Genomic DNA, 144,179 nt, shown 5'->3' with positions numbered 1-144,179 from the left:
GTGAAGCTAGCCATCAACCTTGAGAAGTGTGATTTCTTCAAATAACAACTTTTGTACCTAGGCATTGTGATGTCTCAAGGAACATTAGATATGGACAAGGAGAAGGTTCTTGCTATACTAAAGTAGCCAAAACCTACCACATTTATTGAGGTAAAAAGTTTTCAAGGATTATCCCAATTCTATAGGAAATTCATTAGGAATTTTAGTGGTATTTATGCACCTTTTCTTGATACTACAAAGGGTGGAGTCAATTCTATGTTTAAGTGGTCTTTAGAAGTTGAGAATTCATTTGACATGTTGAAGAAACAAGTAGCTACCCAAACCATCCTATGATTTCTTAGTTGTGAAAAACTATTCACCTTAGAATGTGATACAAGTGGCTTATAGGTGGGGTTTTGAGTCAAGAAGGTAGGCCAGTAGCCTTCTATAGTGAGAAACTTAATGAGGCCAAGAAGAAGTGTTCATCCTATGAATTATAGCTATATGCCTTATTTCAATGTCTTAGGAAATGGAGATGTTATTTTTTTCCCAAAGAATTTATTGTGTTTACAAATAATCAGGCTATTAGCTACATCAACACTCAAGAGAAGTTGAACAATAGACACTTGAAGTAGTTGGAGTACTTATAGGCCTTCACCTTCACAATCAAGTACAAGAAGGGGTAATTGAACAAAATAGTAGATGTACTAAGTAGAAGGGTCATGAAAGTTCAAGAGATTCAACTCCCAAGCATTGGGATAGAGAGTTTTGAGAACCTCTACAATGAAGATGAGGACTTTTTTGAAGACTACAAGGCATGCAATGATTTTGAGAATCATTTTCATAGAAAATTTTTAGAGTATACTTTGCAAAATGGTTTTCTATTTAAGGGTAACTAGTTGTGTGTGCCAAGGGGTTCAATGAGAGATAACCTAATATATGAGAAGCATAATGGTAGCCTAAGTGGACACTCTAGTGTGAGAAAAACCTTAGAATTGGTGCAAAGGTTCTATTATTGGCCCAAGCTAGTGATGGATGTGACTAAATATGTGGAATAGTGTATGGTATGCATGGAAGCCAAAGGAGGAATGAGTAATGCAAGTCTTTATTAGCCTCTACCAATTCCAAATAGGCCATGGGATTGTGTAAGTATGGATTTTATTGTAGGTTTTCCCAAGACCAAGAAAGAGGATGATAGCATTTATGTTGTTGTTGATAGATTCATCAAAATGTGGCATTTCATCCCATGTAGGACAACTAATGATGCCAATCATATTGGCCATCTATTTTTCAAAGAAATTGTATATATTCATGGACTACCATTAAGCATAGTGTTAGATAGGAATGTCAAATTTATGAGCCATTTTTGGAAAACTTTGTGGAGAAAGCTTGGCACAAATATGTCTTTTGGTTCAGCTTACCATCCCCAAAATACTAGTCAAACTGAAGTGGTAAATAGGACCTTAGGTAACCTTGTTAGGTGCCTAACTAAGGAATATGGTCAAACTTGGGAGGTTATGATCTCACAAGTATAATAAGCCTATAATGATAGTAGGAATAGGACTACTAGCAAGAGTCCTTTTGAGATTTTTTATGGAATGCATCAGAGGGGTGTATTTTAATTGAGGTATCTTCAAGACATGGATTAGAGAAGTGGTCAAACTAAAGACTTTGTTCAAACCATGAAGGGGGTTTAGGAGAAAGTCAAGAAGACCATCCAAGATAACATTCAAAAACTCAAACACAAAGCGGATGAAAAGAGACAAGATGTTCAGTTTTTTGTTGGCGACTATGTTATGGTCCATCTAAATAGAGAAACACTTCAAAAAAGTGTGCCTACCAAGCTACAGATGAAGATGGTATGGCCTTGCAAAATATTGGTAAATTATAGAGCACAATCCTATAAGGTAGATTTACCATCATATCTAGGTATATCCTCTATTTTCAATGTGTAGGACTTGGTGGCATTCAAAGTGGTGTAGTGCACCCTCACTATGAAGACACCTTGGAGAATAAATGGACAGTTAAGTCCAAGTAGTGAGTTTTAATTGAGTTCTAATTTTTAATTATGCTTAGTTGTGTTGAGATGAGTTAGTTAATCTCATAAGTTTATGTGTTTGTAATAAAGGACTTGTCATAGTCCATTTTGTTTGTTATAGGCCTAATTGAGCTACTATGTAAAAAATACTCTTAGGAACTTATTTTGGTGTGTGTAAGGGGTTGATATAGTCCATCTTAAGTTCAATGATTGTTTTATCCAGTTTATGCTGAGAGTCATTAGTATTAAAAATGTGACAAACATGCTAGTGTGTTGATCCACATTCCCTAGGTTGTCAACAACTTAGTATTTTGCAAGGATATTTAGCATTGTGAAAGGATAAGAGGAGTTTGTTACATTAGAAACATTTTTTAAGGCTTATATAAGTCAATAAATTATTTGTTTATGGGTTGCTTAGCATTAATGAAGAAATCCATCATTGAAAGTACAAAAAAATGCTGTCACAACTTATTTTCTGAGTTTTTTAATGAGTTTTGATGCACTATATGGCTAGTGTATAGAGGTTTTTTGATTTATTGTTGTTATATTTAATTAGTTCTCTAAATTTCATTTCATTTTCACTTGGTCTCATGCTTTAAATCGATCTGGTTGAAAAGTTATAAGCAAAATACTGTCAACTAGTCTAAAATCTTGATTTTTAGCATTGCCATGCAAATAGAGGACTCTATTGCCACTTGCCATGATTCAAAATGCTTGATATCTTGTGGGAAGTGGTAATGGAGTTTTTAAATTGTATTATATTCTTTATTTTTTTTCTACCAATCTTTCAAAAAAAATTTATGGTGATGCCCTAGGCTGATCCCCGTGTTTGGATGAACCTACAGAGAGGGAAAATCTGTTTGGTTTAGAGTTTTGGTGTAAATAAAGATACCATTAGGTATATGCTTTGAAAATTTATTTGAGTCCTCTTTCCAATGGTGTATGGGGTTTATAATTATATGCTGACTGGTGAAGCATTTGAAGAATAAACTTAAAATCTGTCCTGGAAGCCTAGAAATTCTTAAAATGCAGCTTAGTGCAGAGCTCGTATCCTTTTAACCAACCATTGGATCTTTCTAAAATTTGATTATGTTGGTGAAAACCTAATTTTTATCATTATAAATGGTGGGATTGATGATTTTAGTCCTTTTTCAAAAGTTACATCTATTTGTGTATGGGTCTATCTAGAGGCATAAAAGAGCTTTTTTGAAATTTCAACAAGACTCAAGAAAGTTGTACGGAAAGAATAGATCATTAAATAACATGAAGAGGAATTCTAGGAGTTAAAATTAATGGAATATAGGGTGGTGATCCAATAGCAAGGGTTGTGGGATTTCAAGGGAAGTAAGGCTATACCTAGGAGGCAAGCCTTGGGGTTAGGCCTAGGAGGTAGAATAGATTGAAAACTATATTTAGATCATTGGATGATCTAGTTGGTGCTATAGAGAGTTTTATTGAATCCCATAAGCCCTTTGCATCAGAGTGGTATAAATTAAATATATTATCTAGAAGTGGTGTATGTCAGACATAGAAGAATCTGAAGGTAGTACAATGACTCCTAAGGTAATGAACCAGGATGCTGTAAGGCAATTAGTGATACAAATGTTGGACGAAATGAAGACACAAGAAAAAGGTAAAGAGAAAGAAGTAAGTCCCAAGAAAGGTAAAATTAAAGTGAAAATAGAGTGGGGTGATGAGACAAATGAAGGGGAAGAGGAAGCTGAGGAAGAGAAAGAAGTACTTGTTCCTGATCAAAAGGTAATGATGGATGCATTTAAATCAATTTCTAGGGATAACATGGATGGTATACCTAGCTATGGTGGTAACTTAAATGGGGAAGAGCTATTGGATTGGATAGATGCTTTTGGTAACCATTTTGATTACAAAGAGGTGGTAGAAGAAAAGAGGGACAATGTAGCCAAGTCGAGGCTAAAAGGATCAGCATTAGTATGGTGGAACATGATGCAAGAAGAAAGATTGCAAGAGGGAAAGAAGAAGATAGTTTCTTGGGAAAGGATGAATATTAGACTCAAGGCACAATTCCTTCCAAAAGACTATGAAGTACAACTTCATAAAAAACTTTAGAATCTGAAACAAAGGGAGTTAGATGTAAGCTCCTACATAGAAGAGTTTCATAAACTAAGTTTAAGAGCCAAGAAGCATGAAAACAAAGTGGAAAAGTTACCAAGGTACATGAATGGTCTTAGAACCAATATCCAAGATGAGATTAGAATTCTCACTCTTGATAGTGTACACAAATGTTTTCAGTTGGTATTAAGGGCTGAAGAAAAGTTCAAGAGAAGACATGAGCAGAAACAAAAGCAAAGAGGAGGTAGCAGTTTTAGAGGAAGGGGCACATTTGGAAGAGGTCCTAATGCTGCAAAAATAGAGGAGAATAGTCCATTTGAAGGACATGGAGACTCATCAAGAGGATCCTTCAGAGGCACATATAGGGGAAGAAGTAATTTTAGAGGTAGATGGGGACAAGGAGGTAGAAATACCCCAGTATTTATAGGTAGATGCTATCATTGTAACCAAGTGGGTCACTCCATTAGTAGATGTCCAGAGAGAGCCTCAAGTTCACATGTTGGAGAAAGAAGAACACATTTAGTTCAAGAGGAAGATACAACATCACCCATGATAGCCATTGGTAAGGCATGGCCTACTATGGATGGAGAGAATCTCATGGTGAAAAGAACCTTGTTAAAAATACCTCAGAGGCAAGAACCACCACAAAGGAAGAGTTTGTTTAGAACAACATGCAAGTCACATGGGAAGATTTGCAAAGTAATAGTGGATTCAGGGTCTACAGAAAATATCATCTTTGTTGAAATGGTGGAGAAACTAAAGCTCAAGAGACTACCACACCATAATCCATATAAGGTATCTTGGTTAAATAAAGGACAACAGGTGTTGGTAGATGAACAAGCATGGGTAGAATTTGAGATTGGAGAGTATAAGGATAGGGTCTTATGTGACATCCTTCTTATGGATGCATGTCATTTACTTTTGGGAAGACCATGGCAGCATGACGTGAAGTCCACTCATGATGGGGAGAAGAATAGCTATATTATTGTCAAAGATGGAAAGAAGTATCAAATGGATCCTTTACCTGATCAGCATGAAGAGAAACAAGTGGGTTCTAGTGTCATGATGTTGAGTGGGAAAGAATTCCTACAAATACTTAAACATGAAGGAGAACAAGGATATGCAATTATCCTAAAACCAAAAGAAGAGGCAAAACAGATTTCATGAAAGACATTCTGCAAGAAGCACAAGAGTTGCTAAAACAATATGAAGAAGTTATTAGGGATGATAAACCAGACTTATTACCACCTATGAGGGATATTAATCATCAAATTGATCTCATACTTGGATCTAATCTGCCCAATAAAGCTACTTACAAAATGACTCCTAGTCAAAATGAAGAAATTGGTAAACAAGTGCAAGAGCTAATGGATAAGGGCTTCATAATGAAAATTTTAAGTTCTTGTGTTGTTCCAACAATGTTGGTACCTAAGAAAGGAGGGAAATGGTGAATGTGTATAGACTCAAGGGCCACTAACAAGATTACAATAAGATATCATTTCCCAATGCCTAGAATAGAGGATCTATTGGACAGCTTGGGAGGAGCTTGCTATTTCACCAAACTAGATTTGAAATTAGGGTACCATCATATTAGAATCAAACTTGGGATGAGTGGAAGACAACATTTAGGACAAATGTATGGCTCTACGAATGGTTGGTGATGCCCTTTGGGCTAACAAATGCACCCAGTACCTTCCAAAGTCTCATGAATGAAGTTATGGTTGAGTTCATTGGTAAGTTTTTAATTGTATATCTTGATGATATTTTAATATTTAGCAGGTCCAAAGAAGATCATCTCAAGCATGTGGAGCTAGCGCTGAAGAAGTTGAAGGAGGCCAAGTTGAAAATCAATCTTGACAAGTGTGAGTTTTGTAAAATTGAATTAGTTTACCTTGATTTTGTTATTTCTCAAGGTTGCTTAAAGATGGACCCTAGTAAAGTTGATGCAATCTTGTATTGGCCAACTCCCCAAAGCATAGGAGATGTTAGAATTTTTCATGGAATGGCTTCATTCTATAGGAAGTTTGTGAGAAATCCCAATCATGTGTGTGCACCTATTCTTAATACTATAAAGGGGGGAATGAAATGTAAGTTCAAGTGGATAGAAGAGGCTAATAAGGGTTTTGAGTTGCTGAAAACTAAAATAGCAGAATTACCTACACTTAGACTACCTAATTTTAATAATTTTTTTACTATTGAGTGTGATGCCAGCCAAAGGGCTATTAGGGTAGTTTTGAGTCACGAAGGCCATCTAGTAGCTTTCTTTTCTAAAAAGTTGAACAATGCCAAACGAAAGTATTCCACATATGATTTGGAACTATATGCTATGGTACAAGCTCTCAAAAAATGGAGACATTACTTACTTCCAAAAGAGTTTGGTGTGTTCACAGATAACCATGCACTTAGTTTCTTGAATGGACAAGATAAGTTGTGTTGGTGTTTGAAAACTATTGAACAACAAAATGTTCAATACTAGAATGATAACACTCATATAACCTAAGGATCATCCAATTCCTATTATCAATTACATAAGTAAACCATTTGGACCCAACTTCAACAAAACCAAAGGATGGTTTCCTACTCTTTTGGCTCTAATAAACCAAGGTAGGTATACCTAGGGATGATTCTAATGCAAACTACTACGTAGAGATTTTTTTAGTTTCATTCTAATTCTCATCTATCACCCACTAACACATGAGCAGTTTACTTCACTTATTTTACATGAGCAATTTACTTCACTTCTCTTAATGTTCTCAAACTTGTATGCATCCCTTATCAGTAGATATGGTTGTCATTCTCCTTGAATTTACAAATATTCCTAATAATAACAACTACCTAAGACTCAGAGAATAGATATAAATGAGTATTGACCAGCATTTATAACTTTGAACAAAATTTGAATGAAAAATGATTTTGATTTTAGAATTGGTTTGATATGCAGCATAAGAATTTATCCTTGTTCACTTCTGACTTATATGACTAGTGCCTTATCCATTAGGCAAAAAATTGACTATTGGTGGGAGATCTAATTCAATTAATTTGTAAATGAATTAATCAATTGTAATCACCCATTTCCATTCTTATAAAGTATCCTTTCTATAAACTCATAAACCCTACTGATTCATTGAAGCATTTCTATAATTCCTTGAATTAAAAGCAATAGTGATATCAGCATACAACCCATCCAAATTACATTCAGCCAAGTTAAACCTTATTTAAAATGACTTCAAAGTAGACAAACCCATAAAAAGGAGACAAAAATTGATGACACAAATAGTGTAAAAACCCCTTTGTATTATCCTTTCAGATGACTAATACAATGACCAATAGAATTCAAAGGAAAGCCTAGAACAACTTGCTGGTTCTATCATTTCAATATATCTTTAGAAAGTACAACTAGAAAATAAACTCAGAACAACTACACACTATTGGACCGACAATATTCTCTCAAAGACTTAAAATTGTACAAAATTTGGACCATCACATTTTCTTGAAAACTCACTTATATAGGCATGAGTTGCAACAAGCAAAGGAAAAATGTGATTGATAGGTATCCTTGTACAAAAATGAATATACTACCCCTTTACAAAAATATCCAGACACCTTAACACAAAAAGAAACAATAGAAACAATTGCGGATGATAGTTGGAGCATAAAATCTTTAACTTTGTCTTTTTCTCTAACTGCTCCCTGTTGGTAAAGCTTCGATTTCTGTGATTGCTTCCCAAACAAATATTTCTCTTTTGGTGGGCCACTCACACTCCTTGACTATTGTTAATTTACTAATAGTTTTCTACCACCTGGCATCAGTAATTACCCTTCCTTCTACAGATAACCTATTCATTTTAGTTTCAACCTTGAATAGGATATCAATTAGTTCATTGAAAGTACATTCATCAATGTCATCCACAAAAATTGATGCCACCTGTGGCAAGTCTACAATATGATAAAAAAACTAGACCATTCATTGAAATATTTTAGTTTGTCATTAGGATTAATAAAAGAAAGAATTAAAGAATAAAAACCACTTGTTAATACTTTCATTTTACTTTGAATTACTGCTAACTTCCCTATGAAATTTTGCAATAAATCTTTCACCTTAGCCTTACCCTCCTTCACAATAATGACTTTATTTGGAGGATCTAGCTTCTTGGCTAACAAGGGTATCAATCTGTCAAAGAATTGCATATATAGCCCCCATTGTTGAAAAATTGGCTCAAGCCATCCAATTGCATCCTTACATACCTATTCTGGAGACTGTAGATTTATGAATGCATTATAAGCATCTTGAGATATCCTTTTCAAAGTGCTTATTCTATGGTTTAATACATTAATCAAAACATCTTTCTTGGCGGCACTATTAGATTGAGAAATTCCTGACTCCAAACTGACCACAGGCACCCCTATAGGTATATCTTCTATTTGGGCCTCTACTTCTACAGTGTGCCTTTTTTCTTCCTCTTGCCTTGGTGCATGTTTTGCCTCTACTACTGTCTTGAGTTGTTCTTTGAGGGATATGATTTCTATTTCTAGATTTTTAATTTTCTCCTCCAACTCTTCTATTCTCTACTTCTGTAGATGGCTCATTTTGAGCTCTTCTTCATACATTCTTCTAATGTCAAGGCACTCATTGCACATTGTAGCTAGCTTATCCTCAATTTCATCAACATTTTCCTCATTCATGAGAGCAAAGTGTTTAACCAAACTAGAAATCTCTTTCCTAGTGGTGCTCTCCAATGTCCACACAATCATATTTCCCTATGCAGTATCCTCTATATCCATCATTTTGGGCTTCTTAGTGTCAAGGGCTACACTCCATACTGCTAGGGTTTTTGTTTTTATATTAAAACCTGACCCTCTTTTAAAACCCTCACTGCTAGTGGCTTCATAACCGATGGCCTTTTTTTGTCTTCTCATCTAATCCAGAACAAAGGCCCTCTCAATATCCCAATGTGGTATTAGAATCATACCACTCCTATGTACCAACTCCCTAGCTTCTGCAATGGTCATTGTTTCACTCTCAGGATCATAAGCCAATAGTTTTTAAACTAATTCCTTATTCTTCTCTGGACCCTCTCTTGGCATGAGACTCAATGTGAGCTCATTTTATTTAATTTTATAAACAAAACTTTTAAACTCTAATGATTTAATGAAATCATCATCTTCCATGAATGTTTTGGATTGAATGAGCCTATCATCCAATCTTGATGCTCCAACTTGAAGATTAGTAGAGGCCTTCCCTACTTTTGTAGCCCTTTGGTGTAAATAATTTTGCCTAATATTAGCAAAATACTCACTACTCCCTGACATTACTTGTAGGGCTCTTCTTACCACCTTTTTTGGGATGTGCATTGACTTTTGTCTCTTATTTCCTTTTGGCACCCAAGTTAAAGCTGATGGTTGCTCCTCTTCTAACTCAATCTCCAATTGTGTATCAGGCTCAGGGGATTCTCTATTTACAATGGCTTCCTCTCCCTCTGGCTCATGTGGCATTTGTGACATAATGTGGTCAAAATTATCCTCCATTCTTCTCAAATTATTAAGATATGGAATCTCTGTATAAAAACCCTTAAAATCAGGGTTGGTCCTCTTCAAAACCTCCTCTACTCTCCTTGTCTCCTCATATTTCCTTAATAACTCATCTGCCTCCCCTGTTGCTAATATGTTGGCAATTAGGTCCTCTATAGAGATTGGCTTTCTTGGAGGTAGAATGTATCCCCTAATGGTCTTAACCTCATCGGTAATGTAATTGTTAGGGTCACACATCCTATAGGGCCTAGTAGCAAATTTTTACTGGCCTAAATACTCACTTAATTCCTCAAATGCATTCTTTCCTATTTCAAAATCTCCTACTTTAAAGGTTCTACAGACAAAAGTAGGCTTGTGCAAAGAGGGAGGGATCATTTCTTTATTCATCAATAAAAATTGCCAGAAGAATTCAATAATAGCCAATCTAGGGGGTAAATATTTAGGCAGAAGATGAGGAGGTTGTGGGCATGCAAACATTCTGATTAAAGTGCACCCCTTAAACAAAAAGATACTCCCCCAATTATGATCTAATTTGGTTTTTTCATCTAAGAATGAGGGCCTAAGAAAAGTCTTCAAAAGATTTGGTGTCCTAAAGAAAGTATGACCTAATTGCCTCATGATAGGAGAACTAAAAAAATTAAAGAACACAAGGGCATTTGAATAATAGAAATCCTTATGCCAAATATGAGTTTAGAGTTGCATAGGTAACTCACCAAATTCATTAGAAGTTTGATCAATGAAGTCCCCACTGATGTATCCAATGTTGTTATATAGGATAAGGTGCATCAGTAGTGAATAATGGTGGAACTTGAAGTCTTTCATCTCTCCCTTCTTTGCATCACAAATCTACATGTGTATACTATCAATGATGAAGGCCACATAATCATAATCCTTATGGTGGAAAGGTTCTTATATATCACATGCCATCAGAAAAAGAGAACCATACACACAATCTTCTACACCATCACTTCCCAACACTTTATGCAACCCATACACTATGTTTTTGAAATAATTCTTAAACCTACTCAGAGGCAAAAAATCTCCCACCTTTTTTTGAAGTAACCCTACCTTTTTTACCCTATAAGGAATATGTGGTAGCATAACATTGTTCACAAAATAGGTTTTATTCTTGTCAAACTTTCCCTGCAAATTTGAAATGTCAATAGGTACATCCATTTTTTCTATTAACCCAAAGGCTTCAACAAAAGAAGTTTTGTCCAATGTGTTAGGATAAACCACAGACAGAAATAAAAAACTACATGCAAATATAACTACTAAAAAAAAATAATAGATCACACAAAAATGAACACAAGGCACAAAGATTTTATGTGGTTCATCTAATCCCTAGACTACGTCCACCAAACAGCAAGTATGATCTTATTATAATCCAGTGATTACAACCTGATTACAATCCGTAATCCCTTACAACTCAATACCGCCACAAGAACCAATTTTACATCACAACATAATGAAAAAATACCCAACCCTAAACCCTTTTATACAAGTATTAAACCACTTTAGGGTTATAACATGTCGGCCATAATTAGTCATAACCTTAGTGGTGAGTCTATGAATGGAAAATAGTACCAAAAAAATTTCTATGAATGGCAAATAGTCACCACTAATCATGAAGTATGTATAGTACTTTCCTGATCAGTCACCACAATCCAACAATCTCCCACTTGGGGATTGATCAGGCTCCACACTAAACAAAAATCTCCCACTTGGAGACTGATCCTGTAGCAATACCATTGCCACATGAGGCTCCCACTGGATCAAACCACCCTGGACTCTACTGTTCTTTTATTCATGTTTAGTCTAAAAGACCAACCAAAGCTGAAGAGGAGTTCAACTTCTCTCGTGTTACAACCTTTGTCAACATATCTGCTGAATTTTCATTGGTATGTATCTTCTCCAACTTTAACTATCCATCCTCCAAAATTGATCAAATGAAATGGTACTGCAATTGTATGTGTTTGGTCTTAGAATGTAGAGCTGAATTCTTTGCAAGATGAATGACACTCTAACTATTTGTGAACAAATAATTATCCTTCTGAGGATGTCCCAATTCTTCCAAGAAGAACTGAAGCCATATCATCTCCTTGGCTGCCTCTGTAGTAGCAACATACTCTGCCTCTGCAGTGGATAGAGCATTAATCTTCTGTAACCTAGAAACCCAGCTCATAGCTGCCCCACCAATAGTAAAGAAATAACCTGTAGTAATCTGCCTGGTATCAATATCCCCTGCCAAATATGAGTCAACATAGCCCTATAAATCAGTAGTAGATCCCCAAAAGTGTAAACACTTATTGGATGTTCCTCTCAAATATCTAAGAATCCACTTGACAACATTCCAATGCTCAAATCATGGATGACTCATATACCTACTAACGACTCCCATTGCATGGGCAATATCTGGCCTAGTGCATACCATAGCGTACATCAAGCTTCCTATAGCTAAAGAATAGGGTACCTTGGACATCTTATCCTCCTCTTCCTATGTCTTAGGACACATCTCCTTAGTCAATTTCAAATGACCAAGTAAAGGTGTGCTGACAGCTTTAGCATTCTCCATAGAGAAACGTTGCAACACCTTCTCAACATAATCAGCTTGAGATAGTGTCAATGTTCTATTCTTCCTATCTCTACAAATCTTCATACCAAGGATTTTTTTTGCTGCCCCCAAATCCTTCATAGCAAATGCATGTGCTAACTGGCATTTCAACCCCTTAATATGATCCATGTTAGACCCAGCTACAAGCATATCATCAACATATAAACATAAAATAATGTAGCTATGATCATCCAACCTCTTAAAATAAACACAATAATCTAAATGAGACCTGTTATAGCCATGCTCATGCATAAACCTGTCAAATTTCATATACCATTGCCGAGGTGCTTGCTTCAAGCCATATAAAGTTTTCTTCAATTTGCACACTAAGTTCTCCTTACCTTTGATCTCAAATTCCTATGGCTATGCTATATAGATTTCTTCATCCAAATCACCATGAAGAAAGGATTTTTTAACATCCAACTACTCTAAATGCAAATCTTCAGTAGCCACAAGACTTAAAATAGTATGAATAGAAGTCATTTTAACAACAGGAGAAAATATCTCATCAAAGTCAATTCCCTTTTTCTATGCAAATCCTTTTACAACTAACCTAGCCTTAAATATTTTCTTACCTCCTTCCTCTTCTTTCAACCTATAAACCCACTTATTCTGTAAAGCCTTTTTACCTGTAGGAAACTTGCACAAATCCCATGTCTTATTCTTCAGCAAAGAGTCCATTTCATCTTTCATTGCAGACTCCCACTGAATCTTAGTATTCACCTGCATAGCTTCATCATAACTTTCAAGTTCACCGGCATCAATAAGTAAAATAGAATACAAAGAGGGAGAAAATCTTTCTGGAGGTCTAATTTGCCTTGTTGACCATCTAACATTCACCGGTGTGTGTGGCATTTTTTGTTGCAATTGTTGCACATCATGAGGAATGGCTGGAACATCAGCTTTTGGAGTATCATCTAGCACTACATAATCATCTTCTTTCTTCTCATGTTGCTGCAATAGATCTTTGTACAACACTTTCTCATTGAATATGACATCCCGACTTCTAACAATTTTAAGATTTTCAAAATTCCAAAGCCTATAACCAAAATCATTATTTCCATATCCAACAAAGACACATTTTTTTGATTTAGCTTCTAGCTTGGTTCTATTTTCAAAGTCTATATGAGAAAAAGCTTCAGAACTGAAGGTCGTGAGAAAAGAATAACTCACCTTCTTACTAATCCATGCCTCCTCTGGAATACCACAGCCCAAAGGAGTAGAGGGACATCTATTAATCAAATATACTATAATATTGACAGCCTCTACCCACGTGTAAGGGAAACCCAACATGCAACCTCATGCTCCTTACTCGCTCCATTATAGTCATGTTCATGTGTTTAGCCACTCCATTTTCCTACGGAGTCCTTGTTTTTTGTCTACGAATACTATTAGTGGAGCAATAATCTTCAAATTCATCACTGTAATACTCACCACTATTATCAGATCTAAGAAATTTTAATTTCTTATGAGTCTCATTTTCAACCAAGCATTTACATTTCTTAAAAGTTTGAAATACATCAGATTTATGTCTAAGGAAATAAACCCATACTTTTCTAGTTGCATCATCAATAAATGTAACATAATAATCAGAGTCACCAAGGGAAGATACCTGAGCTAGTCCCCATACATCTGTATGCACAAGCTCTAATTTCTCCTTTTTGTTTTCCTTCCCAATATTTACAAAATTCACTCTCTTTTGTTTTACATACACACAACTTTCACAAAAATCCATATTAACACATTTTAGACTTGGTAAAATTTTATTTGAGTGAAGTACTTTCATACCTTTCTCACTCATCTGCCCAAGTCTGTTGTACCACAGTGCTGTATCAGAATTTACAATAGCTATTTGTTCTCCCTGCTCAACTACAACAATTGTTCCTGAACATTCATTTTTCTCTGAAACAATCAAAGTAGAAGGAACAATATGACCTGTACAAAGATATAAGGTGCCTACTTTCACACCTTTTGCTACTACAAGGGAACCTTTTGAAACCTTCCAATTTTTATCATTAAAAGTAACTACACAACCCTCATCATCGAGTTGCCCCACTGAAATTAAATTCCTACTCAGCCTTGGAACATGTCTTACCTCATGTAGTAGCCAATGATTTTTATTTTGCAACTTAATCTTAATTTTTCCCTTTCCAACAATCTGACAGGGTTCATTATCCCGCAAATATAGAAGCCCAAAATCCCCTTGGACATAATCAATGAAATAATCTCTATGAGCTATAGCATGAAATGAAGCACCAAAATCTAAAACCCATGAATCATCTACACTTTCTAAAGATAGAAGCAAAGCATCCTCTTCAGATTTGTTACTTACCACATTTGTCTCCTTGTCTCCATTTGATTTATCTCCTTCATTTTTCTTTCAATTCCAACAATATTTCTTTTTGTGCCCTAGTTTCCCATAGTACCAGCAATCATTTGGTCCTCTCGATTGAGACCTCCTCCCCTTTGACTTTCCTCTTGATTTCCCACAATTTCTAGAGTTACTTCCTCTCTTAGTCATTCTGCCCTGGTTTGTGCATTCAAAGCACTTCCTAATGTAGATCCACCTGAGGATTTCCTACGAGTTTCCTCACTCAAATAAATGCTGATCACATCATCATATTTTAGGGTAATAGATCCAAGAACAGAATTACTCATTGCCATTACCAAGCCTTTCCAGCTTTCAAGCAAAGAATGCAAAATCAAGAGAGCCCTAATTTCTTCATCAAAATTGATACCCACAAAAGATAACTGACTAGTAATAGTATTAAACTCATTTAAATGATCTGCAACAAATCCACCTTCTGCCATTTTCATATTAAATAAATGCTTCATGAGAAATACTTTGTTTGAAGTGGAGGGCTTTTCATACAATGTTGCTAGGGTTTTCATCAACTCTTCTGTCATCTTTGCTTTTGTAATATTAAATGCTACCAATGGTGCCAAGCATAACCAAATGCTTCTGAGTGCCTTTCTATCCAAAAGATCCCATTCAGCCTCTGACATAGTTCCCTGATTCTTGGCTTTGCCTTCCAACGACTTCCATAAATCCTTCTAATACATATAGTCTTCCATTTGCATCTTCCATAACTGGAAGTTCTGCCCATTAAACCTATCAACCCTTAGCATACCCTCATCTGCCATTGCTCCCACTCAACCGTGAGACTCCCACTCAACTGTGAAACTTTCTTGCAGAGGATAACTGAAAAACAACTAGGCTCTGATACCACTTGTTAGGATAAACCACGGACAGAAATAAAATAACTACATGCAAATATAACCAATAATAGAAAATAATAGATCACACAAAAATGAACACAAGGCACCAAGATTTAACATGGTTCACCTAATCCCTGGGCTACATCCACCAAACATCAAGTCTGATCTTATTACAATCCAGTGATTACAACCTGATTACAATCTGTAATCCCTTACAACTCAATATCACCACAAGAACCAATTTTGCATCATAACATAATGAAAAAATATCCAACCCTAAACCCTTTTATACAAGTATTAAACCACTTTAGGGTTATAACATGTCAACCATAATTAGCCATAACTTTAGTGGCGAATGTACGAATGATGAATAGTACCAAAAAAAATTTCTATGAATGGTGAATAGTACCCAAAAAAAAATTTCAAGGCGATGCCTAAAACCCCACTAATTATGAAGTATGTATAGTACTTTCCTGATCAGTCACCACAATCTAACATAATGTGCATAATACACTCCCATTATGCCTATACAATGTTCTGGTTATTGGATTTTAGGAATTCATTAGGGCCTTCAACAAATCAACATCAATGAATACTTCTGGAAATATCAATTTTGCCATGTTTTTGTTCCATGGGTTACACACTAGCACATTTTATGTTCTATTCTTATAAAAGTACATAAAAAGATCATAACCAGTCACTCTAGGGCATTCAGCATCTTGAATAAAAACATATGGGTCTTGGAAAACATGGTCATTTGTAGAAATTGCATTCGATGATCCTGGAAGAATTTTCAACCAATCCTCTGCATGCTTATTTGGTTTCCTAATCCATGTCTTCTTCTCAATCTTAGTAGTAGATTTTTTCCTTTTTCCTTCAGGTGTGACTTCTACAACATCTTCACCCTTGTCTTCAACTTCAACTTCTTCTTCATGCATCTCTTCAACTTTTTTGTCAACCATGTTCTCTTCAAATTATATTTTGAATTCTTTCATAGTAGCACAGAACACACAATGCTCTACAACTTTCAAATTTTAGAATGGACTAGAAAACAAGCTCCTTTACAGTGGCAAATATGATGACATTCAATCAAATCTTTGATATTTTAATCATACTACTAATAGCTTTTTTAATAAATTCAACATGCACGAGCTTTAAAACTGTTAATGCAAGTATATCAACTGCAAATTCTAATCTGGGTGTACTTTTCAATGCTTTATTTTGCTTGACTATGGAAATTTTGTCCTTTTTGTTTACTTGGTATGACACATCAGTAGCTTTCCTTTCAAAATCTAGTCTCCTGTTCTTATACTGAGTCAAACCTTCAATCTTTGTAACACAAAAAATGCCCTTGATGAATCTCTACAATCACTCAGAGATGCTTCAACATACCCTAATCGTAAGAATGTAATGATGTCTTGGCACTATATTGAAAATCCCTTTTACATTCTTATGATGCCCTTTACCCCGTATGACCTTAAACCTTTTCACTTGATACTTTTATTTTTTCAATTTAGGCTTTCGTCATATAAGCGTAAAACCCTTATCTTAGCCTTCTTCACCTTTTACACCTATAAATAACCCTTTATACTACAACATCGAAAACCTTCTCAACCAACACCTTCACTGTTATGATTTAACCACTCCTTGTATGAGCATAAAAAACCCTTGTTAAGACTTTCTCTTTACCCTTTACACTCACACGTACACATATTAGCAAAAAACCTAAAAAATTCTTCTACGTTGCTCTACTTACTTCATTACCTGAGAGACCGTAAGACTTCAAAATTTATCTTCTAATCATACACTCTTATCTTTACCCATAGCATCAAAATATCTTTTAGCTTTCTTTTACTAATCCTTTATGCCTTTACGGGTTACCTTTACCTCATATGCTCAGAGAGCCTTCTCAAATGATATCCTGCTTCTTTGTTTACCCTTTCTTGTGAAAGCGTAAAACCCTTTCCTTTATTTCCTTTAGTTACCATTTTACGCTTATACACTAAGACTAAACTCATAACCACGGAGAAAGGATAAAACAACCCTTCACTCATACTTCTTACCTTTCAAGCATAAGGACATAATGACAAAACTTCTTTTTCCACCTAACAATGACCCAGATCTGATCTTAAAAATGAAAAAATAACATGGTCGTTGATTTTGTGCACATGCAGAATATAGAACTTAAGTTATATGCCACACGGGCTGGGCCCATCTGACATGGATGTCGTATCTTCATTTGATTTTCTTGCACCAAGGCCCATCTGACACTTCAACAGGTCCCACTCGACACTTTTACTATTAGAATAGGGCTTTACAATTGTTTGCGAGCTCAAAAATGTATGCATGTAAACACATTTGAACCTTACTTTCATTCTTATGAAATCCTTTTACTCGTAGAATCGTAAAACCTTTCATGCACCCTTTCAGATCAAGCTTTATGCCATGCTAGGGTATCATGCCCTTACACTATCCAAAAATGTATATGCATAAATCATAACTCAATACTTCTCTACCCTTTTGCTCAAATAGCTTACTCGTAAGCCCATAATAAGATCTTTCAAAGCACAACAAATTTTTACACTTCTTCGCTCTAAGACCATTCATATGATCAAGAAGCCTCTAGCCAACCACTACTATGAAAAAAAAAAGCGTACCCCCATGGAACATAAAATCCTTTACACTGTTACGCTACATTATGAAACATGACCACAGAAACAAAAGGAATAAGATACTCTACTCTTACGTGAAACCTTACACTGTAAGACCGTAATGGATGAATTTTAAGCATTTTACAAATCCTTTTCAAAAATTTAAAAGGAAACCTAGTGTTGTTCACACTTAGGGTATTTTCATGGCTACATTAAGGGACAAACCTTGAGAATTTAAAAAGAAAAGATGACACATGAAATAGGGCATGACTAGGGTAACCTAAAAATTAAAAAATATGAGGAATGAAAACCATAATCTGCTTAATTCAAAGACTTAAATGATTTTTCACCCAAATTTTCAGAATTTTTCTATTCTATGAAAAATCATACCAACAAGTTGAATCAAAGACACCTTAAATGGGTTGAATACTTGCAAGCCTATACCTTTACCATAAAACATTAGAAAGGGGTTAGCAATAAGGTGGTGGATGCATTAAGTAGGAGAGTTTTAGCACTCTAAGAAATTAGATTACAAAGTGTAGGTATGGAAGACATCAAGGGACTTTACCAAGAAGACAAAGATTTCAAAGAAATCTATAATACTTATCAAAAATATTTGTAGGGATTCAAAGTTGATCGTGTTGATTATATGTTGCAGGAAGGTTTATTATTCAAAGGACCATTGCTTTGCATACCTCAGAGTTCTATGAGGGAGAACATCATTAGGGAGAAACATCAAGGTAGTTTGGGAGGTCATTTTGGGCTTGATATGACATTAGAACAAGTGACCCGATAATATTATTGGCCAAAGGTAAAGTCGAAGTCAGAAAGTTTGTTGAGCAATGTAGCATATGTCAAAGAGCTAAGGGAACAAGAAGTAATGCAGGACTATACCAGCCACTATAGATTCCACAATGACCTTGGGAATGTGTGAGTATGGATTTTGTATTGGGATTTCCTAAGACTCCAAGAGGCTATGATAGTGTCTATGTAGTGGTGGATAGGTTCAGAAAAATGTCTCATTTTATCCCTTGTAAGAACACAAATGATGCCTCCCTTGTTGCAGGTCTATTCTTCAAGGAAGTGGTTAGACTTCATGGGTTACCAATCAGCATTGTTAGTGATCGAGATAGCAAGTTTGTTCATCATTTTTGGAGGATACTTTGGAAGAATTTGGGAACTAACTTATCATTCTCTTCAGCCTATCATCCTCAAACTAATGGCCAAATAGAGGTAGTTAATAGAATTTTGGGCAATCTTCTTAGATGCTTAACCAAACAACATGGGTAGTCATGGGATCTTATTATTAGACAAGCAGAGTATGCATTTAATGATTCATGCAATTGAAGTATAGGTAAAAGCCCTTTTTGAAATAGTTTATGGTGGTCATCATAGAGGCATTCTTGAGCTTAGAGACCTTTCATTGCAAACAAAACAAGTGCTCAAGGAAAAGTGTTTGCCGACCATATCAAGTTACTTCATGACCAAGTAAGGAGACTTTTAAAAAAGTAAAATGCAAAGTACAAAGAAAGGGCTGATCAAGGGAAGAGAGACCTTCAATTTAAGGTGGGTGACTTAGTCCTATCATATCTTGGGAAATTAAGGCTTCCTAAAGGCACCCCACACAAGTTGCTGATGAAAAAGATTGGACCTCTCAAGATATTACACAAGTATGGAAACAATGCTTATGAGATGGAGTTACCTCCGAATTCGGGCATCTCTCCCATATTTAATGTTGGAGACCTTTTCCCTTTCAAGGGTACAATAGACAAAGACACTCTTGGGTCAACCACTTCGAGTGACACTACTCACGATTGGGTCAAAGACTTACCCACACCTCAGCTTGTCACATTGGAATGCATTCTTGATTCCAAGGTTCTCAAGAAGACAAGGAAAGGCATATACAAGGACTATCTTGTCAAGTGGATTTGCCTACCTAAATCAGAGGTTGTATGGATGACTGAAGCTGATATATTGAAGCATGGCAACCACTTGGCTGACCTAGTAACTCAAGGGACTTGAGTTTTTCATCTCAGCAGAGTATATGGTGTAGAGCACCCTCACTATGAAGACACCTTGGAGGATAAATGTATAGTTAAGTATAATTAGTGAGTTTTAATTGAGTTCTAATTTCTAATTATGCTTAGTTGTGTTGAGACAAGTTAGTTAATCTCATAAGTTTATGTGTTTGTAATAAAGGACTTGTCATAGTCCATTTTTTTATTTATAGGCCTAATTGAGCTACTATGTAAAAAATGCTCTTAGGACCTTATTTTGGTGAGTGTAAGGGGTTGATATAGTCCACCTTAAGTTCATTGATGGTTTTATCTAGTTTATGATGAGAGTCATTAGTATTAAAAATGTGACAAAAATGCTAGTGTGCTGATCCACATTCCCTGGGTTGTCAACAACTTAGTATTTTGCAAGGATATTTAGCATTGTGAAAGCATAAGAGGAGTTGGTTACCATATACACATGTGATAAGGCTTATATAAGTCAAGAAATGCTTTTTTTATGTGTTGGTTAGCATTAATGAAGAAATCCATCATTGAAAGTACAAAAAAATGTTGTCACAACTTGTTTTATGAATTTTTTTATGAGTTTTGATGCATTGTATGGCTAGTGTACAAAGGTTTTTTGATTTCTTGTTGTTATATTTAATTATTTCTCTGAATTACCTTTCATTTTCACTTGGTCTCATGCTTTGAATTGATCTAGTTGAAAAGTTATAAGCAAAATACTGTCAACTAGTCTAGAGTCTTGATTTTCAACATTACCATGCAAATAGAGGACTCTATTGCCACTTGCCATGATTCAAAATGCTTGATATCCTGTGGGAACTGGTAATGGAGTTTGTACATTGTATTATATTCTTTATTTTTTTTCTCATATTCATACAAAATTAACACTAGATATGTTAACTAGGGAAACCATTGATGAGAGGGAAAACCCCGATGGGGATGGCACCCACAAGATGATGTACTAATATAAATATTCCTTGTTAGAGTATAGACCTTGTTAGGATTTTGTTACAACATTCAATACATATGAGTCCCTATTAGGAGATTTCACCCATGTTAGGAGTTATGCCGACCTTGTTAGGAGTTGTGGAAGATAGCTGGACCCACTTCCCAAATAGCTTCAAGGTTAAAATCAAAGAAACCACTATCCAAATGATCTCTATACTATTTTTTGTAGAATAATAGAACTAAAATGTACTTCCTTCCTCTATCTATCTCCTTTCAATCAAACTTCTACTCCTTTATATATTGTAACCAAATCTCAAATCTTGTAACTAGATCTCATACTACACATCTGTTGATCCCTTGGATTGCTTACATGCATTCAACAAGCATTCAACTCCTTTAACTGTGCACTAATACTTTGCATTCCACTTGATCCTCTAAATCCAAGTCTCCATACAAATAATAAAAACAAATTTTCTTTATATCATATCTTCATAATAATTCCTTAAGTCTGCCTTGAGGCTTTCCCAATTAATTAAAATAAGATAATTAATTAATTCATAATTACAACAAAACTGCTGGCTCATAGTCTATACAAACTTTACACATGTGAAACCATTTTTTACACACATGCTGACATCACCACACAATCATCCTCTATTATTGTTACCTATGTATCACCTTCACTACATTTTAGATGAAAGATAGTGATAGATCATTAGAACTTTGTTTTCCAATCGTTTGTTTCTGTACTACTTCTAGTAAAACAAGTGTAACTTCCATACAACATCAAATCATACTTAGTCCTTTAAACCACATCATCAAGATAACCTTTGGAACACCTCCTCCACTATGCATCATTTGAAACTTCCTTGGCTTCTACGCATACTAAGATTACTGAATTCTATTCTTCCAGTATTAACAATTTTAGTGCTACATTGACATCAATGACAAATATAGTCATGAATGCAACATATGAATACTCTACAATACTTAGGATACTCCCTCAATGTAGTAACATCAAAATTCATGCTAAAAATCTCCCCCTTTGGGGATGATGGCACCATAGATGAAAAAATTCTAAGATCCAAAAATACCAAATTGTACTCTGTTGTTGTCATCTCTCAAATCCTCTTCATCAATCTAAAATATTTTGGGACACTCTACTTTTATTCTTCTTATTTAGGATTGACATTAGGTGTTTACAATAAAAAACTTATAATACTTTCTACCTACATCTATGCACTTACATATTCTTTTGTGCACTTAAACCTGAATCTTTCTAAATCTCCCTAAAGAGATAACTCTCCCCCATTTCCATTTGTTGGTGTAAATAAGTATTTACTATTTGCACCTTACTTAAGTTAATGCATATTCATAATAGTTGTCATGTAGATAGCTAGGATTTTGTAGATTCATATGAGTTGTCATGTTGATAACATAGTAGTTTGCACTCTAATTGAGCACATGTTGTCTATTACATCTCTTTATGAGATACACCTTTGCATCTCTTAGTGGACATGTGCTTAGTTGTTATGCTTATCTCTTTGTTGACTCCTAGTCATATCAGTTGCCTTTATATACAAGGCACTTCTATAATGTATTCATCCAATCAGTTGATATCCATTCTCATTTGATCATCATTTGTCTCTTTTGTGCTATCTACTGAGCTTCTTAATCTTGGCATTGAATTATTGCCTTAGGAAACTTCTTACATGGTATCAAAGCTATACCAAATTTTTACATGGTATCAGAGCTATACCAAATTATTACATGGTGTCAGAGCTATATCAAATTCTTATATGGTATCAGAGTCATAGGAGTTTCATTGCATAGCCATTAGAGTGATTTTTTTTGTAGGCCAAGGTTGGAACTTGCTAGTACAAATCAGATGTTGGTATCACATTCAAAATATCAAAAAAACCTATAAATCAACTTTTGTTTCATCAAAATCAAACATCAGAGATGAAATCTAAAGTCATTTGATTTTTGGAGGTGTGATAGCGACAATTCAAGAAAAATAATTATAGAGGTGATTTTTTCAAATAGCAATATCTCCCTCATATGGACTCCTACTTTCAAGCAATATTTTTTGGTTTGGGGTAGAATTTTGTGATCTATACATTATTGTAGGTTATTTGCGATCTATATTCCTTTTTTTTTGAAAATTGCAAATCCCAAGTTTCACAACTTTAGAGGCTTTGTTTAGGCTCATATGGACACATATTCAGGTGCTATTTTTTTTGAAAGTGAATAATTTTTTGCCTACTTTTCACATCTAGTATAATTTTGGAGTAATTTTGAGTGGACATAGAACTTTCAGCATTTGGTCATTTTTGGCCTCTTTTGGCACTTGTAATTAATTAGATCCTCAAAGAGGTCTTGTGTCTTATCTTGTTGAGTTATATATAGCTTCATATTTTCACTTGTAACTATCAAAAATAGAGTTCCACTTTGGCCCAAAATTTAAAGTGGTTATTGTATGCGCACTAAATATAAAGTGTAAAATCATCTTTTTTCGAGTGGGGAATCTTTGATTGAGTAAAAAGGGGGGGTGTGTCTTGTGTTCTTATGTCTCTCTTTCTCTCTTATGCTCTTTTAATTTTTTCCATCATGGATTGATCACCTAAAACTCCACTTTTAACTTCACAAAATTATACTACATGGAAAGATATTGTATGGAGTAGACTAATGGAAAAAGGTTTAAATATTTATGTTGATGGGACAATTGTAAAACCCACTAATGTTGATGTACAAGTAGATTGGAAAATTAAAGACAACTAGGCTTTAGGAATTATTAGGAATTGTATTCATAGATATCGTTTATTCCACATTTCTAGCTTTAAGGATGCCAAGGATGCTTGGGACAAACTTGAAGGGTTGTATGATAAGGTGGATGAGGAAAAGAGATTCCAAATTGAGAATGATCTACTTCTCTTGGATCCAAAGAATTTTGACACAATTTAGGACTATGTCAACAAAGCCAATAAGTTGAGAGCACTATAAGGATTGTGGTAATCCCATGAAGGATGATAAATTGATTCATCACATCTTGAAGAGGCTACCTTTAGAGTATGCATCTTTTGTTTCAAGTTACAAAACTCACAAGTTGACCATGGTAAGTGGCTTAACTAAGGCTTCATTTGATGCATTTGTAGAAATGTTGATGTTGGAACAATCCAAGTTGATAGATATGGAAATTCTCAAGTTATCAAAGTCTAAAGCATTGGTGGCTAGTAATGAGAACCAAAAAAATAAAGGTGGAAAAAGTTTCACCAATAGTAAGAAAAAGTAGTGGAATCCAAAATCACAATTAGAGACACAACAATTTTCCTCCTCACAACAAGGAAATTCTTCTTCCATCAAGAAGGGAAAGAACAACAAGAAGGATACACTATTTTGGACATATTTCAAGAAACCAAATCATGATGAGCATCATTGAAAGACTAAAAGAATAAATGAGTTGGAAAAATTACTTAGGAAGAACAAAATCAATGTACCAAATGCTTCCAAGGATTCATAACATCCATTTCAAAGGGAAAAAGGCAAGCACTTATAGCTAGTACAAATAATTTTGAGGAATGGTTTCTTGATTCAGGAGCTACACATCATATGGGTGCTTCAAGGGAAATTTTATTGACTTTGAAACCATCACATATACCCTAAATATATGTGAGAGATGATACACAAGTGGAAGTTGAAGGAAAGGGGGATGTTGAGATGGAAAATGGAGAGTTCAAAGATGTTGTCTATGTTCCTAACCTTAGCACTAATCTCCTTTCAATTTACCAAATCACTCACTATTGAGGTGGAAATAAAGTTGAGTTCCTTCCTAATTTAGTAATGGTGTGAAATATTAAGGATAATTCATTGGTTACAGTGGGTAAAGTTAATCATGACACAAGGCTTTATTCTTTCTCCCACTTTGTTCCTAAGTCTCCTTCACATGCCTTGTTGACACATTCACAATTACAAATTAAATTATGGCATGAGTGGTATGGATATCTTTCCTTCTACTATCTTCATCAAGTTAGCTCAAGAAATATGGTCAAAGGTTTACCTACAATCAAATTTTCTAAGGGTGAATGTTCAACTTGTTCAATGGATATGCATCTAGAAGAGAAGTTTGACAAAGGAAATTCTTGGAGAGCATCAGTAGTTCTTGAGTTGGTTCACATTGTTCTAGCAGGCCCTTTTTCAATGACATCATTTAGAAAGGGTTTCTATGTCCTCACTTTCAATCATGAATTTTCATCCTACACACGGGTCTACTTTCTTGATCACAAGAATGAGGTGTTTAATAATTTTCTAGCCTTCAAGAGTCATGTTGAGAAGTAATCAACTAAAGCCATCAAGGTTCTTTGTATGGATAATGAAAGTAGATATCTGAACTCAAGACTTAGAGACTTTTGTGAAATTGAGGGTATTGATCTTCAAAATCCTATAGCATTTAGTTCACAAAAGACAAGTGTTGCAGCAATGAGATTAGAACTCTTAAGTCAATGAAAGTTGTATGGTTCAAGCTAAGTCTCTTGATCCATCACTTGAGGGTAGAAGCTATAAGTAGTGCTAATCACATCCTTAATAGATCTCCTCATAATGTCTTAAGATGGAATGACTCCTTTTGAGGCATGGTGCAGAACAAAACCAATTATGAAACACTTCAAAGTTTTTGGTTGTCCAACATGGGCACACATATCTTCAAGGGAATGCAAGGCACCACCATCAAAGTCTTGTACTTTCATTGGATATGAATAAAGTATTAAGGCATATTGACTTATGGATCCTGAGACTCATGAGATATTCATAGAGAGGAATGTTCACTTTGAGGAAAGTTCACCTAGCTTATCCTCTAATCCTCTCCATGCTTCATACATTGTGGAAACTTATAGTGACAATAGTGATAGTGATTCAACAAGTTTAGATGTGAGGGATCCTTCTAATAGATGTAGGATGAGGTCACAACATCAGAAAACTCCACATGCATACATTGATATAGTGATAGGTCAATGTTATTTAGTACAATTAGGTACACCTTGTCTTCTAGTTCCAACATCAAGAGATGACTACATGACAGATATTTCAAGTTTTTTTGTCGAGTCCTACAATAGTAGATCTAGGAGACATTATTGATGATATAAATCTTCTCTTTGATGAAGAAGATCCTTCTTTAGTTGTTGCAAGGGAACACTCTAATCCTCTTGTCCATTCTCTACATGATTAGTCTTACAAGGTTGATATGATTATGGATCCTTATGTACAACAGTTATAGGAGGTCTCTTTATCATTCAAGGAGATTGTTGGTTCTTTGGGATATGTTTTACATCCATCCTTGTTTTATCTGAACTTGTTCTTTTTAGCAGTTTTGGAAGAGGAAATCATTAGTATCGACATAGGGACAATTGAGCAATTTTCAAAGACACCATTCATCTTTAGAATTCTTTCTACACATTGGGCAAGCATCTCATATGTACCTATGACATTGTTTCTTCCTAAGGGGAGGAATATTATTTAGCAGTCATGGATTAGTTTCTACATTCATCTTGGAGTAGCTATCACTGATGGGCATTCTGTATTGAGGGGGGGACTTCCTTGTCTCCTTTCTTCTTCTTCTCTCTTATGGGGGGGAACCTTTTCCTCTTATGGGGTTTTTTCCTTCTCATACTTCTCTGCTTTATGAGAGATTGCATTGCATATCTTTTGCACTTTCATTTTGTACATGGGTACCTAACAGGGCCTAGTAGCCAAGACTCATCTTGTATTATTTTTGAGCTTAAGTACATTCTCCTAAGCTGCACTTAATAGGGGATATTGGTGTAAATAAGTATTTAGTATGTATACTTTACTTAAGTTTACTTAGGTTCATGCATATTGATATTAGTTGTCATCTAGACACCTAGGAGTTTGTAGATTCATATGAGTTGTCATGTTGACAACATGGTAATTTGTACTCCAATTGAGTACATGTTGTATACTACATCTCTTTATGAGATACACCTTTGCATTCTTATCCTCTCATTGTTGCGTGTACATTCATGCACAATGGAGGATAATCCACTCTTGGTGGACATGTGCTTAGTTCTTATGCTTATCTCTTTGCAAACTACTAGTCACATCAGTTGCCTTTATATAAAAGGCACTTCTATAATGTATTCATCCAATCATCTGATATCCATTCTCATTTGATCATCATTTGTCTCTCTTATGCTATCTACTAAGCTTTTGGATCTTGGAATTGAATTATTGCCTTAGAAAAATTCATACACCATCTCAACATGTGCTCCTCTTCTTATGTACATTCACTCAATGTGTTTTTCATGTACATTCTCTCTCCCATTAACATCAATATCAAAGGTAACAATCAAAATATCAATTGTTACATACCAATTGCTAATTAGCTACTCACATCATCAACCAGCTTGAGTGTCCAAAGACATTAGTCAATACCAAGTACCAATTACCAAGAGTCATTCATGACTCAGTACATATAGGATACTCACCCATATAGGAAGCATCAACATTTAGTCCAATCTAACCATAGTGCTTTGTATTACTAGATTGATGCACTCCTTGCATCAACTACTCTGAAGTAGGTAGGGGCATAACCCCTAGCATACCCCGTAGGTACTCAAAAGTATCTTTAGGAAAAGGCTTCATAAAGATATCTACAATCTGATCTTTAGTGCTTACATACTCCAACCTTATTTCTTTCTCTAGTGCCTTCTCTCTCAAAACTTGATACTTCATGGATATGTGCTTTGGCTTAGAATGCAATATTGGATTCTTAGACATACTTATTGTACTTGTTTTAACATAGTAAATGATATCAAGTTCTATAAACTCAATTCCAATATGCTTCAACATTTGTTTCATTCACATAACTTGATTGCAATTATTTGTTGTTGCAACATACTCCTCCTTAGCTATACTTTGAGATATATAGTCTTGTTTCTTGCTTAACCAATAAACTCATCTTCCTCTAAGAAAGAATGATCCACCATTGGTGCTCTTTTTGTCATCTATATTGCCTACCCAATCTACATTAGTATATCCACACAAGATGAAATCACTTGATCTATCATACCATATTCCATAACCATATGTACCCTTCAAATATTCGAATATCATTTTTACTACTACATAATGATAATTCTTTGGATCATCTTGAAATCTTGCTACAATCTCAACTATATTTTTTATATCTGGTCTAGTGTGAGTTAGATATTGTAATCCTCTAATCATAGATCTATACTTACTCAACTGTAGGTGTTTCATCTTTATTGGATAACTTGTGACCCGTTATCATGGGTGTACCAATAGGTTTGCAACTTTGAAAACCAAATATTTTCAAAAAATCTTTCAGATACTTATTTTGTGAAATAAATATCCCATCTTTGTTTTACACAATTTATAATCCTAGGAAAAACTTCATTTCTCCTATCATGCTCATTTCAAATTCATTTTTCATCTTTTTAGCAAATTTGTCACTTTCTTTATCATTTCCTCCAGATATTATGTCATCCACAAATATTACAATGATAAGTAGACCATCATTAGTTTTCCTCAAATAAAAATTACCATCTAATGTACCTTTGATATATCCAACATTGCGTACCAGGTTCTAGGTGCTTGCTTCATACCATACAATGCTTTCTCTAGTCTGCATAAAAAATTGTTATCTTCTATTAGAGGGAATCCATCAGGTTTCTCATGTTGGAATGTCTTAATAGGAAGAATACTTCTGAGAGGGGGGGGGGGGGGGGGGGGGGGGGGGGGGGGGGTGAATTAGAAGTACTAGCATTTTCTCTTCTTTTAAACTCTTAATAACATATAACTAAAATTAACATGCATGCATATAAACATTAAACAATAATGAGAAACAAACATGCATCACCACATAACAGTTGAGATTTTGGTAACCCAAAAACCCTCTAGGAATAAGAAGGTAAAACTGGGGTGGGGATGATACCCACAAAATTACTGCAGCAATTGATTTCAACCACTTTTGATGGTTTGCCCTATTAAAGGCCTGCCTTGTTAAAGGCTACAACACACTGTTAAATGTGACCCTGTTAAAGGATTTCTACACCCTGTTAGGAGTGTTCCTTGTTAGAGGACTTAAGAACATTCAACTTAGAATGTCACCCTATTAAATGATTTACATAAGGTTGTTAAACCTACCCAAGTCCATGGGATTTCCAAGTTCCTAATACAATTGTGAGAGAGTATTAGAATAATACACCTAATCTAATGTAATCTCTGATTTTGATCTTAGGTACTTGTTCTACACTTACTATTAACTGATCTCTGCTAGATCTAATCTACTGATTGTGTTCCTTGTTCTGTTCTGATCAACTAGATGTGTAAAATGTTGTCCTTTCCTCAAAATCTTTGACACCAATGTTCTGTAATGACCTTAATAGGCTCTGCTTTTCCTTCTTCTCATGATTCCTTTTTCCTCTATATGTTCAATGGAATCAAGATTCCCTTATAAATATTAGTGGTCTCTCATGCATCCTTGATTCAAATGTTCCTACTCAAACCCTTAAAACTCACCCATTGGCTACATGCAATTTCTAATTTTTTGATTGGTTGCATGAGGATCACATAGGTGATTGTGAGGATTTGATCTTATCCTTTTATCTTGTCAATGAGTCATGCATAACTATTTTTCATCTTGGCTTGTGATTGCACAAACTTTTATGCTGATCTTACATTGCTTGACCCATGAAGTAATACTGATGCTCGACACCATCTATTCTAGATTGCTCAGCATCTAATAATTCCTAAATTACTTAGCTTGTATAGGATTATTGTTTCACTCGGCACCTATTGAATTCCTACTTTGCTCAGCACCTATTGGATCCTAAGTCACTCAGCACATGTTGAATTATATATAGCTTGGCATATACTATAATGTGTTGTGCTCGGCAGCAATTGTAGTTTGCTTGGCACTCTCTATGACTCGACACACAAATAAATTCTAGCTCAACTTCCATTGTGTACTCGACATATATAATGAAGATGGTTAAGTGTGTTGACACTCAATTGTCAATCTTACTTATCGATCAACAATCTCCCCCTTTGACATGAGTATCAAAAACACTTACTGATCATTCATGTTCCAATCCTTTTGTGTCCTTTCTTCACTTATAGAATTTCAAGAAGATATTGTGAACAACAATATACCTTATGACTCCCCCTGAGTTGATTATGCCTTATTATGTCATGAATTTTGATATCTTGTGCCATTGTGCCTAATGTTCTCTTGTTTTGTCCTATTCTTGCCTTCTGATCCTATTTATTCTCTATTTGATGACCCTATCTTCATGTGGTTACCAAAATTTTCATGTCCCTTGACTCCTTTATTGCTATCAACTTCAAGCTGAACATGATTTCAAAAGTTGGCAATCCCCTTAATACATTATCTCCCCTTTTCCATATTAATATATCTCCTACATTATCTCCCCCTTTTTACATTATCTCCGCCTTTTTGATACTTATGTCAAAGGGTTCTAAACAGTAATGCCATGTTTGGCCAAAAATGTCTTATTTACCTCAAGGAGAATTTTGAGAGCTACATCCTAGTTATTCAATGCAATATCCAATGACTTGTGTTGGATTGCAAGCTCTGCTGCTAGATCAACAAGTCCTTCATGAGTAGAAATATTTGGATCTTTCTTCAAGACTATTTCTACATACATTTTCTCCTTATGTAATATCTCCAAATGAGGAGTGATAGAGGCTTGTATTTGCATCAAATTTTCATTAATAGTGGCCTCTTCTGCTAATAATGCAGCTAATTCCCTCTGAGTGTGAAGCATTTGAGCAAATTGCTTTTCACTCTCTATAGAATTTGAGGGTAGTTGCATATTGGAGAGCTTAAGGTTGCTCTAAAGGTTTAAAATTTTCTAATTTATTTCTTGTGTAAACTTGGAAAAATCACACAATTTTCTATAAAGGGAAAAAATATTCCCTAATACAATCTTTACATTAACTAGTTTCTTGGCTAAGTCAACCTATCCCGAAATAATTTTATTAGCTATCTTTTGGTTGACCTTGCCTAAAAACTTCTTTTCTAACCATTCCAAGAGTTTCACATTTGTATCATGGTCTTCATTATTCACTTGGTCAACTATATTAGATAGTTTCTCAAGGATTGGCCTGCTTGAATTTTAAGGTAGTAGACTGAAGGCATCCATGAATATATCTTTGATCTCATTCATTGCCTACTTGTATTTGTAGTCTCTTCTCAATGCCTCTTGCCTCCTTCTCTTATCCAATGCACTCTATATTTCATTCATCTTTTCTTCAGTTAGAGTGCATGAATCATAATAGGGTATTTGGATTTCTTCATCAAGCTAAGGAATACCATAATGAATGGTCCTGGCTACCCTAGTAGAACTTGAGCTTTGTGTACTAACTTGTAAAGTCAACTTGTCAGTATTTGGCTGTTGAACAGGTTTGGTAGGAGTACCTATTTTTGGCAATTCAACCAAAGTTTGTATTGTAGACTCCTCCTTATCATGTGTTTCTTCTTTATCCTCTTCTTCTTGTTTATCTTCTTCTTCTTGTGTCACTGCTATTGGGGGTGTACGTGCTCTCTATACTATTATACCTGTGACTTCTCCTACTATTGTGCTCAGCTCCTGATGAGCTTGCATGGCTATTCTTGGTGGTGATGGAGGTGGTAGAAATGGAATTCCAATAGTTTGAGTGATTTGAGGTGGTTCTTTTGGTGACACCTTGGCTTCTTTGAGTTTATCTACTAACTTTTGAAGATCATAAACACTGACCAATATGGGACTTGTACACAATTGTGTTTGAAGAGTTTTTTGGTCAAGGATCTTAGTGAGATCCTCTACAATTAAAGGGTTGATGTTTTGACTTGAGGTGTCAACAACATCCTTAATCTTTATGATTTCTATAGGTGTGCTAGTAGAGTGAGGAGGACTAGGAGGTGGAAGTTGTGTGTCTTGCACACTTTGCCACTCATTAGTATCCTTGTCTTCCTCCTCTTCAAATTTTTTCTCGACATCTATCTTCTCTTCTCTCCTCTTTCTTCTTTCTTTTAGCTGATTAGTAGCCTCTTCTTTGTATTCTTCTTCAAATACATCTTCAATTTTCTTATACAAATTCTTCCACGATCTGGTGGTTTTTTGTACAACTTCTTCAATTTTGTTTTGGAGAATGGAGAATGCCCTATACTTAGGTTTAAACCTTGTGTTATGCCTTTTGACTGCTTTACTTATTTTTTCCTCTGTCAAATCAGGTAGTATACTTGCTAGGGTTGATTCCCTCATCTCCTTTTCCATCATTAGATAGAAATGCCATCTATCCTCTACAATTTTGGACAATTCCTTTGGAAATTGTCCATCGAGTTCAAGAGGTGTATACTTGAACTGTGCCATTAATGTATAGACTGATTCTTCTATTCTATTTTGTTCCTCTTTGGTGAACTTATTGAAATCAATCTTTTTCATTTCACTTAAGTCTCCATTCCTAATCTTTTCACATAATATGTCAATTGAAGACTTAGGAGGATGAATTACTTTTTTAGACTGATCTTCTTCATCAATATCAGGTTGAGCCACATATCTTTTTCTTTTCCTTGGCTCTTCCTGTGCCTTCTTGGTTGGTTTCTTCTTTGTGGCTTCCTCTTTGGCTTTTTGTGTGGAGGCCCTTGTTGTAGCTCTAGTTGTTGGCTTCTTGGATGTTGGTGTGGCAACTTTCTTTGGTTTAGGCTGAGGAGCAAGAGGTGTATTTGCCTTCCTTTTGATGACTTTTCCTTTGATGGGTGCTTCCTTGGATTCTTCTTCCTTGGCACTCTTATGTTTGTCTTCTTGTTCTGGCTCATCTTAATCTTTCTTTTCATCACCTTCCTCTTCATCATCACTAATCTCTTCTGCTTCTCCTGCTGCACTTGTTTCTCCAACACCAAACTTCTTCTTTATTTTCTTTACTAACTTTTCCTTCTTCTTTACTGTTGTGTCTATCTTGAGTTCAGTAACCACTCTTGATTTGATAGTGTCATATGTCCCAAATACCTTTGTAGTTTTGTCCATTTCCTCTACAAGTAATGATGTGATAGATGTAGAAGCTTGGTCAACATCAAGCTCATATCCCAATGGTCTAAGCCATCTTGCTCTTGGAAGGACTGCTTGAACATAAGTAAAATCAATGTCAACCAGAAAGCATATGTCATTTACATGCTTTTATACCAATGAAACTAGTATCCTCATTCTTTTCTTCATTACATTCTTGAAATCATCAAAATAGATAGACATTTGATCATCAAAGCTATCTCCTATTTGTGCAATGAAATCATTTATTTCATCAACAATCATTTTGTTCTAGCTCTAGTTGACTTTTCCAAATGAAAGGAATTCCTTCATCACATAAAAGAACATGCAAACTAGCACTGACCCAAATTTACATTGTGCTCCCTCAGATTTTCTAATAGCTCCAAAATTTTCATTAATCTGTTGCAACATGAGCTCTGCAAGGTCATAGGTGTGGTCTTTCTTTACAAGCTTATATGCTACATCCACTGCTATGTAGGGTACACTATTCAACCTATTGGACTGATAAAATTTGTGTGATATGATCCTCACAAAAAAGTCTAGAAGTGGATCAATTATGGTGTCTATGGTCATGCCTCTATTATTCCACTTTGCTCCTGTGTTCTTCTCAATTGTTTCCTTTTTGTCACTTCTCAATGTCTTTGGCCAATCTAGGGTTAGAAAACCTATGACCCTATGAACCATTTTCTTGGTAATCTTGACTGGTCTTTGCTCTAACCAAAATGCTCCATCATGGATTCTACTAAGTATTATTTGTATCCACTCAGTTTTGAATACAATAAAAAAAACTAGGGCTTTGGTTAAACCCTTCTTCTCTATGATAGAAAACTCATTTTTCAATATACCATTATCATATAGTTTGTCAAAAGCATTAAAGATTTCCAAGTCTCCTATGGCTCCTATTTTTCAATTGTAATAATTTCGCACATCTTGAACCATAACAACTTTTTCAGCGATGGCGGATAGGGCACCAACAAGATCATTTTTATATGCAACTTCTGGTATGGGCCTAAACTCAGGTTGTTTAACCTCATTACTAACAAGTTGAATTTCATGGCTTTCCTTCCTTTGGGTTGACTTTGAACCAAATGCCATTTTGATTGAATTGGGGTTTAACATTTAAAACAAACTTCACAAACTATACAATTCAGCACCAAAAGGAAATACTTGGTTAGATGCTTAAGATCGCTTGGGTAGATGTTGAATAGCTACAAATCGCTAGTTGAAAGCTTCAAAATCACTCAATCATGCTCTTGGTAATCGCTTTTCATTTGAATGACTCAAAATAAAATGATTTTCCCCTTTAAATGTCTCAAAAACCTTGCATTTAACGCATTTTTGTACCTTCACCTGTCTCTCAACTTCCAATGGTTTTTCAACTTGGCATCCACTTGACAGCTATTCTCACTTAGCATCTACTAAATTTTTTAGTAGCTCAGCCACCACTAAAGTTTTTACTCGACTTCCACTTGACTTCTTAACTCGGCATCCAAAGTAGTTTCACTAGGCAACCAAAGATAGCTTGACGTCATCATTCAAGTTTTGTCTTAGCATCTTATCTCACACAAATTTATACTTTGCAGTGCTTCATCACAGTTTAGGGCTGATTTTATGATACTTCCTTATATGTATTAGCCCCATAGGCTCATCTTGTGATTAGTTGGATGAGATATGATCACTTGACCTCATGGGTGAAGTGACCCCTCCATTGGATGTACTTGGTCCATCCTTTTTCTACCATGTCTTCTTCATGTCTGTTCTGATGTGTTCCACATCAATCTTTTCTTTACCCTTATTTACTTCAGTCTTGGGTGCCTTGGCCTTTCTTGGACAATTCCTACTGACATGTCCAATCTTCAAGCAATTGAAGCAAGTGGTTTGGTTTAATCATCTTTTATAGTTCCCCTTGAAATGTGTTCTTATGTAATTCTGGGTATGTGACCATACTCTTGACAGTAGTAATAGCTTTGCCTTGTATTATAATCCCAATTGTAATGGTGTACATAGGTGTCCCTCCTTACATGCTGATTTGGTGTCGACATAGGCTTTAATTTGCATTCAAAGGCTCTGTGTTCATACTTATTGCAATTATGGTAGTGTCCATCAAATCTTTGTGTCCTTGTGACTTTAGACCTGCAGTCTTGTGTCATATGTCCTTGCATGTTGCACTTGTGATAGTAACCCTTGCTTTTGGGTGTGTGTGGCTTATTGATCCTTCTACTCCTATAAACATTAGTAGTATACCCCTTTTTATTATAGTAATGACAAGTGGGTTTAGAATCCTTACCTTTGTCACTTCTTTGCTCAACACTCTTTGATGATTCCCCAAATTTAGTGCTGTTGTATCCAAGTCCTGATGTATCATGGGCTGATCTTGGGGATTTCAGCAACTGTTCAAAGTACTTGATAGCTTCACTTGACTTGTTGAGATTATTTGTTGTTTCTTTTTCTCTATTCAATTCATTTTTTAGTTGTTCATTCTGCATCCTCAAAGTAGAGATCTCAATATTTTTCACATTGAGTTCATGATAAAGATTCATTAGTTGGGAAAGTGTATCCATCTGCATATTTGAGATCCTTGTTAATTCAGTACATTTTTCTTTAAGTCTATTTGTAAGATTTCTTTTGTCATCTTCCATCATGATTTTATCCTCAATTGCTCTTTTCTTTGTCTAAGTGATCTCACATAGCATCATGGCCCATGATTCATGCTCTATCTTAAGAGTTCTTATCTCTTCTATTTTAACTCTCTCTTTTTCCATTAGTTCTACTATTGCTGCATCAAATTATTTGGAATCTCCTTTGGGAAATACTTGTGTGGTGTCAATCTCCTTGTGGTGAGTATCATTTTCGGCTATAGCTATTTCCTTCCTTCTTTTTAAGGATTTTCTTAATTCCTCTCTAGCTTCCTTTACCTTGTGTAGAGTGAGATGCACATCTATCACCTAGTTCTCAATGATATTTCCAAGTTTGAAAACTTCCATCTTCAGATCTTTTCCTCCAAGCTGTTAGGCTTCTTCTTGAGAGAATTGAGCTATGATATCAATTGTTGGAATGTCTTAATAGGAAGAATGCTTCTAAGAAGGAGGGCGGGGGGGGAGGTGGGGGGGTGAATTAGAAGTACTGGACTTTTCTCTTCTTTTAAACTCTTAATAACATATAACTAAAATTAACATGCATGCATATAAACATTACACAATAATGAGAAACAAACATACATCACCACATAACACTTGAGATTTTGGTAACCTAGAAACCCTCTAGGAATAAGAAGGTAAAATTGGGGTTGGGATGATACCCACAAAATTAGTGCAGCAATTGATTTCAACTACTTTTGATGGTTGACCCTATTAAAGGATACAACACACTATTAAATGTGACCCTATTAAAGGATTCTACACCCTGTTAAGAGTGTGCCTTGTTAGAGGACTTAAGAACATTCAACTTAGAATGTCACCCTGTTAAAGGATTTACATAAGGCTATTAAACCTACCCAAGTCCATGGGATTTCCAAGTTCCTAATAAAATTGTGAGAGGGTATTAGAATGATAGACCTAATCTAATGCAATCTCTAATGTTGATCTCAGGTACTTGTTCTGCACTTACTATTAACTAATCTGCTGATTGTGTTCCTTGTTCTATTCTGATAAACTAGATGTGTAAAATGATTTCCTTTCCTCAAAATCTTTGACACCAATGTTTTGTAGCAACCTTAATAGGCTCTACTTTTCCTTCATCTCATGATTCCTTTTTCCTCTATATGTTCAATGGCGTCAAGACTCCCTTATAAAGATTAGTGGTTTGTCATGCATCCTTGATTCAAATGTTCCTGCTCAAACCCTTAAAACTCACCCATTGGTTGCATGAAATTTCTAATTTACTAATTGGTTGCATGAGGATCGCATAGGTGATTGTGAGGATTTGATCTTATCCTTTTATCTTGTCAATGACTCATGCATAATCATTTTTTATCTTGGCTTGTGATTGCAGAAACTTTTATGTTGATCTTGCATTGCTTGGCACATGAAGTAACATTGATGCTCGGCACCATCTCTTCTAGATTTCTCGGCATCTACTGATTCTTGAATTACTTAGCTCATATAGGATTACTATGTCACTCGGCACTTATTAAATTCCTGCTTTGCTCGACACCTATTGGATCCTGAGTCACTCGACACATGTTGAATTCTATATAGCTCAGCATATACTATAATGTGTTTTTCTTAGTGGCAACTATAATTTTCTTGGCACTCTTTGTGACTCAACACAAAGAAATTCTAGCTCAGCTTCCATTGTGTACTTGGAATATATAGTGAAGGTGGTTAAGTGTGTTGAAACTCAATTGCCAATCTTACTTATCGATCAAGATCTCAATCCAGACTTCTTTATCAATTTCTCCATTTAGAAAATTTGACTTGACATCCATCTAATAGACCTTGAAATTCTTGCTTGCTACATTAGCCAAGCATGTCCTTACTACTTCCATTATTGTCATAGGTGCATAGGTTTCTTCATAATCTATGCCTTCTTGCTGTGAGTAACCTTTACAAATAAGTCTAGCCTTGTTTCTCACAACTTTTCCTTGTTCATTCATCTTATTTCTAAATACCCATTTGGTTCATATCATATTCTTTTCTTTAAGTCTAGGAACTAATTCACATGTCTCATTCTTCACATTTTGATCTAGTTCTTCTTTCATAGCTTGCATCTAGTGATCATCCTTGCATACCTCATCTATTCTCTTAGGTTCCACTTGAGGAATTAGACACAATTCCTAATTCAGTCTATTCTTTGTCATCAAACCTTTATCTTCACCCCCAATTATTTTCTATGGAGGGTGATTCTTTGTCATGTTTTTGCTAGAAGTAGGTTTTGACATCTCAACTCTGATCTCTTCCCTAGGTTCAGATCTCTAATCTTCTCTATGCTCAATAGATACTTCATTCTACAAATTATTATTAGTCTAAAAAATAACTTTAGTATTCTATCTAACAAATCCAAAATTTTCCTCTTCTTTATTGGAATTATAATCTACCATCTTCTCTTTAGTACCAAACTTTTCATCAATCCTTACATTTTCATACTCAACTATTGTCTTATTTCTATAGTTGAAACATCTATACGCTTTTCTTATCAATGAGTAACAAAGAAACATGTCTTCATAACTTTTAGGATAAAACTTACCAATATCATCATCTCTCTTTATGTAACACTTTCTTTCAAATATTTTGAAATATTTGACTGATGGTGAATGACCAAATCATAGCTCATAAGGTATCTTGCTCATACCTTTTATGATTTGTACTCTATTCAAAGTATATACTACAATATTAATTAATTCTCTCCAAAATTTCTTTAAGAAATCATTCTCAAATAACATTTCTCTTGCTACTTCTACTACTGACTTGTTCCTTCATTTAGCAATCCTATTCTATTCAGGTGTTCTAGGTGAAGACAATTTTCTTTTGATTCCATTCTCTCCATAGAACATGTCGGACTCTCTAGAAGTGAACTCTCCTCCTCTATTTGATCTTAAACACTTAATCTTAACACCAAATTCATTTTCAACTCTATTCTTGAATATATTAAATTTATCAAAAGCTTTAGACTTTTCTTTAAGAAATGCTACCCACATCATCCTACTAAAATCATCAACAAAGTAACATCATCAATTTTATATTTACCATCAAGAGTAATAGATCCAATCCCTATAATATGACAAGTTGCATTTTTACCAACTCTAACAATAACTCCATCATGATTTCTAAAGTTAACATATTTTTTCACATGATAAACAATTTCTATCCTTATCTCTTCTAGGCTTAAATTTTCCTCTAAACTTTTTCTCTCTTTCAGGACATTCAGATGCATAATAACCATATTCATCACAAGTCCAACACTTAAAGACTTTCTTAACATCTTTCTCTCTTCTTACCAGAAGGGCTATTCCTTCTTTAACCTTCTTATCTTCTTTAGATATGCTACTATTGGAAGAGTCTCATCTTGCACTTGTACTTCTTAACAAATTAGGTCAAATGTTCATAGCACTAAAAGCTATCTCAACTTTTTCTAATTCCCCAAACTATTTCATTTTTGTTTCTATAAATTCTAATCTTCCAAGAAAAGTTTCCTTTGTGAAATCTTTGGTGTAGGGTATTACTAGTTGAATCATCTGAGTTGTTTATTTCAACGGTGGTGATAAATTTATTAAGATCTTCCATATAACCTCATCATCTTGTTTAGTTCCACCAAGAGATTGAACACCTTTAATAATTTGTGATATTTTTCCTACATAAATTCTAATGGATTAATCTTCCATCATCTTAGCATCTTGAAATGCACAAATCCAACTTTGCAATTTCATTCTTTTTGCATGACTATCACCTTCAAAAGTAACTTCTAATGCTTTCCAAATTTTATGAGAAGTTTGAAATGTCTTTACCTGATTGTATTCATTCTCTAAAAGAGTTGATAGTAGGGCTTCTCTAGCTCTCATCTTCGACATGCATAGATCTCTCTCTACTTCATTGCATTCTTCAAGCTTTCCTTCTTCCACAATTTTCTTCTCACTCTTTGTCATTATCTACTGACTTGGAACCATGCACAACAAATGAGCCTTCATCTTTTTCTTCCAACTATCATAGTTGGCCTCATCAAATCTTAGACTATTTTTCCTAAACATATTTTCCATTGATCTCCCAAAGTTGTTAAGTCTTATCTTCAAGGACCTGATGCTCTGATACTAATTGTTAGAAAATATAGTTTACTAGTATAACTAGGGGAGTGAATCAGTTATCCAACCATCATCACAAAAATTAACATTAAAAAAACTTAACCATGTGAGTAATATAAAATGAAACCGCAACAAGATACTCATACATAATTAACACTAGATATGTTAACTAGGGGTAAGTGCACAAAGTTGTGGTGCCAAAAGGGGGGTATAAGTGGACATCTTTTTCCTGAAATCTGCAAATTTTGAACTTCAACAAGAATTTGAAGATAGTTACGCTCAAAATTTTTAGATATGACAAAAAAAAAAGTCGTAGTCCTTTGAATCTAGTTTCTAAACTACTAATTTTTTTTGAAAATGGTTTAGTTTTAGGTCCTCAAAAAAGGGGGCCACAAAAAGTGTTACTGTTTATTGCAAAAAAACATAGCACAGTACAAAGTGTGGCCCCCCTAAAATTTTAACTTTTTTTTTGAAATTTTTTAATCACTCTGGTCAAAAGTTACTTAACACTATGTAGTTTATCCCAGATTTTTTGAGTAATTTTATAATGTCTATTTTTTTTTAACGAATTTTTTAACTAGACACATCCCAAAAATGTGAAATATCTATGTGCTCCCCCTAGAAATAATTAAAAACTAATCTAAAATCAAATTTTTTTTTTTTTCAAAGTGTGTAGAATGGAGTCTAGTTTCTAAAAAACTAAGTTGTTACAAAATTTGATGAACGAGCTAAAATCTATAACCCAATTAGTATGTGGTGGTTTTTGACAAAAAATGAACATACATTCAAAAGAAATTAGAGATGAAAGGCTTGAAATAGTTCAAATTAAAAATAAATTATATGGTTAGATAGATAACATAGAGACCTATAATGCTATGTAACCTGATCTTATTGATACCCAACCACAAGAAATCTTGAAGGGGAGCACAGAAGAAAAAATAATCATTTTTTGTATATTTTCTGGAAAACACGTCTCAAGCCTGTTCATCAAATCCAAACCTTTGGGTTGGATCTCCAAGGAAAAACCAAGCCTTAGGCTTGGGTTTGATTAAGGTTTAAATAGCGTGTGCACTCTATAGCATGCACGTGCTATAGCGTGCATGCGCTATTTAAACCTCAGCTCTTAATAGCGTGTGCGCGCTATAGGGCGTAAGCACTATAGTGCACGTGCACTATTAAGATGTAAGTTGCAAAAGAGAACTAGGTGCGGGGGGGATAAGGGAATGGCTATGTGTGTGCATGAAAGAGATAGAGAGAAAGTAGGGGATAGGAGAGGGGAGAGAGTATAGGATGGGAGAGAGAAAGTGAGAAAGAGTAGGGGTGGCAAAGAGAGTATAGGATGAGAGAGAGAGAGTAGGGGTGGCAAAGAGAGGAAGTGTGAGAGAGAGTATGGGTGGAAAAGAGAGAGTGTGGGATGGGGGAAAGAGATTTAAAGTAGGGGATGGGAGAGAGAGGAAGTGTGAGAGAGAGTACAGGTTGGGAGAGAGAGATTAAGAGTAGGGGATGGAGGAGAGAGAGAGTAGGTGATGGGAGACAGAGTGGGAGAGGAAGAACTTGAGAGAGAGGAGGATGGGAGTGCATGTGTGTGAAAGAGAGAGAGTATGGGATGGGAGAGGGGGAAGATAAAGTTGCTCAAGAGAGAGTATGGGATAGAAGAGAGAGTAGGTGATGGGAGAGGGAGTGGGAGAGGGGGAGACAGGGGGAATAGAAATGTGTGTAAAAGAGAGAGAGAGAGAGAGAGAGAGAGAGAGAGAGAGAGAGAGAGAGAGAGAGAGTAGGGGATAGGAGAGAGTGTGGAAATTTAAGAGAGACTAGAGGGCAGTAGAGAGAGAGAGTGTGTGCAGAGGGAGAGAGTAAGAGTGAGAGTGAGAGAGAGAGTAAGCAGTGGGAGAGGGAGTGGGAGAGGGAGAGAAAGTGAGAGAAAAAGTAGGGGATGGAAGAGGAGAGAAGGGGGATGTCTGTGTGTGTATCAAAGAGAGAGAGTCAAGAATGAGAGAGGGGAGAGAGAGATAGAGAGAGTAGGAAATGGTAGAGGGATGGGAGAGAGAGGGAGAGAGTGAGTGAGTGAGAGAGAGAGAGAGAGAGAGAGAGAGAGAGAGAGAGAGAGAGAGAGAGAGAGAGAGAGAGAGAGGAAGAAAGAGAACTTGAGAGAGATAGACAGCAGGCAGTAGGAGTGGTAGAGGGAGAGGGAGAGAAATAGGGGGGATGGGAGTGTGTGTGACAGATGTAGAGAGTAGGGGATGGGAGAGAAGAAGAAGAGTGGGGGATAAGAGTGTGTGTATCTATGAAAGTGAGAGAGTAGGGGATGGGAGAGAGTGTGAAAGTGTGAAAGTAGGGGGTGGCAGAGAGAGAGTATGACGATGGGGGAGAGAAAGTAGGCGATGGGAGAGGAAAAGAGAGAGGGGGGATGGGAGTGTGTGTGTGTAAGAGAGATAGAGCAGGGGATGGGAGAGAGTGTGAGAGTGTGAGAGTAGGGGGTGGATGAGAGAGAGAGTACAACAATGGGGGAGAGAAAGTAGGCAGTGGGAGAGGGAAAGAGAGAGGGGGGATGGGGGTGTATGTGTAAGAGAGATAGAGTAGGGGATGGGAGAGAGTGAGAGTGTGAGAGAGTAGGGGATGGGAGAGGAGAGAGAGATTAGGGGATGGGGAGAGTGTGAGAGTGTGAGAGAGTAGGGGATGGGAGATGAGAGAGAGAGCCAGGGATGGGGGAGAGAAAGTAGGCAGTGGGAGAGAGAGTGGGAGAGGTAGAGAGAGCTTGTACAAGATGGGAGAGAGATAGAGTAGAGAGGGAGAGAGAGAACTTGAGAGAGAGAGATAGTAGGTGGTAGTAGTGTGAGTGTGAGAGAGAGTAGGGGGTGGTAGAGAGAGTACGACGATGGGGGAGAGAAAGTAGGTAATGGGAGAGGGAGAGAGAGGGGGAATGGGAATGTGTGTAAGAGTGAAAAATTAGGGGATGAAAGAGAAGAGAGAGAGTAGGGGATGGGGGAGAGAAATTAGGTGGTAGGAGAGGGAGAGAGATAGGGGGGATAAGAGTGTGTGTGAGAGATCTAAAGAGTCGAGGATGGGAGAGGAGAGGGGGTGAGAGAGGTAGAGAGAGTAGGTGGTGGGAGAGGGAGAGTGAGAGAGAGTAAAGGATGGGAGAGAGTAGGAAGAGAGAGAGGGAGGGGATGGGAGAGAGAGTAGGGAGGATAGAGAGTAGGGAGGATGGAGAGTGATGTTTTTTGAGAAAGTAGGGGGTGGCAAAGAGAGAGTATGACAACGGGGGAGAGAAAGTAGGTGGTGCAAGAGGAAAAGAGAGAGGGGGGATGGGAGTGTGTGTGTAATAGAGACAGAGCAGGGGATGGGACAGAGTGTGAGAGTGTCATTGCACTAAAGATTTAGGAAACCAACTGCTCTAAGATAAAGCTTCCTGGTCAATAATAATCTAGCCTATTGAGGTACATAATACTTCTCAATTAAACTTGTGTTAATTTAGTATTAATTTTGTAATTAACTACAATTTCAGTATTTGTGTACAGGGGGTGACTGAGAAAACTATTTGAGGTCCAATTTGAAAATATATTTGTAAGGATCTCGACCAAGGTTCACAACTCTGATGATTAATACATTCATTCAGGCTAGAACCTCACTACAAAAAAATAATATATAAAAAAGGTAGTGAATAACGTCATATCTAGACCCAAATCAACCAATGAAAGTCAAATCAGCATAATGTGGACCAAAAATATATGCATTGAGTGGGTTGTCATAGAAAAGCTTTAGAATAAAATTCATGTCTAGAATTAAAAGATCTTAAAGAAAATTTATGCTTGTAACACAAATGGCCATTCAAAATTGAATATGATTACAATATGTGAAATAGCATTACGAGAACTTGTAATGCTCTTGTGAACATCATGTTAATTCTTGTAAGAATCCCTAAGATGCTTGCTATACTCAAAATTTTGTTGAAATTGAATTAATTTTTATCCTGTCGGTTAATTGGCTTAGGGTGATATATGCTTCTTGGATGGAATAATGAGTTCGTGATTAACTTTGTATTAAGATTCATAGCATCTTCTAGTTATTTGCAAAGGAAATTTATAAATCAAGCTAATGTCATAGGGCTTGCTTGAGAAAGATGTATGTGTTCTTATTGATGGGTACTAATGACTGTCCACATTTAGTTCTTCAATATCCTATTTGACAAGCTTTCCATAGACATTTCTTTTCCATACTAAATATTTTTGAAAACATATTTGAGTAGAAGCACTATAGTCAATACTACATGATGTTTTAACAAATAAAATAATGGGTTAAAGACTATTATTTCCAAGTTATTATGTCATAGTATTTTAATTGTAATGATCTTAGACTAATGATATTCTTGAAGGTAACTTTGACATGCAGCAAGAAAGACAACCTACAGCAAAGGCTATATTGTGCCTACAACCAAATCCATAAATGCTCACATCCAAAGCCACTAGTGCACATAGCCAAAGCCATGGATGTTTATAACCAAAGTTACAAGCATTCACAGCCAAAACCATGAGTACATGAAGTTGATGATCACAATTTTTTACAACTATTCACTAGAAATAGCTTCTTTGCAATTTTTGAGAAATACTAGTAAAGCAAAAAAAACATCTACTAGTTGGTAGACATAATGGAAACTCTCTAGCAATTGAATTTAATTTCATACATGCACATATCTAATTTAATGTCATACACAAACATATCTAATTTAACGTCATACATGAACAAACATATAATATAAAATTATAACCAATAATGTCGTATATGAACAAAAATATCATATATTAACCAATAATGTCATACATCAAATATAGAATGTCATATGTACATCAAATGTATGTCAAATATGTCTCTCTGATGCCTATATATATACATGGGGAAGGAAACAAGTCTATATGTGTGTGTGTGTGTGTGTGTGTGTTTGTGTGTGTGTGTGTGTGTGTGTCGAATATCTCAACTACATCTTTTCCTTCCCACGAGGGGAAGAAAACAAGTCTCTCGACGTCCTCTACCGTCATGTGGAGGGAGACAATGGAGATTATGGGGCCCTCCTAACATGCTCACTTGACCTCTTGTTGAGGCTCTTCTCCAGGCCCAACTGGTACAAAGAAAGTAGATATGAATCAATATTTATTATATGTTGAAATCAAATATATGTACAGACAAAATCAATTATTTTTTTACCGCCAACAAATAGTCACTGTGTAAGTCCACCTCAAATGCTCGTGGATGATCAGGCATGACAAGACCTTACAAAAATTCAATAAATATAATCACTTATAAATAACAGTAGAAATTTTGAGATTAACTATTATAAACAACAACTAAAATGAAGAAAATTCTTTCATACCTCCGTCAGTGGCTGTGAGCTAGCCACAGCTGCGGCCACTCCACTATCAATAGACTGTCGCAGATGAAGAGGTGTGTCTGACATCATGAGCTACATGTCATACAATACACATTATATCTAACATGAAACATGGAATAAATATAATCAAATGAATTAAATTAAGATGAAACAACTATACCTGTGTGAAGCTCGTATGATGTCTCTGCTCTGTTTTTGTGATAAAGGTTGAGGGTCCTATGGAGAATTGATGCACATGCATAATTTTTTTTTCAATCCTTAATATGATTACGTAATAAATATATGTCTTAATTAAAATGATTAAATTGATACATACCTCAGGACTCATCGAAGGGACAAAAAATGGGCTTGGAGGATCGCTGTTAGGCCCAACAACACTTTGACCCTAAATTTTGAACAATGTCAATAAATGCTAATTAATTAATCATTCACTATACATATGAAATGTGATCAAATTAGTAATTTACCTCTGTGTCAATGCCAAATGTCTCGTTTAGGAACTCATTGGTGACAAGCCCATCATCCGCAGCATCTCCGGCATGAGTGCCAAATGTGCATAGGGATCCGCATGAAGTGTGCATGTGACCACAATGCATAGAAGGCTCCCCCTCAACTAATGGGCTCATGGAATGGATGAGGGTTTGCATCAAAGCATTAATGGTCCCTAGAGTGCTGGCCTCTACATGTTCCTTCACAACTGAAGGAATAATCACATGCTCGTGTTGTGGATGGACCATAGGTGCCCTAACTACATTAGGGTCACAACGTGCTCCTAGCCTCTCAAATGATGACCCCCCACCTCTACCTTGGGATTCTAACATATCAAAATAATTGGGGATCTCCCCAAGGACAAACCCACAATATAATTTTTTCAAAAGAATACATGGGGACCTCGTGATTGTTGCAAGGAGGGGCATCAAAAACAATCCACCATCTATCCCAAAAATTATTTCTAATAGCATCATGTATGTACCAATGGATGGGGAATTGTTTAGTACCCTCTCTAACAGTATTTGGCTCACTAGGTTTTCTAAATAATGCACATATACTACCTTTTGATATTTCTTTTTTTTTTTAACATCTTCATATGATAATTTATTTGCATAAAATCTTTTTTGTTCATCCCTCTTAGCCCGCCAAATATCTAACTGACCACTAACTGAGGCTATCTGAGTGTTAATGGATTTGAGGGATGATGCCAATTGAGCCCTCATTGGATTGGTTTGTCCAGATTCTTTTAACCGAGCAATGAGTCTTTCTAATTCAATTTTGCCTCTCTGTATTTCATTTCTTATATTTTCTTGTGTGCCTGGCGGAGGTCTTGCAATTGGTTCGGGTTGTGAAATTTGTTGTTCTTCTTGAGGAGGGTTTTGATTTTGAGGTTCTTGAGGGTTTTGTGGATTTTTCAGTTGATTATGGACATTTCCTAATAAAAAATCAATTGAAATCCAACTAAATAAACAAATCTAAATGAAATTTGTAAAAACCCTACAAAAGAATATCAAAAACCAATAAAACAATATCAAAAACATATTAAACAATGCAAAGTTAAGTTTATATCACTTACTTCATCGTCATGGGTGTGCTCGTTGTCTTGGATTTCATCGGTGAGGAGGCATTTTGGCAAATGGTGGTAAATTTTTGTTGTCAAACCCGTATACGCACTATTGGAGAGCCAAAAAACAAAATGAAAATGATGGGCCACGAGTTTGCAGCCCATCATATAACTTTTTGGACATCAGAATAGTACGTACATGCTATAGTGCGTATGCGCTATAGCGCATACACGCTATTGAAAATTAGAAAAAAGAAAAACCCTTCATCTTTTTGGCACCACAACTCGGTGCATATGCCCCTAGGGAAACCCTTGATTAGAGAGAAAACCCCAATGGGGATGGTACCCACAAGATGATGTACTAATATAAATATTCTTTATTAGAGAATAGACCCTATTAGGAGCCTATTACAACATTTAGTACATATGAGTTCCTATTAGGAGATTTTGAATCCCTATTAGGAGTTGTGGAAGATAACTAGACCCACTGCCCAAACAACCTCAAGGTTAAGATCAAAGAATCCACTATCCAAATGATATTTGTATCATTCCTTGTATAATAAGAGAACTGATATGTACTTCATTCCTCAATATCTATCCTATCAACTAGACTTTTTCTCCTTCAGATCTTGTAACCAGATCTCGTACTATGCATCCAATGATCCCTTGGATCCCTTATACACATTTAGCAAGCATTCTTCTCCTTCTTGCATTGCACACTAATACTTCACATTCCACTCAATTCTCTAAATCAAAAATAGTAATAAAAACTTTCATTTATACCATATCTTCATAATAATTCCTTGAATTGGCCTTAAGGCTTTCTCAATTAATTAAAATAAGATAATTAATTATTTCACAATTACAACAATATTATGGGCTCATAGTCAATAAAAAACTTTACACGTGTGAAACCATGTCTTGCACACATTTTGGCATCACCACATTGTCATCATCTATCACTATTACCTATGCATCACCTTCATTACATCTTAGATGAAAGATAGTGACACATCATCAAAACTCTATTTTCTACTACTTTGTTTTTGTACTACTTCTACTAAAATAAGAGGAACTTATGTATATCATCGAATTAAAAGTAGTACTTTAAACCACATCATCAATAAAACCTTAGAAACATATCCTCAAATGTGCATCATCTAAAACTTCCTCATCTCTTGTGCATACTAAGATTATTAACTACTATTCTTCTAGTCTTAACAAAATTTCTGCTACATTGACATCAATAAAAAATACAGTCATAAATGTGACATATTAATACTCTACAATAATTATGATATTCCCCCAATGTAGTATCATCATCATTCATGCTAACACAGACATGCTAGCATCAAGAATAACTTAGTTTTTTTAATGGGGGGAGTATGGTGCAAGAGCACTGAGGTAGGCTAATGGTAGAACTAGGACTTCTTAGATTTTTTGTCTTGTAGCGATTCTAGCCACATAACTAGGTCAATAAGAGGACTAAATTGGTGCTAAGGTGTGGATGGGTAGGTTGGAAGAGCCCAAAATGGAGAAGTTGCCCATAGTTACTCAAAAATTGCTCATTTGGCTTAATAGAGCATTTTTGTGTTTTGAAGGCTAAAAAGGGTAAGTAAGTGTTTTAAGGTCCTTATTAGGTTTTTAGTATCCATATAAGGCATTTTTCATAGTTTGGTATCAAATAAAGAAATTTTGAGAAGCAGATGTTAAAATTTGCAGAATTTGCCAAATCTTGCAAAAGTTGTCATTGACAACTTTTTGACAATTTTCTTGTAAAAAGAGAAACTTATCACTTAGAACTCTTCAACTACCTAAATGAGTTTTCAATGTTCATGTTAAGCCTTTATAAGGTAACTTCCAATATTTTCAATGGGTTGGAGAAAGTGGATTGGACATTTTAAGGACTGTGCACCAACATTTTGAATAACAGTTTTTGTGTTTTTGGTGTTACTGGCATGTAAATGGATTAGCTCCACATATTTTTGTGTTGAAATAGTTAGGGTAGATTGTTTCAATATTATGCACAATTCAAGTTAGTTTTTTTTTCAATTTTTGAGTGCTTAGATTAATTAGTTTGTTTTACACCAGTCTATTGTCCTAAGATAGGTTATTTGGACAAATGGGATTCTAGGGCCACTTCCCATACTAGACATTGTATAGTTTGTTATGATTTGTAAATAGACTCCATGTGCTCCATATACAATAATGGGGGGCCCATGGAAAGAAAAATTGTGGGTTTTAAGGTGATGCCCTAAGCAAGTTATTCCAACTTGGTTAGGGATCATAGAGTAGAAAAAGAGCTATGGAGGGATTGAAAGGGCTAATTCTTCAGTCCAAGCATGTGGAGAGTTAGGATATGTTGTGGAATAACCCAAATCTAGAGAAGTTCTAGTGAGAGACCTAAGTAGTGTAAAATAAGTTTTTACATTAGACAACATGCAAACCCTTAAAACCCTAAATTCAAGGCTAAATTTGTGCCCATAATAAATGGATAGTGTGGAAACCCTAGACCCTCATCATCTCTAAGAACTCTAAAAAGGTTGTCTAGATTGGTTTTTTTTCCATTGTTAAGGATTTTTTCAAGATATTTTGGCTTTTGTACATTTGGAAGGCTAACCCTTGTAGCCATTTTCCAAGCATTTGGGTCCAATTTTGTTTGTGGATTGCAAACTCAATTAGGTTTGTGACATTTTTTTGGGTTTGGAATCTTGGAAAGAGACCTAAGACACTCCTAGGATTCCAATCATGTCCTTTACAGTGTTGGGGTTACATATGCTGTTGGAGAGTAGTGAACAAGTGTATGTCCTACCTAATTGATGTACACCAACTAAATGGTTAGGATCTATTGATTAGAATCCTAAGTGGCATAGGGTGTGTAGAAACCATAGTTGGTCAAGTGTATGACCTAAGAAGACCCTAAGAGAGAACTTGGGAAAAGATAAAGGTTTTTTTTCACATCACCTCCTTTTCAACCTTAACTTGTTCCAATGAAAGTTGCAAGTAAACCTTATGATTCTCAATCATCTTTCCCTATTTGTAGGCTTCCATTTCTAAGATATTTGAATCTCAAGTGGTTAGACTTATTTCTTAGAGATCTATGCTCTAATATCAATTATTGGAAATCAAATGCCAAAGTGAGATGCTAAGAGGAGGGGTGAATAAGAATCTCCAATACTTTTACCACTTCAAACAGGAACCTTATTTAAACTTAATTCACCACACATCTCAACCTTAACCTTAATCACGCATCATCATGTAATATCATAGCTAACATCCAATACAATACATAAACATGAAATCAACACATGACACAAGATTTGGTAATGTAGAAACTCTCCAAGGTGAAGGCAAAATTGTAGTGGGGATGGAATAAAAAATGTATTCACTACTGCAATGATAAAGTTCCTCTTAGGGATACAATTTGATTACTTCTAATGATCTGCCATGTGAGATTTTTTCTCTATTAAAAATTAATAAGACTATTAAGTCTACATTTACTAAAGGATTTTAACATCATAATTAAGTGAGTACTTTTTAAGGAGATTTACAATAGGCTTGTTAGGAACACTTTTTTAAGAGATTTACCTAATACACTTGTTAGATTTTAGTAGTACCTTGATCCTTCAATTTCCACTAAAATACTACCAAAAGATCTTCTCTATATAATGTATAATCACCTTACTATGACTAATTTTCAATATCTCCTTACTGCAATTTTTGGTTTTTTTACTCCTTCACAACATACTGATTCACCTTCATATACGTGAATTCCTCTCATAAGCTCACAATTACTTGTTATGTCTTGAAACCCTTCTTCTATAGCCACCATACAAAGTTTCTAGATCATAGTCAATGATCCACATTCATCCCTTTTTCCACTTGACCTTTCTATTTTTTGATTGGTCCATCATACTACATAGAGATTAGTGATGTATAATCATAAGTGTAATTACCTCCTTTTTTAGCTCCTCAAACTTAGAAACATGATTAATACTTGAAAAAATAGTTTACATAGGATTTTGTGACATTCCAAACTCATATACTAAAGCTGTATAACTTGACACTTATACCTTCTTGATACTCGACCATGCTTGGTTCTTTATGTTATCCCTCAGTATGAGCTATGCCCAACTTAAATTTTTTTAGCCTCTCAACTGCTTGGCTCAAGTGTAGCACTCAACAACAACTAAAATTCTTGATTACTATTGATATGCTTAGCAATAGTATCTACCTTGACTTATACTAAACTTGTATACTTCTTATCTATATAGCTCAGCCTGGATTATGGTTCAATTGCAGTGTAGATTGACCAACTATTCGTTGTGAATACTTAAGTTTAAACTAATTACCAATACTAAGATTTCCATTATGGTTAGTAGATTTGATCATCAAGTATCAATCCTAGTCATTAGCCAAATTTTGTTGAATTACCTTGCATCAAGTGGGCAAGACTCATAGGTTTTTCAAACAACAATTTGAGGAACCAACACCTAGGGTTGCTTAGGACCCCTTATGACCCCTATAACACCTTATCATACATTAATTTATCTTAATAATCCTAGGGTACATTAATATATATTAAAGATCATAAGGGGTCAAAAGGGGTCCTAGTTAGCACCCTTTATGACACCTTACAACCCCTTACCATACATTAATGCATGATAAGTTGTAATGAGTCTAGAGGGGTCATAACCTAGATCATAAGGGATCCAAGGCTACATCAATGTACAACTTAAAACCACTTATTAGCCCTTAGGACCCCTCAACATACATTAATATATCTTAGGACTCCTATGATACAATAATAGGTAATGAGAGTCATAATGGGTCCCAAGTTATACTGATGTATTATACAACCCTCGGGTAAGTGCACCAAGTTGTGTGCCAAAATGGCAATATAAGTGGCCACTTTATTTTTCTAAAATAAAAATTCCCAAAATTTGACAAGAATTTGAAGATAGTTACGCTTGACATTTTAAGATATGACAAGAACAAAAGTATTAGTCATTTGAATCTAGTTTCTAAACTACTAATTTTTTTTCAAAATTGTTTAGTTTTAGGTCCTCAAAAAGGGGGCCACAAAAAGTGGTACTATTTTTTTAGAAAAAATATAACATAGTGAAAAGTGTACCCCCCCTAAAATTTTATCTTCTAAAAAAACAAATTTAATCTCTCTAGTCAAAAGTTACCTAACACCATGTAGTTTATCCCAGATTCTAAAAAACTAACTTGTTGCAAAATTCAATGAACAAACTAAAGTCTACACCCCAATTAGTACATGTTAGTTTTTGAGAGAAAATAGACATACATTCAAAATTAATTATAGTTGAAAGGCTTGAAATAATATGAATTCAAAATAAATTAAATTGACTTTGACTTCTTATCTAGTCTAGTGCAACCTGGCAATGTGTGTGTGTGTGTGTGTGTGTGTGTGTGTGTGTGTGTGTGTGTGTGTGTGTGTGTGTGTGTGAATTAAATATTTAACTTTATAACTTTTACCTAACTATTTTCTAAATTAATGAATGCATTATGTATATTTATGACAGCAGACCATGTTTTTGTTGTTATACACCTAAAGAGAATGAAGAGGGGACAAATTATTATTTGTGTCATTGTGTCCAGGCCAGAAAGAGATTGGATCACTCAATTACAAATGGTGAAGGTTTAGAGTACCATATAGGTATGGTGTTTGTAATCGGTACATGGCTTAGATGATATTCTATGTAGAACCCTAACTAGTGGTTATTTGAGGATTGGCAAATAGAGAGGAAGATTCTTCATTATTCAAACCTTTTTGTCACATCAAATTTCCACCTAATAAATATGGAGGAAAACTACATAATAAGACTCTTTGGAACGTTTGTGAGACAAACCATGACGCAATACTTGAGACATTAAAATGTAGAGCACTCTAGCTAGTTCATTAGATTGAATATAATTACAAAAAAAATTGATGTAACATTTATATTTCATATATTTCTTTGGGAAATACTAGAAGTTTTCTCTCTTATCTCTTTCCTACCAGCTCCTTTCAGAGCTATGTTATACATAAAAATTAATAATGTGATGTTGGGTAAAATATAGTCCTAAGCTTTGTTAGCTCAAAATTGTACACTAAACAAAATTGACCCTAAGAGTCACTAAATAGCATAGGGAAGCAATCTTTGATGGGGCATATCTTAGATTTTGTGTTAGGTATGGATGTAATTTTGGGTGCTACAAGATCATGTTTTTGACACCTACAATAACCTCTCTCACTTTTTGGAGATTGGATTTTGTTTTGATTTTGCAGCCCCATCTTGAGTGATGCTAAAACTAGTAGTATTGGCTAGTACAAATTTTCCAACTGGTGAATCTCTCTAACCATTCATTGTAGGATCAAACTATCTACTCTGTTAGCTCCAAGTGGTTGGGTAAACCTTAGTCCCAAGCTTTTCTTGTCCTATTGGCTGCTTAAACATTCTCAGGCATGCTAGATAGAATTGAACCTAAGAGTCACTAAATACCATAGGGTAGTAATCTTTAATGAAGCATATCTCAAAGCTCATATGAGGTATGGATGAAATTATGAGTGTTACAAGATCATGTTATTGACACCTACAATAACCTCTCTCTTTTTGGAGATTGGATTCCATTTTGATTTTTCAACCCCATCTCGTATGATGCTAAAACTTGTAGTGTTGGCCAGTACAAAGTCACCAACTAGTGAATCTATCTAACCATTTTTTGTGGGATCAAATTTTCTACTCTATTAGCTCTAAGTGGTCAGGTAAACCCTAGTCCCAATTTTGTCTCATCCCATTGGCCGCCTTAACATTCTCTAACACGTTGACCAAATTGACCCTTAGAGTCACTAAATGCAATAGGGTAGTGATCTTTGACAAGGAATATCTTGGAGCTTTTGTGGGGTATGAATGTAATTCTAGGTGCTACAAGATCATGTTTTTGACACATATAATAACCTATCTTTCTTTTGGGAGATTGGATTCCATTTTAATTTTGCAAGACCATCTTGCATGATGTTGAAACTTGTAGTATTGGCTAGTACAAATTCATAAACTTGTGAATCTCTCTAACTATTCATCGTGGGATTGAATTGTCTACTCCATTAACTCTGAGTGGTTCAGAAAACCCTAGTCCCAAGATCATCTTGTCCCATTGACCACTCAAATGTTCTGAGGCACATCAAATGAAATTGACCCTCAAAGTCACCATAGGGAAACAATATTTGATGGGGCATATCTCAGAGCTCATCCAAGGTAAAGATGAAATTATAGGTGCTATAGGATCATGTTTTTAACCCCTACAATAACCTCTCTCACTTTTTTAGAGATTATATTCCATTTTGATTTTTCAGCCCAATCTTAGGTGATGCTAACACTTGTAGTGTTGGCCAATATAGAGTTACCAACTGGTGAATCTCTCTAACCATTCATCATGGGATCAAACTATCTACTCTATTAGCTCTGAGTGGATAGGTAAACCCTAGTCCCAAGATCATCTCATCCCATTGACTGATCAAATGTTCTTGGGCATGCCAAATAGAATTGATCCTGAGAGTCACTAAATGTCATAGGGCAGTGATCTTTGAGGAGGCGTATCTTGGAGCTCATGCAAGGTATGGATGCAATTCTAGGTACTATAGGATCATATTTTTGATACCTACAATAAATTATCTCTCTTTTTGGAGATTGAATTCTATTTTGATTTTGTAGCCCCATCTTGGGTGATGATGAAACTTGTAGTGATGGCTAGTACAAAGTTGCCAACTAGTGAATCTCCCTAACCATTTGTCATAGGATTGAACTATTTTCTCTTTAAGATTTGAGTGGTTGGGTAAACCCTAGTCCCAATTTCATCTCATCCTATTGACTACTCAAACATTCTTAGGCACATTGAATGAAATTGACCCTGAGAGTCTCTAAATGCCATAGAGAACTGATCTTTGATGGAGCATATCTCAGAGCTCATGCAGGGTATGGATGCAATTTAGGGTGTTATAGGATTATTTTGTTGACACCTCTCTCTCTTTTTGGATATTAGATTGCATTTTGATTTTGTGTCCCCATCTCAAGTGATGTTGAAACTTGTAGTGTTGGCTAGTAAAAAGTTGTCAACTCGTAAATCTCTCTAACCATTAATCATGGGATCAAACTATCTACTCCATGAGCTTTGAGTGGCTAGGTAAACCCTAATCCAAATCTTGTCTCATTTCATTGACTACTTGAATGTTCTTGAGCTTGTCAAACAAAACTGACTCTAAGAGTCACTAAATGCCATAGGGCATATCTCAGAGCTTGTCTAAGGTATGGATACAATTCTAGGTGCTTTAAGATTATGTTGTTGATACCTACAATAACTCTCTCACTTTTTGGAGATTGGATTCTATTTTGATTTTGCAGCCCCATTTTGAGTGATGCTAAAACTTGTAGTATTGGTCAGTACAAAGTTGCCAATAGGTGAATCTCTCTAACTGTTCATTGTGAGATCAAACTATCTACTTCATTAGCTCTAAGTGGTAGGGTAAACCTTAGTCCCAAACTCATCTCATCTCATTGACTTATTGAACATTCTTGGGGACACTGGATAGAATATACCCTAAGAGTCACTAAATGCCATAGGGTAGTGATCTTTGATGGGGCATATCTCGGAGCACATACAAGGTATGGATGCAATTCTAGGTGCTATAGGATTGTGTTGTTAACTCCTATAATAACCTCTATTTTTTTTAAAAGATTGGATTCCATTTGGATTTTGTGGTCCCATCTCAGGTGATTTTTAAACTTTTAGTATTGGCTAGTACAAAGTTGCCAACTAGTGAATCTCTCTAACCATTTATTGTGGGATCACACTATCCACTTAGTTAGCTTTGATTGGCTAGGTAAATGCTAGTCCCAAGCTCATCTCAGCCTATTGGCCACTTGAATGTTCTTAGGCACATAAAAAAAAATTGACCTTGAGAGTCACTAAATACCCTAGGGCAATGATCTTTGACAGGGCATATCTCAAAGCTGGTGCAAGGTATGGATGAAATTCTAGGTGTTGTAGGATTATGTTGTTGAAACCTACAATAATCTATCTCTCTATTTGGAGATTGGATTTTTTTATTTTGTGGGCCCATCTTGGGTGATGCTGAAACTTGTAGTATTAGCCAGTACAAAGTCACCAACTTATGAATCTCTCTAAATATTCATTGTTAGATCAAACCATTTGCTCCATTAGCTCTGAGTGGTTGGGTAAACTCTAGTCCCAAGATTATCCTATCCTATTGATCACTCAAACATTCTTGGGCATGTCAAACATAATTGACCTTGAGAGTCACTAATTGCCATAGGGAAGCAATATTTGATGGGGCATATCTCAGAGCTTGTACGAGGTATGGATGAAATTCTAGGTGCTATATTATCATGTTGTTGACACCTAAAATAACCTCTCTTAATCTTTGGAGATTGGATTCTATTTTGATTTTATAGACCTATCTTGGGTGATGTTAAAACTTGTAGTGTTGGCCAATACAAAGTCACCAACTAGTGAATCTCTCTAATTGTTTGTCATGGGATCAAATTGTCTACTTTGTTAGCTTTGAGTAGATGGTTAAAACCCAGTCCCAAGCTTGTCTCATCCTATTGACTGCTCAAACTTTCTTAGGCACATTGAATGAAATTGACCCTAAGAGTCACTAAATGCCATAAGGCAGTGATCTTGCTAGTTATGGATATAATTCTTGGTGATATAGGATCATGTTATTGACATCTATAATAATTTATCTCTCTTTTAGGAGATTTGATTCTATTATGATTTTATAGCCCCATCCTAGGTGATGCTAAAAATTGTAGTATTAGCTAGTACAGCATCACCAGCTAGTGAATTTCTCTAATGATTCATCATGGGATCAAATTGTCTACTCTATTAGCTTTAAGTGGTTGGGTAAACCTTAGTCCCAAGGTTATCTTATCTTGTTGACCTCAAAAATTCTTGGGCACACTAGACAAAATTGACACTAAGAGTCACAAAATATTGTGTGTCAATACTTGGAAGAATGAAAAAATAGAAGAAGTAGAATATGACATCCTAGGGGTAAAAAATTCATCACCATACAAAGGAGGTCAAAAATCATGTAGTCAATGCATAATGGACTATGAAAAACAAAAGATATCCAAGAAAAAAATGCAAGAACTATATCTATAAGAATCATAAGAAGAGAATACTATTAATATTAGATTGGTTTTAACAAAGTAGTGACAAAACACTTAGTCATTATTCAACACAAATAAAATATTTCCAAGCATAATTGTTCAGATAGTAGATGTTGAGTAATATGATAGTGTCAAGTAGTTAGTGTCTATTAGGTAATTTAGGTGCCAAGCCAATAGAGGGAGTCAAGAAAATAGTATGTCCTAAGTGATTTTTGTACCAAGAAAATAGAGGGCATTGAGCTATTTAGAAGAAAAGTTATAGCAGTAAGAGCATAGTGAAGTTTGAATGTTAGAGCCTTTGGATGCTGAGTCAAGTGTTTATGACATAAATGTTTGTAATGGCACAAAATTCTATGTAAACCAATTTTGGGCTGACATAATCATATTTTATGAGTATGAGAGATAAGTACGGAGCCATATTACAAATCCCTATACAATACATGTAACCAATCAAATTGAGGGAAGCATTAGGCAACAATAAGGATCAACTTTATCCATTGATTCTTACCTGATCAATCACCACCAATGTTTATAAAAGAAGACTAAACCCTAAGAAGTTTAGTGTGTGCAAGGATATGAATTCTAAGAGTTCAAAGGGCATCCATGGTGGTTGAAATGGCTATAACAGAGTTATGCATTGTAGAATTAGGTTGAGAAGAACAAAGTAAAGAAGTGAAAGGATAGAGGAGACATATCTGATCAGGAGGATCAAGGTTTTAATAGTAAGGAGAAGATCTAACATCAAGTAGAAAGGTACTAACTAAAGGGTCATAGTGTTGAATCATTCTAACAGATGATACATAGAAAATCTCTTAACCGAGTAGTCCTAATAGGTTATTGTAAATCTCTTAACAAAGTGCTTGCTTTATTATAAGTTTAAATCCTCTAACAAGGTGAGACCTAACCATCTTTGTAAGCCTTTAATAGGGAAGACCTCTCACATGGTAGATCAGAGATTATGATCAAAAACATTGTAGACATAATAGGTCACACTTTACAACTATAATAGTGAAGATTTGTGGGTTTCATCCCCACTCCAGTTTTACCTTATCATTGGAGAGTTTTTGGGTAACCAAATTTATTGTGTTATGTTTTATTTATTTATGCTATGTATGTGATGCATGTTATGTTATTTCAGTTTATATGTTAAGTTATGAGATGGATGTTAGTGACATGTTTTAAGAGGCAAATATTTTAAGTGTTGATTTACCCCCCCACCACAAAACTTAATTTTCCATTTTTATTTCCAACAATTGGTATCAAAGCTTTGTTCTCTAGAAAGGAAATTTTTACATCTTTGGAGGTAAGATCTTGATGATGGAAGTCTACAAGTTGGCAATGAATATTGAGAACCAAAAGATTGAAATACAACTTTCCCTACATCAACTCAAGGAGGAAAGAGATGAATTGTAGCATTTATTGAAGATAATAAAGGAATTGGCTATTCAAAAAAATGAAACTCAATACCAAGAAGAAGGCACTACTCAATTTTTTGAGGATGGAAACTCAAATGAATTAGATGCAGCAATTGCAGATTTGATGGAAAAGAACAATGCCCTAACTGAAGAAATTAGAAATCTCAAAAGAGAACAAGAAGTACAATCAATTTTTCTATGTGAAATATCAAAGAAGACAAAATAATAGTAACAAACTTGAAGAGAAGACATAAAATTTGTTGGTCTTAGATGGTTTTGACATTTGAGTGTCAATACAATTAACCACTTTCTACATTGAAGCCGAGTACACTATATATGTTGAGCAACAATGTGCATTGAGTCAGATTTCCAACACATATCGAGTGACTTCAGGTGCTGAGCATTAAATAAGTGCCAAGTGATATATAGGTGCTGAGTCATAGTTGATGTTGAGCAAGTCAGAATGCTATATATGCTGAGTGAGCTAGAGTCATACATGTGCCAAGAAAGATAGAGTGTAATAGGTGTCGAGCAATCCATGATAGTATATGTGCCAAGCACTAGTAGTCCAGTATGTGCCGAGTAACATAGAATCAACATATGAGTTTTTGCCCTCAAAAACTCATATGTAAACCATTTTTGGAGTTGACATAGAAGGATTTCAAAGAAAAAAAAGGATAAGGATAAATCTTTTACATTTCCTATGCAATCAGCATGCAGCCAATCAAAAAAATGGAAAAGGCATGCAGCTAATGAGGAAAATGCAAGGAATGAGTGGGAACTCAAGATTCAATATGGATCATAGATCCATACCTAACCCTATGTCTTCACAATCTTTAAAAGGATGTCAAAAACCCCATTGCATGTGTCGAAGAGAACAGTGTATGGGTAAACTATAACAAAATTTAGTGTGAAAGTGAGAAAGACTTAGAGGAATAGAGCAACAATTACATATCTAGTTGATCAAAATAGTAAAAGGGACATGATTAGATATCAGATCTTAGAGAATCAAGATTAGAGTGAGTAGATCAAGTGCCTAAAATTAGCAATTGAAAATTGTAAGCAATTAGGTCAAAGATTCCTAATACTTTCTAGCCATTGTATTAGATAAGTGAAAATCCTATGTTGATAGGTTAGCTTAACAAATACTTTGTAGATCCTTTGAAGAGGTGACTAAATAATTTAACAAGGTGACACTTCATGTAAAGTGTTTGTAAATCCTCTAACTAGGTCACTATTGACATAGTGTAAAGTCTTTAATAGGGCAGGCCTTTCACAAGGCAGACCATCAGAAGTGGTCAAACATTTATTGCTACAATAATTTTTGTGAGTATCATCCCCACCCTAGTTTTACATTCTTATTCTTGGAGGATTTCTAGGTTACCAAATTTGGTGTTATGTGCATTATTACATGTGTTTACTTTATGTTCATTTATATGTTTACATGCATGCAATTTACTTTTTAGTTATATGTTTAAAGGATTGAAAAAGGTTAAAAGTGATACTTCTGATTCACACACCACCCCCCCCCCCTTAGAAGTACTCTTCCCATTTTGAACATTCCAACAATTGGTACCAGAGCCAAGGTTCTCACAAGGAAAATCCTAACAGCTTAGAGAAAAGCTCTAAAGATGGAAGTCTTCAAACTTGGGAAGATCATAGACAATCAGGTGATTGATGTGCATCTCACTCTACACAAATTGGAAGAAGCTAGAGAAGAATTGAGAAAGTCCTTAAAAAGAAGGAAGGATATAGCCATAGCTGAAAATTACATACACTAAAAGGAGATTGATACTACACAAGTATTTTCCAATGGAGATTCCAAGGAATTTGATGTAGCAATAGCAGAATTGATGGAGAAAAATAGAGCACAAGTTGAAGAAATCAAATTACTCAAGCTTGAACAAGAATCACAAGCCATAATGCTTTGTGAAGTGACTAAACAAAAGAAGAGAGCCATTAAAGACAAGGCTATGATAGAAGATGACAAGAGAAATCTTACTAATAGACTAGAAGAGAAGATAATTGAGTTTGAAAGGATCTCAAACATGCAGCTAGACACCTTAAGTCAGATGATGAATGTTCATCATGAGCTAAAAATGAAAGACATTGAGATTTACACCTTGAGAATGTAGAATGAACAATTGTAGAATGAATTAAACAGAGAGAAGGAGATAGTAGAGAGCTTAGACAAATCAAGTGAAGCAATCAAGCACTTTGAAAAATTGCTAAAATCACCAAGATTCAACAATGACACTTCAAGACTTGGTTACACCAACTCTGAATAAGGAGAATCATCCAAGACTACAAAAGAAAGAAGTAAAAAAGGTAAGAACACTAAACCTACTTATCATTTCTATGGTAAAAAAGGGCATACTTCTAATGTATGCAGAAGCAAGAACAATCATCAACATGATAAGCCTACAAATGCAAGCTTTTGTCACAAGTACAAAAAGCAAGGACATCAAGCACATGAATGTAGAACCAAGACCATGAGGACACCAAGATTTGAAGGTCACTACTACAACTGCAAAAAATATAGACATAGAGCATTTGAATGTAGATCAAAGCCTATGTGGACACCTAATCAACCTACAAAAGGAAACAACCATAGTCATCACTACAACTAGGATTACAATACCAGGTATCGCTATCACCATTGTTAGGAGTATGGACACATTCCTAAAAATTCCATAAGGACACATTTTAGAGGGAATTATAGTAGATGGTTAAGTCAAACTTCATGTTTCACATCAATAGGAATTCACAAAAAAAGTCAAAAGCACCCAAGACAGAAGTCAAAAAAGGAAAAGAGAAAGTTGATACTGAACAAATAAGAGGGCAAATGAACAAGACTTGGAAGAAGAAAGTTGAGTGCAGCACATCAAATGGAGGGATCACTTCACCCAAGAGGTCAAGTGATCAAACTTCATAAAACTAAGAAAAATAAAGGTGTATGGGACTAATATACAAAGTTATATCATACATCAGTTCCAAGACAAAGAAGTATTGCAAAAAAGAAATCAGCATGAGCAAAGATGCCAAGTCAAAGATTTAAAGTTTTTACAAATACTGCCAAACTATCCTCAAATGCCAAGTAAAGCTCCAATGGGTGTCGAGTTTATAATAGCAATTGAGCTCATAGTTGAAGCTGAGTGAAATCAAAATCTAGTGGAAGCCAAGTAAACAACATACAGTGGGAGCTGAGTCATGATGAAACCTTCAAGTGTCGAGTTTATAGTTGTATGCACTAAACATTTAATGCTAGGTTTTGATAGGTATAAGGTCAAATTTTACCCATTTTTATGCCATTCAAACACAAAGCAAATATGAGAAGAGTCAAGAGGTGATCAAGCAGTAACCTAATAGCCATTTGCATGGATTTCAACAATAATTTAGCACAAATTCATCAATTTAAAGGTATTTATCAAGTGTCGAGCTATGCAGAGTTAATTTTTTTTATATATTTAAACCCTATTTTAGTAAAATGGCTTCTAGTTCAAGAAATCCCAAGGGAAAGGAAGGTCGTGAGATCCAATTAGTTAGCAATGAGGTAAAGCAACCCAAATTTAGGCCAATCTCTAAAGTCACCTATAGAAATGATCTAGCTGGCGAATTATCCATTATTCCACCTAAGGTTGTCATGGTGCAAGATGTGAGAAAATGCCATAACTATAGGATAGGTGCAGTAGGTGATCTAGAAATATTCCAAGCCTATGATAAATTGTGTGAGAATAAGATTCTAAAGGAGGAATTCCAAATAATTGAGAAAAAGGGTTTGACCAATGCCCCAATTTACCCTATAGGATTAAAAACTGAATGGATTCGGATTGTTTTGAGTAGAATTCACAATGGATTTTTATGGCTAGAAATAGGACCAGTAAAGATCACTAAAAGGATAGTGCATAGGGTTACGACTTTCCCAACCCTAGATTGGCCTAAGACCCCACGCAGTGATTCCAAAGAGATCATTAAAAAGAATACAGGTGTCAAATAGAATAAGAGGGGTATGACTATTGATACTATGACTAATCCTCTTCTAGATTTTTTTGTGAGAGTAATATCACACAAATTCTATCAATCCAACAGATTGAACAGTGTGCCATGCATAGTTGTTGATGTAATCTACTAATTGGTGAAGAAAGATCACACATATGATCTATCAAAACTTATGTTGCAGCATATTAATGAAAACCTAGGAGAAATAAAGAGATCAAAAGGTGCTCAATGTAAATTTGGTTTAGTTCTTATGTGTATATTCTTTTATGTTATAGACGAGTTTCCTTCTTTAGGAAAGGTGAATTGGAACCCTAAAAAAACTACAATTACTCAAATCAATGAGTTTAGTGATCAAATGGGTGATAATTTTGAGGCACAAATGATAAGCTACTTTGAAGATTTTAAGAATTCCATGAAGTAGAGAATGAGAATACCGATTTCATTGGTAGAGCAACATGTCAATGAGATATGCTTCTTAGTTGACATTGACAACACCTACATCCAAGAAGCAATACCAAGAGTAAGATGGCTAAGGCCATTTGGCTATGAGCTTGATGTAGATGAAGCCTCAGCAACAATCACAACATTTCTTGTAGAAGAGACAAACAAGAAGGCTCCTCACTTTGGAGCATATGATGTTGTCAAATCCAAAGTTGAGACTGAATTAAAGATAGCCATAGTTATCAAGAAGAAAGATAAATTAGTAAAGAAGATAAAGAATAAATTTGGAGCAAGCATTCAAGAAGAAGCAGGTGGTGAAGAAGAAGAAGAAGAAGAAGAGCAAGGGCAAGGTCCAATGGAATTGACCCAAGGTTTAGGAGAAGAAAGGAGGAAGGTTCCAAGGAAGAAGAAGCCAAGGAAGCACCTACACCTACCAAGAAAAAGAAAAGAAAGGCTAAAACTCAACCTATAGCTCGGCCAAAACCCAAGAAGGTCACTAAGCCAGCTCAAGCCAAGCCAGCACTAGCAACAAGGGCTACTATAAGGGCAACAACACAAAAGGCCAAAGAGGAAACAAAAGAGAAAAAGAAAGCTAGTAAATAGCCTACTGAAGAGCCAAAGAAGAGAAGGAAGTATATGGCATAGCCAGATACAGACGATGAAGAAAGAACAGAATTAGAGGATAACAACCAATTCAGAGTGGTAAGTCATCCTCCTAAATCTGCCTTAGACAAAATTTGTGAAAAGATTAGGAATGCAGATTTAAATGATTTAAAGAATCTTGATTTTAATAAGCTTAGTAGAGAAGAGAAAAATTAAGTAGAGGAATATGTGTATGCCATGATGGCAAAATTCAAAAACACACCTCTAGAACTTGACAATACCATGCCCAAGGAATTGTATGAGATAATTGACAATAAATGGCATTATTGTCTAAAAATGGAAAAGGAGATTAGAGAATCTACCTTAGCTCAAGTAAAACCTGACATGATAAAGGGTCAAATAACAAAGGCTAATAAGAAACATGATGCCAAATTTGGACCTAAGTATATAGCCTTCAGCATCCTTCAAAATAAGATAGAGGATGTAGTAAATAAATCCACACAATTGTGGAAAACAATTTATAAGATAACTGATGACAAAGATGAAGAGGCAAATAAAGTAGAAGCCAATATCAAGGAGAAGGTAGAGGCAAAGGAAATAGAGAAGTAGGAACAAGAAAAGAAAGAGGAGGAAAAGAAAAGTGAGGAAGAAAAAGGAGAGGAAGAGAATAAAGAGAAAGAAGAGGAGGAATCAGCTAAGGGAGAAGGCATGGTAATAGTTGAACAACAACAGCATCAAGAGGAACAGAGCATGCAAGACACACAAATGCCACCTCCTAGTTCACCTCATACAACCATTACACCTGTAGACACAATAATCATTAAGGATGTTCCTAACAAGTCAGCTCAGAACATCAATCCCCTTATTGTAGAGGATCTCTCCAAGATCCTTCACCAATCTACTTTACAGGCACAATTATGCACAAGCCCTATATTGGTGAGTGTAGACAGACTAAAAAAGGTAGTAGCAGAACCACAAAGAGAAAAGGTGAAACCACAAGAACCACCTTTCACTTATACAACTACTTATACTAAAATTTTGATGCTTCCACCACCTACAATAGTAGGTTACAACACATAGAAGCCAAGCATCGAAGAGAAAAAGATTAATGAGAAGGAGGATACCTCAAAAGAAGAGTAGGCCATCATTCAAACATTGGTAAAACTACCAAAGTTAGGCACTCCTACAAAGACCCTTTAGAAGCCAAGCACTGAAGCCATTCCTTTGCAAGTCTCAACTCCAGGCTTGAATTCAACTAGAGTGGCAAGGGTAGTTCACTATGGAGACCCTAAATTAGATGAAGATATTGTAATACCCTCCTATGACTCCAAGACCATCACAATGGTGCAAATCAATGAAATGCAAAATGCATTAGATAGAAGGATGAGGTAGGAAATACTCAAAAAAGAGTATAAACACAAGAAAGCATTGAATGAGATTAAGGACATCTTTATGGATGCCTTCAGCTTATAGTCACCATATGAAGCAAAGCCCATGATAGAACAACTATCTTATATAGTTGACCAGGTGACTGATGAAGATTAGGATACTAATGTTAAACTCATGGAATGGTCAGAAAGAAAATTTCAAGGGAAGGTGAATGAAAATATATCAAGTGGTATAGCACTTGAATAGGTTGAGTTGGCCAAGAAAATAGACAAGTTCAAAGTTGTACTTGAGAACATTATCTCATTGTACAAGAAGCTATGTGATTTTTTCAATTTCACACAAGAAACAAGTCAGAGAATAATGAGCTTGGAAAGAAATTTGAAGATTTCTATCATGCAACTGCCAAAAGATCTAGCTCAAAGTGAGAAGCATTTTGCACAATCGCTTCACACTCAAAGGGAGTTATTTGTACTCATAGCAAAGGAAGCCAATATAAAGGCTAAATTGATGTAAATTCAATTCTCTGTCACCCCGCATTTGGAAGTCCTCCACAAGGAGCAAGTATATGTAGAAATAGTTTTAAAGAAAGATCCAAATCTTTCTACACTTGATGGACTTGTACACCTTGCTGCAGAGACTTCCATCCAGCACAAGTCACTTGACATTGTTTTGGAGAATTGGGATGCAACTCTGAAAATGATAATGGAGGCAAACAACACATTTTTTTGGCTAAGTATGGTATTACTCCTTAGAACCCTTTGACATTACTATAAAAAAGGGTGAGAATACTATAGATATAATATTTTGATGAAGATATAACTAAAGGGGGAGAATACTATAAATTTTGATTACATTATTTCATTCATTTTGAATAAAAAGGAAAGTTTGTAGATAGCCAAAAAGGGGAGATAATTAATAAGACAAAATAAGAGGGATTTACAAAATTTAGGTATTCCATAGCTCTAATAGATCAAATATAGAACATAGTTACAAAATATAGGTACAGGGCAAAAGACAAAGAGTATTAGGCACATCAACACAGAATTTTGGTTTCAAGAATGAATAAGGCACAATCAGCTCAGGGGGAGTTATAAGGTATTTTGAACAAATTTTGATTTTTTTTGGATAAGGTACTCATAAGAATAGATTATTACTGTTTAGTTAAGTGTTTTTGACACTCATGTCAAAGGGGGAGATTGTTTGTCTTAGATGGTTTTGACATTTGAGTGTCAATACACTTAACCACTTTGTACATTGAAGCTGAGTACACTATGTATGCCAAGCCATAGTGTGTGCCAAGTTAGATTTCCAACAGGAGTCAAGTGACTTCAAGTGTTGAGCATTATATAAGTGTTGAGTGATATATAGGTGTTGAGTCATAGTTGATGCTAAGCAAGTCAGAATGTTATATATGTCAAGTGATCTAGAGTCATACATGTGCCAAGCAAGACAAAGTGTAATAGGTGCCAATCAATCTAGGATAGTATATGTGTCAAGCACCAGTAGGAGTCATACATGTGCCAAGCAAGACAGAGTGTACTAGGCTCTAAGCAATCTAGGATAGTATATGTGTCGAGCACCAATAGTCTAGTATGTGTCTAGTAACATAGAATCAACATATAAGTTTGTGCCCTCACAAACTAAGATGCAAACCATTTTTGGAGCCAACATAGAAGGATTTCGAAGAAGAAAAAGGATAAGGATGAATCTTTTACATTTCCTATGCAATCAGCATGCAACCAATTAGAAAAATGGAAAAGGCATGCAACCAATGAGGAAAATGCAAGCAATGAGAAGAAACTCAAGATTCAATATGGATCATAGATCCATACCTAACCCTAAGTCTTAAAAATCTTTAAAAGGAGGTTGAAAACCCCATTGTATGTGTGGAAGAGAACAATGTATGGGTAAACTATAGTGAAATTTAGTGTAAAAGTGAGAAAGACTTAGAGGAACACAACAACAATTACATATCTAGTTGATCAAAATACAAGGGACAGGATTAGATATCATATCTCAAAGGATCAAGATTAGAGTGCGAAGATCAAGTGCCTGAAATAAGAAATTGAAGATTGTAAGAAATTAGGTCAAAGATTCCTAATATTTTCTAGCCATTATATTAGATAAGTGAAAATCTTATGTTGATAGGTTAGTTTAACAACTACTTTGTAGATCCTTTGAAGAGGTGACTAAATCCTTTAACAATTTGACACTTTATGTAAAGTGTTTTTAAATCCTCTAACTAGGTCACTATTGACACAATGTAAAGCCTTTAGCAGGGCATGCCTTTCACAACGCAGACCATCAAAAGTGGTCAAACATTTATTGTTGCAGTAATTTTTGTGGGTATCATCTCCACCTCAATTTTACCTTCTTATTCCTGGAGGGTTTTTGGGTTACCAAATTTGGTGTTATGTGTGTTATTACATGTGTTTACTTTATGATCATTTATATGTTTACATGCATGCAATTTACTTTTGAGTTATATGTTTAAAGGATTGAAAAAGGTTAAAAGTGTGATACTTTTGGTTCACCCCACCCCCCCTCTTAGAAGTAGTCTTCCCATTTTGAACATTCCAACAAAATGTGCAAAATATTGCTGACATGCAATTGGATACAATGAATCAATTGATGCTTTCAAATCATGAATTGAATGGAAAGGACATTGAGGTCATAACCCTTAAGTCATAGAATGATTTATTGCAAAATGAACTAAGAGTGGAAAAGGAATTCATTGAAGGAGTCAACAAACCAAGTGAAGCCATAAAACACTTTGAAAAATTGATGGAATCACCAAGACCTAATAATGATACTATTGTATTGGGATACACTAATATTGAAGAAGGAGAATCATCTAAAAATGGTGAGAAAAGGACTACAAACCAACTTGTCATAATTATGGAAAATTGGGTCATAGAACAAATGTTTGCAAAAGAAAAACTATCAACCAAATCCCCAAGTAGAAATACAGAGGATACTACTATAATTGCAACAAATATGCACATCAAGAAAATGAATGCAAGACCAAGACCATGAGTACTCAAAGATTTGAAGGATACCATTACAATTGTCAAAAGTGGACACAAAGCATATGAATGAAGATTTAACACCAAGTGGACATCAAACAAATAGACAAAGTTACACAAAGATAGAAATTGCTATTATTGGAATTACAACACAAGGTACAGTTGTCACTATTGTCAAGAATATGAACATATTCCTAAAAATTGAATAAACACACATTTTAGAGGAAAGTAAAATAGATGGTTGAGTGAGACTACATGCTTTATTTTTCTAAAGACTGTTCATGTTAGTAGAAACTATCCAACTAGGTCACCAGCATTGAGTAATTAACCTAGTAAAGGCAAAGAAAAGGTAAATGTTGAGAAAGTAAAGGTTTAGATAAACAAGACATGGAGAAAGAAGGAAAAATGTAGTACATCAAGTATATATGAGTTCACTTCATCTAATGGATTAGGTGATCACATCACCCCCAACTAGGTAATAAAGGGTATGTGTGGAATTGACATTTGAAAATTTATATTATGCATCAGTTCCAAATATCCAAGATCTTAAAAGAATAAATATGCATGAATCAAGATAAAATAAAGAAGTTAAGAGTATGAGTTATTCTATAGATATGTTGTTTTTTTATGTTGTTACTAAGGTGATAAAGTCAAGGCTAGTATGAGACAATATCACTATGTATGCCAAACAAATTCTATGTTAGCCGAGTGTGTTGAAAATCCTATATTGGCTAAGCCTATAGCTGTATAAGCACTGAGCATTTATTATTGAATTTAAGGAATATATAGTCAATTTTTAACTCATTCACACTTACCAAAATTTGAAGAATATGAAGAAGAATTGTAAAAGGAGATTCTAGTGTTTACTAACCAAATGTAACTACTAGTCAACACCATTCTATGGATTCAAGAGGTATTCAACTTGTGTTGAGTTATGCTGTTTCATTTATCACTACCATTAGTAAATTAAAATGGTAGCTAGTTCTTTGTTTAATGTTAGAAAAGAGGGGAAAGAGGTTTTCAACATTTAGCTAATAAGCAATGATGTTAGGAAACCCCTATTTCAAGAAATTCTAGAGATTCCATACAAGGGAGATTCGTTTAGTGCAGTATCTATGATACCACCAAAGGTTCTCATGGTCTAGGATGTGAGATGTTGCTATAATGGAAAGATTGGATAGAAAGGAAGATATGAAAATTAGAGATGTCTACAATAAGCTATGTGACAATGGAGTTTTGAGGGAAAAGAATAAGGTCATTAAATTAAAATGGTTAATGCATGCTCCAAATTTTCCTCAAATGTTTAAAAATGATGGATTTAGATTGTTCTAAGCTATAGACATGCCAACTAGATGTAGTTAGAAGGTGTACCAATCGTAATTTCTAAAAGAATTGTATAGAGGGTATCAAGTTATCCTACCCTTGACCAACTTAAGAGCATGCAAAGTGATGTAAAGGATGTTAAAGAAAAGAATATAGGTGTCATGTGAAATAAGAGAGGGATCTCAATAAAGACTATTTTAGATCCCATTATTGCATTTGCAGTCAAGCAATTACCCATAAGTTCATTTGGTTAAGCTGACTAAACAATGTTTCATGTATGGTAGTGGACTTAGGTTACAAAATTATAAAGAGAGATCATTCCTATTACCTTGCCAAGTTACAACTACAACAGTTATCAAAAAAATTGGAAGCTATTAGGAAGGCCAAAAGTGGCAAGTTTGGTTCTTTGATTGTTTGCATATTTTTCTATGTGCAAAATACATTCCCCACTTTTCACAAAGTTGCTTGGAAGATCAAAAAGTCAATTACTCAGTAGACATTAGAATTAATTGAGCGATTTGGAGATAATTTTGAGTTAGTGATGACTAGTTATTTTTAAGATCTTAAGCAATCCCTGGAGCAAAGATTGAGGATTCTTGTATCACTAATGGAACAACATTACAATGATGTGTGTTTCCTAGTTGACGTAGATCATACATATGTGCAAGCAAAAATACCCAAGGTCAAATGGTTAAAACCCTTGCTATATGATATCAATGTGGATGAATCCTATGTAGAAATTACAACATTACTAGAAGAATAAATTGATAAAGATGCTACATTTTTTGGTAACGATGATTAAGCTAAATCAATAATAACCATTGATTTAAAAACAACTATAGTTTTGAGGAAGAAAAAAAACTTGTTAAAAATATGAAGGAGAGATTTCGTGAAGGTGAAGGTAAAGGTGAAGAATAAGAAGAACAAGGCCAAGCACCATTAATATTTACCCAAGGCCTAGGTGAAGATGTTAAAGTTGTTGAGGAAGAAGAAGTTGAGGAAGCACCTAAGGGAAAGGAAAATAAAAGAAAAGTAGAGACACAAATAGTGGATAAACTAAGAAGTCTATGAAGAAGTCATAGAAAAAGCTAGTTGTAACTATAAGTAGGCCAAGCACAAGGGCAACCATTTTACAGGCTAAGGAAGTGACTAAGGCTAAAGAAAAGAGAGCCAGCACTATAGCAAAGCTAAGCTAGCCTACTCCAAAGAAATTTTAAGAGATTAAGAAAGAGGTACACACCTTAAAAGGACTCAAATAAGGAGAGGAAAATTTTATATCTCTTGAGTCAATACAAAGGGGTAAGCCATAATCCCTCTTTGGATATTGACAACTTGTAAAAACATCAAAACCAATGTACATTTGTCAAGTTTTACACATGTTGAACTTGATAAGCTAGGGAGTATTGATAAAAAAAAAGTTGAAGAGGCCATATATAATATTATGACTACTTTCAAGAATACTCTACTAGAAATTTCCAACTCTCTACCCAAAAGTCTTTATGACAAAGTTGAGAAAAACTGGCAATTCAGCTTACAAATAGAGAGACAAATTAGGGAAACAACACTAGCCCAAGTCTTTCCTAAATTAGATAAAAATATGATTGCTAAAGCTATGGAGAAGCATAAAGGGAAATACACCCCCAAATACAAAGCTTTCCATATTCTAAAAAAGAACATAGAAGATGCGGTAACCAAAAGTACATCAATTTAGAAATCAATATATGGGTTATCCACTCAAGAAATTATAGAGAAAGGTGAGAAAGATGAGAAAGAACCTGAGAAGAATGAGGAAGAGATAGAAAAAGAGGTAAACCTAGTCAAAGAAGGTAATGTGGAGGGCATTGAAGAAATAAAAAATAAGGTAACAATTAAAGAAGAGTAGTGACGAGACTACAATATGGTCTATTTTATCATTTCATTTTCAGTTGAATTTGCAAACTTTCTAAAAAATTTGATGTTTAAGAACATGATGTTTATGATAATTTCAAATAAATGTGTGCATAATTACTTTAAAAGACTAAAATGAATATTCTATGAAATGATATGTCATTTGATTACAAAATAGTGAGAATGATGTTTTTCTTCCTTAGCTAGGTTGGGTAGTTCTCCTATAGCAATATGACATAGGGTGAAATAATTTAGATGATATATTTTGAATTAGTCTTGATGTATGTTATTACTTTGGAGGCAATAATATTTTTCATATTCAAAGATAAAGTCAACTTAGCTAAGTGGAGGAGTCAGAAGCCCAAGCAAATGGTGGTAAATTTCATTGATGACCTTCCACATCACCAACCATTTCATCCATAACAACCAATACCCATTTTTAAAAAATTAGGAGTCAAAGTGGTAAATCTAGGGGTTTTGAGCTCCTAAATTCATGTTCCATTTGGTGCCAAAGTTAATACATCTTTTGTAATATTCAATGTCATCCATTGTTTCAGTAGTTGATAAAGTCTAAAATCTAGGAATTATGTTCCTAGTTTGTGCTTAAATAACTAGAAGTTTGTATTCTAGAAGAGAAGGAATCAATTAGTATTTTTTAGTAGAAGAAAGAATTTTTTCGAGTTTTAAATACTGAATGTAATCTTGCTATTTATTAGTATGCATTTTTACTATTTTTATAAATAAAAAGATCATTTCAAGTTTCTATCTTTGAGTAGTTCTACTTTACTTCTCTATGGGGGCCCACACAAGAAGTGAACTAATTAATTAGCATAGAATTTACCTTCATTTCATAGAACTAGAGTAGACTCCTATTCTTGTAGCCATTGATAGCAGAATTAGTGGAATGTTCTTGCAGCATAGGCAGTTGAAGTAGTTCTCAGTTGTATTATCATGCTTTGTCAAAATAGATTTGATTCTCAGCTTTAGCATAGATTTCCTGTAGGATAATCATTTGAATTTCTGTAGAATAATTCTTAAGTTGAGATAAGTTTGAAGCATATACTTTGTAGACACCATTTCAAATTTATGTCCCTATTTGATAAATTAAATGAGTCTAAATGAGTTGGGTTAGAAACACTTTGGATGTCCAATCCTAGATTAAGCAGTCCATTATTGTAGTATTTTGATCCCTTCTTTTGGCCAAGCATTTTTGGTGCCATTTTCGGGGATGGTGTTAATTCAAACCAATCTTTGTAATTATACTTTTATTCCCTATAGAATAGAATTTAGTATTAAAGAAGCATGTTATACATAGAAGAAGAGACCACCTTGGGAGATTCCTTCCTTGTGATAATCAGGAAGAACCATCCAATGATGTTCATCCTGAACTAGATTAACCCCAAAGAGAGAATGATGAAGATGAACCTTTTGAAAATTTATTTGGTGATATTTGAGCTAAAATATCTTCTTCATCTTTAGAAGAATCACTCCACTTGAGTGAACTTTTTGTTGAGCCTACATGTCAAGATAATCCAGTAGCCATTGTTATATATCAAGCACCACCTCTTCCTCCAAAGTGGTTATGCCTACCTTTCCTTTTTCTATTCCACCTTAGCAAGGGAATCAAAATTTGAAGAACATACATGTTGTTACCCTTCCAAAATTCTATGGCCTTATTATAGAAGACCCTAAAACCTTTCTCTGAGTTTGACATTCACTGTAGGAGCTATGACTACACAACTAGTGCAGATAAGTTGAAATTATTTCCCTCTACTCTAAAGAAGGCTACTCTAAGATGGTTTTGTCGGTGTTTTGAAACACTAAAAGTTTCAAATTACCCCGATGAGAACAAGACACATCTAGGGGCATCTAACTCCCATCTTTAACATATCCTTTTAGACATCGGGCCAACTATAAGGGTGGACCCTTCTTCTACTTTAGGCTCTGCAAAACCTAGGTGGGTGAACCTCAGATTCAATTAATATGGTACCAGTGCTAAACATATTCTTGAATCTATAATTAGAAGATTTAACCCTTATTTCTCCTAATACTTATTTAATTACATAGATCTACAATAGCCAAATGCAAATCTATGAATTTCACAAGTTAAGTGAGGGTATTTTTTCAGCTCTTCAACATGAAAGGGGAAAATGTTTGATTAATGATATTGAATTCAGCAAAACCCCAAATATGTAGTAGTAAGAATAAATTGATCCTACAGCTAATCAGTTCATTATCTATTGGCAAAATCCATGAATCAAATGCATACATATGGAGACCTGAGACATACTCGTATATTCAAATATCTGATCTATCCATTCACCTTGTAAATAGACATCTATGTTGATTAAGACAACATTCTCATGAAATATCCTTCTCAAATAACCAGCAACCCTGTCAAAAACATCAAGCATTTACCTAGCCCTTTGTTCCAATAGAAAAACATATCTGACATACAACCTTAAACTAATGAAATTCTTGCTCATTTGTATTTATTTCTTTGAATCAATAAATTCAAATGCATGAAATCAAAACATAAAAATACCTAATAGATCGAAACCTTCTCTATAATCTTCACTACTATTATTCATACAAGATAATTATGCTAAAGAATAGTAGTGGAATCACAGTTCTAGATCCAACAAAGTGATCTCACAAAAAAACTAAAAATTTCCAACCAACAATGGTCTCACAGTGAAAAAATTGGAACCCTTACAATGAGAAAGAAAGAGAATGAAATAGAGGAAGGAATTCCTGGATCTATTCTACATGTGGCATGTGTTTATTTTGAAAAACCTCCTCAAGAAGTGAAAAGAATCTCTCTAATCTATCTCTACAACTAGTGAATCAAATTCTTCATCATCACTTCAAATTGGAGCCAAAAAATACCAAAAAGGCATAATATTCTTAGAATTAAGCCAAAAAATTTTTTACAATGTGTTTTTACCATACTTGTAACTGCATTTTAAATTTTAGCTCATTTCACTCAGAAGGCCCAAATTTTACATTTCTGGCTATAATTTGAACCAATGAATTCCTATACAAAAACAAACTCCATAATTGGAAAGTTAGTCTTCTCCAGGTTCTAGTAATATATAACATGCCTATATTCCCCTCTTAGACACTCCCAGAATCTTAGTTTGAAAAATATGTCCCCTATTAAAGGTTTTGATCTACAACTTTTGAAAATTCAAAAATTTAAAATATCCTAATGTTTAAACTATAGGATATGTCATGTTCAATTAAAAAACTTGTACACTTATAGTCTTTTTTGAAAATGATTTAAAATTATCATTTTTAGCATTTCCAATTTTTTCCACCCTTTAGACTCAGGCCAAATTTGGTTTGACTAGGCTGCCATGTGGTAGCATCTAATTGGATGACCTCTACACCATCACCTACCATTGGGTGCCATGTGGAAAAATATGATTAGCCTACCTTTGCTAAACTACCACATCACCCCTTGGATGCACCCACCACATCATCATCATCCATGACCTACTACCACATGGCAGCTTGGGGCTTGTGCACTTTACCTAACCTCCACACATCTTCATAATGTAGGCAAGTGCCCATCATCCATTTCACCACATGGTAAGATTTGATGCCTTCATTTTTTGAGCTTCTACTTATTTCCATGCTTCCACTTGTCAGTCTTTGATTGGTTTGTGGTTCCACATCACATGATGACATCATCTTCCTTAGCTTCATCCCAAAGTGGGGAAGCGCCATGCTGCTATGTGTCCACTGTGACACATGGCCCTCATTTTTTATGTTGATGTCATCACTTACCCTTTACTAGTGTGGTTGGTCAAAATTTAGTCCCTAAACCAACTGGTCAGGTGGGTCCCATGAACACGCAACCACTTGTGTCTAAAATCAAATTGCTTTTGACATTATAGCATATTACATTAGCATATATAAATTGCTTGGCTACTCACCCTAGCATGAATGTGGGACTGAGTGTTTAGACAATTCTTGCATATAGCGGCCTCCACCTTTTTCTAAACACAAACATCTTAAACCATAAGAGCTTCCAACATGTGAATAGCTCTTCCTTCAAGCTGTTGAATCTTACATGCTATGGATTTTTTCCTTTTCATCCCCTACTGCTCACAGATGTTGGAGCTCCTTCATTAGATGTCATTCAAAAAATGGATCCCCTATTCCACACAGCTTTCATGATGGCATCTCCCTTATCAATATTACCTAGATATTTTGCTCCTACTCCATCTTTTTGAATTCAGGCACCATTGCTCATTGTTTTAGCTTGGCAACAAAAAAAAGCCATCCATGTTGTGTACATGAGCATAGAAATGCCTAGTTTTTTCCAAAGAAGGATGAAAGCAATGCTAGTGCTAATGCACAAATCTAGAATGACCAAAGTCCAAACCACATGGGACAACTCTTACATTACACTTACGAAGTGCAAAATCCATAATTGCCTCATTCTTTGCAACCATTATTGAGCATGTTGAATATACCACATAACCCCTTGATTTTGAATTTGCATCCACCATGTCAATCGTTGTGAATATTAATTTCTTTTGCAAAAATGAACATTTGGAAGTGTCCTCAGCACTCTTGTTATTCTTAACTCTCTTATCTTTTCATATGACACTAGTGCCACTATAGGGTGCATCCAAAACTCATTGCTATCATAATCGTAGACAATTGTATTTGTCATGCCCATCTGATGAAGATTGTCTATTAGAGATTTGAGTCTCTCCTTCTTTAATTCATTGGCATATATCATTCCTATATTTTTCATTAGAGTAGCATTGTATTTTGTTTTTCCTCCAAGTGCAACCACCATATCCACCACTCACTCTTTCTCCTAGGGAGCTAATGTAATTATTGGCAAAAATGAGCTGGCACTTTGAAGCATGTAATGACCAGCCATATATTCTAGGGTAGCACCTACAGGCACTTGTGAATCATATACAATCGATCCAACCTTGGACCACTTATCCATAATATCAAGGTTTACACCTTGATTAATTAGAACTCTGACTAGATCCCTCCAATGAGTCTTTAAAGTGTTGGTCCAGAGGCATCTAGGCAGAGGTGATTTGTTTGTGTCAATAAGCTCTAATGCTTTAGTAACAGGAAACATCTCAAGGAAGGTCTAGATCAAGTAATCATTATAGCCATAATATAGAGATAAATTCGCAAAGAGCCACTTAGTATACTTCTTCCATGTAGACTCCTTTTGCCTCAAAGCATTAAAATTGGAAAGGATTCTCACAACTTCTTTTATTCTCCTCTTGAGGTTTGGGAGGTCAAGTGGGTGCTTCCCCTCTTCTTGAAGCTCTTCAGCAATGGGCAGTGTGAAATCATCTGACTCTTGCTTACCAGAAATTCTTAATCAAATGAACTAGCATTGTTATTTTCTTTAGAAGAACCTATCACAAGCTTAGTTGGTGGACTGTAAGTCCCTTGAACATGTTTGCTCACATCCCATTGTATATTGAATGAATGCAAATGATCAAAAATCATTTTTAAATATCCAATACATTTACTCATGTTTTCTTCATCATCATTATTAAAAATATCATGGCTTCTATTGTTGGTGGAATGCTAAAGCCAGATTCATGACATATTGTTCATCATGTATGTAACAGCATATACTCAAATGGTATCAAATGATGATAAATTTCCATCCATGTTATCCTCTTCATCCATTTGAAATAAAAGATGAATTATATAGTATGCATTATAGTGATTAACACTATATATTCTCTCCTCTAAAACAATTTTTAAATCCCTCAAGTTTTGTCAGTCCTGGTGGATCTAGTTAGGCCTAAAAGCAGGTCTGGCTAAAAAAAAAAAATTCATTTCCAAACACCTAAACTGCCAAAGTGATCCATTCACCCTCTTGTACTAATTAGAATCAAGTTAGATCAACTAACCGTCAATTAAAAATCATTTTATCATTAATTTGCAAACTTTCAATTTAATGCCAGAGGATACTTTGACCGGCGTTAAAAACTGACCCAAACCTCTGACTGGGCTCTAAAATTAAACATATTGACTCTTTGATTTGCATACTCCTACCCTATCAAATCTTGTCTCATGAAGAATTATCAGCCAATATTAACTGCCAAAATTTCCCTCTCTAAACTGCCCAGAAGAAAACATGTCAGAAAATAGTAAATTGTGTCTGGATTTGGCCTTGAAAACTGGATAAACTGACACTTGGGGAAATTAATATTGGGGCATAGGTTCATTTTCATGAGGAGAGTATAAATCTATGATTTGGGCTCATGATGAATAATAGGATGCATTTGGCAAGCGGTCAAAGTGAGCTACTCAAAATTTGTAGGTTGAAAGCACTGATAGAAAAGCATTTTTTGCAAATGAAATTGACTTGGAAAAGTTTGTAGACGGATTCATCAAGACTTAAAAATTGGCACACTTGAATTATTTTTAGAGTAGAAAATAGTGGTACAATCCATTTAATCTCACATATCATGGATTTGGAGTTATGGCATCATGAATAGGGGTTCTGACAAATCTGCACTTCTTGACACCAGTAAAAGGTTACAAGTTGCATTTGGAAATGCGTTCGAAAACTAATCAAATGGATTCATCATAATCTAAAAATTGAAACTAGAAATTATCTAACCTCTAAAATGCAATGCAAAAGGAATTTTATCATTTCAATCAACTGGGTCAAAATTATAACAAGTCAATCAACTTGAAATGACTCAAAATTTGAAACATAGGCTCTCTGGTATGGAGACTAAACACTCCCAATATGGTGAGTCATGAATCATTATTGGGTAAAAAATATTCACATTTAAACATGGCCTCCTATCACTATTTGACATAGGAAAAAATGCAGATTTGGATATTGCTCAAAACAAGACTTTACGAAATGGCTCGAAATGAAAATTTATCATTACAGGACACATAGATGTACTAAATGTAAGGTGTTAGAAACATTAAACACTTCTTGGGCCTCAAATGGATAGTCAAGTACATATGCATTACAAAGCACTTATAGGACTTAAATTTTCAATGGTACTCAAAATCAGGGCTTCAATTTTGAGTCCCAACAGTGGCTCTATCTGGCGATGCATGTTTCTTGTGGGAATGGAAAGGATTCAAATCTCTGGGAGAAGCAGACCACACACCTCTCAACAAATAACTTTCTCTCAAACAACTTTATTGAAAGCAAGAAAACTACTCCTACTATGTACAAATGATGGCCTCGGGCCATTGAACCTCAAAAATTTTTTTTACCTCTGTCATAAATCTAATTTTCATCTGAACCTTCACAAGGCAAACTAAAATCATCTCTTCTATTAGTTTCACCAATAAAATTAGCATCTTGAAACACACCCCTAGCAAAACTAAATCTACATCTTCACTTTCATAATGCATATGAAAACTAGATTCACTTTCAACCATTTTCTCATTATGAAAGTTCTGATCATCATGCTCAAAAATATCAAATTCAATTTGAAAATATTCTTCATCAATTAAATCATGCATACTATCACTGTTGAATATGAAAGCTTCAAATCCAATATGGGGAAAAAGTTCACACATACCTTGAAAATATGCATCCTTATGTATAGTTGGATTGTATTCAAATGAACAATTAGATTTGTACTCACACATGTTATCAATGTCAGCATCTAAAACTAATCCAAACTCTTCAAATGGTCCTTTGAAATCAACAAATGGATTAGCCATCATATTAGAATATCCATCATAAAACTCATTACAAGGTGCATGTTGATTTTTAATAACACCTTCATCAAACACCTTGTCATCCATATTATGAGATGCAACATCATTATCATTTTCATTGTCATACTCAGAAGAAGAAAAAATTGATCTCTTATAGTAGTAAGATAAAGTATCATCATTAATATATTCCTCAACTAAATCTAAAACTTCCATGTGCTCTTCAAACAAAGGATTGATAATTCCATGCAATGACCCTCTTTGAACATTCTAACAAAAAATGGGCTGATCATTATCAAAATCTTCACCATATAAAGCGTTAGTGTACACTTTGAACTCACTACCTACTTCATCTTCATGGAGACTCTCAACATATGAAGAAAAATGAGAACTATATGAAGACTCACCATTCAATCCATCAATGAAGCATTTAGAATATGAATCAATATTACTTGCATTATTTCCATTACAATGATTCAAATGTCTTGCAAATTGATCATCTTTAGGGGTTGATGCATTAACCTCAAAATCATTTGTATATTGATTATCATTACATGCATCCTCAAGACATTCATCTACACAAATTATGTAATCCATCCTTATAGATAATCTCTTTGTCTTCATATTGTGTAGACAAATCTTCTTCACAAGTTTCAACCTCAAGCTAATTCACATAACTCTAAAATGGAACTTCACTTTCAAATTTAGAAAAAGAACTCATACCTCTACTAGCATAAGAGCACTTACTTCCATCATTTCTTTCTTCTTCCCAATTTGCATCTGATTCATATGAATATGAACATATACTATTACTATCCTCTTCTTGACTTGAGAAACAACTCTCATCATTATCTTCACATGATGCTTCTTCATAATATGTCGGATCAGCTACTTCACCTTCATCACTTGACACATAACTTTCAACTTCTTCATCCTCATACTGAGATGAACATCCTTCAACTTCATGATCAGTTATGTTTTTAGCATAAAGAAATTCATCAATAGGAGAAGAAACCACTAAATTTATATCTTGCATATCTAACTAGTCAAGTGAACTAACTTTGTCATCTGCTATTATGATATCACAAACATGTGTCCTATATTCAACAGGAATGAACTCAGCTCCTTTTGGCAACAAAGAGACTTCATGTTCACATGTTTTTATTTATGAATTTTCAACAAAATTATTTACAATAGTAGGGGTACCTATTTTCTGATCTGAAATTAAATGTAATGTCCCTACTACTACATTAGTTAAGGGACTAAAATAGTGTTTGGTTTGGTTTTTAATTTACCAAAGTTGGTGTAAAAATGTTGATCATATATGTATATATGTTAATGCTTGGAATCAAGTAAGTGTGTTCTCTGTGAGGATTATATACTGCAGTCTGCTATTATAGTCTAATGTATAGATAGAAATTCAATATTCCTAGCAACTTTACATATATTGAATGTGATTTTTATTAACTATAGTTATACTCAGTGATAGACAGAATATTCTAGACAATATGGGTATGTGTTCTTCTTATAATTATATTTTGGTAGATTTCTACTGGTTCTAATTTGCAGGTGGGAAAGAACATTCCTCAATGGATTTGATACTAAATGTATTAAATAAATATATTTTGAGAATTTCTAGAAATGGATCTATGCTATTATGTATATGATTTCCTTCCTTCAAAGATGCTTGACCAAGGTATGAATCAGGGGAAATTTATATCTATGTTAATTAAGTATCCTTCTCCTCCCTTGTCAGTGATAGGAACAAATTATTTTTGTTTGTATTGATGTCAATACTGGTCCTTTGTTCTACATCTTTCTTGATGCTGGTGATATCTATCTCACTCGATACTATTGTTGTCTCTCTTCGTATTCTTCCAATGGTTTATGTATCTTATGTTATTTTAATCTATATTTATATTTTTTCCTTCATTTCCTTTTCCTTATTTCTCTGATTGGGATATAAAGTTGTTTGATGCCCAATCCAGAGGGAGTGATCTTATACTTATATTTCTAAAACTGAATGGATGCATCCAATGAACTGACTCACACTTATTGCTAACAAATACTACTTTCTCTATAAACATATTAATGTGTCATTTCCTTGGTTGCTGCATTTAGTTATGGATAGCCTTAAATGTTCATCGATGGTCTGAATATTTATAGTGCTTTCAAATAATGTTCGTCAATCAGCTTAGTTTTATTAGTAACAAGGTATAATATACATTGTCCAAAGTATCTATTAAGTTTGGATTTCCATGGTTGTCATAATATTGCATGTGAAGGCTTCTCATATTTATTGCTTCAATTCTTATCAACAATTTTGTAAATAGTCTGCTATCAATGTCGATGATTTTTCTTGTCAAGTCTTGAGTTTGGTATCATGAGCCAATTCTTCATTGGCAATACCTTGTTGTATTAATGAATAACATAGGAACATCTTATGTATATTCGTATTCAATTATAATTGTTTAATAATATACTTTTAATTATTTCTTTGAATATTTAATATCTAATTTTTTATTATAATTATTGATAATCTTTCATTTTTAACATTGATAAATATATTTATTATTTATCAACTAATTATTTAGTGTAGGTGATATAATGATATAATGAAAAATTATATTATTATCTTTATCATTATATTAGTATTATTTTCATAATGTCACTATATCAAATGATATAATAAAATATTATATCATTTTGATATTTTATGAAAATAGTATATTTAGTTTAGTGATTATAATATTTATTTATTGTTGTTTAATATTACTTCTTCAACTAAGCCTTTGAAATGGGGACATTACATTAAACACTTCATTTGACATTAATTTTTCCTTTGCACTTCATTTGCTGGCAAACATTCCTAGAGAAGTGACTCCTAGTTAATCTATACTTTATGTTATTCTCGATCTCTATTGCTGTCATGAATGCCTAATGCAAATATTAGGCTCTTTATCTCTTAATAGGTAACTCATCTTTTTATCAAATGCATCAATATAAACAACTAGACACACTTGATCATTTGGCTTATAAATTTTAGGAATGTCATTCAAAACTTTTGTAAATTTGATATTGAATTCAGGAACTAACTCACCATTCCCAATTTGGATTTTCAAGAACTTATCAAAATAATTAGAGATGCTTACTCTTTCCCTAAACTACTTCATGAAGGCTAAAAGTAATTCATCCCAAGATTAAATAGAACATGCTAGTAAAAATGAAAACCAGTCCCTAGCATCATCTTCTAAAGTTTAAACAAACAATTTCATAAGAATGTCTTCATGAGAAATTTCAAAATCACCAACCAAGTCATTGAACAACTAAACATGGTGACTGACTAAACTTTCATGGTTCTCACTCAACTTAGACAAATACTTTCTGAGATTGTAAGGCACAGAGTTTGGAAAACCATGAATGCCATCAAAAACTAATGGCATTTATCTCTTGGTAGAAACAAATCTGTAATTCTCACTAACCGGTTGCATACTTGATGAAAAGAAACTTGATATTCTTCAAACTTAACACTCATTTGTCATAAATAATTTTAGAATTCATTACTTGTAGCAGATCTGAAAATCTTTCTACCAATTCAAACTCCAAACATACTTAAAAATATGAAAACACTTGTTGAACCTATTCTTCATAAAGTATGCTGAGATGAATTAAAACATTCTCCTACTCAGTGCTGAAATTACCACTTGACAAACAACTTTTGTGGAACTTACTTTCATGGCAATGAAATCCCATGAAAGTGTAAAATACCTTTAGTGTTGCTGCATAAAAATATTGATCTACTGACTAGCATAGGTGTCAATTTCAATTCTTCACAACACCGATCAAATCCTTATAGAGTCACCATCTCCTTGAGGAGAAAAAAATGAAATCACTGTTGTGATTCATTTTTAACATTCAAAAATTCTTATAATAGTAGATCAAACAACACTTTAAAACCCATCGGTCAAGAACTCATAAACTCTCTCTTCTTGTCTAAAACTTAACATAACTTTCAGATCTATATTACCAAGTTGAAGCTCTTTGAAAATATTTATATATAACCAATCTACACTAGTATAAGGATCCTTTAGAGAGTCACCACTCACAATTGTGAGAAAGATTTAAAACATGATTCATAGCATGACAAATCTAAACTAAACTTTCAACTTATAGAACTTGAAAATCATTCAACATTTAGAAGAGAGAAACCATCTTTAAACAATTCTGACTCTGAAATTATAGTAGTACTTTAAAAACCACAACTGGTTGAATTGACTAAAAATAAAACTTAGTAGCAACACAATTTGCATTCAATCCTTCAAAGCTACTACTGTCTTGAACAAAGCATCACTAGGGTGCATGACATTTTGAATAAGAAAACTAGAAAAACACATCAAAGAACCTATTGCTACAACCTTTTCCATGCACGTCTTCCATTGTATTGAATCTCCTTCTTTTAAATTCTCAAGGTTTGTCTACCATTTAGATTCAATATTGTCCCCAAAAGAGTCACCATTTTTTTGGTGACTCAGATGGGCAAAACTATACTGAAAAATAGGACTGAAGTATTCAATTCACACCAGAGGTTCTTGTCCTATTAACAAGATGTATTGCCATCTTATCTCCCCTGTAGAGTCACCATTTTGTTGGTTTTTTGAAATTCTACAGGTTTCAAATTACTCCAATGAGAACAAGACACATCTAGAGGCAGCTAACTCCCATCTTTAACATATCCTTTTAGACATTGGGCCAACTATAAGGTTGGACCCTTCTACTTCAGGCTCTGCAAAACCTTGATAGGTGGATCTTATATTCAATTAATATGGTACCAATGCTAAACATATTCTTGAATCTATAATGTTTAGATTTAACCCTTATTTCTCCTAATACTTATGTAATTACATAGATCTACAATAGCCAAATGCAAATCTATGAAATTCACAAGCTAAGTGAGGGCATTATTTTCAGCTCTTCAACATGAAAGGGAAAAATGTTTGATTAATGATGTTGAATTCAAAAAAATCCCAAATATGCAGTAGTAAGAAAAAATTGATCTTGTAGCTTATCAGTGCCTTATCTATTGGGAAAATCCATGAATCAAATGCATACATATGGATACTTGAGACATACTCATATATTCAGATATCTGATCTATCCATTCACCTTGTAAATAGACATCTATGTTCATTAAGACCTCATTATCATGAAATATCCTTCTCAAATAACCAACAACCCTATCAAAAACATCAAGCATTTACTTGGCCCTTTGTTCCAATAGCAAAACATATCTGACATACAACCTTAAAGGGATGCAAATGAGTCTCAGTTATTTGTTCCTGGACTACATAAGATTCTAGATTACTAAGATAGGAGATGAGAATCAAAATGAAACTAATGAAATTCTTGCTCATTTTTATTCATTTCTTTGAAAACATATATTCAAATGCATGAAATCAGAACATAAAAACACCTAATAGATTTGAAATTTTTCTATAATCTTTAATACTATTGTTCATACAAGAGAATTATGCTAAAGAATAATGGTAGAATCACAGTTCTGGATCTAACAAAGTGGTCTCATAGAAATAATTGAAAATTTCCAACCAATAATGGTCTCATAGTGAAAAAGTTGAAACTCTTACAATGAGAAAGAAAGAGAATGATATAGAGGAAGGAATTCTTGGATCTTTTTGTTGGCATTATGTTGTATTTTTCATTAGTGACAACACTTATTCAATTTTGAATGATTACTGAGCTCATCACTTAGTCTACAATTTATACCAATCATTTAGTGGTTGCCAAGTAAGTTCATCACTTAAGCAGTTTACATTGAGCACTCCAAAAGCTATTGAGTGAGTGTGTAGTTTAGCAATGTTTACCAAACTTACAGTGTTCACCAAATAGATAGTGGTCACCGAGCTTCATAGTGTCTATTGAGTCATTAGTTTGTGTGATGTGAAGCCAGTTTCTATCGAGTGATGGATGTGTAGTTTTTACTAAGTGGCAGCAAGGTAAACGAAGGATTCAGTATCTACCAAGTGACACTATATCTACCAAGTCTCCAATGGTTACTGAGTTCCACGCTATGTTGTGTGATTAGTATGGACCCAACTTCTACTTCTATCAAGTGCATGACGATGCCAAGTAATGTAGTGGATGCCAAGTATCAGAAGGTCACTAAGTTAGCTTGAAGAACTCGAGTTTTCTACTATTTGGCCGACTCAGTAATATTTTGTTTACTTGTGTTTTAGCCGACCTTGCAATTTTAAATATTGGAATTGTATATATGTAATGTATTGTATCATTTTCAATGCATAAATAAGAATATCAATGAATGATATATAATTTTTTAAGAAGAGTGAATGTGAATCAGTAGCAGAGTAGAGTATTCAACAAGGTCTACAAGGAGCAGCAAAGACATATCAATCACAAGAGGTGATCTATACTTAAAAGATCTAATCAAAAATCAAGTTATATATTAAATCTACTATTTCATCCTAATAGGTGAATTAGTTTTTCTAAATCCTTTCACTGGGTAGACTTAATAGTCTTTGTATAAATCTCTTAACAGAATGCCTACTTCATTATATGTTTGTAAAACCTCTAATAAGGTGGACCTAGTAGTCCAAATTGCTCTCAACAGGGCAGATCATTAGAACTAGTCAATGTAAGCCCTAATAGGCCAAATTTATACTATAGTAGTGTATTTTTTGGGTATCATCCCCACCCCAATTTTACTTTCTATTTGGAAGGTTTCTAGGTCACCAAATACTATGTTATGAATATTTATCTTTCTCATGCATGCAGTAGATTAGATGAATGAATGGTGAATGTTTTATATTGTTGAATGTTGAATTGATCTAAAGTTTTTGAGGTTACTGATTCACAACATTGTGGTTCTCAGGATAAAGTTTGATAGCTTGAGCAAATATCAAGTGCAATGGAGATATTTAGACTTGACAAAGCTATTGAAAATGAGAAGCTAGATCTAGAGATGGCCATAGCTCAACTCAAGGAAGAAAAAGAGCATCTTTCCTAATCACTAAAAAGAAGGAAGGAACTTGTAAGATAGATGAATGACCACTAGTATGTTGAAGAAAAGATTGAAGACTTTTTCCCTTCAAGAAATTTAGATGAAGCAAATGAAGCAATCAAAGAACTCCTAGAAAAGAATGGCTATCTACAAGAAGAGGTAAGAAAATTGAAAAGAGAACAGGAAATTCAATTAATAAGAAGTGTGAAATTTTGGAACAAAGGAATAAGTCAAGTGAAGACTTGGAGGCAAGGAACAATGTAAATCAAAATCAATCCCTTTAGCAAGAAAGTCTTATCAATCAGCTCTCCAATGCAAATGAGGAAATCATGAATCTGAGATCTAAAAATGAAAGTTTAAGGAATGATCTAATCACTGAAAGACAAATCAATGAAAGATTTAAAGTTGATCTAATTTTTGAAAAGAAAATCAATGAAAGGATGATGAAATCTTAAGAAGACATGGATTAATTGAATCAAAAAAGTGAGTAGAATCTTCATAGGCAAAAAGGTAAAGCAGGACTTGGTTACAAAGAAGAAGGTGAATCTTCCAAACAAGGTAACCAAAGGAATCAAAGACCTACTTGCAATTACTATGGTAAGTTAGGTCATACATCAAACAAATATTGGAGCAATGGAAAGGAAAAAATCAATAGAAAATGCTACAATTGTAGTAAACATGGTCATAAAGCTAATGAATGCAAGGAGAAACCAAAAATTTGAAGGCAAATGTCACAAATGTAAGAAACAAGGTCATAAGGCATCTTAATGCAAATCCAAATCATTCAATCCAGTTGAACAAATTGTCAAAGAAATATTTGGTTTGGATTACAACATTTGGTGTAGATGTCACTATTGTGGAGAATATGGACACATTGGCATAGACTGTACAAGGCATCACTTAAGAAAGAGAGATTCAATAGTAAGATGTTATACATGTACTAAAATTGGTCACATAGTTAAAAACTACATGAATATAGGAAGAGTTGAAGATGAGAAGAAAGCTAAAGCTAGTAACATTAGGAAGAAGATGAGACAGCAGTGGATTCCTAAATCTATTAAGAAAAATAGTTCAAATGATGGAAATGTCACTCAAGAAGTGGGTGACTCCACCATTTCCAATTAGATTCATGAACGAGGAACTAGAACTGTATCTTCAAGCCAAATCTTGAGTAGTTCCAAAATGCAAGAAAGAAAAACATTCAAATTAGTATTTTAGATACAAAAGGATTAGATGAGATCAGTTCATACCAAACAAGGTTGGTCACAGACTCAACCAAGCTAGGTCAAGAGTAATGAAAATTTTGTTTGATCACCGAGTCACAAGTTTCTACCAAGCTAGTGAGTAGATGATAGTCTATCATGCACTGTGTCATTATGGTACCTAGCATTAATGCTAAATTTTCAACAAAAAGAGCAAAATTTGACTTCATTTTTCATCATGACTTCAGTATACACAGAGCTAAGAGATTTCTAGGTGCACTCATGCAACTCCAAGCAATTTCAAGCAAATTTCCAGTGAAGAATTTGTTCAAAAAATTTCTATCATTTACCAAGCAGTGATGGTGTCTAGGAATAGCAATAGTAGCAAGGAAAAAAGAGGTTCAAAAATGTTGGTTAAGGGTGTGCAGTGGAAAGTGCCAAATTTGAAGCTAGTTCCAGTAGTTGCGGAGGCACTCAACCCTAATGGTGCTCAATCTCAAATTCCACCAAAGGTACTTCTAATTAATGACATTCACACTCATTTTAAGTGTTCTATTCAGGAAATTGGAACCCTAGAAATAGATAGTGCCTTAGAAGAAATGTGTGTTGATGGTTCACTTCAACTAGAGCACAAACACCTAGAAACCAAAGGGTTGACCACTATCACACACCTGCCAAGAATTTTTTAGATAAAATGGATTAGATACATTCTTAGCCATGTGCATAATGGACAAAAATTATTAGAGAAGCCATTATTAATAACCAAGAAGATGTTTCATAATATTTTGGGTCTCCCCATGCTAAATAAGCAAAATCTACCAAAACCCTAGGTCGGGATGAACTTTAGAAGAAAACCTTAGCAGAATGGGATGGTAGAGGTTTGAAAATTAGCACTATTTTTGATGTGGAATTAAGGTTTGGCATTCATGTAATTACCCACAAGATTTATAGCTCTAGTCATTTGAACAGTGTGCCATGTGAGGCAGTGGACTTAGCGTTTAAGGTTGTCAAGAAAAACATGGAATTTGACTTGTTAGAATTACTGTTGAAGAAATTGAATAAGAATATGGATAGTATTAGGACATTAAAGAACAACCCTTGCAAATTTGTTTCTTTGTTGACATGTCTTTTCTTTTATGTGCAAAATTTTTTCCCATTAAAAGGTTCTATAGTATGGAGAAAAGATTTTCCTATTTTGTATCAAATAAATGAGTTTATTATAGAAATGGGTATAAATTTTGATAGCATTATGGACAATTATTTTGAATATTTCAAGGAAAAGATGAACAATAGGTTCAAGATTCCTCCTAAAATTTTTGAGGATAATAAAGATGATGTGTGTTTCATGGTTGACTATGATATAGTGTATATTCAGGCAGTCAAGCCCTATGTTGCACGGGTAAAACCTCTCCCATATGAGGTAAATATTGATGAAACTAGAGACATTATTGAAGCACTAGTAAATGAACCAGTTGATCTTGAGCTTCCAACTTTTGGTACATATGATGAGGTTAAAGCCAGAATTGAGCTTAAAATCAAGCTACCTTAGACAATTAGCAAAGGCAAGAGGAAGATAGCCAAGATGAAAACTGCTAGTGACCCTCTTATGCTTACAGAAGGTAAAGGAGAGGATGATGAAGAAGATGAAGAGGAAGAACAAGAGGAAGGAGAATAACAAGAAGCTAAGAAGGAGGCAGAGCTAGCAAAGAAGAAGGACAGGGTAATCATTACCAAGCCACCAAAGGCCTCCACAGCTATTTTCACTAGAAGAGCAAAAGGAAAAGGAAAATGTGAAGTTGTGCTCAACAAACCCCCACTTACCTTCTAGGAAAGATTGAAATAGATGGAAGAAGGAGTAGGCATCACAAACTCCAAGGCTCTAAAATTTGAAACAAGGACTAATGCTGAAAAGATGCAAATTAAGGAGTTGGTACTCACCAAAATGGGAAAATGGAAGTATTCACTAGATCAAATTGCTCCTTAAATTTCAAAAGAATTGTTAGCAAGATTGTAACCAAGGTGGGAATTAGCTATATAGATAGCTAAAGATATATATGAATAATCTTTGAGGAAGTTACTGCCAAATCTTATAGATGCAAAAGTCAAGGCAGCCGTGAAAAATAATGAAGATAAAATGATGATTAGATTACATACATGTTTGATTTTAATCAAAGATATTGAGCATGCTGTTAGAGATGCAATAAACATGTAGAAGAATATCTATCATCTACACAAGCCTCGTGATGACCTAGTGGAAATTAAGGATGATGATGGTGATAGTGATGATGAAGAGGATAACACTCCATGTGTTACCTTTGATGTTGAAGACTATCAAGCATTAAAGGTTAATGATGAAGAGAAAGAGGAAGAAGCTGAAGAGGAAGACAAGGAAGAAGATGAAGAAGATGATCCAATGAAAATAGCAGTAGAAGTCATTGCTTCCCTTCCTCATTCTCCACCTAAAATTGCTACATCATCAAGGTTGGAGATAGCTTCAGCAAGTATGACTACCACCACCATAGATATATCATCTACACAATTATTAGTTGCTACCTCACAACTCCAGGTATCTACAATGGAAGTGTCTACCACTTCATCTACCAAGTTGTAACCCTCTCCATCAGCTCCTAAACAATCTACTTCAATAGTATGCACAGCTTCTAGTTCTTCAATTGTATCAACTTCTACAACACCATCTTTGATAGAATGTTCTATAGTTTTTTCAACTACAACTTTAACTGCACCAACTTGTGTTCTAGTTAGTTCTTTAGTTGTAAGTATTCCAATTTGTACACCACCTATTGGCACTTCATTTTTGAGAATCACATTAGTTTTGGATATAGTTGGTACTTCTTTTAGTTTTCCTTTAGTTGGACCAATTCAAGTTTTTACTGCTAGTCCAACAACTTCTACTATTGTTTCCATTTCTAAGTCCAAGGAAGTAAGCTTATAAGTAAAATCAAAGACTCCTCTAAAACTTATACTTACTAGCAAAGAAATTGATGAAGACATTGATTTGGAAAAAGAAATTTTTATTTCCAAGTTGGATCTGGACATTACCACAGTTGATGAAATGAGACTAGTCAGTTAGCTTTTGGAGTAGAAGCAATGTAGAAGCAGCTTCAAGATGAGAGAGATAGAGAATTTACCATAATTGAAAATTCTAAAAACATAATAACTGAGGCTATAGGTGTTGATGTGAACTCATCTCAAAACACTTTTTTGCAATTAGAAGAAGTTGTAAATAAGTTCAATGAGGATACTTCTAGTTAAGAGAAGTTAATTGAGAAGGTAGAGAAATTTTTTGATAATAAGGTGCTTGAGCACATTGCCATTAACCAGGTAGAGTTATCTTCAATTTTGAGCAATCTTGAACAATCCTTCACCAATGTAACATCTTTTTTTGGCAAGCTTTGCGGGTAAAAGCATAGATCTGTGTCACCGTTTGTGATACAAAAACCTATTTTGGTCAAATCTCATTTCTCTATCAAAACTCAATTTAAAAAAAAAAACTAAAAATACCCTTTTATAGATTTCAGATTCAATATCATCATTATATAAAATTTTGAGTGTTTTGATTAGATATAATATGTTATAATCTCAAAATATTATAAGTTGATATTTCAACATTTCAGAAGATGCTCTCTCAAAAAATGATAAAAAATAGTAAATCATATCAAAAAAATAAAAAATATATATTTATCACTAGAGGAGAGAATCCTCTTCACGAATATGTAATTTATTTTCAAGAAGGTATAGATTTGATAGGGAAGTTTTGATGGGAGGAAAAAATTGTTGGATTCTAACAAGGTCGAACTTGAGTACTTATAACAAAGAAAATATACATCAAAAATAATTATTTCTTTTTTTGTGCACTAGCTATACATGTCATCTATAAAATATTTTCAAATTAGAACAAAAAAAGGTGATTTGCACATACTTGTTTGACGGGAACTACATCCTATATTTTTTTACAGTTAAAAAAGGGACTTCAAAATAAAATAAAATGAATAAATTCTTAGTCAAAAAAATTATAAAAATTATAGGCATAAAATTCATACAATTCTACACATTTCATTAGTTTACATCATCTTCATATTTTAAACACAAATACCATTTTTTTTGTCATTAATGTTGAACTGTCACATTCTGATATCACATTTCTTTATAAAAGGTGACACAGGTTTGTGCTTTTAGCCTTGCGATGTTATCAAGTTCACCAAGGATATAAAGGAGAAATTAAGTAACATTGATTTTGATATGAAGGCAAGCACTCAAAGGCTATAGCTTGACCCGAGTTCAAGCTCAGCACATCACATGAGAGTGAGATTTTTGTCAGAAATGCAAGTAGAATTGCTAAGAGAGGAAGCCAGGATTAGGTCTACACTAATTGATATCCAAAATATGATCCTTCCAGTTATGGACTCAATGCAGAAACACATTGCATATTCAAAAACATTGGTCCAAGACAACAATATTTCCATAGTACATCATATGATTGAACTTTCTGTAGAAGTTCAAGTGGCACTCTCCACCTAAAAAATTTTGCAAGACAACTGCGATAGGACATTGGCTCTTATTCTCAAGGTACACTCTAAATTTCTCTCACATTTTGGTGTCTCTATTTGAATATTTTGCATATCTCTTTGGCATTATTGTCAAAAAGGGGGAGTAAGAGATAGTAAGAGACATGGGACTAAGAAATGATAAGGGACTTGTGGAGAAATCAAGGGAGAAAATAGATTGATTTATGTATAGTGTAAGGCTATGTATATATTATACCATATGTATGGGGGAGATATGTGAGATATGTAAGATATGTATATACAATAGCTTTACAAAGATCAATTTTGAAAAATCAAAATTCAGTATGTTAGTGTACATAAGGCTCATAAGTATTTTTGTCACTAATACCAAAGGGGGAGATTTTTGGCATTATGTTGTATTTGTCATTAGTGAAAACACTTATTCAATTATGAATGATTACCAAGCTCATCACTCAATCTATAGTTTATATCGAACATTCAGTGGTTGCCAAGTAAGTTCATCACTTAAGTAGTTTACATTGAGCATTCTTGAAGCTACTGAGTGAGTGTGTAGTTCAAGAGTGTTTACTGAGCTTACAGTGTTCACTAAATAGATAGTGGTCATCGAGCTTCATAGTGTCTACCAAGTCATTAGTTTGTGTGATGTGAAGCCAATTTCTACCAACTGATGGATGTGTAGTATTTACCAAGTGGCAGCAAGGTAAACAAAGGATTTAGTATCTATCGAGTGACACTATATCTACCGAGTCTCCAATGGTTACCGAGTTCCAAGCTGCATTGTGTGATTAGTATGGACTGAGCTTCTACTTCTACTGATTGCATGATGATGCCAAGTAATGTAGTGGATTCCAAGTATCAGAAGGTCACCAAGTCAGCTTGAAGAACCCGAGTTTTCTACTATTTTTCTGACTCAGTAATATTTTGTTTACTTGTGTTTTAGCTGACCTTGCAATTGTAAATATTGGAATGGTATATATGTAATGTATTGTATCATTTTCAATGCATGGATAAGAATATAAATGAAGGATATATAATTTTTTCAGAAGAGTGAATGCGAATCAGCAGTAGAGTAGAGTATTTAGCAAGGTCTACAAGGAGTAGCAAAGACATATCAATCACAAGAGGTGATCTATACTTAAAAGATCTAATCAGCAATCAAGTTGTAGGTTAGATCTACTATTTCATCCTAACAGGTGAATCAGTTTTTCTAAATCGTTTAATAGGGTAGACTTAACAGTCTTTGTATAAATCTCTTAATAGAGTGCATACTTCATTGTATGTTTGTAAAACCTCTAACAAGGTGGACCTAGCACTCCAAATTGCTCTTAATAGGGCAGATCATTAGAAGTGGTCAATGTAAGCCCTAATAGGCCAACTTTTTACTGCAATAGTGAAGTTTTGTGGGTATCATCACCACCCCAGTTTTACTTTCTATTTGGAAGGTTTCTAGGTCACCAAATACTATGTTATGAATGTTTATCTTTCTCTTGCATGTAGTAGATTAGATGAATGAATGGTGAATGTTTTATATTGTTCAGTGCTGAATTGATTTAAAGTTTTTGAGGTTACTGATTCACCCCTCCCCTCTCAATAACCTAGCTAGTCTTGATTATTTCCAACACTTTTTTGCATCTGACATGTGTCCATTTTGAAAAACCTTCTCAAGAAGTGAAAAGAATCTCTCTAATCTCTCTTTACAACTAGTGAATCAAATTCTTCATCATCACTGAAAATTGGACCCAAATTATACCAAAAAGGCATAATATTCTTAGAATTAACCCAAAAAATCTTTTACCATGTGTTGTTACCATGCCTATAACTACATTTTTGATTTGAGTTCATTTCACTAAAAAGGCCCAAATTTTACATTTCTAGCTATAACTCGAACTAGTGAATTGCTATGCAAAAAAAAACTCCATAATCAAAAAGTTTCTCTTCTCCTAGTTCTGCTGATATATATTATGCCTATATTCACCTCTCAGAAACTCCCAGAATTTGAGTTTGAAAAATATGCCCCCTGTTAAAGGCTTTGGTCTGCAACTTTGAAAATTCAAAAATTTAAAATATCCTAATGTTTAAACTATAAGATATGTCATTTTCAATTTAAAAACTTATACACACATACTCTTTTTTGAAAATTATTTAAAATTATCATTTTTTAGGATTTCCAATTTTTTCCATCCTTCAAACTTGTGTCAAACTTGGTTTGACTAGGCTACCACATGGTAGCATCTGATTGGCTGACCTTTGCAGCATCACCTGCCACTGGGTGCTATGTGGAAAAATCTGATTGGCCTACCTCTATTGGACTACCATGTCACCCCTTGGATGCACCTGCCATGTCATCATCATCTAGGACCTACTGGCAAGTGGCAGCTTGGTGCTTACCCACTTTACTTAACCTCTACGCATCTTCATAATTTGGGCAAGTGCCCACTGTCCATTTCACCATGTGGCATGATCTGATGCCTCCATCATTTGAGCTTCTACTGATCTCCATGCTACCACTTGTCAGTCTTCAATTGGTTCTTGGTTCCACATCATGTGATGACATCATTTTCCACCTCACCACTATTTGGGTTAGCTGCCATGTGGTAGCTTGGCACATTCCCGCTTCATATATCTCCTAAGCATCTTCCCAAAGTGAGGAAGTGCCATGCTGCTACGTGTCCACAATGATACGTGGCACTCATTTTCTATGTTGACATCATCACTTACCTTTATCAATGTGGTTGGTCAAAATTTAGTCATTGCACCAATTGGTCAAGTGGGTCCCATGAACACGTGACCACTTATGTCTAAAAGAAAATTGCTTTTGACATTATAGCTTATTATGTTTGCACATATAAACTACTTGGCTACTCACCCTAGCATGAATGTGGGACTAAGCATTTAAACTGTTCTTGTATATAGTAGCCTCCACCTTTTTCTAAACATAGACCTCTTAAACCATAAGAGCTTCCAAAATGCACACAACTCTTCCTTCAAGCTATGATATTTTACATGTTATGCATTTGTTCCTTCTCATCCCCTACTACTCATAGATATTGGAGCTCCTTTTTTGGATGTCATCCAAGAAATGCTTCCCCTGTTCCACACAACTTTCATGACAGTGTCTCCCTTATCAATATTACCTAGATCTTCTACTCCTATGCCATCTTGTTGAATTTAGGTGCCATTGCTCATTTTTTTAGCTTGGCAACAAAGAAAAGCCATCCATGTTGTGTACATGAGGGTAGAAATGCCTAGTTTTTTCCAAAGAAGGATGAAAGTGATGCTTGTAGTAATGCACAAATCTAGAATGGCCAAAGTCCAAACCACATGGGAAAACTCTTACATCATGCTTACGAAGTGTATAGTCTACAATTGCCTTATTCTCTGCAACCATTATTGAGCATGTTAAATATACCACATAACCCCCTAATTTTGAATTTTCATCCACCATGCCAATCACTACCAATATTAATTTCTTTTTCAAAAATGAGCATTTGGAAGTGTCCTCGGCACTCTTGTTAGTTTTAACTCTCTCATATTTTTGTATGAAACCAGTGCCACTATAGGGTGCATTCAAAAGCACCTTGTCCATTGAATTTAGGCTCAAAACCTTTGGCACCTCGTTGCTATCATAATCGTAGACAATTGTATTTGTCATGCCCATCTGATGAAGATTTCCTGTCAAAGATTTGAGTCTCTCCTTTAATTCATTGGCATATATCATTCCTATATTTTTCATTAGAGTAGCAATGTATGTTGTTTTACGTCTAGGTGTAGCTGCCATATCCACCACTCACTCTTTCTCCTAGGGAGCTAATGCAATTACTAGAAAAAATGAGCTAGAACTTTGAAGCATGTAATGACCATCCATATATTCTAGGGTAGCACCTATAGGCACTTGTGAATCATATATAATCAATCCAACCTTGGACCACTTACCCAGAATATCAAGGTTTACACCTTGATTAATTAGAACTCCAGCCAAATCCCTCTGACGGGTCTTTAAAGTGTTGGTCTAGAGGCATGTAGGTGGAGGTGATTTGTTTACTTCAATAAGCTCTACTGCTTCAGAAATAGAAAACATCTTGAGGAAGGTCTAGATCAAGTAATCATTGTAGCCATAATATAGACACAAATCTACAACAAGCCACTTAGTATACTCCTTTATAGACTCCTTTTGCCTCATAGCTTTAAAATTGGAAAGGACTCTCACAACTTCTTTTATTCCCCTCTTGAGGTTTGGGAGGTCAAGTGGGTGCTTCCCCTCTTCTTGAAGCTCTTTAGTAGTGGGCAGTGTGAAATCATTAGGCTCTTGCTTACCAGAGATTCTTCATCAAATGAACTAGCATTGTTATTTTATTTGGAAGAATTTGTCACGAGCTCATTTGGTGGAATGTAAGTCCATTAAACATGGTTTCTCCCATCCCCTTGTATATTGAATGAATGCAAATGATCAAAAATCATTTTTAGCTATCCAATACATTTACCCATGTTCTCTTCATCATCATTATTAAAAATACCCTAGCTTCTATTGTTGGTGGTATGCTAAAGTCGGATTCATGACATATTGTTCATCATGCATGTCACACCATATACTCAAATGGTATCAAATGACAATAAATGCCCATCCATGTTATCCTCTTCATCCATTTGAAATAAAAGATGAAGTATATAGTATGCATTATAGTGATTAACACCATATATTCCCTCCTCTAAAAAAATTTTAAAATCCCTCAAGTTTTGTCAGTCCTAGTGGATCCAGTTGGGCCCAAAAGAAGGTCTAGCTAAAAAAAAATCATTTCCAAACACCTAAAGTGACAAAGTGATCCATTCACCCTCTCATATTGATTAGAATCAATTTTTATCATAGAACATCAATTAAAAATCATTTTACCATTAATTTGAAAACTATCAATTTAATGCCAAAGGGTCCTTTGACCGGATTTAAAAACTGACCAAAACCTTTGGCTGGGCTCTAAAATCAAACATATTGATTATTTGATTTGCATATTCCTACCTTGTCGAACCTTGTCTCATGAGTAATTCACAACCAATAGATATTAACCACCAAAGTTTCCCTCTCTAAACTACCTACAAGAAAACATGTCAGAAAATAGTAAATTGTGTTCAGATTTGGCCTTAAAAACTAGCTAAACTGACACTTGGGGAAATGAAACTTGAAGCATAGGTTCACTATCATGAGGAGAGTATAAATATATGATTTGGGCTCATGAAAAATAATAGGATTCATTTGGCAAGCAATCAAAGTGGGCTACTTAGAATTTGCAAATTGAAAGCACTGACAGAAAAGCATTTTTTGCAAATGGAATTGACTTGGAAAAGTGTGTAGATGGATTCATCAAGAATTAAAAATTGGCACACTTGAATTATTTTCAAAGTAGAACACAATTGTATGATCCATTTGATCTCACCTATCATGAATTTGGAGTTATGACATCATGAACAGGGTTTTTGACAAATCTGCACTTCTTGACACTAGTAAAAGGTTAAAAGTTGCATTTGGAATCGTGTTTGAAAATTGATTAAACAGATTCATCATAAGCTCAATATTGAAACGTAGAAATTATCTGAGCTCTAAAATGTAACACAAAAGGAATTTTATCATTTCAGTCAACTGGGTCAAAATTATAACAAGTCAAACAAGGCTTCCTATAATTCAAAATAAATTGCATCAGTGTGACATCAATAAATGACCAACTTTAAGGGATTCAAAACCTAGGCAAAAAAACTTGAAACAACTCAAAATATGAAACATAGGTTCTCTAGTATTTACACTATATACTCCCAAAGCAGCAAGTCATGAAACATTTGCATACTAATTCTAATTGCTCAAAATGAGACTTTACAAAATGGCTCAAAATGAAAATTTATCATTATGGGACATGTAGATGCACTAAATGCAAGGTTATAGAAACATTAAACACCTCTTGGGCCTCAAATGGATAGCTAGGTACATATGCATCAAAAAGAACTTATAGGGCTTAAATTTTCAATGGTACTCAAAATCAGGGCTTCAATTTTGAGTCCCAACAAGTTCATGGGGTTGGGTGCCAATGTTTTAGCAAACTAGACTAAAATTAGTAATTTATTTCTTCAAAAATATAAAGAATATTGCAGAGGTCAAGATATGAAGGGGGGTGATATTTTAAAATGTCATAGAAGGGTGAAACCTTGGAAGACTATGTTTCTAGATTCTTGTTCAATATGCAGCAGAATACACAGCATAACTTAAATGAAGAATCTAAGAAGCATCTTTTCTGAGAGGTGTGTAAGAAGAAAGCATGGAAGCCTTGGACCTAATGGCTAGAGGAGATTATACACAAAGGACCTAGAATGAAATCAAGGAGATATGTCAAAACTATTCAAGAGATACTATGAAGAAAGGTAGAGGACTAAGGAGCCTACAACATAAGACCAATGATGGGTAAGGAGTATCTAAGATGGAGCTATCTAACTTACTATCTGACTTCAAGAAAGATATCATTAATGATGTTGCTACTCAGTTGGATACCATGCAAGCTTGAAGGAAAAAGGATGAAGCTAATTCTATGCTGACTAAATTTTTCCCTCATTATTGAGAAAGGAAGAAGAACTACACATGCAAGACCATTATAGCCATGAATACATAGCCAATGCCCACTGAGTTCAAGGAAATTGATGAGGATACAAGAGAAGTGATCTATATTTCTCAAAGATGACCATGGGCTTAGAGACAAGGTATGCCTCAAGAACCTCTAAATAATTTTGGTTATAATAATAATCAGTGACAAGGTACTATTCCTCTAAATTTTGCCCCTCAAGGATAGAATTAGAACAATAATTGGCCCAACCAGTAGCCATAGTATAACCAAGCCTACCAACAACTACCTTAGTATCCATAGAAAAATAATAAATGGCCTCAACAAAATAACCAGTATTTTTAGTGGGACCCTAACTAGCAACCTATCTACCAGGGGAATTGGTAGCTACCACCTCAATGGGGGCCTAACCAACTGCCTTAGTAGCAAGCCCTGATGCCTCAACCTAACCAACCACCATAATAAAAAGCCCTAATGCCTCCACCTCAATAGCAAGCCTTGATGTGTCTGCCTCTTATAGCCAATGTTAGCCCACAAAAGAAACCACAACTTCCTACTCATCCAACACCAAATCCCAACAATAAGCAACAAGCTTATTCTTTGTAGATAAATGATATTCATCTAAGGTCTAGAACCAAGTTGACTCCACCTAAAGAGCCTATAATAATTAAGATCATTGATATTGAAAATGTTCCAACAAATCAACTAGCCAATGCCTCAATTCCCCCACAAGCATCTACTCCCCCATATCCACAAAGGTTAGTTCCTGTAGATCCATCTAAACCAAATCCTATAGAAACTAATCTCCTAGACCAACTTTAAAAAAATGACTATATAGATTCCCTTATTGGATGCACTTGAGGAGATTCCCCTTTATAATAAAGCTTTAAAAGAAGCATGTGTCAAATAGTCTAGTAGAAAGAAAAAGGATCCTCCTACTATCCATATGTTGGGATAACTTTCTAATTTAATGTTGAGCAAAGCCCTAATTCTTAAGTATTCTAACCTAAGAATTCTTGTGGTTACCATACACATAAATGGCATCCAAATTAAAAATATTTTGATTGATTTAGGAGCATCAATTAATGTCATGACTAGAGAAGTCTTGTTAAGACTTATCATTATTAGATTAAGGGACATTCCTATAATACTTCAGTTAGCAAACAACTAAACCATCAAGCCTGATGGTATGATAGAAGATATCATTGTAACCTTGGATTCCATAGATTTTCCTTCAGACCTTGTTGTGTTGTCACCTAGAGGCACCCTTGGAGGATGTCCATTAATCTTAGAAAGACCTTGGTTGGCCACTACAGATGCATGCATTGCATGTTGATCAAGAAAAATGACAATATCAAATGGTGCCAAGACTAAAAAGTTAACTCTATATTCTCTTGCACAACCACAACTAGAACTTGACCAAGTTTCTTGGCCAAAACTTGGTGATGATCCTTTAGAAGTCAATTCTATTCAACAACTCATGATGCTTGAGAGAAACCCATTTATTGTATCCTAGGAAGAATATGGTGTATTGGTTGCAATCCTTTCTAATTAGTATGATTCTAAGGAGTCTTCTTCTGCAAATCCTACTAGATCCTTACAAACTATATTTCCTAAATGTGATGCATCTCAATCTCTTATAGCACCTAATTACCTTCATACATTATTACCCCATGAAATTAAATCTCCATCAATAGTAGAGGTTTTAAAGATGGATAAGGTAAAGAGAGCTGAGATTCCTACAAGAAAAGAGTTGAATGTTAATAATAACCTTATTGAATCTTAGATGACAAGTCTCATTAAACTATTGCAAGATAGTCAGTAAGCCTTTGCATGGGACTATACTAACATGAAGGGCTTAGATCCTAGTCTTTGTACACATAGAATATTTATTAACTTAAAGTGTAAGCTAGTGAGACAACCCCAAAGGAGAGTAAACCCAGCATTAAAAGATATAGTCAAAGTAGAGTTACAAAAATTGTGTAGTGCTAGATTTATCTATCCTATTTCTAATAGCCAGTGGGTGTCACCTCTATTTATTGTTCCAAAGAAGGGAGGAAAATGGAGAGCATGTGTAGACTATAGGGAGATTAATAAAGCCACTAAAAAAGATCACTTTCCTCTGCCATTTATTGATCAAGTACAAGATAACCTAGCAGGCAGCATATATTTTTCATTTTTAGATGGTTTCAATGGATATAATCAAATTGTCATGTCCCCTTTTCAAATAATTAAAAATAATAATCTTTTCTAAGGTAGGCAGGCCCAAAAGGGGTGAAGTTTCAGAAAAAGGGGATAATATTTGGAAGCTAATGGACTAATAAATGAAAATTATTATTAAAATATGTTTCATTAACCCCTCTTGGACGTGAGTTAGGGTTATGCCCTCTTTTAAGGGGTTTGGAGGCATTTTTGGCTGATTCCAAAACTTGATTTTTGCGCATTGCTTTGTTGTTCTTCAGAGGCTGCCAAACCTGTGAAGAAGGAGACCCAAGAATGGGAGTTTTTAGGTTTCTAAGAAGGCTAAGGATGGGAGTTTGAAGTCATTCCATGTGAATGCTCATGCAGAGTGTGCCTTTGTGTTGAACAGTGCAGATTTGTGGATTTTCGGGTGTATTTTTTTGTAAGAGTTTGGTGTTTCCGGTTGAGTATTTCATATCAGTTTGGGTTGCTTCTGTATATCAGACTTTTAAATGTTAAAATAGAGTTGAATATATGTATTTGGATATGATTATACTTCTGTGATATATTATTAAGTTTTTGTGGTGATTCTGGGCTATTTTGTGCTATTTTTGGGAGCCCGATGAGCATTGTTTTTGTCCTCCGTTTGGGAGCTATTGTGTGAGATCTAGAAATGTCATTTTATAGGCTGTTATGCTGCTCAAATTTCTATGAAAATGTCACTTTCAGATTTATCAATAATAGGTGAAGCTATGAAGCTTTTGACACTATTTCTGGCATACTCGATTTGGGGTTTATTGAGAAATTGGTGGATCTTTGAAATGTTGGTTGTTTGATTTTAAAGATCTGATTTGAGGCTTGAAATATCATATAAAATCAGTAAAGGGACATTTCAATGGTATCAGAGCTATGATCTTGCCAGCCTGAGGGTTTGTAGAAGTTTGCATGTCAATTTTGACAACTACCCAAATCTTGCATGTCATAATTTATGGTTGCATGTTGCTTCTAATCAGTTGCATGTCAAAATTTATGGTTGCATGCTACTTATAATCATTTGCATGTCAGTTCTTGGTGAATTTGGTGGTTGCATGTTGCTTCTAATCAGCTGCATGTCAAAATCTATGGTTGCATGCTACTTCTAATCATTTGCATGTTAGTTCTTGGTGTTTGAAGAAGTTATAACCTATTGGAGTTACACTCTACTTTATTCAAAATGGAAAGGTATAGTACAAAGTCTTAGAGGACACGATCTTGGACAATTGATATCTAGAGTCAGAATAGTAGAAAGGATGGTTATTTAAACATTCGAGATAAACTTAGGAAAATAAGCCATGACATGTCTGAACAGTTGGTTGAGCACCACCTTATGATGAATGACATGTTGTCCGACCCAGCTAAGGTGGATAAGTTGACTAGATTTCTATTTGGAAGATTTTCTCATAGGGCAAGTGACACAATTACCAAGAACTTGCATGAGGAGTTTGAGAAACTAGCTTATAGCAAGGCAGAGGTCTCAGATTCTACTCTGCCACAGGAGGTAGTGAGAAAGGATATTACGCAGATTGATAGTAATCATCAACTTGATACTCAAATTGAGACAATTGTATACAGGACACTAAAGGGTGATATCACAGGTATTTAGGATGGTATAGTTACAATAGGTAGTGACTACAGCATAGTGGGTTCAGATGATGATTATGAGGATGTTGTTGTGCATGATGGTGAGATACCTGGTAGAGATGAGTAGACATTGAGCATTCATGACTTTGCTGAGAAAGAGTACCAGGCATAGTTAGATGCTTCATCACATGAGGTTGAGGCTGGGAGTACTTCACACAATTTGTCCAGCCAGCTGAAAGTGAACAAAGATAGTATTGTGACTTCATTATCTTATCATGATAGGTATGTGGAGTTAGTTGGTATTGGTCATATTACTCAAGTGAGGATTTTTCTTGAGTTACCAGTTGATTCTAGTTTACAGATATGGACTTGAGATTGTTATATTGGCATTTGGGATTTAGTTGACTGGAGATCTTTAACACTTTTTGGTAGCAATGTTTGTTGGGGTGCTATGATGGATTTGATTAGCAGATTGCACGATGTTGTCTTTTCTTGTGCTAACAGCTTGTCTGATGTTGGTATTAGTTTTTATACACCGGTGTTGGGCTTCGTTCATATATCCAGTTGACCATACTTGCTAGAATGTGTTGATGATCTTTCATATTTGACAGTGTGCATAGATGAGTCCCAGGATCATATTGGCATTGATGACATCTAGGAGGATGCAGTGGGCAATTTTGAAGACTTAGTTTCCTTGGGTATAAAGGAGTTGGACATCAGTGCTATAGTTTTTGATACTCTGTTTGTTAATATGAGCTTTAGAGTTGATTCACAGGATATGGATGGTAATAATCTAGAGACTAGTAACTTTGAGGATACTCCTTTAGACAATGCATCAGAGGAGGTTTGTAGGAGACAGTCAAGCTAGTAGCATCATGTGTCTAATCAATTGAGAGTTAGTGAGCAAGACATTGCTATCGCTTGCCAACATTTCAATGCTTCTCATCAATTGTTAGCAGTTTATGGATGGGGTTCTCCTACTAGTGATGAGCAGGGAGGCAGTTATCTTTCCTTGATAGAGTTCTACTCTTTATGGGAGGCTATCCAGATTCTGAGATAGGATTATATGCAGTTGGTAGCCGACAGAGATTATCTTATGGAGTGGGGTAGTATAGCATATGATGCATTTTTGGCCAAGGAAGATGAGGTGAGTGAGCTTACTGAGCAGCTTGAGGTGACTTCTGAGATTCTTGAGAGTACACAGTTGGCTTTCAAGGAGTCACAGTTTCATTTGGCTAAGGTGACCATGGAGTTAGAGCAACTACAGTCTTTACTAGATTCTGTACAGTCACAAGCTATGGTGTTTGATGATTCGAGGATGTCCATGCTTGAGATTGTCAAAGATAGTGGAGATGGGGATGCATCCATCCTTGATACTAACATTAGCATATTAGGTTCATCCCCACTAGAGTCAGGTTCAATTGAGTTGGGTGCTACAGCAGATTGTTGTGGTATGCTTGACATGGTGGTGACCTCTAGCACTAATGGCACGAAGACTAGAGATGATGTATCAAAGACCATGTGTGATATTGGTGAGCCGATAGTTGGCATGGTTCTTGCTAGTAATACTACTCCCTTGGCGATGTCTTTAGAGGTAGTAGTCAGTTCCAACTTGGTAAGTGATTGAGTGCAGTTAGTTACATCTAGATTGCAGTCTGAGCCACTGACTGAGATTGGCGCATTCTATCAGCATTACATTGTGAGGTATGCTCATCAATTTACCTTTGATGACCATGTTGATGAGATGATGATACAGAGATGTACTTTGGTTCCTAGTGCTTATCATTAGTTATGGGATAGTTTGATGCCTCGGGATGAGAGTTGTGATGGGCATGACATGGTGATAGGTTCTACAGTTGACAGCTTGATAATACGTGACTTAGAGCAGGAGTTTTAGAGTGATGCTTCAACAGGTGTTGTTATTGATTCTACTCCTTTGGCTATGGCATCTCCTGACTTAGCTGGTGATCAGTCACAGTGGGTTGTATCACTTGTTCATGGTGAGCTGTTGACTAAGGTTGGTTATTTTTATCAACATTATATTGCAAGGTATGTACATCAGTTAGCATTTGATCCTTGTGTTAAGGAGTTGATGGTAGGCAAATTTGGTTTGCATTCCAATTCTTGTTGTTTATCTTGTGATGGCTTTTCACCATCAGGGGTGAATGGGAGTTATGGTTATGAGATAGTGGTCAGTGATCTACAGAGTTGTGTTGATTGTAGGAGTTGTACAGTGTGTGGTTTCTCCATACTTGGTATAGTTTCATTCGGGAGCATTCACCATTGTTGCAGAGTTGGATTGTACATTCCATATAGGCCAGTGGAATGTGTTGATGGTATTTACTATGTTGGTAGTTTGATTTATCCACTTTACTTGGATTTTGATGTTCTAAGAGTTTGTGTCTCATGGGTTTCTGACTTTGGAAGTTGTGACTTTGGAGTATGGTTGAGTAGTAATTATCAGTTTGATTATGGATTCCTCTTGGTTATATTGCAGAGGATATTGCAGGAGCTTGTGTTAATTGACAATAGTATAGTTCATGACTACATTTGGGATCCAGGTGGATTGATTGGTTTATTGTTCAGCCATTGCTTGAGGACTAGAAATATTTTGAAGGGGAGGACTTTTCATGTCCCCTTTTCAAATAATTAAAAATAATAATCTTTTCTAAGGTAGGCAGGCCCAAAAAGAGTGAAGTTTCAGAAAAAGGGGATAATCTTTGGAAGCTAATGGACTAATAAATGAAAATTATTATTAAAATATTTTTCATTAACCCCTCCTAGACGTGAGTTAGGGTTATGCCCTCTTTTAAGGGGTTTGGAGGCATTTTTGGCTAATTCCAGAACTTGATTTTTGTGCATTGCTTTGTTGTTCTTCAGAGGTTGCCAAACCTGTGAAGAAGGAGACCCAAGAATGGGAGTTTACAGGTTTCTAGGAAGGCTAAGGATGGGAGTTTGAAGCCATTCCATGTGCATGCTCATGCAGAGTTTTCCTTTGTTCTGAACAGTGCAGATTTTGTGGGTTTTCAGGTGTATTTTTTTGTAAGAGTTTGGTGTTTCCAGTTGAGTATTTCATATCAGTTTGGGTTGCCACTGTATATCAGACTTTTAAATGTTAAAATAGAGCTGAATATATTTATTTGTATATGATTATACTTCTGTGATAGATTATTAAGTTTTTGTGGTGATTCTGGGCTATTTTGTGCTATTTTCGGGAGCCTGATGAGCATTGTTTTTGTCCTCTGTTTGGGAGCTATTGTGTGCATGTTATAAAAATCTGGAAATATTATTTTATAGGCTGTTATGCTGCTCAAATTTCTGTAAAAATTTCCAGTTTTAGATTTATCAATAATAGGTGAAGCTGTGAAGCTTTTGGCACTATTTCTAGCATACCCGATTTGGAGTTTATTGAGAAATTGGTGGATCTTTGAAATGTTGGTTGTTTGATTTTAAAGATCTGATTTGAGGCTTGAAATATCATATTAAATCAGTAAAGGGACATTTCACAAATTCAAATCTCTCCAGAAGATCAGTATAAGACAACATTCACCTGTCCATGGGGAACATTTGCTTACTCTGTCTTACCATTTAGATTATGTAATGCACCTACAACTTTTCAACAAGCGGTACTTAGCATATTTTTTGGCATAGTTGTTGATTGTGTTGAAATCTATATGGATGATATCACCACTTATGGTGACACATTTGAACAAGCTCATGCTAACTTGGAGGTGTTAAAAAGGTGTCAAGAATACAACCTTTCTCTTAATAGTGAGAAGTGTTATTTCATGATAGAAAAAGGAGTTGTTCTTGGCCAATACCTTTCCTCTTGTGGAATTCAAGTAGACCCTACAAATATTGTTGTAATTGCTAATCTACCAATGTCAACCAAGAAAATAGATGTCAGAATCTTTCTTGGACATGCCAATTACCATAGGAGGCTCATCAAAAACTTTAGTAAGCTTACTACCCCCTTGTACAACTTACTCAAGAAGACAGTTGAATTTGAGTGGATAGAAGACTATGAAGCAACATTCTAGCAATTGAAGGATGTTTTGACTACAACACCTATTCTTAGAGGACCTAATTGGAAGCTACCTTTTCATATTCACACTGATGCATTTGATACTACTTTAGGAGTAGTTCTAGGCCAAAAAAAAGGTAATATTGAGCATGTCATTTACTATATTAGTACGAATTTTTAGGGTGCTAAGCTTAATTATACTGTCACTAAAAAAGAATTGCTTGCTGATGTGTATGCACTTAGTAAATTTTGGCATTATATCACAAGCTATGAGGTTTTTGTCTACATTGATCACTTTTCTATAAAATATTTGATGAACAAACCTACTATTTCAAGTAGATTAACACATTGGCTACTCCTCATGTAGGAGTTTAATGTGAAGATAATAGATAAACTAGGCCAAGCCAATGTAGGAGCAGATTTTTTGTCATGACTTCAAGTACCTAATGATCCTATAGCCATAGATGATAGCTTCCCTGATGAGCATCTATTTTCAATAGAAAGTTATAACCCATGGTTCATAGATATAGCAAATTACCTTGCTACAAGAAGAACATCACAACACTTTTCACCCAAGTAGCACCGTCTCTTGGTGCAAAAAAGTTTCAATTTCTCATGGATAGTTGGGTTGATGTTCTACATTGGACCAGATCAAGTAACTCGTCGGTGTGTGAGGGAAGATGAAACCTATGACATCTTGTGTGCATGTCATGATGAACCACGTGGGGCTCATTTTACAGTAACAAGAACAACCTACAAGATTTTAACAACTAGATACTACTGGCCTACTCTCCACAAAGATACATCAAATTATACAAGGCAATGTGATTGATGTCAATGCATGGGAAGGCCCACTAAATCTGATGAAATGCCTCTACAACCACAAGTGGTGGTCATGCCTTTTGACAAGTGGGGTATTGAATTTGTCAGTCCAATAGAACCCTCTTCTCATGGAAAATCATACATCATAGTATGTACTAATTATGCAACTAAATGGGTTGAAGACATATGTCAGAGATCACAAAGTAGTAGATTTTCTATGTCAATCATATTCACCAAATTTAAAGTACCTAGAGAAATTTTCACAAATCAAGGAGCTCAATTTACATCCAACCTAATTGCAAAACTCATGAAGAAGTACATTATCCATCATGGTACATCTTCCCCATACCATCCATAAGCTAATGGTCAAGTAGAAATCACAAATAAAGAGATAGAAGCAATCCTCACCAAGATAGTTTCTATTCACAAATGGGACTGGGTTACTTGACTTCCCAAAGCAATTTGGGCTTACATGAATACATGGAAGAGAACTACTAGATTTACCCTATTTGAATTACTTTATGGTAAATCTACTTCTACGCCTATCAAAATTGAGCACAAGACTTTAAAAACTACTTTGGAATTGGATGTTGATCTTTCAAAGGCTTAAGAAGATAGGTTACTATAATTGAATGCCCTTGATGAATACAACAAATCTACCCTACATAATACTGAGATAATTGAATAGTAGCAAAAGAAATGGCATGATAAGTTCATCTGGGACAAGAAGTTTTCTATTAGAAACTAGCCCCTACTATATGATTCCCATTATTAGAAATCTCAAGTAAATTCCAAACCCATTGGCTTGAACCATATGAAATCATTTCTGTGTTTGAGAATGGTGCAGTATAGCTCTCTACCATTAATCCTATTCACTTCAAACTACTTATTAATGGGCGCCACTTAAAACTCTACCATAAGCCATCTAGTCATGAAGAGTTCCTACAATAATTCCAACCATTTGTTGATCCTCCAATTCTTGTAGCAATTGTAGATGAGTTTCCCACTCATTCTCCATCCTATCTCTAAGAGAGTTTTACTCATCATAATAAACTACTTTCTTTGTGAAAGTATTTTCTCTATAATAATTCCACCTCACTCCACTTTTTCTCATCTACCACCTCACCTCATCCTTCATCAACTTGCATGATGGTATCATCTGACAACATGAATTACAAGGTTCATAGACATACTCAAGTTCAAAAAATTTCTTAATGTGTTGTTTCATTTTTAGTTACCTTTGTCACTAGAAATTGCAAGAGCTATTGCCTAATTTAGTTGAAGGGAGGGGTATTATATTTCATTCATTTTTTGTGATCATTAAATGTTCATATATGCCACCACATGATAAAGAGAATGATGTGATGTGGTTGTTACCGTTATGTCACACATTTTTGCAAACTAGTAACTACAAGTTCTAGTTGAGGTACTTAATGTAGAATTAAGTGATCTTAAATTCTAAAAATGTTAGTTGCTTAAAAAAAGTATTATCACTTGTCTTCTCATCTTCTTACAACTTTTTCCATTTTTGAAATTACTCCTGTAATCACTCTGGAGGAACAATGGGGGATGGTTTGAAAAGAAGAGAACTAGCTGACCATACAAAATTGTTGGGAGACCTAATTTTCCTACCTATATTTCAAGCTAGGGGGTGGATGAATTACATGTTCAAACTATCTGCATGGGATGAGGAGCTTACCTTAGAATTTTTGCAAATGTTGAAGGATGTTTTTGCCATAGTTAAAGGAATAAGGATTACATTTTAACCTAAAATTGTAGTTGAGATAATGGAATTACCTCTCATAGGGAGGAGATTTTAAATGCATTGGACATAGTGTTGGCTAGAGCCCAATTTACTGTTCACATAGACCCACAGCTTCAGATAGACTAGAAACAAGGTACAATCTGCACATCTTTACCGAAACCATGTAATGAATGTGTTATCTATATTGTGAGATATTTTACTTGTGAGGGTTGAAATTCATATTTGCATGCCACACATTTCAAATTTTGAGCTACCTAAGACATGATGATTTCCCTTTGAATGTTCCTCATTTTATGTATCACATTTTGTTAAAAAGAACCACTATAATGCAAAAAGGAACCCTGGATGATGTTTCACACCATTTTTTTATTAAGCTCATCATAGAAAAACCCCTTAGGGAACAAATTGGGATATCTTGGGATGATTTTGTTGAAAACAAAGTGCAAAATCCTATTAGGCAATTTGTAGAGCAAGTTGAAGAAGAAAGAGAACCTCAAGAAAATCCTATAAACCTAGCACTAGGCTCTTCCTCGTCTAGACCTAGGAGGTCATAGAGAACCCTAATTTCCACTCATCTAGCTTCTACCTCTGAGTTAGGTCCAACGTCTGATAAGTGTAAAAGGATAATTAAAATTTTCCCAAATACTGGCTCTCTTGCAGTTCCTAGGATTTTAAAGAAGAAGAAAGGGAATGTATAGGATACATCTTCAAAACTTCCTACAGCTTCAAAGGTAGCAAAATTACCCCTTAGGTGTAGAACTTGAAGCATCCAATCCTATATAAAATCTGATGAGGGTGTGTTTTTTCAATCCTTTGTGTCAGAAAATGTAACTATTGAAAAAGAGCAATCCTCTTCTTCTGATAAGGATAAGATCATCATTGAAGATGGTTCAAATGAAGAAAGTGTAGAATGTGTACCTACAACAATAGGAACATCCTCTATCTAACTACCCATCATTTCCATAGATTCAGACAATGATGATAGTGTGTTTGTCAAAGCTACAGACTCTCCTATTCTTGAAAGGAGAGAATTTCATGAAAAGGATATTGGAATAAATTTGGAAACTGTTAATACTATTTCTGAGCAGATTCTTATATAAAGACTTGATGCTTTAGCCTCTATAGCCTAGAAAAAATTTCATCTTGGTCCTTCACCTATGTCACATGGTACTTACCATCCCAATTCCAATGTTTCATTCTTAAGCATTATTTCATAGCTATCTAATCAATTAATTCAAGAAAGGGAAGAATGGAAGATAGAAAGAGAGAGCCTTGACAAAACCATCTTCAATCAAACTCAAGAATTAATTGAAAAGGATGTGGGGATTGAACAATTAAGTAGCAAACTTAAAAAAGTCACTACCATGATTCCTGAATTGATGTCTTATCACTCTATTTCTCCTATTTATGCTCTCTTTTTGAGAGAACAATTTGTCAATTATCAAATGACCTATGTAATGCAAGGTAAAAGTTTAACATTGAATAATCCTCAGGAATTCTTCCAAGCTTTTGATACTACCCCTATAGCCATGAAAATTTTACTCTATAAACTCTTTTTACATAATTTAGTAGTCCCTAACAATAGAGATTAGAACCATTTGCTTTTTGTGGGTGATATTCAACTCAGGGCATTGATGTCTTGGATCCAAAATGAAGTTAGCAAAGAAAATTAGGCATGCCAGTACAGAGAACTAGAGTATGAGATTCCACTTTTTTGTAGGCTTGAAGCTAAAGATGCCAAAAAAATGTACTATGATTGGTTGAAGTTTTCTCAATCAAAATCTAGAAATTGGATTATTTCTCCTTTAAGGGAAGTAGCCTATCAGGAATATAAAGCTATGGAAGAAACAGATCTTCTTGCAGCAAAGCAAGGAAATCAATGGCACTGGATAGGATTGAGTGAAGACCCATAGAAGAAGGAACCTCATTCTCTATTGAATCTTATCATGGCCACTCGGTGAGCACCCTAGTACATTAAGCTATAGGAAGAAAGGAAAAGTGATTAGATCCCATTAACTTTTTAGCTTCCATTGCTATTGTTCCCATTGCATGCTAATAAGCAATATTTAGAGAAATTTTATATGACAAAAGAGCTCTATAAATGGGAAGGGTACAGGAAGAGTAAAGGCTTTTATTGGAACTAAGCTATAGGAGGTAAAGGATAGAGTGTTCCCTCAAATTTTAGGATGGTTGTGAGGGTCAAAAAATTTATGTTTCCTTGAGGAAAAGTCAAAGTTTTAGTTGGGGGGAATGATGAGACCAGAATATGGTCTATTTTTATCATTTCATTTTCAATTGAATTTGCAAACTTTCTAAAAAAAAAATTGTTCAAGAACATGATCTTTATGATAATTTTAGACAAATGTGTGCATAATTACTTTCCAAGCCTAAAATTAATATGCTATGAAATGATATGTCATTTGATTACAAAATAGTGAGAATGATGTTTTTCTTCCTTAGCTAGGTTGGGTAGTTCTCTTGCAGCAATGTGGCATAGGGTAAGCTAATTTATATAACATATTTTGAATTAGTCTTGATGTATGTTATTACTTTGAAGGCACTAATATTTTGAAAATTCAAAGATAAAGTCAACTCAACTAAGCAAAGTTAGCAGCCAGAGAAAATGGTGGTAAATTACATTGATAACCTTCCAAATCACCAACTATTTTTTCCATAACAGCTAGTACCTATTTTCAGGAAAGCAGGAGTCAAAACAAGAAATCTAGGGGTATGAGATCCTAAATTCATGTTACATTTGGCACCAAAGTTAATACATCTCTTGTAATATTCAATGCCATCCATTGTTTCAATAGTTGATGAAGTTTAAAATCTAGGAATTATGTTCCTAGTTTGTGCTTAAATAACTAGAAGTTTGTGTTCTAGAAGAGAAGGAATAAATTATTAATTTTTAGAGAAGGAAGAAGTTTTTTGAGTTTTGAATATTGAATGTAATCTTGTTGTTTATCAGTATGTATGTTTATTGTTGTTATGAATAAAAAGATCATTTCAGGTATCCATCTTTGAGTAGTTCTACTTCACTTCTCTATGGGGGCCCACACAAGAAGTGAACTAATTAATTAGCATAGGACTTATGTTTAGTTTGTAGAACTAGAGTAAACTATGTTGCTCCTACAACCATTGATAGCAAAATTAGTGGATTGTTCCTACAACATAGATAGTTGAAGTAGTTCTCAATTGTATTATCATGCTTTGTTAAAATAGATTTGATTCTCAGCTTTAGCATAGATTTTCAATAACATAATCATTTGAATTTTTGTAGAATTATTCTTAAGTTGAGAGTAGCTTGAAGCATATACTTTGTAGACACCATTTCAAGTTTATTTCCCTGGTTGATGAATTAAATGAGTCCAAATGAGTTGGGTTAGAAACACTCAGGATGTCCAATCCTAGATTAAGTAGTCCATTGTTGTAGTATTTTGATCCCTTTCTTTGGCCAACCAAGTAGCAAGATGTGCAAGATACACAAATGTTAGGTGTTAATCCCCCACATAATGACTAAGAGAGTCAATAGGACTTAGTGAGCATCAAGGATGTTCCTGATACAATAACAAAAAGTGTCAATCCTTTGACTAAGGATGACTTGAAGAAAATTTTGCAAGATTCCACCAATGCAATACTTCTATGTAATAATCCTATATTAGTGAGAGTAAATGAGATTCAATAGGCAGAAGTTGTGTCTATAGGGGAGATACAAAAAGATACATCAAATATGTCCCTATCTACTAAAGAGATAAAAGATAAGGAATCACGTGCTCAAGAGATCAAAATGTAAACTTGGAATAGAAGGATGATACAAAATAGGCACCATCTATCATGCCAACTATTGTCATTTAGATGAAAGAGGCATAAGTGCAACCTATAGACACATTAGTGCTAAGCCTAACAATTCAAGATTACAAGCTATAGTGACTATTGAGAAAGATGGAACATAGGTGCATAAGTGTTAGGAAGAAAGTCATGTTCTTATTCCACCATCACAAGGTGAAGTCCAGAAGGAAGGAGACAAGATTAAAGAGTTAAAGCTAACTATTGAGCCTAAGGAACAAATTGTAATACAAACTCTAGTAACCATGCCAATTTATACATCTCCTCTTAGAAGTCACACTCTTTAGAGGCTAAGTATAAATGTCACACAATTACAAATATCAAAGTCAAGTTCTAGCACACTAAACTGTTGAAGTTGTAATACCCCAAAATAGGCTCATTGCCATTATACCAATTCTGATCTATTCTGACCAATCCTAAGACCTATTCTAATAGGCAATTCTTATTATGATTGTCGCTACTTGACTTAATTAACAAATGTAGAAAACTTTAGTTTGCATTCATCATGCTTATTATTTAATTTTTATAATATTTCTTCATATTAGTCACATTAAAACCTATTGATTAATATTTAATTTAATTATTAAGTATTTATACTTTAATTAAATTAAATCATCACCTAAGGCTAATGTACTAAGGAATTAAATTTATTTAATTTAATAAATATGCCTATTCTAATTAATTGAATGAAATTATTTAATTAAATAGAAAAGGTATTTATGAGGTCATATCTCATTTTATTAAATTAATATCTTTCCTAATTCTACTCTTCAATTCTAAATGGAAACTCTGAGTGAACTATCTCTCGAATTGGAACCGATCTAGTTGACTTGATCTCACACCCATGGCGAGTTCAATTAATTGCTTATCACACTCAGATCAAAAATAGTTCACTTCACCTGCACAAGGAATTTTCCATCTTGACTGAATCTTTGCTTCAATCCTAACCATTAATCCGAGTTGATCTCATGTATTGATGGATTCCAGGAATTCTATTTAAGGAACTCATAATTCTTCATTAAGGACTTTGAATCTAGTTGCTATTGAATTGCTATTGAAATTCATACTCACTTTTGCTCATATATTCTCATGCATTCACATTCTTAGATTAATATCATTTAATTCTTAAAATGCATACATCTAATATAGTTTCTTTTACATGTTTTTAGATTAAATTCATGTTTCATTCTAGATTACTCTACAACTTCATATAGACTAGCTACATCTTTAAATCCTTCATTCTTAGAGGGTCTAGTTGCCTATACCTTAAATCTGAGGATATTAAATAGGCAATATCCCTTTAGATAGGAGGCAACAGGTCACACTATCGAGTGCCTTGGATGAACAATTTAATGTTCATTCCCAGATGATTTCACAGGTAATGACCATGTTAAAGTGTGTGTGAGGTTTAGAGGCCCAAATTTTCATGCATACATTTCTGCTGCCCACTGTGGGGCCGAGGAAATCAATTTCTCTGGCCTCATCTGCATTTTTTTATGTTATTTTAGCATTCTATCCATACTATTTTGCACCAGTACTTGAATCTTCGTGTGAGACCTTCCATTTTTGCGCGAGGATTTTAAGTTCTCATGTGAAATTTTACACCGTATCAGGAAAAAAAGTGCCCATCTACAGAAGGCTTCACGTGGCACATTATTTTCTCACACAAATCAGAGAAAGATTTTGTGCAACCCTGCACAAGATTTTGTGCGACTCTATGAAGATTTTGCACAAAGATTTGCAATAGCAAGCTCAATTTCAACATTTTTTTTAGCATTTTGTTCATTCAATTTTGCTAACATGTTTTTCTTGGAATCTATGTTGGTATGTTTCTCTAATTTTTTGTATCTTAACTACTATCTACAAGATATTTCAATAAAGATCCTTATAAAATCCACTCAAACAAAAACTGACCCTTGTTTGCAGGATGGAAGCCGAAGGTATGTTTGATGAAGATTACTCTTAAAACCCACAAAACAATGTGTTTTCTTTCTTTCTTTCAAGACATAGTTAATTAGGGGCTTTTGAACTTCCTAGGGTGCAAGAAAGAAGAATAGGGGATTATGCTCTTCACCACTTGGAGGTCATGACCAAGGGTGAATCAGAAACCTAGACGCTTCTGAAAGATGACATTCTGAAGAAGGAAAGTAGCTTAGTGGTTCTCTAGTATGGGTCCTTTTCTATGAAGAGATGATGGTTTCCTTTTAGGGAATTAGAATCTTAAGAAAGGATAAGTCTGGATTGATTAAGCTAAGTTGGTAAATTAACTTGTTTTTCATTTTTGGATGAGAAAGTAAGGTAGAGGAGTATGCTCTTTCCCCTTGAGGGAAATCAAAAACTTTGACCTTTGCCTTTGAATCACCAGTCTGTGTCAATCCTTTAGAGGGCCTGTCGAAGTGATCCAACCTCCAGGAATGACCCAAGTGAGCACACTCCTTTCACTAGAGATTCCAACTCACTATAATCAAGATACTTTGTAGAGTGAAAGACTCCAAAGCCAGATTAATTTTTTTCCCTTGATTCTTGATATCCTATATCAAAGGGAAGCTCTGTCTGTTGCACTGGTCGGCACTGGCCCTAGTCTTGCTAAGCAAGTGTGTGCACTTTCAAATGCTAGTGTGGGCTATTGGTCTCAACTCTACTTGAAAAGCCACTGGGAATTAATACGAATGGAAGGCAAGTAAAAACCTTTTAGTTAGAAGCCACCTAATTCACCTTCGAAAGGAGGCATAATCTTTGTGCAAGAATGGGGAAGAATCTCTCTTGTAGAACTCACCATAGGCATGCTACTAGATTTTTGAAGGTGGTATACATGCTCATCCCCTAACAAAAGGGTGCTCATTCAACGTATACTATTGAGTCCTTTGAAAATACCAAAAACATGGGCACCCTCTAGGGGGTGACATGACTGTGTGAGGTACATGCATTCGCATAAGATGTGGGACAAAGGTTTTTCCTTCTCTACAATTTTCTATTTCTAGGGATAAAGTGTGTTTGTTATCAAGTCTTCAACATGTCTAAACTTCCTCAAACAAACTAAGAGTCAAGACTCCCTTGTCCCTCTGAGTTGCTTTGCCCTCAGTTGGATTGTATTTGACTACTGATTGATTCCCATTGTCTGGTTCAAATGCTTTGCCTAATTATAACTAAAACACTTGTTCAAGCAATTTTCAAAGTTAACCTTGCTATCTATTCAACAAATCAGTCCAACTAGCCTGTCAATCTATCCAAACAATCAAGAAATCTTTTCAAAATCCAATGCTATTGTCAAACTGGTCCTAATTTTTGTGCACAGATTTGCATTTTCTCATGCAAGAATTCATCTTTTCGCACGAGCCTATTCAACTCTTCATATGAGATCTATCATATACCCGTGCAAAAATTTTCCAACTCTATTTGCTGTCATGTAACTTCTTCACGTGAACCAAAGAAAGTCTTCGTGCGAATTTAAATTGCTTCTCTAAGTCTTTTTATGACTCAAAAGACTTTCTCATGTGGCTCGTAGATAATCTTCACCCGAGACCTTGCTCTACAATAGTCAAATCATCCTATTTGACCAATTTGTGATTTCCATTCAGTTTGATTCCTACATTAAGTTGTCCCTTCTCTATTTGTACACAGTCCTGAATAGTGATATTTAGCTTAAACTAAAGATTTGTGATCTACACTTTGCCTAGTCTTGTCCTTTAGTTCTTTGGATTCTCATTCTTTAGTTCTTGTCATACTCTATCTTACGTTAGTCATAACCTTGGGTTGTTTTAGCCTTCAAATCAAACTACTTGTGCCTTAGTATACAACATTCTTGTATTATCCCATTGAGGCTTAGTCTTAGTGTGGTCCTTCTCCAAGTTCTTAGCTTTTGTCCTTGTCTATGACTATCACAAAAAGGAGCGGCAATGTGTTTTATCCTCCTAGACTTAGGTGAGGTTGTGCTAGGGGTCATAATTGTGGCAGAGGTTGCTTACCTTTTGTTACACAATCTGCATCTAGTTTGGCTAGTGAGGCATCTTCACAATCCCCCTCACCTATCAAGACACCTCGAGTCCAATGCACATTCTCTATAAACCTACAACAAACTAGGAATCCTTTGTATCAAGAGGATCCTGAAACTGGTAAAGGTCCTATATCTCCAAACACAATGTTCAACTTCCTTTTCAAAGGGCCTTTCAAAACACAACACACTAAAATTGAACACGTTCCTACCATGACTAATCATGAACCTAAACATGGTAGTCATAGTAGACATCAAGAACCACCTAGGAATGACAAAGAGAAAGAGAAAAACCATGACACTGATGAGGAATAGGAAGAGGTGGAAATACCCCCTGAACACATAGCAAAATGTTGAAGAGACAAAAACTTTCAAATAATCATGGGAATCCTACTCAATGAAGAAAAAGAAAAGTACTTTCTCAAACTTACCCAAAAGGGAGCTAAGTTGCCCTCTCATTTCAATGTGGAAACCATTATCATGCCTAAAGAAGAAACTGAGACTTCTAAACTCCAAAAAAAATTGAAAATTATGCAAGACCAACTGGCTCAGATGATGCATGAGAAAGAGAAACCCACAAAAACATACACATTGGATGCTCTTTGTCCATTTCCATTTGACAAAAGTATAAACATGCCACCTTTCCCATGAGGCATAGAGCTACCCAAGTATGACAAGTACTTTGGTACCACTGATCCCCAAGATCACTTGTGGGAATTTGGTGCTTTGTCTATGGAGTTTATACATGATCAAGCATACCTCATGTGTTTATTCCCTAGAAGCCTAGGTGGTTAGGCTTTAGAGTGGTTTTTACATTTACCTCCTGATATTAAGACATTTGATGAAATTGCCAACTTATTTGTTTAGCAATATTCTCATAACATTCAACATCTTGTCAACATTCAAGATTTATGCAACGTTAAGTAGAAAATTGGAGAACCTTTTCTCACATTCCTCCAATGGTGGAGACAACTATACAATAAGTATTCCTGCAAAATTCTAGAAATGGAGAAGCTTGACATTTTCACTGATAACCTCCTACCTAATTTCAGATATAGAGTCCAACTTCAAGGTCCATGTACCTTTGAAGACATGATCACACAGGCTATCCATATCGAGGAATTTATGATCAAGAAAGGTGAACTCACTCTTTAGAGGGACATAAAACAAGGTTCCACTTCCAACAAGGATAAAACCAAACATGTCAACAAGAACCAAGAAATCATACATGATGGAGTTGTTGACAATGTCACCCCCAAACTTGCTAAAGTGGCATTTAATCTCATAGATGGCCTCGAATCAGCCAAAAACACTGAGAAACCTCCTCCTGACAACAAGAAATTCGAGAAGAAACCAAGAAACTCATGGGCCACATGCCCTAAGCAAGAATATACAACCATGGATGAACCTTTGGATTTAGTTTACAAAACATTGCTACAACACAAGCTTATTTCACCAATGGACAATCCTTGTCCCTATGATCCACAACCACATCCACCATAGTGGAATGAAACCTCATTCTGTGAGTATCACCAAAATAAGTGACACAAAACTAGAAACTACATAAACTTGCACCATAAAGTTGAGGACATGATTGATGTTGGTGATCATGTGGTAGATGGACATAACAAAAACTCAGATCACAAGGCATTCAAAGATCCTTTCCTAGCCTATGAAAAAGGAGAGACTTCAAAACCACAACCCAACAACAAGGTCAACTATGCATATTCTAATGATGACAATTTGATCAACATGGTTGAACCTGTGGATTCTAAATACTACAATGTTATTACCATTAAGGTCAAACAACATAATGAAAAACCCAAGACACCATTTGTCTTGAGGGGCCCTACTCTCAATGCAATGGATAATACACCCTCACAACACTGCGTTAATGTTTTTACTCGCTCTCACACCAAGTTGGTTCTCAAAGGTCTTGCACCTTCTACTTCCAATCTTGAACAACACAAAGACAAAGCCCTTGTTGGTCCATCTAGCAAAGGTGCAAAACCCACAACAAAATTGATGACAACCAGTTATAGTGTTCTCAATCAATTGAAATGAACCAATGCTTAGATTTCCATCTTTGAGCTACTGAAAATCTCACCTACTCACAAGAATATTTTCGACAAAGCCCTTGTTGAGGCAAATGTTCCTCAAGATCTTGATCTTGAGCGATTTTAATCCATGGTAGGTCACCTAACCTCACCTTATCTTATGACCTTCTCTAAGGAGGATGATAACTCGTTGAGTCACCCACACAATCAACCTCTAGACATTGAGGTTATCATCCATTAGACACATGTTTATTGGGTACTCATCGAACATGTTGGGTACTCATCAATAATGGTGCTAGCCTAAATATTGTCTCTACTACTCCACTTAGACAATTGAATTATTTTGAGGACTCTATTGATCCTTGACGTAAGATCACCATTAAAGCATATGAAGAAGTGCAACAAAAGTCTTTAGGTCTTATGGTTTTACCCATTCACAGTAGTCCTATAGAAAGGGATGTCGCCTGTCAAGTGCTTGACATTCCCTTGGCTAACAACATTATATTAGGATGGCCATGGATACATGAGATGCATGTTGTGCCATCCACATACCACCAATGCATTAAGTTCCCATTTCATGGCTCCAAAGTTACTATTCTTGCCACTACTAGCTATACCTGCAATATGCTCAAGGTTGCTAAAACTTTTGTCCCTACTAACCATGAATCCATTGATTATCATGACAATAAGCTGAAAAAAATTGAGCAGTCATTCAAACTGAAGGAAACTAGCATGGGAGAGTATCACATTGAATTAGTGTTGTCATTGACATCTCTTCCAGAATCTCCTTGTCATTATGGGAGACCCTTAGAGGAAAAGAAGCCATTCGTACTGACACCAACACCTGAGAGTTCATATAGAAATGAGTCACAAGCTGATTCAGATACTCGAGAGGAAGAATATGATGATGAGGATTCCTATCCTCATCCTATTCCTCATGATCTCACTAAATTCTTCTCTAAGCTAGATGACTTTGTGCCACGTGTTAGCACTCTGGATGATACTAGTGATTATTCTGAGGACAATACTGAGCAACTCAAATATCGTTCAGAAAAGGGAGAATCTAGTCAATCATTACCTATTGAGTATTTGTGTAAGAACCTAGAATATGAAGGTGAGTATGTTTGTATCACTGTTGGGGAGTTCTATAGTCTCTCACTATGTAGCACTGATTCTAAGAAATATGAGTTTGACTCTCTTTCAGAAGTGACTACTAATAAAGATATTGACCAAGTGCATGTCTATGAAAACCAAATCAAAGCGGGTGAAACATTTAAGATTAGGTCATATAGGTCTGATCCAACTAGTGTCCTAAAGTCATCAATTGTTGATGTTCGCACTCAGAGGTGTTTGAACACATTGGTGGTGTCTTGAATTTCTAATCCAAGCACTTAATGACTATACTATGAACGCAATTGAACTAGCCACCACTCTCTCACTCACACATCCTGAGCTTATAGACTTGAACCCTAATACATCTAGTGAAGTCCTTACATTCTAGAATGACTATGCTCTCACCTATTACCTAAACACTATCGAACCTATAACTTCTTCCACCAATGATCAAAGTGTCAACATGACTGAGGCTAATATCAAATATCTTAGTCATACAATTAAAAAGGAAAAATGCAAAAGGTCTGATGGTGAAAATCACATTGTGGCAGTGTCAGAACCCAAAAAAGTAAAAACAAAAGATGTATCCAAGGGTGAAAACCTCTCTGAGGCACCCACATATGAGATATTTGATGCAGTTCCTAGTCACTTTTAGGAGAGATCATCAGTTTTGATAGAGCCAATGCAGCCAATTAACTTGGGCACAGAAGAACATCCTCATATGATACATCTGGTAGTTGTTGTCACCTAAAGAAAAGGAAGAATTTATTGCCTTTTTCAAAGAAAAGAAAACAATTTTTTCTTGGACATATTCTAACATGCTAGGAATGGATCTTGATCTTATCATGCATCACTTGTCCATAGCACGAGGCATCAAACTAGTTAAATAGAAGCTTGAAAAAATGCATCCTCACATTGCATTGCTTGTCAAAGTAGAACTGGAGAAACTTCTAAAAATTGGTTTCATCCGCACAATTGATTATGCTGAATGGATATCCAATATTGTTCCAATTTCCAAGCATGATAAATCTATCAAGGCTTGTACTAACTTCTGTGATCTTAACTTGGCATGTCCTAAAGATGACTTTCCACTTCCTAATATTTATATGATAGTGGACATGACGACTAGCTATGAGATGTACTCACTTATGGATGGGTTTTCTGGATACAATCAGATAAAAATTGCTCTAGAAGACCAAGAGAAAATGGCTTTCACATGTGCATGGGGAACCTTTTGCTAGAATGTAATTCCATTTGGCTTGAAGAATGCTAGTGCTACATATTAGTGGGTTGTTACTACAATTTTCCATGACATGATGCAGAAGACCATGGAGGACTACATCGATGATACCTTGGTCAAAAGTGTTAAATGCAATACTCATCTACAAGATTTGGGTCCCATCCTAGATCGTATGGAAAAATTTAGTCTTCAGCTCAATCCTAAGAAATGTGCATTTGGTTTCACATCAGGAAAGTTGTTGGGATACATCATTTTTGCAAAAGGAATTGAAGTGGATCCAGACAAAGTAAAAGCAATAATGGACATGTCACCACCTCAAAACATTAGTCAGATGAGAGGACTACAAAGAAGGCTCCAATCTATTCATAGGTTTATCTCATAGTTGGTAGATAGATCACAACCCTTCACAAAGACCTTACATGAGGGTGTAAAATTTAATTGGAGCCAGGATTGTGAGAAAAGCTTAACATAGATCAAATAATATCTTGTCAATCCACCAATTATGATGCCTCCTATCCATGGGAAGCCTTTTCTTTTATACATCTCAGTAACTGAAACATCTCTCGGAATCCTATTGGCTTAGGAAGATAATGGCAATAAAGAAAGGGCTATTTACTACTTGAGCCAGACATTGATCTCTTATGAGAAGAACTATAGCATTATTGAGAAAGCTTGCTTGGCAGTTGTCTTTGCTTTTCAGAAGTTGAGACACTACATGCTTGCCCACACTACATGGCTTGTGGCTAAAATAGATCCACTAAAATACTTTCTCAGTAAGGTAGCTCTCACAAGAAGATTGGCTAAATGGGTTATGATACTCAATGAGTTTAACATCCAATACATTGAACACAAAGCTATCAAGGGATAAGCAATTGCAGATCAACTGGCTAATGCACCCATATAGAGTCTCTTGCCAATAAACATTGATTTCCTAGATGAGTCGATTCTAACACTCACACACCACACATAGGTTATGTTCTTTGAAGGGTCCTTCACACAACAAGGATCAGGTATTGGATTACTCTTCATTTCACTAAAGAGATACTCATTGCCCAAAGCATACAAGATTTTGTTTCCTTGTACAAACAACATTGTTGAATATGAGGCTTTGATCAATGGCATGAAAATTGTGACCAAATGGAGAGTGGATCAGTTAGACATCTTTGGTGACTCTCAGCTTGTCATCAACCAGGTTAATGATGTGCACCAAAAAAAGGATGAGAAACTAATTCCTTACAAGTGCATGGTTGATGACTTAAAAATTATTTTGCACACATCACCTTCCAGCAAGTTCCATGAGCAGATAATAAAGTGGCTGATGCCATGGCTACTTTGGCTTCCCTATAACAAATGCCTAAAAATGATCTCTGACATGAGTTCTTGTTGGAAGCATTACACTACCTAGCCTATGACACCCCTAATTCTAGGATGATCTATTCTATCATAGCACATGAATCATCCCGCTACCATCACATTTATTCTTATCTCCATAATCAAACCATTTCAAAAGGTTTGACAAAGAATGAGAAACATTACCTAATCTATAATGCTTCACATTATGTCATTATTGCTGATGATCTATATAGGAGAGGTCTCAATGGAACACTCCTTAGGTGTTTAGAACCCAAAGAGTCCAAATGCACACTAATTGATGTTCACGAGGGCATTTGTGGATCTCATTCCAATGGCCTGACACTAGCTCGTAAACTCCTTAGAGCTAGTTACTATTGGCCTAAAATGGAGCAAGAAACTATCAAGTATGTTAGATTCTACAAGCAGTGTCAACTACATGGGAATCTTATCCACACTCTAGCTAGAGAGTTGATTCCCTCTACTACAACATGACCATTTCAAAAATGGGCCTTCAACTTGGTGGGACAAATCCACCCAACCTCTTCTAATGGACATAAGTTCATTATCATGGCTACAGATTACTTCACAAAGTGAGTAGAGGTAGTATCTCTCACAGTTGCCAATGGAAAATCTATAGCTATTTTTATCACAAACTACATCATTTATAGATATGGTATACTGTCCTCAATCATTACTGACAATGGAGGATAATTTAAGAACAAAGACCTCAAGGAACTATGCAAGAAATTTAAAATCACACAATATTGGTCTTCCATTTATTACCCCCAGGGTAATGGCCAAGTTGAGGCCTCCAATAAGGTGATCCTCAAAATTCTTCATCACACAATCAGCAAATCAAGGAGATACTGGCATCTCTAGATTAATCTAGCCCTATGGGTGTATAGGACAAGCATTAGAACTCCAACAAGCACGACACCCTTTGATTTGGTGTATGGGGCAGATGTTGTGCTTCCAATAAAGGTTGAGATTCCTACCTTGAGAATCTCTATGAAGGGCCTTATTGCTTATGATGACTACAGGATAGCTCAGCTTCAAGAGCTTGTGTTACTAGATGAACATCAACAAGAGGCATGTGATCATCTGTGAGCATATCAACAACGAATGTCAAGAAGCTACAATTAGAGGGTCAAGCCACATGACTTCTAGCTAGGTGATCTCGTCCTGAGAGAGAACCCTAAGAATCAATAGCAACAAGTCCAAAAAGGGAAGTTTGAACCAAACTAGCTCAGTCCTTACATCATTACCATAGTATATAAATTTTGTGCTTACCAGCTTTCCACAACTGAAGGAGAAGTGCTCAAAGAACTTGTCAACACTCTCCACTTGAAGTGGTTTTACAGTTGATCTAATATTAGTAGCTCTTTGTACATATCTATATGTCTTGAAAAAATCCTAAAAGTCAGAAAAGGTCCTGAAAAAAATTATTACCCTAGTGAAAACCTAGCAATAGGCACCTTGGTAACACCAAAAAAACTTGGAAAATCTAAAAAAAAAAAAAAAAAAAAAAGAAGAAGAAAAATACAAAAAAAATTGAAAAACAACGAAAGTGCCATTGGTGAAAACCTAGAAACAGGCATCATGGTAGCAAAAAAAAGAGAAATTTATGCCAAGAAGGTGAAAACCTAGTAAACAGGCACCTCTTGTTCCCAATGCACCACCTTGTAGCTCATCTTCTAGCTTTCTGTATAGTTTCTTTTCTACTTTTCCTACTTTTCACTCATGTATCCATGAACTCAGTCTTATTGTAGCTCAGGGGCCCTTTTAGTATCACTCTTTTCGAGATTCTCCTCCTAGAATCTCTTGTGCGACAATCACCAGTCATTCTGGCTGTGTCTACCTACTATTATTTAGGTCACATTTCTAGATTCCTTTATGGAAGATCTCTTTTGTGTCAATCACCAGTCATCCTGGCTGTGTCTACCTACTGTCACTCAGTCCTCCTAGGTTCTTCACCTCGAAGATTCCTCTTTGACCTCAATCACCAATCATTCTGACTGCATCTGCCTACTGTTGTCACCCTACTGAAGAGATTTCTTTCAAACATGTTCTGGACACTGACACTTGACATCAATTTTATGACATAAAAATGAACCCAAAATGATGAATTTTTTTGGATATGCTGAGCATTTTCTTTGTTTTCTTTGTTTTCTCTTTATCATGTCCCTTCAAGCAACTTGATGATGTCATTTCTAATTAGAGAAGTAATGACTAGGGGCATAATCTTTTCTTTTCTTTCTGTCTACACTTTAGTTCCAATTAGTTGACAAATTCCTATAAGAGGGGTGTCCACTATAAGAGCCTCCATCTTGTATTGGATGGCCGGGTATACCTCGACTCCTTTTATATCAATACATCAATAATGTTTGTTCTTATCCTTGTCTATTGGAGTGAATTCTTTATGCTACAGTAATATCTAATACTCGTCCTGCTAAGTGAACGTACGGGTCACTACGAGTATATATGATGCATTTTTGTCCTAGATTATGGATGCAAAGGCTGTAGTGGACATACTACTTATCAATTACTTAGAATAACAAGGATCTTTCATGTGTTTGGCATGTTTGCATGCAAGCAAGATTTTGGTCATCCTAGCATTTATGCTTTGATGCTTATGTTAACTTGCTATATTAAAAGGGACAATTGTTCTGGTCATTCTAACTTCTTGTGCCTCGAATGCTTACATTTAATCCCAACAAACCTATGACGTATGTCCTATTCATATTTTCATGATTGCAAAATTAGTGGTAATTGTAGGATATGTAAGCTTCGTTTATGTCTAGCGATGAAAAATTGTCGAAGCTTGGTAACCAAACCTACAGTTGCATTTAATATAGTCTTGCATTACATAATTCACTTGCATACACACACAATTCAGTTGTGATCCTATCTCTATTCTCCATGATGGGGGATTGGAGGTCTCTTCAAATGTATCTGAATTCTCCATGGCTGCACAAGCATTTGGTTCATTGGTTTGTGCTCCTCGATGGAATACTTTTCATTGTCAAGCAAAAAACACGCAACATTGCATGAGATGTCAATTCATTTTCATATGCATTGCACCCATACACTTGCATCATCTACTCTACATAATCACATCACATCACATAAAAGTACATATGCATCCATAACACATAACACATTCATCTCATCAATATCTCATGTACATCAAAGTAAAATAGACATAAAAAATGACATGTACACAGGAATAGTCAGCTCAAAATCTCATATATATATATATAATGGGTGCTACTCAAATGCTATCAATCAAAATCATACAAAATGGTGTTGGCACACCAATGGATACATAGACAAAATCAAAATCAAGGATCAGTCAGGAGCTAACTGTGGCCTACACTATCACCTCCTATAGCTGGAGGAGGGGGAGGAGCTGGCATATTTGGTCTCGCTGGAGGATGAGCACCCCTAGACTCTCGGGCATACTAGGAAAATTGAGGAACCTACTGAGCCTCATCAAGAAAAACTGTAGAGTATGTACTTCATCCATTTGCAATCTGACCTCATCTTATAGCATCTCTACCCTTCCCTCAACTATCTATACCTACTCCCACAATCTTAAGATCTCTTGATCTCACTCAGCTAGCCATGCATCTCTCACTGCCACTGCAATCTATAACTACTTGATCTATCAAGAAGCTTGTCATATCCACTCCCTTTATCATCATAAAATCTTTGAGGATCCTGTGGCAGGCTACTCTTGCATCTCCTCATTGAGCATCTTATGTGCCTACTTAGTGGGTTTCTACTCCTCCACCCTTGACCTCTGTTGTTGTCTCTTCCTTCCACTACTATTCCCAGCCCTTGGATTTGATCACATCTATTGTGTAGGGATCTCCACCTGCCTAACTCTCTGCCTCACCTCTAGTAGTGGTCCCTATCCTACCTACTGTGGGGGAGCCTACTATGGAGGAGCCTGCTATTGCTCTACTAGTGCCTATTGTGGGCTTGGCACTGCTACCCCCAAGGGATCTATAAATCATGAGACGAGGTGACTTATAAGATATGCCTGATACACTACTATCACCCCTACATTGGCTACCTCTAGATGGTAGTCCCACTGTGTCGCAACTAGGTTACACACATCAATCATCGATTGCTCCACATCTAGTCTCGCTGGCCATCCCCGTGTCAAATCCTTTGTGACGTGCATAGTCACAAAACTCCTGGGAGATGTCCTATTGCCTCCCATACTGCCTCCATACTCAGCTAATGGCAAACCACTTGATGATCTATGTAGTCCTACCCACTAGCGATCGCAAGCTAAACATCTAGCTGAGCTCTATGGGAGCATTATCCCACTCCTTGGTCTCTTGCCAAGGTTGCCATATGATAGAGACAAGGTCATCGAGATGGGCCCTCCACTACTCTATCTTACCTAGGCCTACCTAGGTAATATGTCCTCTATATCTAGAAATTTATGGCTCTATAGGCTCCTAGGCATCATCAAAAATAGGTCATGTGACTGGCAGATTCTCCCATGCCCAGACTTGTAGCACATATACACCAGTGGCCATACTCTTCCACTCGTGGTACACTATATCGTGCATCTTGTAGAACATATGGGTGAGCATGCACTGACCCCATCTGAATCTCCCTGGTGCATCCAACATCTTCTACAACATGGTCCCCCATCCACACTTCAAATTGTGTTGTCCTCTATCTGGAACCAAGAAGCATCTGATGAATATAGTCAAAACTATGACCAATCTATGTGTCTACCCATATGTGTGGACTAGCTCATCCCAAGTGATGGCTCATCCAATTTCTAACTATCTCCCAAAAATGGTACATAATGCCTATATCCCTACGAGGGGCACTATGTCATATGATACTCTCGGCCCATGAAATGGTATGCGTAGGATCCTGTATATGTCCTTGGGGGTCACAGTCATCTCTCCCTAAGGAAGGTGGAAGGTGTTCATTTTTTAATGGAAATGCTCCACCAATGTAGTCAATAGGTCATGATTCACCAACAATGATGGTTTCTAGCATAAATACATGAGCCCCAATCTATCTATATAAGCCATGTCCTTTGCATCTAGGCTCTTCAACAAATCCCCATACGGTGGATAGTGAGATCTAAATGAAACATCACGAAAGACCTCCTGCACAGATGAACAACAACAGTAACAAGAAAATGGTCAGTACTCAATCACCAAATTAGAGTGATGAAGAAACAAATGTGAAGATAACACTAAAAGCATAAAAAAATGCAATTTTTAAACATACTACTATCACAGGTTTTCACGTGAAGATGTATTTCCTCACATGAAATTTCATCTCTTCTTGCAAGAATTTATATCTTCACGTGAGAAACTTCATATTTTTGCACAAAAAATTCAAGTTCCTGCACGTGCTAGAATCCTCACGTGAAGAGATAAGTTTTTGTGCGAGAAAAGAAAATCTTGCATGAAGGGCAATAAAGCTATATGCAAAATTCTAGCATTATTCGCGTGATTAGTGGGTATCCCCCGTGTGAGAATCCCTACTAACACACACAAAGATCCACGGGGTTGGCAAATCTTTGCATGAAAAAAGATAGTCTTCACGTGAGAAAGGATAGTCTTGCACGAAGGCCGATGTTGACCACCTAAAAACAAGCTAAAAGTGTAATAAATGACCTCAAAATGTATGAAAATGAAAGTAAAAAGCTCAAATATTGATAACTCACCGGAGGTCCATAGTCTATTGGTTGGCTATGTTGTCGAGAGCACTCAAAATGATGATATCTCACATTCACTGCCATATCTCTTAGACCTCAAATTCACTAAAAGACAAAATGCACAAATGAATTGAAAGTGACCCCTTGGGCCCTTATGTAGGGGTTGACCTAATTCTGAAAGTGCATCGATTTGTGCAAAAATCACCCTCCTGGCTAATTTGACCATTCTAAATCCATTTTTGGGATTGAATTTAAAATTTGACACACCTAAGTGCCTTAAAAATGCATTTTAAAATTTTGGGGACCTACGCGATTAAATGCTTATGTAGTCTAAAATTTTCTAATATTTTAGGATCCCTTTAATTCTTTCAACTTCAAATCCTTCATAGTTTCAAAATCCATTTTCGAAATAATCAACTCAAGTCAAAACTAGTCAACTTTTGGTCAAACTCAGTCTTTTGGACCTTCAAACCATTGCAAATCGACTTTGAATTTTCTTCTTATCATTATGATCTCTTCTCCATTCTGTAGAATCTTGGGTTTTTCCCGTATCTCTCAACATATCACTTTATATCATATTTCTGGTGTGTCATCTTTTGATTTCGCTCCCAAGGGGGTAGGATGATTACATCATTGAATCCTTATTGCTCGAGGCACCTTGTACCCATCTTATGACATCATTTAGGGTACCTCACCACTAGGGGCATCTTGTTTCTCTCTTTATGGCATCTTTGTCATCTATTTCATCAGATCATCAATTGATTATAGGTATCGGGACAATCTAAATCTTGACTCCTATGGATCAAGCCTCATTTTGGGGATGATTCTATGACTCATAATTCAATCTTATCATCCTCTATCAATCCCAAGTTTCTATCTAGATCCTTAAAGGTTAAGCTCCGTTCTAGAGATGATCTTTTAAATGCTTATCACTCTTAGGTATCTAGGTGTTCTATCTAGATCCTTAAAGGTTAAGCTCCGTTCTGGAGATGATCTTTTAAATGATATCAATCTCAGGTATCTAGACGTTCTGTTTGGACCCTTAAAGGTTAAACTTTGTTCTAAAGGAAACCTTTAAAATGCTTATCAATTTTGGGTATCTAGGTATTCTACTTGGATTCCTTGGGATTAAGCTCTATTCTAGAGATGGTCCTTAAAAGCTTATTAATTGGTCTCTTTATCATCAACTTTGGAACCAATCTTATCTCTTGGTCTTCACATCATGCTTTTTTATTTTCTTTGAATCAAACGTGTTGCTCGCACATTCATTCAAAGAGGGGAAAAATGTAATACCCCAAAATTTGCCCATTGCCATCATACCAATTCTGGTCTATTCTAACCAATCCTAAGACCTATTCTAATAGGCAATTCTTATTTTGATTGTCACTACTTGACTTAATTGTCAGATGCAGAAAACCCTAATCTGCATTCATCATGCTTATTATTTAATTCCTATAGTATTTATTCATATTAGTCACATTAAAACCTATTGATTAATATTTAATTTAATTATTAAGTATTTATACTTTAATTAAATTAAATCGTCACCTAAGGCTAATGTACTAAGGAATTAAATTTATTTAATTTAATAAATATGCCTATTCTAATTAATTGAATGAAATTATTTAATTAAATAGAAAAGGTATTTATGAGGTCATATCTCATTTTATTAAATTAAATATCTTTCCTAATTCTACTCTTCAGTTCTAAATGGAAACTCTGAGTGAACTATCTCTCAAATTGGAACTGATCTAGTTAACTTGATCTCACACCCATGGCAAGTTCAGTTAACTGCTTATCACACTCAGATTAGAAATAGTTCACTTCACTTGCACAAGGAAGTTTCCATCTTGACTAAATCTTTGCTTCAATCATAACCGTTGATCTGAGTTGATCTCACCTACTGATGGATTCTAGGAATTCTATTTAAGGAACTCATAATTCCTCATTAAGGACGTTGAATCTGGTTGCTATCGAATTGTTATTGAAATTCATACTCAATTTTGCTTATATATTCTCATGCATTCACATTCTTAGATTAATATCATTTAATTCTGAAAATGCATACATTAATATAGTTTATTTTACATGTTTTTAGATTTAATGCATATTTCATTCTAGATTACTACACAACTTCATATAGACTAGCTACATCTTTAAATCCTTCATTCTTAGAGGGTTTGGTTACCTATACCTTAAATCTAAGGATATTAAATAGGAAAAATCCCTTTAGATAGGAGGCAACGGTTTGCATTGTCGAGTGTCTTGGATGAACAATTCAATGTTCATTCCAGGATGATTTCATAGGTAATGACCACGTTGAAGTGTGTGTGAGGTTTAGAGGCCTGCATTTTCACACATACAAAAGTTACATTATTTGAGGATGTGAATTTAGATGAAGTTATTGAGTTACCAAAGTTCGATCTGAAAATAATCACTATTGAAGAGATGGGCATTGTTTAGGAATCTCTACAAAGGAAAAAGGGGCAACAAATCTTAATGAGAGAGCATAAGTAAAAGAAATTTCTGCATGAAATTATAGATATATTCTTTGATGCTTTTAGTCTCCCAAAAATGAATGAAGACAAGCCTATAATAGAGAAAATTGTCACTACTATGGACAACATGAAGAATAAAAACCTAGTTTCTAATGTCAAATTATTAGAATGGTCGAAAAGAAAGTTTCATACAAAGGTTTTATAGAAGATATCTAGTGTTATTGCACTAACTCAAGTTGATCTTACAACTAAAATGGAAAGTTTGAAGTAGGTGTTAGAGAATAATTTCACTCTCTACATAAAGCTATGCAACATTGATCTATTCACTATGGAAAATCAATAGGCTATTGAGTAGCTGCGATGAGATATGCAACTCATAGGTAATACTTTAAAACTATCTCCTGGTAATAGTTAGATACACTTTTAGAGGTTACTATTAACACAAAAGTTTGCACCCTCATCTAAATTTTTTACCTAAAGGAAACCTCATGTAACATGGAAACAATCTCAAAAGTGTGGAACTTTATAATTAGAGATTGAGTCTCTAGAGAAGGTTGACTTCCTTACTATCAAGTTGTACATAACTACTTCTCAAGAGGAAAAGGGAGAAGGAAATTCATGAAAATTAAACTACCTAATCTAATCTAAAGGAGGGTGATAAACCAAAATAGTTTTTTCAGTCTTATCTCACCTAAAAATGTACTATTCACCAATACATTCACAAAATACACTGATTCAACCTTTTCCTTAGTTCAACAATCATATGCAGATCAAGAACCAAATGGATGCTATAAGGAAGGAACTTCACTCTATATCATTCAAGGTAAAATAGATATTTTCATGAAGATTGAGGAATAGAAGCAATACACTAACAAATGGAAGCAAGTTTTACACTTACATTAGTGGAAATTATAGTAGCAAAGCATATGATACAACTACTATAGAATCAGAGAAAAAAGACTAACCCTTAGAAGGATAACAAAAATTTCTTTTATAGTTCAAGCATAACTGAGAAACTTCTACCTTAAGCCAATGTTCAACTACTACCATAAAAAACATACAGAATAATCACTACAAATTTGGGGAAGATCTCATCAAAGTATGTATCCAGATGTAGGAAATCTAATCCTATGCATAAATTTTAGCCCTGAGAAGATAGAAAAAGTAGCCATAATCATATTGGGTAGATGGATAGATAGAGTGGTGGACTAAAGGAACTATATTGAACAAGCATGAAGAACACCTAAAAAAGAGACTATAAGCAATCAAGGACCTATTTGACATTAAAGAGCTACTTGTTTCCATGTCTGCAACCATGCCAAGTAAGTTGTGTTAGCATTTGAGTAATCAACCTCACCATGTGGCCCAATAATCTTTCAACATTCTTCCCTCAAATCTAGTTTCCATCAAATGTTGACCCACTGACTACTTCTTCTTGTTTGCAGTTTCATTTCTTGAAATCCTCTTTAACTACATGGCCTTGTGAAACCAGGACTACTCCTATCTATGCCTGATCGTTGCTTCACTACTTGTTTTTACTTTATTCCCTTAACCATAGTGACCCAATGACTGCTATGACCACCACCTCGTAGTCAATTTATGCCTTAAAATTTAAAACTAGTGACCAAGTGAACAATCATTCCCTTAGATGTTCTTGATCACTTTTGTCTAGTCATGACTATATCAAACCCTTCATTATTTAAGGCCCCAACCACACGAACACAACACTCTAAAGTATCATTTCCACTTAGGTGACTATGCAACTAAGGTCATGCTGACAAGTTCACTTAGTCATAATACAAAAATCATCTGGGCACTTAGTTGCCACAACTTAGTGAACAAAAGAAAAATCAGCCTCTTTGTTGGGTCATAGCATAAGATGTTATAGTTAAGAGGAATAACTCAACCATGCAATCAACATGAAATTGACCCTTCACAATATTGCCACAGTTAGTGATGCAGAGCTTGCAGCCAAAAGCACCAATGCACTCTCAAAATACCAACTTTCCTTCAAAGGTTGTAGACTAATCCAAAGGGCTTCTAATAAAGGTATTCTCTATCCTACAAGTGGACTCCACTCTACTTGTGCAACCCTCAAACCTAGGGTTCTCAGTTAACTTAGATCAATCACAACTTCTTAGGGACTCCCTTCCTTCAATAGGCCTAATAAGGAAAACTCTTCCTATATGGGTTTATAACTCAAGACTCCAAATATAAAATGCTTCTATGGAACAAATCCATCAAGAAACTCCCAACTTTGAAGTTCTCAAACACCCAACAACTGATTTGCACAATTGTTACCAACATTCCTAATAGGGTTGATTCTAGCTTTCTCAATCAAACTCCCAAACTTTGAAAAGGACCAAACTATATTCTCACCTTTTTGGAAACCCTTTAACCTCCTCTTAGAGATTCCAAAATATCAAACTCTAGCTCTATTTCAGCACCAACTAACACCCACATTGAGTCAGAGACCTAATTGGCCAGATTAGGTTGGGTTAACAAAGAAAGTGTAAGAAAATGGGTTCATAGACCTGACTCCACCCTTTATAACTCTTCTTCACATCCAAAAAATCATCCTACACCCTTAAGCTAGGTCAAATCAATTGGTTTGGAAGCCTGAACCTTCTTTCTTCTTCAAATCTAGACTAAACAAATGGCAATGTTCAGTCTAGGGCTTGCTAGTAAAAATAGGAAACCTACACCTAGAGTTCTAAATCTCCAGCATCCTAAATCACCCTCTCCTAACTTGCATCCCCCAAAGTGGCATTGATATCCCATTGTGGAATTGCAAGTTAGGAGGAAATCTTGAAGAAACCCTCAGATTTAGGGTAAATCTAACCAACCTCTACAAAAATTGATATAACTTTTGTTGTAGATAAGATAAACACTTCGAACCAAATGAAATGGAACACTGATTCAATCCTCCAACTAATAATGTTAGACTTTCACTCCTACCAATCTATACATGCCATACAAAAATGAAAAAATAGAGAAAAAGGTAGAAATTCTGAGTTTTATTTAGTGCTTGTTGTTCACCAATCTGTACAAATGAGTTTCTCCTCTTGTAGAGACCTTAAATAGATGTCCTCCAATGGTCACAACCACTTTTTGAATGGTTTTTAGGACCATAAAACTTCCTTACATTTTGACAACTTATTTTGCAAAAAATACTATTTAGCAACTTTTTGCAATTAGCAACTTTTCTTGCATTTTTGCAATTTTTTTGATCTTTTAACAAGTTTTATCCTAATTGCCAACCTATGCTTCTAAATCATGTCAAATGGCTACTAAGGTACCTAAAACCTCCTAGGGAACTACAAATTCCTTATTCCCTCCTAAAACAACCTAGATTGACCAAAAATGACATTTGGTTCAAATGACATCGAGGTTTATAATGGTACCAAGGATTCATTTGACCTCACATGTGGCCTTGACTCTAAAAGTCCTTCAATATTACATCATTTAACCTATTTCTAATCAACTTAGTCTTGGTGCCCTACACTAGTTAGGGCCTTAACATTTATTTTACCTACAAAGTTGCAAAGCCATCAAACTTGACTGTCATCACCAAGTTGTGACCTTAACTCAGGTGTGCATTCAATACCCTATGACACATTGAACAAGAGGATTGCCACTTTTCTACCCTAACTCCGAGTTAAGCCTAATCTCATGCAATTGTGTGAAAAAGGTAAGATCACAATTTCACCACTTAATTTGTTAACCCACAAGTTAACCCTATGAATGAGTGATCAAGGAAATTGCAACATCACCAACTTAACTCCAAATTAGACTTGACCCTCTACAACCTAATGAGAACATGTAAATTAGAGTGTTCGAGTTAATCTTCACATGGTCATAGCTTGAAACTACCTGAGCTCAAACCTTCTTGTGATCATGTGATCAATGGCTAATCACATGGTTGCCATTGAAATATAATTCTTATCCCTTCAAGTTGTGAAGCCATGTTAACCATGAACTTGACCATTTTGCACCATCATAGCCCATCAAATTGCTAAGTTCTAACTAGTTGTGATCGAGAAAAAAGGGATAATTGCATAGTCATAGCTTGAAAAGCATCCTCCAATATGAAAGTTATAAGTCTTAGGTATAGAAGGAAAAGTCAAGATTTTGTCATATCCCTATTAGTGTTCATAGAAATTAATGAAAAAGATGATGGACCTAGACATGGCTACCACCCTGGCATTAATGAGATTGGCAATATTTGGAAAACAAGAGGGAGGGGGCAAAATGGTCAATATTTCTAGAGGCCCAATTGGGATTCTTAGCTAATAAGCATGGAGTAGTGACCTTTGAGAAATCCATTGGGCTAGAGTCACAAAAAATGAAACCTTTACACTATTTGAAGCCACCAAACTCTACATCTTTTAAAATTGCAAAAAAATCAAAACTTTTCATCTCATGGGGAAACAGCTTGTGCTCATGTACTTCTTGGAAAAAGTGAAAAAGTGAAAAAAAAAAAAAAAAAAAAAAAAAAACCTACTCTAATATATATAGTAATTTAAAGAGAAAATAAGTCAAACAAAGCCATTGATTGGTTTCTTGAAGTAGCTTCCCTTCTTTTTTACTTTGGAATGCTAGACATGTTCAAGAATCTTCATCTTATCATCGCATGTCTGACTATAATACTAAACTCCATTAGAACTTGATACAAAAGGTGGCTCACCCTTTTGATCATATATTTTACAATGATGAATTTAATCATTCTTTATGTCCTTGAAGACAAAATTATCATCATTAAATCCTTAAGAGAACTATACTTCCTTCAATTTCTTTATCTTTTCTTGTTGGTCAAAGAATTCAGCTAGTGTTGACTTGGGTAGGACATCCTTATTTTTATTTGCAAAGGTAAGGAGCTTAAAAGAAAGAATAGCTATCATCTCTTCCTCTTCACATACCAACATAATTTTTTTTCCCTATTGTTCTTTCATACCTTGTATCAAATTTGGAATGACAATGTCTTGTTCATGGATAACATAGAGCCTTGGCTTAGTTTGATACATGTTCCTAGATGGATTCAAGTGATCTTCCTCCCTATAAAAGAAAGTACACATACTTGCCCTTCAATTTTATCGCTGCTAGTATATAATTTCTCAAGTTGCTACTTGGTTTATACCAACTCACCTTTCACAATGGTGTTGTATTTCTCTAACTTTGCATGCTCTATCTTAATAGATTCTAGTTTTGATGTTACCTTTCTTAACTGGGATCTCATATATGCATTCTCTTCTTTCAGTTCAGAATCAATCTTACCTCCATTCTTCTTAAGACTAAGCTTAAGTTCAACTATCTTTAACTCATGTTCTAGGATCTCATTTTCTTACTTCAGCTCTTCAATGTCATCATCACTGAATTGATTAGTAGGACCTTCCTATTTTAGTTCATCTATCTCATCCTTGTATCTATCTTTGAGACCACCTCTTTCATCAGTAAGAAGATCAATCTATTCAAGTGCTTCTTCAAGATTTTTTATCAGTTGTTCCATATCCATATGGATCTTATTCAAGTTGTTAAGCCTTTTCTAAATAACTAGGCTTAGATACCAATTGTTAGAAATAGATAATACTGAGAGGGGGGGTGAATGAGTATTTTCAATCTTTTGACCCACAACTAAATAATATTAATTACTTTATGATGTGCATAATAAAATAAACCAATAGTGCAGAGAAATGTAAACAACTATACATAAAGAGAGATCATAACACCATATTTTTTTAACTAGGGAAACTCTGGCCAAGGGAAAACCTCAGTGGGGATGGAACCCACTAGATAATTCACTATATATAAGGATTTGGTTAAAGATATTGACCCTGTTAGGAGTCTATGAAGCATGTACAGTGTCTCAAGTCCCTGTTAGGAGACTAGGCCTTGTTAGAAGCCTCAACCATATTAGGAGTTGCTTCAACCCTATTAGGATTTTGTGGATCATATACAAATGTGTGCAAGAAGAGCCCACTACCCTAACATGCAACTATACAAGAAGTTCTTCAAAAAATAAGTATACATACAATATTGACTTTTTTTTGTACTTTGCAAACCTTATGATTGATGATTCTTCACACAATAGTGACTGAACACATATCAGTCTACATTAGATCTTCACATCACATATCAAAGTATCGCATTCACTTGTTACTCTCATTTCACAAGATCATATCAACTTCACATCACTGAATCATTCGCTTTCACTTTCACAATTCATAATTCATATCTCTCTTCTCATTTATTAACTTTTCAAATAAAATACTTTACTTATATGGAACATCTTAGTGAATTCTTCTTTAGTCAACTCATATAACATTAGTAGAGTTGGCTCAACAAGAAAATATAACTTAAAACAATAAATCAAATCGTTAACCATGTTCTGTTGATATGCTCTGTTCTACATTATGTCAGTAGTGCATCACTATTTTCATCATAACTTGAGTTTGGTTGACTATACGGATATGCGCACTAGTATATGTCATCCTTATGATGTCATGCATCTCTGGTCAACTGCACAAGAGAATATGCCAAGGGAATACTTTGTTATCATCAAAACTATCCTGCTACTGTAACACTGTCTAATACTTATACACTTTTCTTCTATAACTAAATGGGGTTAATCTGCAAAACAAATATGTTGCCATAAATGACAACCATGACTTACTTTATTTGATTGATTGGACATATTTCCAACAATCTCCACCATTGATGGCAACATTTTGGGAAAATTGACTAAGTCCCAAATATGTTGTCATGCCAATCAAAACAAATAATCATAACATAAAAAATTAAAGACATTTGTATTCATGTTTATGAAAGATTACATTTCTTATCACTTCCTATTAAAACTTATTACTCCCCCTTACATACATATTACAATTCTTTTGCAATGCAATTTTCCATATATTCTCCCCCTTCGACAGCAATGACAAAGGTGTCAAAAACTATCAAAATCTAGTTGCTACATGTCAAAATTTGGAAAGACAATCACTGAAATTTGTCTTTAATTGCTCAAATTGTTTCTTCCAGTTGTCCTTCAGTGCATCGAATACACTAACAAGTGCACATAGAGCATATGCTACCAATTCTACTATGTTCAAGTTTGTAGCCACAAACTTGCCATATGAAGATTTTGCAGATAAGCACTCTTTCAATTGGTTTTCCAGTAATGTTATTTGAGGGAGTAAATGTGTTCTCAAAAGAGTGAACCTTTTTAGGATTTTCTCCTTCTCCTTTCGTAATTCCCTTATATTTTCATGAAATAACTTTACTATAGGCTCAATGGTGTCTATTTTCTGATTCAACTTCAAAAAGTTTTTAGTGACTATCTGAAGCTCGGTCACTTTATCCTTGATTTGGTTATCATATTTTTTTAGATGAATGTGTGTTAAGTTACACTTAGCATATGCCTATTTTCCTTCCTCTATACACTACCTCAATGCCTTAATACATATGTTCAAGGTTTCTATGTCATTTCTTATATTAGTGAACATGGTGTTTAGGAGTTTACCATCATGCTCAGTCTATGCTTGTATGGTAGCCACATTCATAAGTGTTGAGAACTCATCATCAAAGGCCTTGCACAAAATTATTGCATGTTGTTGGATGTCTATTGGGGTGTCAACAAGGCTCACTACCTGCTGCATTTTGTCCAAAACTTGTTCAAAGTCTTCTCGAGTGACTTGACTAACTTTTTATTTTCAAGAAGTTTTCTTAGAGATGATATAAGATTCTTCACTTCTTCTTCTTCATCAAATTGAGCTGAAACTACTACTACTACTATTATCTAAGTAGGAGGAGTGGAAATTCCCACTACTATTACTACTACTGAAGGAACACTTGTGGCACCTACTATAGTACTAGTTTCCATCTTCTGTGTAGTTTCTTCAGTAGTCTTTTGATCCTCTTCATTGTCAAAGCTGCTATAATCCACAATATTGCCAACAATGCTGGCACCATAATTCTTAAATCGGTCCTCTAATTTTTCAATAGTCACTTTGGTGTTATCTACTTGCATAGAGTCACTACCAATAGTGATGTGAGGAGGAGAGCTTGGTGTAGTTGCAGGTTTAGTACTAAGAGGAGGGTTGTAAGCTATTGGACTATCCTCCTTTGTCTATGCACTATCCTTGTCTTCTACTAACTACACACTTAATTTAGGCATCTACACACTTCCTCCAGGCATCTAGCTTGCCTCTACTGACTGTGCACTATCTCTAGTCATCTGTGCACTTACTCCAAGCATCTGACTTGCCTCCACTAACTATGCACTATCCTTAGGTATAGTAGACATGAAATAAACTATAGCTTCTTGAGCTTCTATGTTGATTTCCTCATAATTGCCTCCCATAATTAGGATGGATCTTCTCTTATACCTTAGTATTGGTGCTATACCTTTCAAAATTACATTTATGTCTTCTTCATTATTTACAGTACATAAATTTCTTATCATGTTTACTCTTATCTGTTTGTCCTTTTCTGTGACTCTATTTTTCCTATTTAGTAGTCTATTGTACAAATATTCAAGTATTTGTCCATTTATAGTATCAAACATTTTATCTTTCAAAATCATATTTCTAACTACAACATTTTCTAGCTGTCTCCTATCCATGTTATTATACAAGTCATAATATTTATTCAATTGTACAAAATTGCTATCATTAATGAGTTGCATGTTAAGGTTTTCTACCTTTGGCTTCCATGCTCTACATCCTGTTGATGTTTTGACTTCCTAATTAGCTGGCTCAATTGGTATGTCACCAATTTCTTCCTTAGACTCAAATGAGCTAATTTGTAGAGTTTTCCTCCTTTTGCTTGGGGCACTTATTGTCTACTTTTTTCTCTATGTAGACTTTCTTTTTATAGATATTTCCTCTATCTTCACTGGTTTCCTTGGTGGTTTCTATTGTACAAATGCTGCATAGGGCATAGAAGGAGTCTGCATACTTATTTAGGCAACTGTGACCTGTTTTGTAGGTCCTACCACTACAATGGGTGTAGGGGTTAGGAGCTCAGTTTGGCCACTAGATTTCATCTCCATGGCTATTCCCTTTACCTCATCAAAATATTTCCTTGACATTCCAGATTCCTTCAGGATGGAATCAATAACTTTCTCTACCTTCTTCTTGGCATCCTTTATGACTTGACTGGTTTTCACTTCCCTCATTTTATCTATATATGTTTCGCATCTGGGATAGTTAGAATCAACTTCAGAGTGAATGATTATGTGTGCATACCCTTCAATTAGGTCCTCACTCATTTCATAACCCATAGGTTCAATGAATTTCACTTGAGGAACTACTGCCTCCATGTATGTAAAGTTTGTTTCAACCATAAAACATATTTCATCCTTGTAACTTTCTACAAGTGTTGGTGGTATTCTATACCTCTTCTTCATTTCCATCTAAAAATACTTCATGATTCTATCCAATTCATTATTTCTAATTGCTTCAAGTCTAGATCTGTAGGCTTTAGTGATCTATTGCATTATGCACTCATTCTCATTCCAAATTGTAATACTAGGTAACTTCATGGTAGCATAGAAGAATATATGTGTCAGAAGGGATTCAAATCTAAATACTACACTTCTTGACTTCTTAATTCTTGATATATTGTCCAACAATTGAGTTTTGATTATATCACACATGTTCACTTCTTCACCTCTTACAGTTAGGTAAGCTGCATGTAGAAATCCTGTAGGGATTGAATCAATTCTTGATCCATGGATATACTTGTAACCCAAAATTTCACAAATAAGTCTTACTCCATCATCTTGGATTGAGTTGACCTTCATATTCCTTCCATTGAAATATGTGTTGAGGTTTGCCTCAACAAGCTTGGGCACATTCTTGATATTTATTGGATTGTTGCCTTGATTGCTTAATCTTGTGACCTTGTGAATTAGGTCATTATCAATGCTAATGATAGACTCTCCCAGCCATAAAAGATCATCATAAATTCTAATAATAATTATTCTTGTCTAGTCATTATTATTGAAGTCTGTATAGAACATATGCTTAACCAGGTTAAGACATTCTAGAAACTTATGTTTGGATTTCAATGACAAATCATTGTTGCACATCTTTTCCAATTTCTTGTGAATCTCAAAGTCACCTATACTTTCAATCTTGTAATGAATATAACCTCTAATATCTTCCACATGAAGAACATTTTCCAGAATTTGCAAAAATGCTCCAATGGGGTCATTGAGCAAAGAAACAAATGGGTACTTCTTAAAATTATACCTAGGTCTGTTGCTTACATTTTGAACTTCTTGCCTTGCCATTCTTGAAGGATTATGCTCAACAATTTAGAAAAATACCTCAATTACGTGCACTAGGGTTTTTGGCGACTTTACATGCTTGCAAGATTCTTTAATTCTTCAAATCTTTCTTGAACCTTGCTCATAAAATTGCACAAACAAATGATGTGTGCAAGTTAGTTCTGATCCTTTAAATCTTCCATAATTTGTATTGTGTAATAAATGCATATCTGCCACTAGTTTAGTATATTTCCTCTATATAATAGAGAGTTTGATCCTTTCATATATCCTCATCCTGATCATATCAGGAAATGTGCACTTTACTATAGACCTCTCTCAATGTGTACTACCTTTTTTTAACTACACAACTCTTAATACCCTCTCTAGAATTAGTTATCAATAACTAATACTCTATTCCATTGAGAATGATTAATTCTGGTGAGAAGAGTCACTGACAATAAGTGACTTCATTATCCTGTTAGGTACATCTTCTAAAACTATATAAGCACTTTCTAGTTCCTTTGCTTTCACAAATGATTCCTTTAATTCATTTTTCTACTCTTTTACTTCATTTCTTCTATTGTTCCTTCTATAATTCTAATTCTTGTTAGATCTCTTCTATCCATTCTGCAAAACCTTGTTGTGTGTCCAAAGTTATTGCATAACTGATATATAGGTACATCCTTTTTGTGTTCATTCAACTTGTCATCAGGTGTTTTACAATTCCTTACAATGTGTCCAAGATTGTTGCATCTCTAGCAAACAATCTGTCTTCTTTCTCCACCCTCATTACTGTGAGATCTTCTTCTATTTCCTACATGGTTAGTGTTCCTATGCATCCTACTATTTCCATTATCAATATCAAATTTAGGTTTCTTATAATCTACTGCATAGTAAGCATATCCATGACAATTATGACAATAAAATTTTGAAATAGGTTTGAAAGATTTGCCTTCACAAATGGCTTCAATTTCTTCAGGTTCATCACACTAGGCAAAAGATTCCTTTCTAAACATGTCTTGATTAGATTCTTTGCTCTTCTCTAAGTGAGCAACATTCACTTTATCCTTAGATGTATCATTAGTCTTACTTAGGTCTTTATTGACTTCAGGAGTAACATATTCTTTTGTTTCAATAGGTTTCTTGGTGGATTGACCAAGAAAGAATCCAAGCCAAGTCTTATCATAACTAGGTCTTTGTACACATATTTGCTCTTCAATTTTATCACTACTAGTATACAATATCTCAAGTTGCTGCTTGGTTTGTACCAACTCACCTTTCACAATAGTGTTGTATTTTTGTAATTCTGCATGTTCTATCTTAATAGATTCTAGTTATGATGTTACCTTGTTTAATTGGGATCTCATTACTACATTCTCTTCTTTTAGTTAAGAATCAATCTTACCTCCATTCTTCTTAAGACTCAAGTTCAACTATCTTTAACTCATGTTTTAGGATCTCATTTTCTTTCTTCAACTCTTTAATGTCATCATTATAGGATTGATTAGTAGGACCTTTCTATTTTAGGTCATCTATCTTGTCCTTCAATTCACCAATGTAGGCTTTTGCATCCTTGTATATGTCTTTTAGACCATCTCTTTCATAAGTATGAAGATCAATTTGTTCAAGTGCTTCTTCAAGATTTTTCTTCAGTTGTTCCATATCCATAAGAATCTTATTCAAGTTGTTAAGCCTTTTCTAAATAACTAGGCTCTGATACCAATTGTTAGAAATAGATAATACTGAGAAAGGGGGGAGGGGGGAGAGGAGTGAATCAGTATTTTCAATCTTTTAACCCACAACTAAATATTATTAATTACTTTATGATGTGCATAATAAAATAAGCCAATAGTGCAGAGCAATGTAAACAACCATATACAAAGAGAGATCATAACACCATATTTTTTTAACCAGGGAAACCCTAGCCAAGGGAAAACCCTGGTGGAGATGGAACCCACTAGATGATTCACTATATATAAGGATTTGGTTAAGGATATTGACCCTATTAGGAATCTATGAAGCATGTATAGTCTCTAAAGTCCCTATTAGGAGACTAGACCTTGTTAGTAGTCTCAACCTTGTTAGGAGTTGGTGGATCATATACAAATGTGTACAAGAAGAGTCCATTTCCCTAACATGCAGCTATACAATAAGTTCTTCAAGAAATAAGTATACATACAATATTGACTTGTTTGTTGTACTTCGTAAACCTTCTAATTGATGATTTTTCACACACAATAGTGACTATGCACATATTAGTCTACATCAAATTTTCACATCACATATCAAAGTGTTGCATTCACTTGTTACTCTCATTTCATGAGATCATATCAACTTTCCATCACTGAATCATTCACTTTCGCTTTCACAACTCACAATTCATATCTCTCTTCTCATATTAAATTTGTAAATAAAATACTTTAATTATATGGAACATCTTAGTGAATTCTTCTTTAGTTGGCTCATATAACATTAGTATAGTTAGCTCAATAAGAAAATATAACTTAAAACAATAGATCAAATCATTAACCATATTTTGTTGATATGCTCTCTTCTGCACTATATGACTACTGCATCACTGTTTTCATCATAACTTGAGTTTGGTTGACTATATAGACATGTGCACTAGTATATGTCATCCTTATGATGTCATGTATATCTGGTCAACTCTACAAGAGAATATTCCAAGGGAATATTTTGTTATCATCAAAATTGTGTTGTTATTGTTACACTGTCTAGTACTTAGACAATTTTCTTCTATAATTGAATGGGGTTAATCTACAAAAAAATATGTTGCCATAAATGAAAATCATGAGTAACTTTATCTAATTTATTGGACATATTGCTAATAGTCTATAGGGTCAACCATGTAAGGCTCAACATGATTAGTATTGAATGTCTCTACTATGATGAAGGTCTTTGTTCCATTTCTAGCTCTGAAAAACATTTGGGACCAATCAGTAGCAATACACCCACCACTAATCTTAGAAATGAAATATGTGGATAAGAAAATAGTAGTGAGTAAGGAGATCTATAATAGTTATATCCTACAACATAGTGTAGCTAGGACATGAATGTAGGGGCATCTATAAATCTTTGAATACCCCTATAGTTTTACAAGAATTTCCATCCAATTGGGTAATCCCATTAGTCATAGGCTTGAATACTTTATGCCTAGCTGATCAGCAATCCTCTTAGGCATGATTGAGGTACTAGCACCAGACTCTATCATGCAATTATGAACTATTTTATCTCCTATGACTAAAGAGATATAAAGGGAGGGGGCTTCATTTTCTTATGTTGATATTCCTCCTTGTGGGGTTGTGCATGGATGGTTGAGTTTGAAGGTCCACTTTTCATTGAAATAGAAGTAGCCTTAGATTCCTCCGCACTCTTGCAACCTTGTACTTATTCTAATTTTGAACTGGTGTAGATGCCTTGTTTTCTATCCCTAGGTCCATGGCATGATTGGTTCTAACATTATTGTTCTCTTGACTTCTACCACCAA

The 144,179-nt window shown here is 35.1% G+C and overlaps 2 pseudogenes; both read right to left on the bottom strand.

The window, feature by feature from the left end:
- Nucleotides 1-75,267: 75,267 nt before the first annotated feature.
- LOC149542682 (26S rRNA (cytosine-C(5))-methyltransferase NOP2B pseudogene) lies at nucleotides 75,268-94,100 on the bottom strand (annotated as a pseudogene).
- Nucleotides 94,101-94,782: 682 nt separating this feature from the next.
- On the bottom strand, nucleotides 94,783-127,990 carry LOC149542681 (26S rRNA (cytosine-C(5))-methyltransferase NOP2B pseudogene; annotated as a pseudogene).
- Nucleotides 127,991-144,179: the final 16,189 nt, after the last annotated feature.

Source organism: Cupressus sempervirens, chromosome 8 (genome assembly GCF_028749045.1).
Source record: "Cupressus sempervirens isolate cs-2001-9-10 chromosome 8, ASM2874904v1, whole genome shotgun sequence".
NCBI lineage: Eukaryota > Viridiplantae > Streptophyta > Pinopsida > Cupressales > Cupressaceae > Cupressus > Cupressus sempervirens.
The sequence above is the reverse complement of the archived record's forward strand: the minus strand, read 5'-3'. Positions and strand labels throughout refer to the sequence as shown.